Consider the following 144,179-nt stretch of genomic DNA (forward strand, 5'->3'; position numbering starts at 1 on the left):
GCTCTGCCCTGGGCAGAGAGCACGGACCTCAGAGTCTTGGAACTCAGAGTCCGCCGAGGAGGGCTAATTGAGTAGCACCATGCTGGCGCTGCGGAGGAAGCCATGGAGCTCACCGGTGCAGGTTTGCGGAGTATACGTGCAATACCTGCCGCACGAAAGGCCACCTTCAGCGTATGTGCAAAAGAAACCTGACTCACCGTCTGGCTGAGGAGATGGTAGAGGATTCACCATTCAGCAAGGAGCAGGCAGAAGAAAATGAGGCGTTGTTTGGACTGTATACGTGTACCGACGATTCATCCCCAGTGATTATGGAAGTCAAGATCAATGGATTCCCAGTGAGCATGGAAGTGGACACTGGATCGGGTCCGTCGTTGATGAAGCAGAGAACTTTTGAGAAACTGTGGGTCAACCCAGCTGCATGACCCAAGCTGGTCCCGGTCACGGCGAAGCTGCGCACCTACACCAGGGAACTGATACCTGTTCTTGGCAGAGCGGATGTGCAGGTATCTCACGGAGGCGAGACGCACGGTTTATCTTTGTGGGTCATTGCAGGTGATGGGCCGATGCTTCTCGGCAGGAGGTGGATGGGGAAGGTCCGTGGGAGCTGGGAAGACTTAATTCCTCCACAGATTGCTGTTCCCCCGGTTTCCAAAGAGCAGTGCCGACTGAGCTGGAGGAGAAAGAAGCCGTTCATCGGCAGTCTAAATCCCCACACAGACGACAGCAGCCCAGACCTCCTGACCTCAAGCAATCCTGCAGCCTCAGCCTCCACAGATGAGCAGACCCTGGAAGAGCAGGTGTTGATCGGGAATTCCATTGACGGACGACAAATCGGGGGGGGCCCACGCGGAGAGAAAGTCGGGTGGTGGTCGTGGCTACGGTGGAGGCCGGGACGGCCGCGGCCGGAACGGCAGGGGAGAAGGCTACAGCGGTGGCGGAGGCTACAGCGGCGGCCGGTATGACCCGGGAGAACGCGACAGCTATTTGGGTGGGCACAAGAGCCAGAGCGGCGGATTAGGCAGCAGTTACGGCAGTTACGGAGGCCACAGGGACTATGACTGATCGAATCCACAGAACCATTTCTGCCACGATTCAAGATTCAATCGTTCTTGGCTGTTTTTCTTCTTTCTTCCTTCTTTACCCCTTCTAGTTCCTCCCAAAATGCCAGGCCAGCGAGCTCAAGAGCAGCAGAGTTCAGCGGAACAAAGGCAAGCAGAGCAACTAAAATGGTGGCGCCCAGTGGAAGCCTCGTGGGAACCACAAGATGGCGTCTTAAAAGGGAAATGCACCCGGGAGCCTTAAAAGGGCCTTACACCGTTGGTCCCCACAAAGAGACTTTTGTAAGGCAAGAGTGAGTCTAATTGAGTAATGTGATTTGTATGATGATGTGATTTAGGATAAGTGTTAATATTTTAATGCTATATGGGTACTGTGTTTAAAATGATGGATATGAATGATTTACAAAAAGAGTTAATACCATGAGGTACAAGTAAAAGGGTTAAGGGGTCCGTGACTAACATGCCTAATGGACCAAGGCGATTTTCGATTTTACGTGATTCATGCAATGGTTCAGCGGCTGCAGATGAGCCGCTAAGGCGACTACTGAGAACAGAGGCAACGCACTAGTTGCGATACCCTGTCTCAGCGCAGCCCATTACTTCAGGGAAAAAGGGACAGTATACCGCCACTGTATCTCACCCAGTGAGCTGGGATTAAATAACTTCAGTGTACCTGCAACCTTTTGACATAACATCTGTACCATACAATATATGTACCATACAAATGTACTGTCCATGTATACCTGCTTTCTGTTGGAGGTTATACTCATGACTTCATCACCCATGTGATACACTGCTTTGAGTGCTGTTGAGGGGGATGACTCATCAGGAAAGGGCAGCAGCAGCCAAGTTCATGGCACCGTGGCTGGCTCTGTTGCACAGGAGGGCAGGAAAAAGAGTGGGCGAGCGATAGTGATAGGGGATTCAATTGTAAGGGGAATAGATAGGCGTTTCTGCGGCCGCAACCGAGACTCCAGGATGGTATGTTGCCTCCCTGGTGCAAGGATCAAGGATGTCTCGGAGCGGGTGCAGGACATTCTAAAAAGGGAAGGAGAACAGCCAGTTGTCGTGGTGCACGTTGGTACCAATGACATAGGTAAAAAAAGGGATGAGTTCCTACGAAATGAATTTAAGGAGCTAGGAGCTAAATTAAAAAGTAGGACCTCAAAAGTAGTAATCTCAGGATTGCTACCAGTGCCATGTGCTAGTCAGAGTAGGAATTGCAGGATAGCTCAGATGAATACGTGGCTTGAGCAATGGTGCAGCAGGGAGGGATTCAAATTCCTGGGGCATTGGAACAGTTCTGGGGGAGGTGGGACCAGTACAATCCGGACGGTCTGCACCTGGGCAGAATCGGAACCAATGTCCTCGGGGGAGTGTTTGCTAGTGCTGTTGGGGAGGAGTTAAACTAATATGGCAGGGGGATGGGAACCAATGCAGGGAGATAGAGGGAAACAAAAGACAGAAAGGAGATGAGGAAAAGTGGAGGGCAGAGAAACCCAAGGCAAAGAACAAAAAGGGCCATTGTACAGCAAAATTCTAAAAGGACAGAGGGTGTTAAAAAAACAAGCCTAAAGGCTTTGTGTCTTAATGCAAGAAGTATCCGCAATAAGGTGGATGAATTAACTGTGCAAATAGATGTTAACAAATATGATGTGATTGGGATTACGGAGACGTGGCTCCAGGATGATCAGGGCTGGGAACTCAACATCCAGGGGTATTCAACATTCAGGAAGGATAGAATAAAAGGAAAAGGAGGTGGGGTAGCATTGCTGGTTAAGGAGGAGATTAAGGCAATAGTTATGAAGGACATTAGCTTGGATGATGTGGAATCTATATGGGTAGAGCTGCAGAACACCAAAGGGCAAAAAACGTAGTGGGAGTTGTGTACAGACCGCCAAACAGTAGTAGTGATGTTGGGGAGGGCATCAAACATGAAATTAGGGGTGCGTGCAATAAAGGTGCAGCAGTTATAATGGGTGACTTTAATATGCACATAGATTGGGCTAACCAAACTGGAAGCAATACGGTGGAGGAGGATTTCCTGGAGTGCATAAGGGATGGTTTTTTAGACCAATATGTCGAGGAACCAACGAGGGGGGAGGCCATCTTAGACTGGGTGTTATGTAATGAGAGAGGATTAATTAGCAATCTCATTGTGCGAGGCTCCTTGGGGAAGAGTGACCATAATATGGTGGAATTCTGCATTGGGATGGAGAATGAAACAGTTAATTCAGAGACCATGGTCCAGAACTTAAAGAAGGCTAACTTTGAAGGTATGAGGCGTGAATTGGCTGGGATGGATTGGCGAATGATACTTAAGGGGTTGACTGTGGATGGGCAATGGCAGACATTTAGAGACCGCATGGATGAACTACAACAATTGTACATTCCTGTCTGGCATAAAAATAAAAAAGGGAAGGTGGCTCAACCGTGGCTATCAAGGGAAATCAGGGATAGTATTAAAGCCAAGGAAATGGCATACAAATTGGCCAGAAATAGCAGTGAACCTGGGGACTGGGAGAAATTTAGAACTCAGCAGAGGAGGACAAAGGGTTTGATTAGAGCAGGGAAAATGGAGTATGAGAAGAAGCTTGCAGGGAACATTAAGACGGATTGCAAAAGTTTCTATAGATATGTAAAGAGAAAAAGGTTAGTAAAGACAAACGTAGGTCCCCTGCAGTCAGAATCAGGGGAAGTCATAACGGGGAACAAAGAAATGGCAGACCAATTGAACAAGTACTTTGGTTCGGTATTCACGAAGGAGGACACGAACAACCTTCCGGTTATAAAAGGGGTCAGGGGGTCTAGTAAGGAGGAGGAACTGAGGGAAATCCTTATTAGCCGGGAAATTGTGTTGGGGAAATTGATGGGATTGAAGGCCGATAAATCCCCAGGGCCTGATGGACTGCATCCCAGAGTACTTAAAGAGGTGGCCTTGGAAATAGTGGATGCGTTGACAGTCATTTTCCAACATTCCATTGACTCTGGATCAGTTCCTATGGAGTGGAGGGTAGCCAATGTAACCCTACTTTTTAAAAAAGGAGGGAGAGAGAAAACAGGAAATTATAGTCCGGTCAGCCTGACATCGGTAGTGGGTAAAATGATGGAATCAATTATTAAGGATGTCATAGCAGTGCATTTGGAAAGAGGTGACATGATAGGTCCAAGTCAGCATGGATTTGTGAAAGGGAAATCATGCTTGACAAATCTTCTGGAATTTTTTGAGGATGTTTCCAGTAGAGTGGATAAGGGAGAACCAGTTGATGTGGTATATTTGGACTTTCAGAAGGCGTTCGGCAAGGTCCCACACAAGAGATTGATGTGCAAAGTTAGAGCACATGGGATTGGGGGTAGTGTGCTGACATGGATTGAGAACTGGTTGTCAGACAGGAAGCAAAGAGTAGGAGTAAATGGGTACTTTTCAGAATGGCAGGCAGTGACTAGTGGGGTACCGCAAGGTTCTGTGCTGGGGCCCCAGCTGTTTACATTGTACATTAATGATTTAGATGAGGGGATTAAATGTAGTATCTCCAAATTTGCGGATGACACTAAGTTGGGTGGCAGTGTGAGCTGCGAGGAGGATGCTGTGAGGCTGCAGAGCGACTTGGATAGTTTAGGTGAGTGGGCAAATGCATGGCAGATGAAGTATGATGTGGATAAATGTGAGGTTATCCACTTTGGTGGTAAAAACAGAGAGACAGACTATTATCTGAATGGTGACAGATTAGGAAAAGGGGAGGTGCAAAGAGACCTGGGTGTCATGGTACATCAGTCATTGAAGGTTGGCATGCAGGTGCAGCAGGCGGTTAAGAAAGCAAATGGCATGTTGGCCTTCATAGCAAGGGGATTTGAGTACAGGGGCAGGGAGGTGTTGCTACAGTTGTACAGGGCATTGGTGAGGCCACACCTGGAGTATTGTGTACAGTTTTGGTCTCCTAACCTGAGGAAGGACATTCTTGCTATTGAGGGAGTGCAGCGAAGGTTCACCAGACTGATTCCCGGGATGGCGGGACTGACCTATCAAGAAAGACTGGATTCACTGGAGTTCAGAAGAATGAGAGGGGACCTCATAGAAACATTTAAAATTCTGACGGGGTTAGACAGGTTAGATGGAGGAAGAATGTTCCCAATGTTGGGGAAGTCCAGAACCAGAGGTCACAGTCTAAGGATAAGGGGTAAGCCATTTAGGACCAAGATGCGGAGGAACTTCTTCACCCAGAGAGTGGTGAACCTGTGGAATTCTCTACCACAGAAAGTTGTTGAGGCCAATTCACTAAATATATTCAAAAAGGAGTTTGATGAGGTCCTTACTACTAGGGGGATCAAGGGGTATGGCGAGAAAGTAGGAATGGGGTACTGAAGTTGAATGTTCAGCCATGAACTCATTGAATGGCAGTACAGGCTAGAAGGGCCGAATGGCCTACTCCTGCACCTATTTTCTATGTTTCTATGTTTCTATGTAAGGACTACTAATACCACATTCTTGCACCGGATCTCAAGCATAATCTCTACATGGGGGGGGGGCGGGAAGAGGGAAGTGGATGGTCATGGACTCACACTCACAAACCAACCAGGACGAACAAGGCTGAGGTTACTGGCAATGGCTCTTGGAACTGGGGGCGGGGGTGAGATGTTATGTATTGTCCAGGTACATTAAATGTATAAGTACAATGGTGCGCCACAGATGGCGCTGTGGTGGGAGACCTGAAAGTACCTGCAAGACAGAGTATAAAAGGCTGCCCACCACACCTGAGAGGCACTCTGGAGTTACACAATAAAGGACTAAGGTCACAGCAGTTACTACAACATCAGACCGTGTGGAGTCAGTGATTTGAGTGCTACATATACCACAGGGAGGGCTAACAAGGCAAGGGGAAACACATTAGATGGTAGGAAACTGAGAAGTGTAGAGGAACAAAGGGACCTTGGAGTGCTTGTCCACAGATCCCTGAAGGTAGCAAGCCAAATAGATGAGGTGGTTAAGAAGGCATATGGAATACTTGCCTTTATTAGCTGAGGCATAGAATACAAGAGCAAGGGAGGTTATGCTTGAACTGTATAAAACACTGGTTAGGCCACAGCTGGAGTACTGTGCAGTTCTGATCACCAGATTACACGAAAGATGTGATTGCACTGGAAAGGGTATAGAAGAGATTTACGAGGATGTTGCCTGGACTGGAGAATTTTAGCGATGAGGAAAGATAGGATAGGCTGGGTTTGTTTTCCTTGGAACAGAGGAGGCTGAGGGGAGACATTATTGAGGTGTATAAAATTATGAGGGGCCTATATAGAACGGATAGGAAGGACCTGTTTTCCTTGGCAGAGGGGTCAATAACCAAGGGCATAGATTTAAAGTAATTGGTAGATGGTGTGGAGGGGATTTGAGGGGAAATTTCTTATGGGGGTCTGGAACTCACTGCCTGAAAGGGTGGTAGAGGCAGAAACCCTCACCACATTTAAAAAATACTTGGATGTGCACTTGAAGTGCTGTAACCTACAGGGCTACGGACCAAGAGCTGGAAAGTGGGATTAGGCTGGATAGCTCTTTGTCGGCCGGCGCGGACACGATGGACCGAATGGCCCCATTCAGTGCTGTAAATTTCTATGCTTCTATGATTCTTTGAAATACTCAGCAGGTCAGGTAGCGTCTGTGGAGAGAGACACAGACTTCTGATGAAAGGTCATCAATCTGAAACATTAACTCTGTTTGCCTGTGAACTGATGCTGCCTGACCTGCTGAATATTTGCAGCAGTTTCTGTTGTAATTTTAGGTTAAGAGTGACAATGTTACTGGTGTTAATCGGTACCAGTAGATTACTTGAGGCCAGTGACAACCCTGGTACAACACTGAGCAAGTCTCCCAGCAGACGATGTTGCACGATGTGGAAGATGTTGCTGAGTGTATGGGACCCACAGTCCCATATATTGGGAAGTAGCCACGCCAACACCCCTCAGTCGCTGGGAATGATAAACCGATGCCGCCTCTACCACCCACAGCGGTACTGAGCCGTAGGTCAGGCTGTATCTCGGTACGCCCACAGTGTCCCCGTGCCTATGTGCAGGAGGTGACACCGAGCCCCCCCAGAAACTGCCCAGGGTTCGGCAATAACCAGCTTCCACTCGATAGCGACAGTGCTCGTTCCTGAGCTCAATTCCAATTGGTGCGGCCAGCTCTGAAGGAAAGAGGCCAGGAATATCAGTTTGGGGATTGTCATTGAGTTAAGGTTTGCCCGTGAACACGAGCAGTGTGACTGGCACCTGGCCCTGCCCCGTTCAGGTTTCAGTGCTGGGATTCTCCATGTTTTATGTTGAGCTAGCAATGCCTTTCAGAGTCAATGAGTGGAAATATGGACATGGAATTTACCGCAAAAAATAATAATCTGAATAATCTAATAACAAAGGCAGTGGCTCAGTGCTTCCTTTCACAGAGCCTGCCAGAACAGGTTAGTGGTAAATTCCAGCTTCTTTATCTGATAGATTAAAATAGAGGCTTTGTTTCAACACTGCGGCTGTTGCTGGGTCTATCTGTTGCTGACACTGTCCTGAATCACCCTGGTGTCAGCCGTGGCTCAGTGGGTATGAGAATTGATTAGCGGCTAACATAACAAGGAACTCAACAGTCTTTCATAAATATATAGAGTAAAAAGATAGTCAATGGAAGGGTGGGCCGATTAGGAACCAAAAGGAGATCTTCTAGTAGAGGCAGAGTGCATGGTTGAGGTTCTCAATGAGTACTTTACATCTGTCTTCACTAGAGAGAGGATGTAGCAGTAAAGGAGGAGGCAGTAGCGATATTGGATAGGATACAAATAGATTGTCGGTCCTCAAAGTAGAAAAGTCACCGGGTCTGGATGGGATGCAACCGAGGTTACTGAGGGAAGTAAGGGTGGAAATTGCAGCGGCTCTGGCCATAATCTTTCAATCTTCCTTAGATGTGGGGGTTGTGCCAGAGGGGAGGATTGCAAATGTTGCACCCCTGTTCAAAAAAGAGGAATGTGATAAACCTGGCAACTACAAGCCAGTCAGCCTTATGTTGGTGGTGCAGAAACTTTTAGAGGAAAAATCCAGAACAAAATTCATTAGCAAGTGGAAAATGATGCATTACTGAATGAAATGCAGCACGGCTTTGTGAAAGGCAATCATGTTCGACTAACTTGATTGAGTTTTTCAGAGAAGTAATGGAGAGGATTCATGAGGGTAGTGTGGTCGATATTACATAATAGGCGTGTTAGCAAAATTGGAGCCCATGAGATAAAATAAACAATAGAAACATAGAAATATAGAAATTTACAGCGCAGAAGGAGGCGATTTCGGCCCATCGTGTCCGCGCCGGCCGACAAAGAGTCGCACGGCCCTTGGTCAGCAGCCCTGAAGGTTACATATAAACCTACGAACAATGAACAATGACGGAAAGGCAGAGCACCCAACCCAACCAGTCCGCCGCACACAACTGCGACACCCCTTATACTGAAACATTCTACATTCCAACACCAACCGGAGCCAAGTGAACTCCTGGGAGAGGCAAAAACCAGATAAAAACCCAGGCCAATTTTGGGAGAAAAAATCTGGGAAAATTCCTCTCCGACCCATCCAAGCGATCAAAACGAGTCCAGGAGATCACCCTGGCCGTATTCGATTCCCTGCCGTACCATTATATCTGCGTCGGCCAGCAAAAGGTCATCCAGTCTAATTCCAATTACCAGTTCTAGGTCCGTAACCCTGCAGGTTACTGCACTTTAAGTGCTCATCCAACCATCTCTTAAAAGTGGTGAGGGTTTCTGCATCCACCACTCTTCCAGGCAGCGAGTTCCAGATCCCCACAACCCTCTGCATGAAAAATCCTCCCCTCAAATCCCCTCTGAACCTTCCATCAACCATCTTAAAACTATGCCCCCTCGTAATAGATCCCTCCACCAATGAAAATAGGCCCTTACTCTCCACTATGTCCAGGCCGCTCAATATTTTGTACACCTCAATGAGGTCTCCTCTCAACCTCCTCTGTTCCAATGAGAACAAACCCAGCCTATCCAATCTGTCCTCATAACTAAGATTCTCCATTCCAGGCAGCATCCTAGTAAATCTCCTCTGCACCCGCTCTAGTGCAATCATGTCCTTCCTATAATATGGCGACCAGAACTGCATGCAGTACTCCAGCTGTGACCTAACCAAAGTATTATACTAATTAAGCATAACCTCCCTGCTCTTATATTCTATGCCTTGGCCAATAAAGGCAAGCATTCCGAATGCCTTCTTAACTACCTTATCCACCTGGCCTGCTGCTTTCCGGGATCTGTGGACAAGCACTCCAAGGTCCCTTTGTTCATCTACACTATTAAGTGGCCTACTGCTTAATGTGTATACCCTTTCCCTATTAGCCCTCCCAAAGTGCATCACCTCACACTTCCCTGAATTAAATTCCATTTACCACTGCTCTGCCCACCTGACCAGTAGATTGATATTCTCCTGCAGCCCATGACTTTCCTCATCATTATCAACCACACAGCCAATTTTAGTGTCGTCTGCAAATTTCTTAATCATACTCCCTATGTTCAAATCTAAATCGTTGATATATACCACAAAAAGCAAGGGACCCAGTACTGAACCCCGCAGAACCCCACTGGAAATATCTTTTCAGTCACAAAAACATCCATCAATCATTACCCTTTGCTTCTTATCTCCAAGCCAATTTTGGATCCAACTTACCACTTTGCCCTGGATCTCATGGGCTTTAATCTTCATGACCAGTCTACCATGTGGGACCTTATCAAAAGCTTTGCTAAAATCCATATACACTACATCATACGCACTACCCTCATCGACCCTCTTGGTTACCTCCTCAAAAAATTCAATCAGGTTCGTCAAATACGATCTTCCCTTAACAAATCCGTGCTGACTGTCCCTAATTAATCCTTGCCTTTCCAAATGCAGATTTATCCTGTCTTTCAGGATTTTCCAATAATTTTCCCACCATTGAGGTTAGTCTGGCAGGCCTGTAATTACTCGGCCTATCCCTTTTTCCCTTCTTAAACAAGGGTACTACATTAGCAGTCCTCCAATCCTCCGGCACCATGCCCAGATCCAAGGAGGACTGGAAAATGATGGTCAAGGCCTCTGCTATTTCCTCTCTTACTTCGCTCAACAGCCTGGGATGCATTTCATCCGGGCCTGGGGACTTTTCTACTTTCAAAGCAGCATGGGTACACAGTTGGCTAAGGGATAGAAAGCAGAGAGTAGTGGTGAATGGCTGTTTTTCAGACTGGAGAAAGGAGTACAATTGTGCTTCACAAGGTTCAATATTAGGTCCACTGCTGTTTTTGATATACATGATATGCATGACTTGGACTTGGGGGTACAGAGCACAATTTCAACATTTTCAGATGACATGAAACTTGTAAGTGTCGTAAACAGTGAGGAGGATAGTGATAGGCTTCAGGAGGGCAAAGACAGACTGGTGGAATGGGCGGACGAAATTTAACACTGAGAAGTGCGAAGGGGTACACTTTGGTAGGAAGAATTAGGAGAGGCAATATGAACTAAATGATATATTTAAAGGTGGTGCAAAAACAGAGACCCGCGGGTGTTGGTTCACAAATCTCTGAAGGTGGCAGGGCAGGTTAACAAAGCAGTTAATAAAGCGTATGTGATCCTGGGCTTTATAAATAGGGGCACAGAGTTCAAAAGCCAGGAAGTTATGCTAAACCTGTATAAAACACTGGTTCGGCCCCAATTCTGGGCATCACATTTTAGGAAGGATGTGAAGGGAGTGTGCAGAAAAGATTTACTAGAATTCCAGGGATGAGGGACTTCAGTTATGTGGATAGACTGAAGAAGCTGGGATTGTTCTCCTTGGAGCAGATAATGCTAAGAGATTTGATACTATTCTATGATTCTATGTGGTGTATGTGGACTTTCGATAGGCGTGTACCACATAATAAATACGTCGGCAAAATTGAAGCCCACAGGATCAAAGGGGCAGTGTGGATACGGAATTGGCTGAGGGACAGAAAGCAGAAAGTAGTGATGAACGGTTGTTTCTCAGACTGGAGGTGAGTATACAGCGGGGTCCCGAGGAGTCGGAACTAGGAACACTGCTCTTTTTGATATATATTAATGACCTGGACTTGGGTATACAGGACACAATATCAAAGTTTGCACATAACACAAAACTTGGAAATCTAGTAAAGGTCGAGAGGCTAGTAACAGACTTCTGGAGGACAGAGACAGATGAAATGGGCAGACGCAGGGTAGATGACATTTAATGTAGAGCAGTGTGAGGTGATACATTTTGGTAGGAAGAATGAGGGAGAGGCAATATCAACTAAATGGTACAATTTTACAGGGGGTGCAGAAACAGAGAGCTGGGGGTGTCTGTACACAAATCTTTGATGGTGGCAGGACCAGTTGAGCAAGCTGTTAAAACACACATGATCCTGGGTTATATAAATAACGGCAGAGTACAAAAACAAGGAAGTTACGCTAAACCTTTATAAAATACTGATTAGGCCTCAGCTGGAGTAATCGGTTCAATTCTGGGCGCCACACTTTAGGAAGGATGTCAAGGCCTTGGAGAGGGTCCAGAAGAGCTTGTCTAAAATAGTCCCAGGGATGTGGGACTTCAGTTACGTGGATAGACTGGAGAAGCTGGGATTGTTTTCTTTGGAGCAGAGAAAGTTAAGAGGAGATTTGATCAAGTTGTTCAAAATCATAAACGGTTTTGATAAAGTAAATAAGGAGAAACGGTTTCCAGTGGCAGATGGGTTGGTAGCAGAGGACACAGATTTAAGGTAACTGGGTAAAGAACCAGAGGTGACATGAGAAAAATAATTACGTAGCTAGTTGTCGTGATCTGGAATGCACCGGGAAAGGGTGGTGGAGGCAGATTCAGTACTAACATACAGAAGGGAATTGGGTAAATGATTGAAGTGGAAATCGTTACAGGACTATGGCGGATGAATAGGGGAGTAGGATTAATTGAATAGCTCTTTCAAAGAGTCGGTCCAGGCATAATGGGCCGAATGACTTCCTCCGGTGCTGTATGAGTCTATGATTCTGTGGGCTGAGGCGGAGCGGGGGGAGGCGGGCTATTGTTGGGACAAAATCTCGCCTATCTGTGAAGATCCTACACAGAATTAATTTGGGCAGCTGCTAATTTTCCTCTAATTGGGCATCAACACTAATTGGCACTCTTGCCCAGAGAGGCCACAGGATGCTGGGGAAAGGTCCCACCCTGAGGCACATTCATGTGGTAGAGGGAGCTTACCCTGGGATCCTACTGTGCAATACCTCGGCACTGACACTGGGTGCCGGAGACGAGAGGTGTTCCACTAACACTACTCTCACCTTGATCAGCACCAACATTGACCCAAAAGAGAGACATAATTAAAACTCTGAGGGCCCAGAGTTGGAAACGGCCCGAGGACATGTCAACCTGCTGAGTATCCTGGAGTATTGTGTCAACCAGAATGTGTCGATTCCTTGGCTGTCACATGAAAAAGATATCTATGGCAACCCATCACACCTTAGTCGTGCTGGGACTGGTAATATTGAATGAAAGGCATGCTGGGATCAATGCCCGTGGGAGACTATGCGACCAGGAAGGGCCTCGTTCTGCTCACAGTGCTAGAGATGGCGAGTTATCCGGAGAGGAGAGCCCTGCCCTGTTAACACCAGACTCCTGAGTGTGGCAGTGGAACCAAGACATGCCCAGACTGCAGGAGGCCTTGCCATAGAGGTTGACCGTGGACCTATAGGGAGTCACCTTTTCACCGGGCCAAGGCTTTGTCCTGTGGACTATGAGTTGCTCTCTGCTCCTGAGTCATATTCTCTTAACCTAAAGTCCCACCGGTGTGCCTGCCCCACACCTCTGCATCCCTCACATCTCAACCTTCCATCACCAGAGCCACACGGTACTCGCATCCATCCACTTACACCCACCGCACACACAAGGAAAGCAGCCGCCATTTTAAGTACATTTTTATTTTGACAGTTATAATAGAAATTGATGTCTTCTTTCAGTAATATCAAAGTTTGTGGGAAAAATATATATATCTGATAGTTCAGAAACCGAGCAAAAATGAACAAGATAAGGTGGACATACCCTGGGAACAGTCAGAGTTCAAAGCTCACTCCCTCTCTAATCCGGAATTTGAACCATAATCTGTCACAAATAGCATTGATTTCTCATAGAAGCACACAGCACAGAGGGAGACCATTCGGCCCATCGTTCCTGTGCTCTTTGGTCGAGCTATCCAAACAGTCCCACTCTCCTCCTCTTTCCCCATCGCCCGGTAATTTTTTTCTTTTTAAGTATTTATCCAATTTCCCTTTGAAAGATATTATTGAATCTGCTCCCACCGTCCTTTCAGGCAGCGCATTCCCAATCACAACAACTCGCTGCGTAAAAACATTCTAATCTCCCCTCTGGCTCTGGCTCTTTTGCCAATTTTCCTAAATCTGTGTCCCTCTGGTCACCGATCCTCCTGCCACTGAAAACAGTTTCTCCTTCTTTACTCGATCAAAACCCCTCATGATTTTAAACACCTCTATCAAACCTCCTCTTAACCTCCTCTTAACCTTCTCTGCTCCAAGGAGAACAACCCCAGCTTCTCCAGTCTATCCATGTAACTGACGTCCCTCATCCCCAGGACTATTCTGGTCAATCTCCGCTTCAGCTTGAATCTGAGGCTACATGGTGCTGTTACCCAGTCTGAGGAGAGTGCACAGGAACAGGAGGAGGCCATTCGGCCCCTCGAGCCTGCTCCGCCATTCGATTAGATCATGGCTGATCTGCCCCTCAACTACATTTCCCCGCCTTTGTTCCACATCCCTTGATATCCTTACCCAACAAAAATCTATTGACCTCAGTCGTGAACGTTTCATTGACCCCAGCATCCACAGCCTTTCTGAGGGAGCAGGTTGCTGATTTCTGTTGCCCCTTTGGGTGAAAAAGTGTTTCTTGACATTGGCTTTGAATGGCCTGGCTCTGATTTTAAAATTGTGCATTAAGCAGTGAATGGAATTGTGGACGCTGTCGTTTTTCACCCATGCCTGATGTGTAAATCACAGCTTTTCCTGAAACAGTAAAATATTCATAAATCATGTATGCACATGTGTAAGGTGCAGTTAGCTTTAGGGCCCATTTCTCAGACACCAAAAGTACAGTAATTGTTCACAAGTGTGAAAACAGTGCAAATTCCGGATTTTAATCTGAAACCCCGCCCCCAGGAGTGGGATTCCCATGGGAGGGAATGATCATTCAGACACCCTCGCTCTTCCCAGCATTCCCTGTGGCTTTGTGTCACAGCTTCCATTGCACTGTGCCCCACCCCTAACCCAGTTCACCAATGAGAATCTCCCATTGTTAACGGGAAGCTCTATACACGTGACACTTCCATTTCTATAGATTGTGGGGCATGAATGACTGACAGAACTTCCACTCTTAGATTGGTGCGCTGTTGGTCAGTTGCCAGGGTTACCGGGGACACTCTGTCACAGCCCTGTCACACTAGCTGAGTGCGACACCCTTTGATTCACATCTTGTTGTTCACTATCGCTGTGTTGAGGGGTTCCCTGGAGTGTGTCCATGAAGAAGTGATGATCTCCTCTCACAAGGAGTGAAGTTGTCTGGCTGACACCGGGGCTATATCCTGACGCATGAGGTCAGGCATCAGCGGTGCTGATGAAGATCCGTTTAACACTGTTTCTTTGTTGAATACTGAGAGCTGTGCAGACTGAGGAAAAGGGGGTAACTTGCTGAAGGTGGCTCTCACTGGCGCCTTTGGGCCATAGCCAGGTCGCTGGACACCTCACTTGTGACGCATATCCTCCATGGTCACCCGTCCCCAGCTGCTAAGGATGAAGGTTTCAATGTCGCACTCGTTCTCGCCACGAGCGATCTTGAAGTATCCGTTCTCTCCCCAGTTCCTCCCCCAGGAGTTGGCGGCAATCTGGAAGAGGTGAGGGAAGAAATAAATTACCGATGAATGTTCCACAATCACAACTGGTGGCAGCTCCTCACACATTCCAGAGACACCACCCCACACCCTGCAAAGTGTCCTTTCCTCCCTCATGTTTGGGAATGTCCAAAGGAGGCCTGGTGTGGTACTGAATGGAGCAGGCCAGGTAAGCCGATGGGTTTATTTGCTCTGTGCTGTGTTGGATGTTCGACAGCAGTGGTGGGGGAGCTGCAACTGGCCTCAGTATCCCTGGGTGTGGGATTGACCAGAGGGAGTGGTACTCTGTATCTGACCATTCTGCACCATTCCCCAGCACATTCTCACATCCTCAATAGCATAAACACAAAAAACTGTGTGCGTGTGTTGTGGTTGTAGTTTGGACATACCCAGTATTGGCGAAGCTGTCCATCATATCCGTGCTCTTCACCCCATCTACAAACAACCAAACACAAAGAGTCTTTTGATTAGAATACAGTTTAAAGTCCCGAGTTATTAATCAGAAAAAACATTCCTTTCAAAGTTTATTGGCTCTGGAACATTGCCTGAGGTCAGAAGGCCAGCACGTGTGAGGCGAGCGAGCTGGTGCTCTATGTGTTGGGTGATGGGTTGGGTCAGAGTGGGCTCCGTCCCCAGACCAAATGAGCTGGTGAGCGGGGCCGGTTTTGAGGGACTGCAGGGCACCTGGGCTGGGGAGGGCGGAGCAATTGGGTGGATCTAACTCCCGGGAGGGAGACTGCTGGGGGGGTGGGATCAGTGGGCGAGGGCGGGGGATGGGCGGGAGACAGCAACCTTCCCACCCGGGAGTCTCCATGAGGGTCCGCGGTTGAGTTTAACGACTGGGCTTCATTCATTTCCCACGAATCAACGGCCTGCCCGAAACAGGAAGAAATAGGCAGCTGGCAGGTCATGGGCAGGTCAAAGCCGTGGGTCCCACAAGTAAGTCGTGTGTGGGGGGGGGGCGTTTGGCCCCTTTCCCCGGGGGGGGGGGGGGTCGGGGCTGTGTCACGGGCGGGTCCCACAGCGGACTCTTGGTCAGCACAGTCCCAGACTTTCCTTGTGGATCCGCTGAGGAGAGGTTCAGATTTCCGTCGAGAGCCCCCCCACCCCCCTGGGACTCAGGAGGCCGGTAAAACACCATTATAGCCATTATAGGACCCCAATTAACATACATTAATCAGGCTCCTGCCCGAGTCAGGCAGGCTCCTTGGCCAAGTTAAGATGGTGGCGGGCAGGAATCGAATCTATACACGGCTATTTGAACTGCACACTCGCCCTGTTCCTGCGGCATGGGGCGGGTTAATATTCCCCCTTTACTGTCTGCCTCACACTTGGAGGTGGTGGAGAGGTGAAGTCTCCAAGGGAGAGTCAGGGCAGGCGCGGAGAGTTGGGAAAGGTGTTGTACTGAATTGTACTTGAAATGAAAAGCAAGGAAATGTATCGAACGGAACTGCCGTCAGCACCCAAATGTAGTGTATGGGATTGCTGACCGCAGCTAAATGTACTGAACTGCTTTTGAATGTACTGTACAAATTTTTATATGAATAAAGTATATTTTGAAATTAAAAAAAAGGTGTTGAATAATTTCCCCATCCAGCTCGGTCCCAAATCAAAAGCTGATGATGGGGGAGGGGGGGATTTGACTCCCATCGTTGGCACAATCCCAGCTACCCTCAATCCAACTCTCTCACAAGGTGGGCACGGGTATGAGTTTCTCCTAGAGGATTGGGACTCAGGTAGATGGAAGTTTACACACTCAAGTCCTTGCTCCTTCTGCTCCCCCGAACGATTGAAGAATATCCTTGTGTTCTTGGAAAGAAACATTTTATTGAGATATCGAAGGACTGCGCAGCGTAGGGTGTGGACCCAATCGCACCCCCCCTCCCCGCAGCATTATGTCCTTGGCTCTGTGTCTAGTTTCTCTGTGACTTCACAGAAAGGCTGGCCTTGACCTTCCTGTGAGCGCAAATCTCACCTGACCTGCTGCCTGGGGACAACAGCTGGAAGAGGCCTCCGCCCAGCCTGAGGTCACTGTGCAGATTCCATCCAGGAATACCAAACAAAACAGGGACAAGTCAACACTGCGAGTACTTCCGGCACATATCTAGGCAGGATTCCACCTCAACACGGATTAACCCGCCGATCAGAGGGCAGCCAAACAATGATTCACCTATTGTCACGGACTTTCCCCGCACTGCCGAAAGCATGCTCCACATATTTATCAAATTCCACGTTAGAATAAGAACAAACATTCTATTCTTGTCGCTTCTCTTCAAATACACAGCAACTCTGGACCAGGACACTCCGGTGTGTGGGGGAAATCATCCAGCCCACGATACTCACAAACTGTCCAGTCTGCTTCCTCAAAGTGTGCGCAGTTAATGGGCCAGAGGAGCAGAGCGAGCCCAGGCACCTGAATCAATGCCACCCACACCGGGATCCCAATCTGTGTCAGTGATGACACCCACACCGGGATCTCAATCTGTCCCAGTGATTACACCCACACTGGGATCTCAATCTGTGTCAGTGATTACACCCACACCGGGATCTCAATCTGTCCCAGTGATTACACCCACACCGGGATCTCAATCTGTGTCAGTGATTACACCCACACCGGGATCTCAATCTGTGTCAGTGATTACACCCACACCGGGATCTCAATCTGTGTCAGTGATTACACCCACACCGGGATCTCAATCTGTCCCAGTGATTACACCCACACCGGGATCTCAATCTGTGTCAGTGATTACACCCACACCGGGATCTCAATCTGTGTCAGTGATTACACCCACACCGGGATCTCAATCTATCCCAGTGATTACACCCACACCGGGATCTCAATCTGTGTCAGTGATTACACCTACACCGGGATCTCAATCTGTCCCAGTGATTACACCCACACCGGGATCTCAATCTGTGTCAGTGATTACACCCACACCGGGATCTCAATCTGTGTCAGTGATTACACCCACACCGGGATCTCAATCTGTGTCAGTGATTACACCCACACCGGGATCTCAATCTGTGTCAGTGATTACACCCACACCGGGATCTCAATCTGTGTCAGTGATTACACCCACACCGGGATCTCAATCTGTCCCAGTGATTACACCCACACCAGGATCTCAATCTGTCCCAGGTTTCAAACGGCCACACAAGGCTCGAATTCCAGAGGTGAGGTGAGAGTGTCTGCCCTCGTCATCAAGGCAGCATTTGACCGAGTGTGGCAACAGGGAGCCCTAGTAAAACTGAGGTCCATGGGGATGAGGGGAAAAACTCTCCACTGGCTGGAGTCATACGCAGCACAAAGAAAGATGGTTGTGGTGGTTGGGGGTGAATCATCTCAGCCTCAGGGCTTCGCTGCAGGAGTCCCTCAGGGCTGTGTCCTCGGCCCAAGCATCTTCAACTGCTTCATCAATGACCTTCCCTCCACCATAAGATCAGAAGTGGCGATGTTCGCTGATGATTGCAGTGTTCGGCTTCAATTGCATTTCTTCAGATAATGGAACAGTCCATGCCCACATGCAGCAAGACCTGGACAACATTCAGGCTTGAGCTGATAAGTGGCAATTAACATTCGTGCTACACAAGTGCCAGGCAATGACCATCTCCAACAAGCGAGAGTCTAACCACCAGCCCCTTGACCTTCAATGGCATTACCATCGCTGAATCCCCTACATCCTGGGGGTCATCATTTACCAGACATCTAACTGGACCAGCCACATAAATCATCATCATCATAGACAATCCCTCGAAATCCCTCGAAGACTTGCTTCCACTCAAAGCAATTTCTCAGGTGACTGTACAATTCAATACGGGAATTACAGTCTCTGTCACAGATGGGACAGACAGTGGTTGAGGGTAAGGGAGGGTGGGACTGGTTTGCCGCATGCTCCTTCCGCTGTCTGCGTTTGCTTTCTGCATGCTCTCGGTGACGAGACTCAAGGTGCTCAGCGTCCTACCGATGCTCTTCCTCCATTTAGGACAGTCTTGGGCAAGGGATTCCCAGGTGTCGGTGGGGATGTTGCACTTTATCAAGGAGGCTTTGAGGGTGTCCTTGTAACGTTTCCTCTGCCCACCTCAGACTCGCTTGCTGTGTAGGTCTTCCGAGTAGAGCGCTTGCTTTGGGAGTCTTGCGTCGGGCATGTGGACGATGTGGCCTGTCCAATGGTCGAGTATGGTCAGTGCTTCGATGTTGGGGATGTTGGCCTGATCGAGGACACGAACGCTGGTGTGTCAATCCTCCCAGTGGATTTGCAGGATCTTGCGGAGGCAGCATTGGTCGTACTTCTGCAGAGCTTTGAGGTGTCTACTGTATATGGTCCACGTCTCTGAGCCATATAGGAGGGTGGGTATCACTACTGTCCTGTAGACTATATTTGAGGTCCTGGTCTTCAAACACTCTCTTCCTGAGGCAATCGAAGGCTGCACTGTGGCACTGGAGCCAGTGTTGGACCTTGTCGTCAATGTCTGCCCTTGCTGATAGTAGGCTCCCGAGGAATGGAAAAAGGTCTACATTGTCCAGGGCCGTGCCGTAGATTTTGATGACCAGGGGGCAGTGCTGTGTAGAGGGGTCAGGTTGGTGGAGGACCTTTGTCTTACAGATGTTTCGTTTAAGGCCCATGCTTTCGTATGCCTCGGTGAAGATGCTGATGATGGTTTGGAGTTCGGCCTCTGAATGTGCGCAGACGCAAGCGTCGTCCACGTACTGTAGTTCGATGACAGAGGATGGGCGATCTTGGATCTAGCCTGGATGCGACGAAGGTTGAACAGGTTCCCATTGGTTCTACAGTTTAGTTCCACTCCAGCGGGGAGTTTGTTGAGAGTGAAATGGAGCATAGTGGCGAGGAAGATCGACAAGTGCGTGGTGCGACGACACAGCCCTGCTTGACCACATAAATACTGTGGGTACAAGAGCAGGTCAGAGGCTGGGTATTCTGTGGCGAGTGTCTCACCTCCTGACTCCCAAAAGCCTTTCCACCATCTACAAGGCACAAGTCAGGAGTGTGATGGAATACTCTCCACTTGCCTGGATGAGTGCAGTTCCAACAACACTCAAGAAGCTCGACACCATCCAGGACAAAGCAGCCCGCTTGATTGACACCCCATCCACCACCTCAAACATTCACTCCCTCCACCACCGGCACACCGTGGCTGCAGTGTGTACCTTCTACAGGATGCACTGCAGCAACTCGCCAAGGCTTCTTCGGCAGCATCCGGCATGCTTATAAAGATCATTCTATAAAATACCCATGACCTGGGCTTACTTTGGGGCATTTTAATATTGGTATAGTGAAATAGTTATTCTGCAGACAGTGCAATTGCTGCTCACAGTGAAGTTTGAACACAAATGCAGTGTTTAGTACACAAGCAGCAGTGACATGGGGTCAGGAATGAATGCAAAGGAGAGAGATTTTCCTGAAATGCAGAGTGAAAGTATGGCAGGGCACCAAGCTGCCACCCCTGAGCCTGATTTAGATATGTCCATGTGTCTGGAACGGTTCTGGCTGGGACCTAAGGTTACAGTCCCAGACGGGTTGCCCAGCAAGGCTGCGGAAGGAACTACGGGAGAGACTCAGGCAGAGGAGGAGGCCTGGCTTTGGAAGGGAGTAGGGCGGCTGCTCACCGAGCAGAGGAAGGGGTTGCCAGGGCAGTCAATGAGCTGCAACATCCCTCGCACCGACATGCCATGCTGGAAGGTTAACCATTTTACCGGATCTGGCAAGGCACGAGGATACACCAACCAACAATGCCCAGCACTGAGCTACCCACCACTCCCAGGGACCTCCCCCACACGGTGATAACACGCTGCATTGGGTTACCAGCAATGCCCAGGGGACAGGGTGGTCCCCTTCACACCCACAGCCATCACCCCATTTCCTTCTCTCACAGCTCGTTAACCTTCACCTCATGGAAAGACTCTTATGGCGTATAATTGCTTGGTGTCTTGCCTCTCATCTGCTACAGCTTACCCTTGCCCTGAAGGAGGTGGTGTTAGAGATTGTGCATGCACTGGTTGTCATCTTCCAAACTTTCATAGATTCTAGAGCGGTCCCCACGGATTGGAAGGTAGCTAATGTAACCCAACTATTTAAGAAAGGAGGGAGGGAGAAAACTGGGGGAACTACAGACCAGTTAGCTTGACATCAGCAGTAGGGAAAATGTTAGAACCTACTATTAAGGACGTGGTTACAGGGCACTTAGAAAATATTGATTTATGAAAGGGAAATCATGTTTGCAAATCTGTTAGAGTTTTTTGAGGTTGTAACTAGCAGGATAGATAAGGGGGGAACCAGTGGATGTGGTGTATTTGGATTTTCAGAAGCCATTTGATAAGGTGCCACACTAGAAGTTATTAAAGAAAATTAGGGTTCCTGAGATTGGGGGTAATATACCAGCTTGAATTGAGGATTGGTTAATGGACAGAAAACTGAGAGTAGGAATAAACGGGTCATTTTTGGGTTGGCAAATTGTAACTAGTGGGGTGCCGCAAGGATGTAAGTTGTGGAGAGGATACAATGGGAATATAGACAGGCTCAGTGAGTGGGCAAAAACATAGCAAATGGATTATAATGTGGAGAAATATGAAGTTATCCACTTTGCTGGAAAAATAGAAAAACAGAGTATTTTTTAAACGGTGAGAGATTGGGAAATGTTGGTGTTCAGAGGGACCTGGGTGTCCTTGTACACCAATCACTGAAAGTTAACATGCAGATACAGCAAGCAATTAAGAAAGCAAAGGGAATGTTGGCCTTTATTACACGCGGATTTTGAGTATAAGAGTAAAGGGGTCTGAAATTGCCCCTCTCAAGGCCTGTTACCCGCAGATCGACAGCCACGCTGCAGAGTGCAGTAACCGCCCACTTTTGCTGGAATGGCTGCTGATAGCCCAATCGCCCTCCCGAGGTTTCTCGGCGGTGCCCCAACCCCCCCCCCCCACCGCTCCGCTGCTGCCGATCCGTGGTAAGCGCGTCATCACCGTGCACACCGCTGATCTACCCTCCCCCCCGACGGCGACATTCTTCTCAAATCTTCAGCCTTCTGCAGCGGCTGTGCGGCTTCCCTTAAAGGGGAGGGCGCGCTGTCGCTGCCGCCATGTTTGTTTTTGTCGGCCGACTGCCAGGTCGGCCCGACAGCTATGCCTCCGGGTTCGGCCGGACTGTCAACAGGCAGCCTGGATTCCCGTCTTGGGCCCGGCCAAAACCCTCCCTGGTGGCCCGAAGGTTAAAAAGCGTGGAGGCTCTCCCCTTTTAAGTGAAGGGGAGAGCCGTGGTGACGTGGCGGCGTGATGATGTCATCGCGGTGGTGCCTCCGCAACGCCCCTCAAGTGCAGGCACAGCCCCCATTATGATCGAGTTCCGGATCAAAACGGAAAAAAAAGCAGAATTTCCTGAAAGTCGACCTGAACCGCAGCTGCGGTAAAAAACATCGAGACAGGGTGGGGACGCACTGTTTGGGGCGGGGGAGCAATTTGTACTCCAAGATGTATTACTGTAAATATATAGGTCCCTGGTGAGACCACACCTGGAGTACTGTGCACAGTTTGGGTCTCCTTACCTAAGGAAGGATATACTTGCCATAGAGGGAGTGCAACGAAGGTTCACCAGACTGATTCCTGGGATGGGGGGATTGTCCTATGAGGAGAGATTGAGCAGACTAGGCCTATATTCTCTAGAGTTTAGAAGAATGAGAGGTGATCTCATTGAAACATACAAAATTCTTACAGGGTTTGACAGGGTAGATGCAGGGAGGATGTTTCCCCCGGGCTGGGGAGTCTGGAACCAGGGGTCATAGAATACGGGGTCGGCCATTTAGGACTGAGCTGAAGAGAAATTTCTTCACTCAGAGGGTGGTGAATCTTTGGAATTCTGTGCCCCAGAGGGCTGTGGAGGCTCAGTCGTTGAGTATATTCAAGACAGAGATCGATAGATTTTTGGATATTGAGGGAATCAAGGGATATGGGGACAGTGCAGGAAAGTGGATTGAGGTCGAAGATCAGCCGTGATCTCACTGAATGGTGGAGCAGGCTCGAGGGGCCGAATGGCGGCCTCCTGCTCCTAATTGTTATGTTCTTATGTAAGGGTCTGGCCTGAATTTGGAGCCAGGCCCCGCAGTGAATGTTCAGTGTGTGACCCATGTAACCCCCGCAGGCACTGTACGATGATGTACACAGTTTCTGTCGAATGGAATAATGTTATCACTTGCACACAGACAAAGCAGCTGACTGTTGCTGGACTCAGTCGTCTACTATACCAGCCGAAGGCAATTCTGTTCATGCTGAGAATATTTCATGAGTTGAGCGACACCCACATCCCATGAACGATTTTTTAAAAAGTTGACAGCATAGAGCAGGTACTGACAATGCAATAACCAAACTTCCATTGCAGGGGAAACTCTGGCATATTGCTCAATAGTTGCTACAGAGGAATCATACTCCCACTTTTACCGTCATTAGTTTATTTCGCTCATTTTCAGTCGTCTCCTTGTTTTCTATTGGAATTGTTTTATCTTTACACATTCCTGCCTGCTAACCCGTTAAGTTGTGGTCCCATCTCATTGGTGCCAGTAGCCCCCTGGTACCGCTCCAAATTGGTCACTGTCTGTGTGGAGCGTAGCCAGTGAGCAGCCAATGAGGGGCAGGCTGGCTGACCATCAGGCAGTGCAGGGTCACAGCAGGACCTGCTCCTGTCCTAACCCAGAATTGAGACATGCAACGCTGCCTTCCTTCTCGGAGCTGGGTTGGGAGATCATTCGGTGGCCTGGGAATGGAAGTTGCTAGGCCTCTCGCGTTTAATAGTTCATCCTGCAGCGAAGCATCGGGCCTGCTCCCAGCTCTCCGAATCCACAAAAAAACCCAAGGGACAAGCAAAGGCCAGCAGGCACCAGCCCACCTCTATTCAACAATTAAAGTCACCAACCCATCTCTCAATCCCTTCTGCCACCAAAATCTATCATACTGTCTCTGTAAACCATTTACACTCTCGGCTTCAACTGGCCACTCTGTCCTGAATTTACTACACCTCATGGGCTGCCCCGACCTGTGTGAGAACACCACCGCAGATTGGGGCTATAAATAGAGCTGGAGCGCTGGGCCCTGGAACATCGCGGGCGAAGGTGGGGTGAATGAGGGTACGGGGCCCAGAAGAGGCGAGGGCCCAGGGGCAGCACGGGCCAGCCCACACTGCGATATGTGTGCGCATTAGGTCCGTGCAGCAGAGCTGGTCTCCAGTCGTCCTGGTTAACCCTTGCCACTGGACAATGGCCTAGCTCTGTCAAACCCGTGTTGTGGCTGATGTGCAATGGTCACTCCACGTTAACAAAATCCACACACAGGCATCTTCCACCCTTCAATTGGAGTTCAGGACTGGAACATCGGGTCCTTCATTCAAACATCTGAACTCATGTGGAAGCAAGTTATCCTTATTTGAGGGGCCGCCTATGATAATGACACATCACTTAGAGGCTCGTAAACCCTGACTTTAACCGAACCGCATCCCTCCTTCCCCACCCCTGGGAGAATAGGGGAGGCTCATTCTGACGCCTGTTTCACATGTTACGCTTGGGGTGGGGTGTGACATGGGCCCCGCTCCCACTGGGAGGGTTAGGTTACAATTACCTGCCGTGTATTATATTGGGAGACTTTGGTGATTGTCTTCCATTCTCAGTCCTCTCGGATTGAACTTTATTTGAGCCAAGCCCCCACACCGATCATTCCTTACCCTGTGATTTTAACCGAGTGGGTTCCATGTCTGCGGAATCGCTCTGTTTTCCCCGCCATCACTGGAGTGTGTCTGTAAACTCCACTTCTGTACACAAAGAAATCTTCATGCACCTCCATCAGCGCTGTGAAAGGATGTAGGAGATGTGTCAGCATTCATTCTACAATCCCACCGTAATCCTTTTTAAAAATTAATTCACAAGATTTGGGCATCACCGGCAAGGCTGGCATTTATTGTCCATTCCTAACGGCCCTCGAGGAGGTGATGGTGAGCCGCCTTCTTCAATACAACTGAGTGCCTCCTTGGGCCATTTCAGAGGGTAGTTAAGGGTCAACCACCTGCTGTGGGTCTGGAGTCACGTATACGCCCGATCAGGTAGGGACGGCAGATTTCTTTCCCGAAAGGACGCCAGTGAACCAGATGGGTTTTTACGATAATCTGGTAGTTTCATGGTTAGCATTACTGATAACAGCTTTTTAATTCCAGCTTAATTTAATTAACTGAACTCACCGTCTCTGGATCATTAGTCCAGGCTTCTGGGTTACGAGACCAGTAACATAACCGCTATTCTACCGTACCTCATTATACTTCCGGGTCAAAGGCCATTGACCCACAGCACCCCTTTTATGGTAGGGAAGTGCAGTATCTGAATGAGATGCCAATCATTCTAGACAGCAGGGTTAATTGAGAGGTTAGGGATCCATCAACTTGATCGCTTGACATTGGCTTCATCACAAATTCATCCAGGGTCAAAGGTTACCAAGGAGGAAGTCGTTTCTGAGAGCTCATTGGTCTGTCCTGCTCCTCAGCAGTAATTCTCTCCGAATGGTCTGGTGGATGATCAATAGCTCAGACAATTCATCGAGGGGTGAATTCTTCTGTGCCATGGGATCTGTTACGCCCATCTGAGAGAGCAGACAGGCCTCGATTTAACATCTCAACCGAAAAGTGGCATCTCCAACAGTGCAGCACTGCCTCAGTACTGCACTGGAGTGTCAGCCTGAATTATGTACTCAGGTCTCTGGAGTGGAACTTGAACCCACAGATGGAGCACCGTGCAGATACACCCGGTCGAGACCAGACGGGTCCGTCCGTTCCAGAAAAGACTTCCTATTTGTGTCCCACACGCTCAAGGTCAGATCCACCGACGTCACGCCAGTGTTCTTCTCTGACCACTGCCTCCTACTGGCCGACTGCCTCCCACAGGAAGACCAGAAAGTTGGCGGGGTCTATGGAAGCTCAACGTGAAACTGTTGACCCCGGAAAACGTTGAGGAATTCAAGAGGGATTACAAAGGTTGGAGAACCGTAAAACCCCTCTGTGATTCCCCGATGCAATGGTGGGAAACAATCAAGACAAACATCAATAGGTTCTTCATCCTCAAAGGTGTTCAGGAGGCGAGAGGGAGACAGAGAGAATTGTCCCAACTCCAGAAGAGTATGCAAAACCTGCTCCTGCTGCAGTCGATGGGGGTCGATGTCGCGGAGGAACTTGAAGAGGTGAAGGGCCAGCAAGCCTTGCTCTTTGCCTCAGAGTCCTCCAAAATCGTCTTCCGCTCCAGAGTCCGCTCCGTGAGCAGGATGAGACATGTTCGCGTTTCTTCTTCCAAAAGGTACACAGGGGGAGCTCTGTGATCACCAGCCTAAAGGAAGAAGATGGTTTTGTGACGTCTTCGCAGCCTGACATGCAGAGGATCAGCAAATCTTTCTATGCCGGGCTGTACGACGTCAAGCCCACAGACCGCGCTGCCTCCCAGTCTTTCCTGTTGTCTATCTCAGAGGTCTTAGATGACAGCGAGCGAGAGAGTCTGGACCACCCGCTATCTCTGGACGAGCTGACAAAGACTGTCCGGTTCCTCGCGACGAGTAAAACTGCCGGAAGCGACGGCTTACCGGTCGAGTTGTATTCGGCTTTGTGGGACTGGATGGGCCCAGACCTGCTGGAAGTGTACGGGGGTATGCTTCTGGCCGGCAGCATGTCAGAATCAATGAGGAAAGGCATCATCACCCTCAGGGAAGGTGGCTCAACCGTGGCTATCAAGGGAAATCAGGGATAGTATTAAAGCCAAGGAAGTGGCATACAAATTGGCCAGAAATAGCAGCGAACCCGGGGACTGGGAGAAATTTAGAACTCAGCAGAGGAGGACAAAGGGTTTGGTTAGGGCAGGGAAAATAGAGTACGAGAGGAAGCTTGCAGGGAACATTAAGACGGGCTGCAAAAGCTTCTATCATATATGTAAAGAGAAAAAGGTTAGTAAAGAAAACGTAGGTTCCCCGCAGTCAGAATCAGGGGAAGTTATTACGGGGAACAAAGAAACGGCAGACCAATTGAACAAGTACTTTGGTTCGGTATTCACTAAGGAGGACACAAACAACCTTCCGGATATAAAAGGGGTCAGAGGATCGAGTAAGAAGGAGGAACTGACTGAGGGAAATCCTTATTAGTCGGGAAATTGTGTTGGGGAAATTAATGGGATTGAAGGCCGATAAATCCCCAGGGCCTGATGGACTGCATCCCAGAGTACTTAAGGAGGTAGCCTTGGAAATAGCGGATACATTGACAGTCATTTTCCAACATTCCATTGACTCTGGATCAGTTCCTATGGAGTGGAGGGTAGCCAATGTAACCCCACTTTTTAAAAAAGGAGGGAGAGAGAAAACGGGGAATTATAGACCAGTCAGCCTGACATCGGTAGTGGGTAAAATGATGGAATCAATTATTAAGGATGTCATCTCAGCGCATTTGGAAAGAGGTGACATGATAGGTCCAAGTAAGCATGGATTTGTGAAAGGGAAATCATGCTTGACAAATCTTCTGGAATTTTTTGAGGATGTTTCCAGTAGAGTGGACAAGGGAGAACCAGTTGATGTGGTGTATTTGGACTTTCAGAAGGCTTTCGACAAGGTCCCACACAAGAGATTAATGTGCAAAGTTAAAGCACATGGGATTGGGGGTAGTGTGCTGACATGGATTGAGAGCTGGTTGTCAGACAGGAAGCAAAGAGTAGGAGTAAATGAGTCCTTTTCAGAATGGCAGGCAGTGATTAGTGGGGTACCGCAAGGTTCTGTGCTGGGGCCCCAGCTGTTTACATTGTACATTAATGATTTAGACGAGGGGATTAAATGTAGTGTCTCCAAATTTGCGGATGATACTAAGTTGGGTGGCAGTGTGAGCTGCGAGGAGGATGCTATGAGGCTGCAGAGTGACTTGGATAGGTGAGTGGGCAAATGCATGGCAGATGAAGTATAATGTGGATAAATGTGAGGTTATCCACTTTGGTGGTAAAAACAGAGAGACAGACTATTATCTGAATGGTGGCAGATTAGGAAAAGGGGAGGTGCAACGAGACCTGGGTGTCATGGTACATCAATCATTGAAGGTTGGCATGCAGGTACAGCAGACGGTTAAGAAAGCAAATGGCATGTTGGCCTTCATAGCGAGGGGATTTGAGGACAGGGGCAGGGAGGTGTTACTACAGTTGTACAGGGCCTTGGTGAGGCCACACCTGGAGTATTGTGTACAGTTTTGGTCTCCTAACTTGAGGAAGGACATTCTTGCCATTGAGGGAGTGCAGCGAAGGTTCACCAGACTGATTTCCGGGATGGCGGGACTGACATATCAAGAAAGACTGGATCAACTGGGCTTGTATTCACTGGAGTTCAGAAGAATGAGAGGGGATTTCATAGAAACGTTTAAAATTCTGATGGGTTTAGACAGATTAGATGCAGGAAGAATGTTCCCATTGTTGGGGAAGTCCAGAACCAAGGGTCACAGTCTAAGGATAAGGGATAAGCAATTTAGGACCGAGATGAGGAGAAACTTCTTCACCCAGAGAGTGGTGAACCTGTGGAATTCTCTACCACAGGAAGTTGTTGAGGCCAATTCATTAAATATATTCAAAAAGGAGTTAGATGTAGTCCTTACTACTAGGGGGAATCAAGGGGTATGGCGAGAAAGCAGGAGTGGGGTACTGAAGTTGCATGTTCAGCCATGAACTCATTGAATGGAAGGGCCGAATGGCCTACTCCTGCACCTATTTTCTATGTTTCTATGTTTCTATCTACAAGCAGAAGGGGGAGAGGGAGGAAATCAAAAACTGGCGGCCCATTTCACTGCTCAATGTGGACTACAAGATCCTGTCAAAGGTCATCGCAAACAGGGTCACATCTGCTCTGGAGCTGGTGATCCACCCGGACCAGACCTGCGCTGTCCCTGGCAGGAAGATCTCTGATAGCCTCGCGCTACTCAGGGATATGATCGCCTACGTGCGGGACAGGAGGGTGGACACCTGTTTAATCAGCTTAGACCAGGAGAAGGCCTTTGACAGGATATCGCACACGTACCTAATGGACGTGCTCTCCAATTGGATCCAACTGCTCTACACAGACATCAGTAGCACAGTTCTAATCAATGGGTGGGAAACTGAAAGCTTTCCGATCAGGTCTGGAGTCAGGCAAGGCTGTCCCCTCTCCTCTGTCTTGTTTATGTGCTGTATCGAGCCCTTTGCCAAGGCCTTCAGGAAGGATGCGAGCATTAGAGGGGTGATGATCCCAGGCAGCGGAGGCGCTCAGGTCAAGACCTCCCTGTACATGGACGATGTCGCCATCTTTTGCTCGGATCCGCAGTCAATCCGCAGATTGCTCACAATCTGCGACCAGTTTGAACTGGCCTCGAGAGCGAAGTTCAATCGCAGCAAAAGCGAGGCCATGTTCTTTGGCAACTGGACCGACCGATCCTTTATTCCCTTCACCGTTAAGTCAGATTACCTGAAGGTGTTGGGAATATGGTTCGGAGCGGACAGGGCATGCGCCAAAAACTGGGAAGAGCGTATCGCCAAAGTGAAACAAAAACTGGGATGTGGAAGCTGCGCTCCCTCTCCATGGCAGGAAAGAACCTGGTCATCAGGAGTGAGGTGCTCTCGGGGTTGCTACACGTGGCACAGGTCTGGCCCATCTCACGCTCCTGCGCCGTGGCAGTCACACGGGCCACTTTGTCTGGAGGTCCAAAATGGACTGTGTCCGCAGAGACACGATGTACAAATCTCTGGACAGTGGAGGAAAGGATGTTCCGAACGTGGCCCTCATCCTGATGTCCACCTTTGTGTGCGGCTGCATCAAGCTGTGCACAGACCCCCGGTACGCAAACACCAAGTGTCACTATGTGCTGAGGTTCTACCTATCCCTGGTGTTGCAAAGGATGGGTCTGGCCATGCTGCCGCGAAACGGCCCCACCAGTTGCACCATGCCTGTCCACCTGTCCTTCGTGGACAAGTTTTTCAGAAAAAAACTCTTTGACCAGAAGGCCATAAAGCAGTGGTCCTGTAAGGTCCTGGACACCCTACGGAAGAAGGAGATGATGGATCCTGTTGGGTGGTTCCCCGAGCAGACTGTTGAACTCATTTGGCAGAACGTCTCATCGCCAGAGCTTTCACACAAGCACCAAGAAGTAGCTTGGTTGGCGGTGAGGAGGGCCCTACCCGTCAGATCCTTCATGCACAGCCGGGGTTTCAGAGACACGGCACTCCGCCCCTGAGTTGGCTGTGGTGCGGACGAGACTGTCATCCATCTCCTTTGGGATTGCCCCTTTGCAAGGCAGGTCTGGAAGGAGATGCAGTGGTTGCTGTCGAGGTTCATCCCAAGCAGCTCCGTAACACAGGACTCTGTGCTCTATGGGCTGTTCCCAGGGACACACACCGAAACAGACATCACCTGCTGCTGGAGGGCCATCAACTCGGTGAAAGACGCACTTTGGTCTTCCCGAAACTTGCTGGTCTTCCAGAGCAAGGAGATGTCCACGGCCGAGTGTTGAGACTGGCGCAATCCAAGGTCCAGGAGTACGCGCTGAGGGACGCACTAAAGGTTGGTGCAGTCGCCGCAAAGGCAACGGTAAACCCAGGGGATGGAATCAGACCTCCCTCGGGCTGTACTTGTTACTCTGCTTGTATACATAGAGCACCATGTAGTGAAAAACACCTGTGTTGTGCCATGTATAATGAAAGTCTCTGCACTGTTTAGTAACTTGTAAAGAAATGTAAATGTATCCCCATCCGTTCCGTGTACTGCTTTCATCTGCATAGTGCTACATGTAACGTGATTGGTGATCGGTATTGAAATGTATCCTGGAATCTAATGTAAACCTCTGTTCCCATCTGCTCCATGTAATACCCTTTGGCACAGTACCACATGTAACGTGATTTAAGGATTTTACTAAACTGTACATTGAAATGAAATGCACACTAGTGCATTGTATGGAACTGCTGTCAGCATCCAAACGAATTGTATGGAATTGCTGAACGCAAGGCACTGAACTATTTTCCAATGTATCGTGAAAATTTTATATGAATAAAGTATATTTTTGAAAAAAAATTTACTTGAACCCACAATCCTGAATCAGAGACATGACTTACAGTGAGGGGTGTGGGGTATATCAGAGTGTTACAGTGAGGGGTGTGGGGTACATCAGTGTTAAAGTGAGGGGTATGCGGTATATCCGTGTTACAATGAGGGGTGTGGGGTATATCAGTTTTACAATGAGGGGTGTGGGGTATATCAGTGTTACAGTGAGGGGTGTGGGGTATATCAGTGTTACAGTGAGGGGTGTGTGGTATATCAGTGTTATAGTGAGGGATGTGGGTTTATATCAGTGTTACAGTGAGGGGTGTGGGGTATATCAGTGTTACAGTGAGGGGTGTGACATATATCAGGGTTACATTGAGGGGTGTGGAGTACATCAGTTTTACAGTGAGGGATGTGGGGTATATCTGTGTTACAGTGAGGGGTGTGGGGTATCTCAGTGTTACAGTGAGGGGTGTGGGGTATATCAGTGTTACAGTGAGGGGTGTGGGGTATATCAGTGTTACAGTGAGGGGTGTGACATATATCAGGGTTACATTGAGGGGTGTGGAGTACATCAGTTTTACAGTGAGGGATGTGGGGTATATCTGTGTTACAGTGAGGGGTGTGGGGTATCTCAGTGTTACAGTGAGGGGTGTGGGGTATATCAGTGTTACAGTGAGGGGTGTGGGGTATCTCAGTGTTACAGTGAGGGGTGTGGGGTATATCAGAGTATTACAGTGAGGGGTGTGGGGTATCTCAGTGTTACAGTGAGGGGTGTGGGGTATATCAGAGTATTACAGTGAGGGGTGTGGGGTATATCAGTGTTACAGTGAGGGGTGTGGGTTGTATGATCTGTCCGCATTCCTTCTCCCCAACTAAAAGAATGAAGTGACTCCAAAGCTATTTGGTTGCTCTCTATCTCCTACCTTGTACAGGCCCATTCTCCATCAGTTCTTTCATTACTTCCTTCTCCTGTTGGATAAACGTTTGAAGAAAAATGTAATTACAAGAAGAACATGTCAACACACTGAATGCTCTCGAACCCATTGCCCCATCATCCATCGCCCTCTAACCCATCGCCCCCTAACCCATCGCCTTCACAGTTAGGCTAAACCCATGTCCTGATAGAGCACAGGGATAAGCAAATGTTTTAATCCTTAGCCTGTATCTGTGCCCCAGAGACATGGGAGGAGTTAGTGACCCCAATGGGAGGGGTTAGTGACCCTGATGGGGGAGGGTTACGGACCCCGAGGGGAGGGGTTAGTGACCCTGAGGGGACGGGTTAGTGACCCTGAGGGGAGTGGTTAGTGACCCTGAGGGGAGGGTTACGGACCCTGAGGGGAGGGATTATTGACCCTGAGGGGAGGGGTTAGTGACCCTGAGGGGAGGGATTACTGACCCTGACGGGAGGGTTATTGACCCCGAGGGCAGTGGTTAATGAACCTGAGGGGAAGGGTTAGTGACCCTGCTACTACACAATGGCCTGACTGGGAGACATTACTTGCACTGGCAGTGGGAGGGAGTCGGTCGGAGTGAGGCAAACTATTAATTTGTTGTTTTCAAGCTTTAATGGAAGAACTAAGCAGAACTGTACTGTACAATCAGTCAGTGGGTGACAGCGTCTACTCAATGGGTAAATGAACTGGTGTGAGTTGAGTTTAAGTGACTCGCTGGCTGGGTGCTTGGTGTCAGGTAGCACTTTTTTGCGTCAAGCTATAGAATTCGCATTGTCGTTCCACCTTCAGACGGAGCTTCGCCGATAGCGGAACCCTGGATCCCGAGCGCAGGAGCAGGACGGAGGGGAGTGGCTGAGCTCGGTGGTACTCACGTTGTTGGAGAGGCGGTAGGGGGGTGTGGACTGGTAGATCTGGTTGGTGTGGGTGTAGGGACTGGGGCAGGGCATCGTTGCCTGCCTCTTGCCGCGGCCAGCTGACCGAGTGGACATCATGCACTGGTTACTGGGCTGGTCTGAGCTGGAGAACGGGTAGCAGGTGTCCGACACCACCCTGGAACAGGGAACAGAAAGAGATGAGTCCAGCGCCTGTAAACAAGGAGTTCCCGATCAAGGGAACGATCCAGCACTATAATCAATTACTGACTGGCTTCACAGATCACTGCAAGGGCTAATTATTTCCTAATAACTCACAATCAAGGTCATTACTCCATCCTGGGAGTTTGGTTAATATTTTGGTCCACCCTGAGCTATAGTATGTCAGAATTTGTTTAAGGTGAGTTGATGCCTCTCAGTCACACCATGCAGCATACTGAATCCCCAAATCATCTTCTCAAATCAGAGGTTTATGACCTGCAAGGGGAGATTGGCAGCCATTTGCCCCTCTATGAATGCCAGCCGTGGTTCAGTAGGTAGCACTCTCTCCTCTGAGTCAGATGGTTGTAGGTATAATCCCCACCCCAGAAACGTGAGACCATAATCCAGGCTGACACTCCCACTGCCGAACTGAGGGAGTGCTTCACTGCTGGAGGAGCTGTACTTCAGTTGAGATGTTAAACCACGGCCTGTCTGCTCTGTCAGGCAGACATAAAAAATCCAATGGTATTAGAGCAGGAAGTTCTCCCTGGTGTCCTGGCCAATTCCTCAACCAACATCACCAAAACAAATTATCCTGTCATTATGACATTGGTGTGTGTGGGAGCTTGCTGTGCACAAATTGGCTGCTGCGTTTCCTACATTACAACAGTGACTACATTCAAAAAGTACTTTGTTGGCTGTAAAGCACTTTGGGATGTCCTGAGGACATGCAAGGCGCTGTAGAAAAGCAAGTTCTTTCCATCCTTTCTTCAGCACAACAACTTACATTTATACAGCTCATTTAATGTAGAAACACGGTCTACAGTACTACACAGAGGCAAACAAATTAGCACCACTCCACAAAGGGTGAGCAAAGGCTGAAGAGGTAGGTTTAAAAGAAAGTCTCCAAGGAGGGAAGAGAGGGAGAAGTAGAAAGGTTTAAGGAGGGAATTCCCAAGGTTAGGGTCATGGCATAAGAACATAAGAAATAGGAGCAGGAGTAGGCCATAAGGCCCCTCGAGCCTGCTCCGCCATTCAATACGATCAAGGCTGATCCGATCATGGACTCAGCTCCACTTCCCTGCCCGCTCCCATAACATCTTATCCCCTTATCGATTAAGAAACTGTCTATTTCTGTCTTAAATTTATTCAATGTCCCAGCTTCCACAGCTCTCTTAATTCCACAGTCCTACAACCCTCTGAGAGAAGAAATTTCTCCTCTTCTCAGTTTTAAATGGGTGGCCCCTTATTCTAAGATTATGCCCTCTAGTTCTAGTCTCCCCCATCAGTGGAAACATCATAGAAACATAGAAACATAGAAAATAGGTGCAGGAGTAGGCCATTCAGCCCTTCTAGCCTGCACCGCCATTCAATGAGTTCATGGCTGAACATGAAACTTCAGTACCTCCTTCCTGCTTTCTCGCCATACCCCTTGATCCCCCGAGTAGTAAGGACTTCATCTAACTCCCTTTTGAATATATTTCGTGTATTGGCCTCAACCACTTTCTGTGGCAGAGAATTCCACAGGTTCACCACTCTCTGGGTGAAGAAGTTTCTCCTCATCTCGGTCCTAAATGGCTTACCCCTTATCCTTAGACTGTGACCCCTGGTTCTGGACTTCCCCAACATTGGGAACATTCTTCCTGCATCTAACCTGTCTAAACCCGTCAGAATTTTAAACGTTTCTATGAGGTCCCCTCTCATTCTTCTGAACTCCAGTGAATACAAGCCCAGTTGATCCAGTCTTTCTTGATAGGTCAGTCCCACCATCCCGGGAATCAGTCTGGTGAATCTTCGCTGCACTCCCTCAATAGCCAGATTGTCCTTCCTCAAGTTAGGAGACCAAAACTGTACACAATACTCCAGGTGTGGCCTCACCAAGGCCCTGTACAACTGTAGCAACACCTCCCTGCCCCTGTACTCAAATCCCCTCGCTATGAAGGCCAACATGCCATTTGCTTTCTTAACCGCCTGCTGTACCTGCATGCCAACCTTCAATGACTGATGTACCATGACACCCAGGTCTCTTTGCACCTCCCCTTTTCCTAATCTGTCACCATTCAGATAATAGTCTGTCTCTCTGGTTTTACCACCAAAGTGGATAACCTCACATTTATCCACATTATACTTCATCTGCCATGCATTTGCCCACTCACCTAACCTATCCAAGTCATTCTGCAGCCTCAGAGCATCCTCCTCGCAGCTCACACTGCCACCCAACTTAGTGTCATCCACAAATTTGGAGATACTACATTTAATCCCCTCGTCTAAATCATGAATATACAATGTAAACAGCTGGGGCCCCAGCACAGAACCTTGCGGTACCCCACTAGTCACTGCCTGCATCCACCTTGTCAAGCCCCCTCATAATCTTATATGTTTCAATAAGATCATCTCTCATTCTTCTGAATTCCCATGAGAAGAGGCCCAACCTACTCAACCTTTCCTCACAAGTCAACCCCCTCATCCCCGGAATCAACCGAGTGAACCTTCTCTGATCTGCCTCCAGAGCAAGTATATCCTTTCGTAAATATGGAAACCAAAACAGCACACAGTATTCCAGGTGTGGCCTCACCAATACCCTGTATAACTGTAGCAAGACTTCCCTGCTATTATACTGCATCCCCTTTGCAATAATGGCCAAGATTCCATTGGCCTTCCTGATCACTTGCTGTACCTACATACTAACCTTTTGTGTTTCATGCACAAGTACCCCAGGTCTCGCTGTACTGCGGCACTTTGCAATCTTTCTCCATTTAAATAATAACTTGCTCTTTGATTTTGTTCTGCCAAAGTGCATGACCTCGCACTTTCCAACATTATACTCCTTCTGCCAAATTTTTGCCCACTCACTTAGCCTGTCTATGTCCTTTTGCAGGTTTTTTGTGTCCTCCTCACCCATTGCTTTTCCTCCCATCTTTGTATCATCAGCAAACTTGTCACCGCCGTTGATGGTGGAGCGCAGGAAGAGAAGGATGCACATGAGGCCAGAATTGGAGGAGTGCAGAGAATTTGGAGGGATGTAGGGCTAGAGGCTGTAACAGAGTTAGAAAGGGTCAAGACCATGGACCAACAGCGAAGAACCCTCAGTATAGACCTGTGAGGACAACGGCTGGCTTATGGTGACTGAATGAATTAAATTCTGCTTTTATAACATGGGACTTTTAATCAGTATTTTAGGGATCACATTTTGCAATATTGCCTGCTTTTCTGTAAATACATGAAAACAAGCACTTCCACTGAGATTGCACTGGGGGCCCCGCTGTTCTTGGGGGGAGGGGGGGTGAGGTTCTCTGGGGGGGAGTAAGGTTTTCGGGGGGGGTGAGTTTCTCAGGGGGGGGCGGGGGTGGGGTGAGGTTCTCCAGTAGGCGATGGTGGGGCTGAAGTTCCCCTGACCATAGCCAGTAAATGACTCCACTGTACACAAGCAGTAAGGGAGGATGAGAGGTGACGGGTTAACTGTATCACACTGGGCACTGAGCCCTTAGATTGAAAGTCAAGGACAACAACACACCCACGTGTCAGAGAAACTGTGCAAGTCAGAGATTCAATTGGTCCCTTTGTACCTGGGGTTGGTATAGATAGGGTTTGCACATTCATTGAAGGCACATTTACAACTAAAGAGATAAGTTAGGCATTTAACCAAATAGAGAAAAAGAGATAGAAAGAAAGAAACAGATGGACGGACAGAGAGAGAGACAGAGACACAGAGAGAGAGGGACACACACACACACACACACACACACACAGACAGAGAGAGAGAGGGAGACACACACACACACACACAGAGTGAAAGAGAGAGAGAGTGAAAGAGAGAGTGAATGAAAGAGAGAGACAGAGAGAGAGAGACACACACACACACATTGAGTGAAAGAGACAGTGAAAGAGACAGAGAGAGACAGAGAGAGAGTCAGAGAGAGAGAAAAACAGAGAGAAAGGCAGACAGACAGAGATAGAGAAAGACAGAGAGAGAGAGAAAGACAGAGACAGAGAGAGAGAGAGAGAGACATCGCCAGACAGAGCGAGAGAGTTGTGGAGATGCTGGTATAGCGGTATCCATGTATCCAGCGACAGTATTGCCCACAAGCACTGATGGCGGTGACCCCTACACTCAGCTGCTGGCGGCTGACCACAGACAGACTCTAAATTCACCAACAATCAGTGCAGCTGCAGTGATGTGATACTCGAGGCGAGGGGGAGGGAGACAGCTGGGAGCATATCTGAAGCCGAGTCAGCAACCGTGTCCAGAGAAAGCGGCAGGCTGCAATCCTCTGTGGAATGTCACTCCGCAACTTCAAAAAGTAACACGTGAGTGTTCAGTGCACACCACTGCCTGGTGTCGTCCAAATAAAGACCCCCCGCCCCCCACACACACACACACAAGTTGAGGAAATTCCTGTCAGAGAGGGAAAGGAAACAGAGCAGGAAACGACAGCCTCGGTGGACATTACAAGGTTACAAAAATCACAGCCACACTCACAGTCGGAGCACACCTCCTGAAATTCCGGACCCTATTCCTGATCTGCTCTCCCGGAGGCAGAGTCTCCGTGCTGGGAGCATTCCTGACATTTACCAGTAGTGAGGTGCCAGCTGTGGCTCAGTGGGTAGCAATCTCGCTCACAGTCCCACTCCAGACACTTGACCCAAGCTAGGCTGACACTCGCTGCAGTACTGAGGGAGTGCAGCACTGTCAGAGGTTAAGAGACATTAAACCGAGGCCCCGTTTGCTCTCTCAGGTGGATGCAATAGATCCCAAGGCATTATTTCAAAGAAGAGCAGGGGAGTTCTCCTTAATGTCCTGGTCAATATTAATCTCTTAACCAATATCATTAACACAGATTATATGATTATTATCACATTGCTGTTTGTGGGAGTTTGCTGTGCACAAATTGGCTGCCGCGTTTCCTACTTTACAACAGTGACTACACTTCCAAAGTACTCCGTTGGCTGTAAAGGGTTTTGGGATGTCCTGAGGTGGTGAAAGGTGCTTTATAAATGCACATTTCATCTTTCTTTCCCAATAGCCCAGTAGTTGTGGCAGTGGATGAGCAACCCCGAGGTCCTAGTTCACACCCCAGCATGGCAAGTGGGCGAACACCATGAAAGCTGCCGGACTGTGGGAAAAATCCAACTGGGTCACTAATGGGAAGGAAGCTGTGACCATTACCTGGATACACGTGACTCCAGTCCCACACTGTGCGCGTAACCCACAATTCCCACACAGAAACCGCGATCAATTCCAGCTCAGCAGGGTCAGCAGATTCCAAGAACAATGTAAAATGAAGGACCATGCATCGCACGCCAGGGGATTAGTGGCTCCTGAGGCCTACAGGGCCCATTGGGTGGGGAAGGTGCCCCATTGACTGCTGGGCTAATAGCCACAGTACGGGCCGGCATCAATCCGTGCTCCACTGTTCCCTTGGACACCTGTTCCAGAGTAAAGGTATGAGGCATGAAGGCTGTGGGACTGGTCGCAGACACCTCCTCATGTACCACACAATACCGCACCATCCCAGACACACCTACGTACACAGTACCTACCCACGACGCCTCAGGTACCACCATGCACCATCGATCCGCCCACCATGGCAGCCCTGCTGGTTCCGTGTGTTGCACGAAATCAGATTCTGTGGCGATAACACCGCTGACATGTGACCCATAGACTGGATTGCGATTCTGTCAGATGCCACGGCTAGGGAGCAAGGAACAGATATCAGAGACACCTCACCAGACCATTGATATTCTGCACCTCACACTAACACTGATATACCCCACACCCCTCACTGTAAAACTAATATATCCCACATCCCTCACTGTAACACTGATATACCCCACACCACTCACTGTAACACTGATATACCCCACACCCCTCACTGCAACACTGATATACCCCACACCACTCACTGTAACACTGATATACCCCACACCCCTCACTGCAACACTGATATACCCCACACCACTCACTGTAACACTGATATACCCCACACCACTCACTGCAACACTGATATACCCCACACCACTCACTATAACACTGATATACCCCACACCACTCACTGTAACACTGATATACCCCACACCCCTCACTGCAACACTGATATACCCCACACCACTCACTGTAACACTGATATACCCCACACCCCTCACTGCAACACTGATATACCCCACACCACTCACTGTAACACTGATATACCCCACACCACTCACTGCAACACTGATATACCCCACACCACTCACTATAACACTGATATACCCCACACCACTCACTATAACACTGATATACCCCACACCCCTCACTGCAACACTGATATACCCCACACCACTCACTGTAACACTGATATACCCCACACCACTCAATGTAACACTGATATACCCCACACCCCTCACTGTAACACTGATATACCCCACATCGCTCACTGTAACACTTATATACCCCATACACCTCACTGTAACACTGATATACCCAAGACACCTCACTGTAACACCGATATACACAACACCCCTTACTGTAACACTCTGATATACCCCACAGCGCTCACTGTAACACTGATAAACCCCACACCCCTCACTGTAACACTTATATACCCCACACCCGTCACTGTAACACTGATGTACCCCACACCCGTCACTGTAACACTGATATACCCCACGCCCCAAACTGCAACACAGCTATAACCCATACAACTCACCATAAAACTGATACACCCACAGCTCTCAATAAAATTTTCTGATATACCCACACCACGCACTGTAACAATCTGATATGCCACACACCCCTTCCTGTAACACTGATATACCCCACACCACTCACCGTAACACTGATATACCCCACACCCCTCACTGTAACACTCTGATATACCACATAACCCTCACTGTAACACTGATATTCCCCACACTCCTCACAGTAACACTGATATACGCCACACCCCTCACTGCAAGACTGCTATACAACACACCACTCACTAACATTGTAATACCCCACACCCCTCACTGTAACACTGAAATACCCCACACCCCTCACTGTAACACTGATATACCCCCCACATCCCTCACTGTAACACTCTGATATACCCCACATCCCTCACCTTAACACTGATATAACCCATATCCATCAATATAAAACTGATAGACCCAGAGCCCGTCACTGTAACACTGATATACCTCACACCCCTCACTATAACACAGCTATAACCCATACCCCTCATGAAAGAACTGATACACCCACAGCCCTCGCTAACATTTTCTGATATACCCCACACCCCTCACAGTAACACTGATATACCCCACACCCCTCACTGTAACACACTAATATACCCCACACCCGTCACTGTAACACTGATATACCCCACATCTCTCACTGTAACATTGATATACCCCACAACTCTTATTGTAACACTCTGATATACCCCATTCCCCTCACTGTAACACTGATATACCATGCACCCCTCACTGTAACACTGATATACTCCACACATCTTACTGTAACACTCCGATATACCCACATCCCCCACTGTCACACTGATATACCCCACACCCCTCACTGCAACACAGCTATAACCCATACACCTCACTGTAACCCTGAAATACCCCACACCCCTCACTGTAACACTAATATATCCCACACCACTCACAGTAACACTGATAAGGCAGAATATTATCTGAATGGCGGCAAATTAGGAAAAGGGGAGGTGCAACGAGACCTGGGTGTCATGGTTCATCAGGTACTGAAAGTGGGCATGCAGGTACAGCATGCGGTGAAGAAGGCAAATGGCATGTTGGCCTTCATAGCTAGTGGATTTGAGTATAGGAGCAGGGAGGTCTTACTGCAGTTGTACAGGGCCTTAGTGAGGCCTCACTTGGAATATTGTGTTCAGTTTTGGTCTCCTAATCTGAGGAAGGACTTTCTTGCTATTGAGGGAGTGCAGCGAAGGTTCACCAGACTGATTCCAGGGATGGCTGGATTGTCATATGAGGAGAGACTGGATCATCTGGGTCTTTATTCACTGGAGTTTAGAAGGATGAGAGGGGATCTCATAGAATCATATAAGATTCTGACGGGACTGGACAGGTTAGATGCGGGAAGAATGTTCCCGATGTTGGGGAAGTCCAGAACCAGGAGACACAGTTTAAGGGTAAGGGGTAGGCCATTTAGGACTGAGATGAGGAGAAACGTCTTCACTCAGAGAGTTGTTAACCTGTGGAATTCCCTGCCGCAGAGAGTTTTGATGCCAGTTCATTGGATATATTCAAGAGGGAATTAGAAATGGCCCTTACGGATAAGGGGATCAAGGGGTATGGCGAGAAAGCAGGAAAGGGGTATTGAGGGAATGGTCAGCCATGATTTTATTGAATGACGGTGAAGGCTCAAAGGGCCGAATGGCCTACTCCTGCCCTATTTTCTATGTTTCTATGTAACACTGATATACCCCACTCCCCTCACGGTAACACTGATATACCCCACACCCCTCACTGTAACACTGATATACCCCACACCTCTTACTGTAACACTGATATACCCCACTCCCCTCACAGTAACACTGATATACCCCACACCTCTCACTATAACACTGATATAACCCATACTCCTCACTATAAAACTGATACATCCACAACCCTCACTAACATTTTCTGATAAACCGCACACCCCTCACTATAATAGTCTGATATGCCACACACCCCTTACTGTAACACTGATATATCCCACACACCTCACTCTAACACTGATGCACCCCACACCCCTCACTGTAACACTGATATACCCCACATCCCTCACTGTAACACTGATATACCCCACACCACTCACTGTAACACTAATATACCCCACACCCCTCACTGCAACACTAATATACCTCACACCCCTCACTGTAACACTGAGATACCCCACACCCCTCACTGTAACACTGAGATACCCCACACCCCTCACTGTAACACTGATATACCCCACACCCCTCCCTGTAACACTGATATACCTCACACCTGTCACACTGCAGCTGTTACCTGCTGTGGAAAAGGCCCACGATGCCGCACAGTTGCCCTGGTCCATGGGCTCGTGAATCATCCCTGGCCATTTATCTGCTGCGTTGAAGTGTCTGGGCAGGATGTCATTGCTGTCCATGTCCATCTGAAACAAGATGGTGCTGAAAGTGAACCAGGAACTCGCAGGCACAGAGCACGTCACTGATTTGATTTACTGTGTAATTACCCGGGACAGTCCTCATTTATCATAGCGAGGAGCTGGGCCTCTCTCCACGTCAAAAAGGGATGAGTTCACAGGTGTTTCAGTGAAGGACCTAATATACCAGATCCCGAACTAATCCTGAAGGGTGGAAGATGCCTGTGCATGGATTTTTTTTAATGTGTGGTGTCCGTTATGCACCAGCCACCACACGGGCTTGACAGAGCTAGGTCTTGGTCCAGTGGCAAGGATTACCAAAGACGACAGACCCAGGATAGAGGAGCTGGGTATCTCTCTCTCAGACATCAACATTTGCTGCCCTGTAGACCTCCGTCAGCTCCGTCCCCCTCCGATCAATCTCCCTGATTGCGATGAGGGCCCCCTCAGAGTGAACACTCCCTGATAGATCCACCTTCCACATGGGCTTCTGTCCTGTAATCCTGCCCCTCCCGTCCACCTCCGACACTGGGAAGCTCCACCCCTCATCTCTTGCTTCTGTTTCAATCCAGTCAACTTTGGGGTGTGGATTTCAGCAGGGGGCGGGGCTTGGTTACGTAATGTGTCAGTGTCAGCTGTGGCTCAGTGGGTTTCACTTCTGAATCAGAAGGTTATGGGTTCAAGCCCCACTCCAGAGACTTGAGCGTTTGATCGAGGCTGGCACTCCCGCTACAGTACTGAATGAGTGCCACGCTGTCAGAGGTGAAATCTTTCAGATGAGATGTTAAACAGAGTCCCTGTTTGTCCTCTCTGGTGGACATAAAAGATTGCATGGCATAATTCGAAGAAGAGCAGAAGAGTTCCACTTAACCAATACCGAAAACTTTTGGGGCTAGAACCTCCACTTTTTTTGCATGCTTAACGCCCACTTAACGCCCATTTTACCGCTGAAATGACGTATAACACCCATTTAACCACAAAATGGAAACTGGCGCCCATTTTTCGGAAACTTATTGCCGAGCGTTACTTTCCCCATGTGCTTAACGCCCGGAAAATATAATACAGTCCACCCACTTTTTTTGGGCGGAATCATCACAATGGGCGAAATCAACGCCCATAATATCGCCCAGCGTTAATTTCCACGCAGAATTAACACCGAGATTTAATAATACTGCCCGCCACTTTTTTTTGTCGTAAAGAGCATATTTACCGGAACTAGCGGCCATGAGATCGCCCAGCGTCAATTTCACCACCGCCCACAATATCGCTCGCCCAAAAAGCTGCCCAGAAAATTGGAACTAACACAACGTTATGGGTGCTATGTTTTAGATCACATGTCGCTTCCTCTAAAAGGCTGCTGTGCTTCAAACTCGGCGGAGTTCGGATGTACTCTGGAAGTCATTGGAGTTGATGTGAACATCTCTACAAATATCTTGACCATACTATGACCGATTGGAATTGAATAGGTATCTTCATTGGGACATTCATTCTTTGTGACCAATCGGTGGAAAACAGAGAGTTACTGCAATGGGGCCTGTCCTTTCTCACCCTCTCTTGATGACCAACTACATGCAGCAGGCTCGACATCGCTGAAGGAATGCTCCACTGCATTATGTGCCCAATGTAAGATATGCCAAACTATGAGGAGGACCAGACATTACACTCCCTGCAAGTACAGGGAGAAGCAGTCTTACCTTGACTTGCCCGACACCACCTGCCTTCGGAGACTGCGCTTCCACAAAGAGGTTCTCACTGAGGTATGCCAGCTGATAAGGGCAGATCTGCAGCCTACCAGCACCATCAGTTCTGATTTGTCTGTCGAGATCAAAGTCACCGCGGCACTGTCGTTCTATGCCTCAGGTTCTTTTCATGCCTCAGTTGGCGACATTTGTGGTCTGTCTCAGCATGTCAAACATTACTGCATTAGACAGGTCACTGAAGCCCTGTACGCACACAGGAGGGACTTGATCAGCTTCCCTACGACCAGGGAGGCACAGAGTGAGAGGACTCTAGGATTCTCCAGAATTGCAAACTTCCCCAAGGTGTAGGGAGCAATAGACTGTGCGTACATTGCGATGCGGGCACCTTTTCAGGATGCAGAGGTGTTCAGGAACCACAAGGGATTCCACTCCCTGAATGTCCAACTGGTTGTCGACACCAGCAAATTATACTGGCAGTGAATGCTCAATTTCCGGGCAGCATCCATGATGCTCACATCCTGCGTGAGAGCACTGTATCTGACTTGTTTAACAATCAGCCACAAGGTCAATGCTGGATGCTTGGTGACAAAGGATCTGTGTGACACCCACACCGAAGCCGAGAGGCAATACAAGAGAGCCACAGAGCCACTCACAATATCGTGGAAAAAAACCTTGGAGTGCTTAAGCAGTGCTTTAGATGCCTGGACCACTCAGGAGGTGAGCTCCAATACCACCCTGAGCAGGTAGCTCAATTCGTGGTGGTGTGCTCCATGCTGCACAACTTGGCTATCAGGAGGGGACAAGAATTGCCTGATGAGTCTGACTGTCCACCTCACCAGAGAGAGGAAGAGGAGGCGAACGCTGACATTGGCCCAGACAATCAGGCTGATGCTGAAGCCATGCCCCTGCCCCCCTGTAGACCGCATGAAAGGGCCTGTGGTGGCATGTTAGCTGCAAGAGCCTTACATCAGGAGCTCATCAATGATTGCTTTGCCTGAAAGAACGTTGGTGTTATTTACAAGGCTGACACACTGCTGGGTATGCAGGTCATACATCAAAGGTGGGCATCACCTTGGTGACAGTTAAAGTTTAAGTTGATTGAAGTTAAGTGTCATTATACCTTTTGATGTTAAGGAATCACCAGCGTGTAATGGTGCAGTTATATGAGCCAATGCGCAACAAGGTTCTGTTCAAACATTTAAACCAATAATTTGTCTGAAATCAGTATTTCTGTAAAAACCAACCCTTCCCCCCCTCATCCCCCGCTTCTCCGCCCAACCTCTACCCCTTCCCCTCCTGGCTCCAAGCCGCCTGGCCAAGGAGCTCCTCAGGCGATGCTTCATTGGGGGGAGGGGGGGGTGGGTGGGGGGATGATGGCCGAACCGCTGCTTGGACGGATATGGGAGAGGTTGGTCCTGAGGTGAGAACGTGCTCCGAGCCAGAAGCAAGATGTTGCTGCTGGCTCTCATGTGTGGTTGGCAATGGGGGTGCAGCACCTTGGAGTGCAGTGCCGCGCTCCGGGACCACTGGGAGCCCTCTGCCACCAGTGTTTCTGGTTACCTGCTCCAGGGCCTCCTCCATCCCTTCCATGTTATATCTTATTTGTTGGACGAAAACTCGGTGCCAATTATGTTCTTGGTGCTTAATAGGCTTTTTGCTACTGGTGAATCTCCGTCGTGTTTCCCACAACAGCAGACAAGCACACACCACAGCCACACACGCTTTCAGTGCCTCTCAGGTCCCTCTCTCTCTGTCTCCTCTTCTGTGCATGTCATGATGACCCTTGACCTCCTGAATCGCGGGAATCGGGCGTTGTCATGCCGTTGCTAAGGACGGCGACACTTTACAGCAGAAGGTCAGCGAGATTTAATGCCCCTCTGTGCCCAGTGATGAATGCTCGTCCCAGCAACCCTTAAAGAGACTGCTCCAAAAATGTCCCAGAACTATAATGGGGGGAATTTCTGTTGGGCTTGGAAGTGAGCCGGTGAGCCATTCAGCCGCTTGAGCTCGCTCCACCATTCTATTCGATCCTGGCGGATCAGCACCTCAGCACCATTTACTGCCTTTGCTTCATGTCCCTCAGCAAAATCTACAAAGCTCACAATGGCCACCAGCATCCACAGCCTTTTCAGGAGAGGGCTCTAGGTTTCCACTACCCTTTGTGTGAAGAAGCGCTTCTGACATCACCCCTGCCTCCCGTTTGGGACTCCTCCAGCAGACGGAATCGTTTCTCTCTATCTAGCCTATCAAATCCATTCACATTTTAAACACCCCTCAAACTCAAAGGAATACAATCCTAGTCTATACAACCCGCCCTCCTAATTTAACCCTTTAAGGCCTGGTATTATTCTCCCTCCAGGGCCAGTATAATAATCCTCGGGTGTCGTGCCCAAAAGGAGACATTCTCCTGGCCCCCCACCCCTGGCCTGGTGCACCTCCCCCACTTTCAGTGCTACTCCAGCTGGGCTCGCTGATGGAGACACCCATTGAGTGAGCTGCCGGACAGTGAGCACTGTGCTGCGTGCCAGCTGTATCGCAATGAGCTGACAATGGTTCTGGCCTCTCGCTAACTCCATGGTATGAGCCCCACGGACACACCGCTGACCTCACACCCGTTCTGAGCACGTGTTTAAAAACTGCCCCACACGTGGCGTCATCGCGACAGACCCACTGTTCTGTGCGTCTCGAGAGGGAGGCTTACATTGAGTTCATTCATGTTCATCACTGTGGTGGAGGGTCGCTTGGTACCCAGCCGGTAACGGATTCCTTCATCCAGCGTCAGTCCCCAATGCTGGCTGTAGTTTGAAGCCGTCCACCTGCCCAGAGAGAAATGAGAAAGGTCAGGCTGTCAGGCCTGGCACAGTCGCCTTGTGGAGAAACCCAGCCGAAGGCCAAGGACCAGAAGGCCGAATCCAGCGGCCCCGTGCTCCCAGTGCTCGAGAGCAGTGCAGCGGGAGCTGTGACAACACTGTCGCAATAATTCTCCACGAGTATGAGCCTACTTGGAGCACAGGGTCGCAGAATTTATCCTGTAGTGCTGGAAATCACCCCACCTGGAAACAACACACACCAACCTTTGCTGGTGGCATCAAATGTGCGATATTGATAGGACGCCTGATATACACCCACTCCCCCGGCGATATCCATAGGCTGCCCAATATACACCCCCTCCCCCGGCAATATCCATAGGCTGCCCGATATACACCCCCTCCCCCAGCAATATCCATAGGCTGCCCGATATACACCCCCTCCCCCGGCGATATCCATAGGCTGCCCGATATACACCCCCTCCCCCGGCGATATCGATAGGCTGCCTGATATACACCCCCTCCCCCGGCGATATCCATAGGCTGCCTGATATACACCCCCTCCCCCGGCGATATCGATAGGCTGCCTGATATACACCCCCTCCCCCGGCGATATCCATAGGCTGCCTGATATACACCCCCTCCCCCGGCGATATCGATAGGCTGCCTGATATACACCCCCTCCCCCGGCGATATCCATAGGCTGCCCGATATACACCCCCTCCCCCGACGATATCGATAGGCTGCCTGATATACACCCCCTCCCCCGGCGATATCAATAGGCTGCCCGATATATGTGATGGTGGGGACCTCAGGAGGAGGCTGATCTGGATCATCCACTTGGCACTTCTGACTGAATATGGTTGTAAATGCTCCAGCTTTGTCTTTTGCACTGACTTGCCACTTACCAGCTTGGGCTGATGTGGCAAGTTCCATTCGCAACTCCTCAGATAATGGAACAGTCCATGCCCGCATGCAGCAAGGCCTGGACAACATTCAGGCTTGGGCTGATAAGTGGCAAGTAACATTCGGGCCACACAAGTGTCAGGCAATGACCATCTCCAACAAGTGAGAGTCTAACCACCGCCCCATGACATTCAATGGCATTACCATTGCCGAATCGACCACCATCAACATCCTGGGGGTCACCATTGACCAGAAACTTAACTGGACCAGCCACATAAATACTGTGGCTACAAGAGCAGGTCAGAGGCTGGGTATTCTCGAAATATAAAAACATAGAAAATAGGTGCAGGAGTAGGCCATTCGGCCCTTCGAGCCTGCACCATCATTCAATAAGATCATGGCTGAACATTCACCTCAGTACCCCTTTTCCGCATTCTCTCCACACCCCTTGATCCCTTTAGCCATAAGGGCCATATCTAACTCCCTCTTGAATACATCCAATGAACTGGCATCAACAACTCTCTGCAGCAGGGAATTCCACAGGTTAACAACTCTCTGAGTGAAGACATTTCTCCTCATCTCGGTCCAAAATGGCTTACCCCTTATCCTAAGACTGTGTCCCCTGGTTCTGGACTTCCCCAACATTGGGAACATTCTTCCCGCATCTAACCTGTACCGTCCCGTCAGAATCTTATACGTTTCTATGAGATCCCCTCTCATCCTTCTAAACTCCAGTGTATAAAGGCCCAGTTGATCCAGTCTCTCCTCATATGTCAGTCCAACCATCCCTGGAATCAGTCTGGTGAACCTTCGCTGCACTCCCTCAATAGCAAGAACGTCCTTCTTCAGATTAGGAGACCAAAACTGAACACAATATTCCAGGTGAGGCCTCACCAAGGCCCTGTACAACTGCAGTAAAACCTCCCTGCTCCTATACTCGAATCCCCTAGCTATGAAGTCCAACATGCCATTTGCCTTCTTCACCGCCTGCTGTACCTGCATGTCAACTTTCAATGACTGATGAACCATGACACCCAGATCTCATTGCATCTCCCCTTTTCCAAATCTGCCGCCATTCAGATAATATTCTGCCTTCGTGTTTTTGCCACCAAAATGGATAACCTCACATTTATCCACATTATACTGCATCTGCCATGCATTTGCCCACTCACATAAACTGTCCAAGTCACCCTGCAGCCTCTTAGCATCCTCCTCACAGCTCATACCACCACCTAGTTTAGTGTCATCTGCAAACTTGGAGATATTACATTCAATTCCTTCATCCAAATCATTGATGTATATTGTAAAGAGCTGGGGTCCCAGCACTGAGCCCTGCGGCACTCCACTAGTCACTGCCTCCCATTCCGAAAAGGACCGACTCTCTGCTTCCTGTCTGCCAACCAGTTCTCTATCCACGCCGGTACGTTACCCCCAATACCATGTGCTTTGATTTTGCACACTAATCTCTTATGTGGGACCTTGTCAAAGGCCTTTTGAAAGTCCAAATACATCACATCCACTGCTTCTCCCTTGTCCACTCTACTAGTTACATCCTCAAAAAATTCCAGAAGATTTGTCAAGCATGATTTCCCTTTCATAAATCCATGCTGACTTGGACCGATCCTGTCACTGCTTTCCAAATGCGCTGCTATTTCATCCTTAATAATTGATTCCAACATTTTCCCCACCACTGATGTCAGGCTAACCGGTCTAGAATTACCCGTTTTCTCTCTCCCTCCTTTTTTAAAAAGTGGTGTTACATTAGCTACTCTCCAGTCCATAGGAACTGATCCAGAGTCGATAGACTGTTGGAAAATGATCACCAATGCATGCACTATTTCTAGGGCCATTTCCTTAAGTACTCTGGGATGCAGACAATCAGGCCCCGGAGATTTATCGGCCTTCAATCCCATCAATTTTCCCAACACAATTTCCCGCCTAATTAGGATTCCTTCAATTCCTCCTTCTCACTCGACCCTTGGTCCCCTAGTACATCCGGAAGGTTATTTGTGTCTTCCTTCGTAAAGACAGAACCAAAGTATTTGTTCAATTGGTCCACCATTTCTTTGTTCCCCATTATAAATTCACCTAATTCTGACTGCAAGGGACCTACATTTGTCTTCACTAATCTTTTTCTCTTCACATATCTATAGAAGCTTTTGCAGTCAGTTTTTATGTTCCCGGCAAGCTTCCTCTCGTACTCTATTTTCCCCCTCCTAATTAAACCCTTTGTCCTCTTCTGCTGAATTCTAAATTTCTTCCAGTCCTCTGATTTGCTGCTTTTTCTGGCCAATTTATATGCCTCTTCCTTGGATCTAACATTATCCTTAATTTCCCTTGGTAGCCGCAGTTGAGCCACCTTCCCTGTTTATTTTTACTCCAGACAAGGATATACAATTGTTGAAGTTCATCCATGTGATCTATAAATGTTTGCCATTGCCTATCCACCGTCAACCCTTTAAGTATCACTCGCCAGTCTACTCTCGCCCATTCATGCCTCATGCCGTCGAAGTTAGTTTTCCTTAAGTTCAGGACCCTAGTTTCTGATTTAACTGTGTCACTCTCCATCTTAATAAAGAATTCTACCATATTATGGTCACTCTTCCCCAAGGGGCCTCGCACAACAAGATTGCTAATTAGTCCCTTCTCATTACACATCACCCAGTCTAGGATGTCCAGCTCTCTAGTTGGTTCCTCGACATATTGGTCAAGAAAACCATCCCTAATACACTCCAGGAAATCCTCCTCCACCGCATTGTTACCAGTTTGGTTAGCCCAATCTATATGTAAATTAAAGTCGCCCATGATAACTGCTGCACCTTTATTGCACACATCCCTTATTTTTTGTTTAATGCTGTGCCCAACCTCACTACGACTGTTTGGTGGCCTGCACACAACTCCCACCAGCGTTTTCTGCCCTTTGGTATTCCGTAGCTCCACCCATACCGATTCCACATCATCCAAACCAATGTCCTTCCTTATTATTGCATTAATTTCCTCTTTAACCAGCAACGCCACCCCGCCTCCTTTTCCTTTCTGTCAATCCTTCCTAAATGTTGAATACCCCTGGATGTTGAGTTCCCAGCCTTGGTCACCCTGGAGCCATGTCTCCGTGATGCCAACTACATCATATCCATTAACTGCTATCTGCGCAGTTCATTCGTCCACCTTATTCCGAATACTCCTCGCATTCTGCGGTGAGTGTCTCACCTCCTGACTCCCCAAAGCCTTTCCACCATCTACAAGGCATAAATCAGGAGTGTGATAGAATACTCTCCACTTGCCTGGATAAGTGCAGCTCCAACAACACTCAAGAAGCTCGGCACCATCTAGGACAAAGCAGCCCGCTTGATCGGCATCCCATCCACCACCTTCAACATTCACTCCCTCCACCACCGGCGCACCGTGGCTGCAGTGTGCACCATCTACAAGATGCACTGCAGCAACTCACCAAGGCTTCTTCAGCAGCACCTCCCAAACCAGTGACCTCTACCACCTAGAAGGACAAGGACAGCAGGGCGCACGGGACCACCACCACCTCAAGTACCCCGCCAAGTCACACACCATCCTGAGTTGGAAATATATCACTGTTCCTTCATCGTTGCTGGCTCAAAATCCTGGAACTCCCTCCCTAACAGCACCGTGGGAGCACCTTCACCACATGGACTGCAGCGGTTCAAGAAGGTGGATCACCACCACCTTCTCACGGGCAATTAGGAATGGGCAATAAATGCTGGTCTTGCCACAGATGCCTACATCCAAAAACGAATTAAAAAAATATACACCTCCTCCCCAGGCGATAGCGATAGGCCACCCGATATGAGCAGACGAACGCGTAGCTGGAGAGATGGTGCAGGAGGGAGGGCTTTAGATTCCTGAGGCATTGCGACTGTTTCTGGGGGAGGTGGGATCTGTACAAACCGGACGGGTTGCACCTCAACAGGGCCGGGACCAATATCCCCACGGTGGCGGGGGGAGTTGTTAGTGCTGTTGGGGAGGGTTTAAACTAGCTTGGCAGGGGGATGGGAACCTGAGGGTAGATTCAGTAGGGAGGGGAGTAAAGCTGGAATTGGAAAACAAATATGTAGAGAGTGAATTTGAAGGACAGAGGAAACAAGGGCTAGAAAGTAGTCAACCAGGAGGTCTGGCTGTACTAAATGGTATATACTTCAATGGAAGGAGTATGGCGAATAAGGCAGATGAGCTGAGAGCACAGGTAGACACTTAGGAGTATGACATTATAGCTTTAGTGAGACATAGCTAAAAGATGGCAGGTATGGCAACTCAACATTCCTGGTCACAGGATTTTTAGAAGGGATAGAGAGGGGGGTAAAAAGGGAGGGGGGTCACGGCTTTGATTTCAGAAACTATTACAGCGGTGAGGAGGGATGATATGTTGGAGGGATCATCAAACGAGGCCATTTATGTCGAACTGAAAAACAAAAAAAGGGGCGATCACACTGCTGGGAGTGTACTATAGACCCCCAAACAGTGAGAGGGAGATAGAAGAACAAATATGTAGGCAAATTTCTGAGGTGCAAAAACTAATAGGGCAGTAATAGTAAGGGATTTCAAATATCCTAATGTTAACAGGGACAAAATTAGTGTGAAGGGTATAGAGGGTGCGGAATCCCTAAAATGCATTCAAGAGAACTTTTTTACCCAGTATGTAGCAAGTCCAACAAGGGAGGGGGCGGTTCTGGATTTAGTTTTCGGGAATGAAGCTGGGCAGGTGAAAGGGTTATCAACAGGAGAGCATAATTCAGTCAGATTTAAGGTAGTTATGGAAAAGAACAAGGATAGAACAGGAATAAAAGTTCCAAATTGGGGAAAAGTCAACTTTGCTAAGCCTAAATGAGATTTAGCCAAAGTGGACTGGAAACAGCTACTTGAAGGTAAATCAGTGTCAGAGCAGTGGGAGGCATTCAAGGAGGAGATCCACAGGGTTCAGGCCAAATATGTCCCCTTAAAGAAAAAGGGTGGGATTAACAAATCTAGAGCCCCCTGGATGTCTAGGGACATACAGGGTAGGATAAAGAAAAAAGGGGAGGCTTATGACAGATACCGAGGGCTGAATAATGCAGAAACTCTACAGGAGTATAGAAAGTGTTGGGATGAGATCAAAAGGGAAATTAGGAAAGCAAAGGGAGGGCATGAAAAATTCTTGGCAAGTAAATTCAAGGAAAACCCAAAGATGTTTTATAAATATATTAAGAGCAAGAGGATAGCTAAAGAAAGGATGGGGCCTATTAGAGACCATGAGGGTAATCTGTGTGTGGAGGCGGAAGGTGTGGGTAAGGTTCTTAATGAATACTTTGTGTCTGTTTTCACAAAAGAGAGGGGCGATGCAGACATTGCAATCAGGGAGGAGGAGTGTGAAATATTAGATGAAATAACCAAGTGAGAGAGGAGGTATTGGGGGTTTAGCAGCTTTGAAAGTTGGTAAGTCCCCAGGCCCAGGTTGTTAAGCGAAGCAAAAGAGGAAATAGCAGAGGCTTTGACCATCATTTTCCAATCTTCTCTGGCTTCAGGTATGGCGCTAGAGGACTAATGTGGTACCTTTGTTTAAGAAGGGAGAAAGGGATAGATTGAGTAATTACAGGCCAGTCAGCCTAACCTCAGTCGTGGGAAAATTATTGGAAAAATCCTGAAGGATAAATCTACATTTAGAAAGATAAGGATTAATCAGGGACAGTCAGCACGGATTTGCTTAGGGAAGGTCGTATGACTAACTTGATTGAAAATTTCCAGGAGGGTCGATGAGGGCAGTGTGTATGATGTAGTGTATATGGATTTTAGCAAGGCTTTTGATATGGTCCCACATGGCAGACTGGTCATGAAAATAAAAGCCCATGGGATCCAGGGCAAAGTAACAAGTTGGATCCAAAATTGGCTCAGAGGCAGGAAGCAAAGGTTAATGGTTGATGGTTGTTTTTGTGACTGGAAGGATGTTTCTAGTGGGGTTCCGCAGGGCTCAGTACTGGGTCCCTTGCTTTTTGTGATATACATCAATGAACTAGACTTGAATGTGGGAGGTATGATTAAGAAGTTTTCAGATGATACAAAAATAGGCTGTGTGGTTGATAATGAAGAAGAAAGCTGCAGATTGCAGGAAGATATCAATGAGCTGGTCAGGTGGGCAGAACAGTGGCAAATGGAATTTAATCCAGAGATGTGTGAGATAATGCATTTGGGGAGGGCTTAACAAGGAAAGGGAATACACATTAAATGGTAGGACATTGAGAAGTGTAGAGGAACAAAGGGACCTGGGAGTGCATGTCCACAGATCCCTGAAAGTAGCAGGCCAGGTAGATAAGGTGGTTAAGAAGGCATATGGAATACTTGCCTTTATTAGCTAAGGCACAGAATATAAGAGCAGGGGGGTTATGCTTAAACTGTATAGAACACTGGTTAGGCCACAGCTGGAGTACTGTGTGCAGTTCTGGTCACCGCATTACAGGAAGGACGTGATTGCACTGGAGAGGGTACAGAGAAGATTTATGAGGATGGTCCCAGGAGTGGAGAATCTTAGCTTTTGAGGACAGATTGGATAGGCTGGGTTTGTTTTCCTTGGAACAGAGGAGGCTGAGGGGAGACCTCATTGAAGTATATAAAATTATGAGGGGCCTGGAAAGAGTGGAAAGAAAGGGCCTATTTCCCTTAGCAGAGGGGTCAACAACCAGGGGGCATAAATTGAAAGTAATTGTTAGTAGGTTTAATAGGGATTTGAGGGGAAATCTCTTCATGCAGAGGGTGATGGGGGTCTGGAACTCACTGCCTGAAAGGGTGGTAGAGGCAGAAACCCTCACCACATTTAACAAATACTTGGATGTGCACCTGAAGTGCCATAACCTGCAGAGCTAGGGACCAAGAGCTGGAAAGTGGGATTAGTCTGGATAGCCTCTTGTTGGCCGGTGTGCTGTAAACTTTTATGATTCTATGATTGTGAAGTTCCGGGAGAGTCCGAGAGCGGGAGAGTCTGAGAGCGGGAGAGTCCGAGAGCGGGAGGTCGGTGACATTGGAAGGCCGCAGAGATCGGCGAGTCGGTAGGCCCTGTGAGGTTGGCGAGTCGGTTGGCCCTGAGGTCGACGAATAGGTAGGCCCTGAGGTCGACGAGTCGGGAGTTCAGAGGCCAGGAGTTCGGAGGCCTCGGAGGTTGGTGAGGTGAGTTGGTGAGTAGCTCCCTTTTCTCTATTTCTTTTTAAGTAGGTCGGGAGTTCAGAAGCTGAGAGGTCGGGAGGCCACAGAGGTTGGTGAGTTCGGGAGGCAACTGAGGTCGGTGAGGTGAGTTGGTGAGTAGCTCCCTTTTCTCCATTTCTTTTTAAGTAGATTTTAAACTAGATAAGTCTAACTAGAGGGGTGGCAGTACAGCTCAGTCCCATGGAGTGCACATCCTGCGGCATGTGGGGAGTCCTGGACGCTTCGCGCAGCCTAGACAACCATGTGTAAGGAGGTGTCTCCAACTTCAACTACTCGAGCTCCGCGTTTCGGAGCTGGGGCAGCGGGTGGAGTCAATAAGGTGCATCCGTGAGGCTGAGAGCTACATGGATAGCACGTTTCAGGAGGTAGTCACCCTGCAGCTTAAAGGCGTGCAGGTAGAGAGGAAGTGTGTGACCACCAGACGTAGTAAGTGTGTGAGGCAGGTAGTGCAGGAGATCCCCCCGTGAGTCCATCTCGCTTTCAAACCAATATTCACTTCTGAGTATCGGTAAGGACGATGGTGCCTCTGGGGAGTGCAGCCAGAGCCAATTCCAAGGCACCACGGGTGGCTCAGCTGCACAGGGGGAGGGACGAAGAACAAAAGAGCCCTAGTGATAGGGGTTCTATAGTTAGGGGAACAGACAGGAGTTTCTGCGGCCGTAGACGTGACTCCCCGAATGGTTTTGTGCCTCCCTGGTACCAAGGTCAAGGATGTCACAGAGCGGACGCAGGGCATTCTATGGGGGGAGGGTAAATAGCTTGAGGTCGTGGTCCATATCGGGACCAACTACAGGTAAAATGAGGGATGAGGTCCTACAGGAAGAATTCAGGGAGCTAGAAAGGAAATTAAAGGGTAGGACCTCAAAGGTCGTAATCTCCGGGTTACTACCGGTGCCACGTGCTAATGAGTATAAGAATAGAAGGATAGAGAGGGTGAACACGTGGCTGGAAAGTTGGTGTAGGAGGGAGGGCTTTAAATTCTTGAGGCATTGGGACCGTTTCTGGGGGAGACAGGACCTGTATAAATCGGACGGATTGCACCTCAACAGCATCGGGACCAATATCCTCATGGGGAGTTTTGCTAGTGCTGTTGGGGAGAGTTTAAACTAGCTTGGCAGGGGGATGGGAACCAAAGAACAAATTCAAAAGGGAAGGAAGTAAAGCAGAAGCTGGATAGCAAGAATCTAGAAGGCGAATCTGTAAGACAGAGGAAACAGGGCTCAGTATGTAGTAAGCAAGGAGGTCTTCCTGTGCTGAATGGTATATACTTTGATGCAAGGAGTATAGCGAATAAGGCGGATGAGCTAAGAGCACAGGTAGACACTTGGGAGGGTGACGTTATAGCCATTATAGAAGCAAGGCTGAAAGAGGGGCAGATTTGGCAGATCAATATTCCTGGTTACAGGATTTTTAGACAAGATAGAGAGGGAGGTAAAAAGTAGGGTGGGGCGTTGTGGTACTGATTAAAGAAACTATTATAGCGGTGAGGAGGGATGATATGTTAGAGGGACCATCAAATGAGGCCATATGGTCGAATTGAAAAATAAAAAAGGGGCGATCACATTGCTGGGCGTGTATTATAGACCCCCAAACAGTAGGGGGGGGAGATAGAGGAGCAAATATGCAGGCAAATTGCTGTGAAGTCTAAAAACCATAGGGTAGTAATAGTAGGGGATTTTAACTATCCAAATATTGATTGGGACAAATTTAGTGTGAAGGGTATAGAGGGTGTGGAATTCTTGAAATGCATTCAGGGGAACTTTTTTAGTCAGTATGTAGCAAGCCCAACATGAGAGGGGGCGGTTTTGGATTTAGTTTTGGGGAATGAAGCTGGGCAGGTTGAAGGGGTATTAGTGGGAGAGCACTTGGGTGCCAGTGACCATAATTCAATCAGATTCAAGTTGGTTATGGATAAGGACAAGAATAGGCCTGGAATAAAAGTCCCGCATTGAGGAAAAGCTAATTTTGCTAAGTTAAGGAATGATTTGGCCATGGTGGAATGGAAACAGCTACTTGTGGGTAAATCGGTGTCGGAACAGTGGGAGGCATTCAAGGAGGAGATCAGGAAGGCTCAGGCCAAACATGTGCTCTTAAAGAAAAAGGGTGGGAAAAATAATTCTAGAGCCCCCTGGATGTCTAGGGACTTACAGGGGAGGATTAAGAAAAAAAGGGATGCTTATGTCATATATCAACGGCTAAATAGTTTAGAATCTTTAGAGGAATATAGAAAGTTAAGAGGCAAAATTAAAAAGGATATTAGGAATGCTAAGAGAGAGCACGAGAAATTCTTGGCCAGTAAAATTAAGGAAAACCCTAAAATGTTCTATAAACATATTAAGAGTAAGAGAGTAACTAAAGAAAGGGTAGGGCCTATTAGAGACCATGAGGGTAATCTTTGTGTGGAGGCAAAAGATGTTGGTAGGGTTCTTAACGAATACTTTGCATCTGTTTTCACAAAGGAAAGTGAAAATACAAATATTGCTTTTGAGGAGGAATGTGATATTCTGAATGAAATAAATATATAGAGAGAGGAAGTATTAAGGAGTTTAGCAGCTTTGAAAGTAGATAAGTCCCCAGGCCCGGATGAAATGCATCCAAGGCTGTTAAGCGAAGCAAAAGAGGAAATAGCAGAGGTCTTGACCATCATTTTCCAGTCCTCTTTGGATCTGGGCATGGTGCCGGAGGATTGGAGGACTGCTAATGTAGTACTCTTGTTTAAGAAGGGAAAAAGGGATAGGCCGAGTAATTACAGGCCTGTCAGCCTAACATCAGTGATGGGAAATATTATTGGACAAAATCCTGAAAGAAGGATAAATCTGCATTTGGAAAGTCAAGGATTAATTAGGGACAGTCAGCACAGATTTGTGAAGGGAAGATCGTGTTTGACTAACCTGATTGAATTTTTTGAGGAGATAACCAAGAGGATCGATGAGGGTAGTGCATACGATATAATATATATGGATTTTAGCAAGGCTTTTGATAAGGTACCACATGGTAGACTGCTCATGAAGGTTAAAGTCCATGGGATACATGGCAAAGTGGCAAGTTGGAGCCAAAATTGGCTTGGAGGTAGGAAGCAAAGAGTAATGATTGATGGATGTTTTTGTGACTGGAAGGATGTTTCCAGTGGGGTTCCGCAGGGCTCATTACTGGGTCCCTTGCTTTTTGTGGTATATATCAACGAGTTAGATTTGAATATAGGGAGTATGATTAAGAAGTTTGCAGATGACACTAAAATTGACTGTGTGGTTGATAATGAAGAGGAAAGTCATGGGCTGCAGGAGGATATCAATCTACTGATCAGGTGGGCAGAGCAGTGGCAAATGGAATTTAATTCAGAGAAGTGTGAGGTGATGGACTTTGGGAGGGCTAATAGGGAAAGAGTATACACATTAAGCGGTAGGCCACTTAATAGTGTAGATGAAGAAAGGGACATTGGAGTGCTTGTCCCAAGATCCCTGAAAGTAGCAGGCCAGGTGGATAAGGTGGTTAAGAAGGCATACGGAATGCTTGCCTTTATTGGCTGAGGCATAAACTGTAAGAGCAGGAAGGTTATGCTTAAATTGTATAATACTTTGGTTAGGCCACAACTGGAGTACTGCATGCAGTTCTGGTCGCCGTATTATCGGAAGGAAGTGATTGCTCTCGAGAGAGGGTGCAGAGGAGATTTACCAGGATGCTGCCTGGAATGGAGAATCTTAGTTATGAGGACAGATTGGATAGGCTGGGTTTGTTCTCATTGGAACAGAGGAGGTTGAGAGGAGACCTCATTGAGGTGTACAAAATATTGAGGGGCCTGGACATAGTGGATAGTAAGGGTCTATTGAGGGGGCATACTTTTAAGGTGGTTGGTGGAATGTTTAGCAGGGATTTGAGGGGGGCTTCTTTACGCAGAGGGTTGTGGGGATTTGGAACTTGCTGCCTGGAAGAGTGGTGGATGCAGAAACCCTCACCACTTTTAAGAGATGGTTGGATGGGCACTTAAAGTGCAGTAACCTGCAGGGTTACGGACCTAGAGCTGGCAATTGGGATTAGACAGGATGACCTTTGGTTGGACGGTGCAGATATAATGGTAAGTACTGCAGGGAATAGAATACAGCCAGGGTGATCTCCTGGACTAGTGTCGATCGCCTGGATGGGTCGGAGAGGAATTTTCCCAGATTTTTTCCCCCTAAATTGGCCTGGGTTTTTATCTGGTTTTTTGCCTCTCCCAGGAGATCACATGGCTCCGGTTGGGGTGGAGTGTAGAATGTTTCAGTATAAGGGGTGTCACAGTTGTGCGGGGCGGACTGGTTGGACTGGGTGTTCTTTGCCTTTCTGTCATTGTTGATAGGTTTATATGTAATCTTTAGGGCTGCTGACCGAGGGCCTTGCGGCTCTTTGTCGGCCGGTGCGGACACGATGGGCCGAAGTGGCCTCCTTCTGCCCTGTAAATTTCTATGTTTCTATGTTTCCATGATATCCACCCCTCTCCTAGGCGGTATCGATAGGCCGCCCATTGTTGGGCGTCGGGCCTCATTAATTCAGCTGCAGACACTTGCTGGGCTTCGCTGCTCAGGCAGCTCGCTGGTGAAGACCTCTGGAATTTCAGGTTATGGCAGGAGCCACAAGTCTGTCTCGGGTGCGGGGGGTGTGGGGGGGGGGTGGTAAGAGAAGGATGCAGTGGGGTGTAGGAGAAGGGGGCAGGAGAGGGGGTGTCGGGCAGTGGGGAGTGCGAACATAGGTGGTATTTGATCAGGACGGGGTTCGATCAGTGCGGCGAGGGGTGGGGGGTGGAGGGGGGAATGATTGGTGGCTGCAGCTGTGGAGCCGGAGGGGGGGAGGGGGGGAAGCACTTGCCCTGTTGGTGGTGGCATGCAGCAGCCCTTTAAGGACTGCTCGTTGGCCACATGTCGAGCAGGTTTCCTGAACTGCCAGCCTGGTGCCGGCTATGTTCAGGGAATCCCAATTTTTTACTGGGGGCCTCAAACCGGTCCTGCATGCCTATTTTTTGCCTACATCAATATAGTACATGGCTGGTAATAACCAATGCTTCCTGCCCACCATATTGGAAGCTTAGGCACCCTTTTAGTGCCTAAAAACAGGTACTGCGCCATTCTCTCTTAACACGTGTGTGGGTAACACTGTTACAGCACACGCGTGTGTGAGGAACATGGTTATAATACACATGTATGTAACTTAGTTTTATGACAAATGTGCAATTAACATATCAAACACACACATGTTTGGTACCTTCATATATTGTTGTTGGAGAAGGTCACCTACCCATAGTTCCCTCGGTTGATGTCATGGATCATTTCCGGATTGATCAGACACGCATATTGATCGCAATCCCATTGGCCATTGCTGCAGGTGCTGAAAAAGCACACAAATAAAAACAGCATTAGACAACCTGAAACAGGGCCAAAAACCTGTGAGAAATACTGCTGTTAGGTGCTCTTTCAGTTCGCAGAGGTTAAGTCTGAGCTAAGCAGATACCAATGGCCCCAAGTTTAAAGAATGATTGAGACAGAAATATGTGCCAAGATGGTCAAGCCTTTACACAAATTTTGAACTAAAGCTCAAAGTCTCTGGGATGCGACCAAAGACGGCCTGGCTGGACGGAGTCTGCCTGCGCTGAAGTTCATCTGCAGCATGGACTGCATTCACACTGAGTCTCTGCAATCCCATCGAAACAGTCGCACCTCAAAACCCTCCTTCCCAAGGCTCACAGCCTCACTACAGTTGCAGTGAATCTCCGTACGCTGTTATTAGTGAGAATGACTATCTGGCAATCAGATCCAGCCAGAGAGCTTCCATGGACCAAACCCTTTCCCATTCACCTTCAGGGGTCGATGAGGATGGAGAGAGGGGACGAATGGGATGGGGTGGGGGATCGATCGGGATGGGGCGATCGGATTGGGGATGGGGTGGACGATCAGGATGGGGGAAGAGGGCAATCGGGATGGGGAGAGGTCGGGGGAGATCAGGATGGGGGAGAGGACGATCAGGGTGGGGACGATCGGAATTACAGGAGAGGGCTGATCAGAAATGAGAGTTAAACTGAGTAAACTGTCACATGGACTATCAGCCAATGGAAGCCTTTCTTGACACAAGTGTCAATTTTGAGACGTTCCATTCTTCCCAGGATACTTCCATAATGGCTCAGCCATGATCGATAATGATCGTGTCTCCTGCTGCACCCACCCAACACCTCACAGTGCTGAGAATTCCCAATATCATCCCCGTGCTAAGGCCTCCCTCTAATGGGTAGGCCACACTCTCAGCTCCTACAGCTGGCCAGAGCCAGGGTTTGACCCCCCAGAACCAGGGTTTGACCCCCCAGAACCAGGGTTTGACCCCCCAGAGCCATGATTTGACCCCCAGAGTCCAGCCAATAGATTTCAGTTTAACCTTCACAATACGTTGGTCTAGCTAAAAATTATTATTAAAAAATCCTACAGAGCTTTTAAAGAGGAGACGGGACAGAGCTGGACGCCTGTCACAGAGACCAGTGACACCGCTAGGCGGATTATCACACTGCCTCCAGTAGCTGCACATTCCCACAATGGCCAGAGGGCAGACACAGCCTGATGATCCAAGTACATTGAGCCCAAATGCAGAGTCAGTGGGCAGCACGCTCGCCTCTCAGTCACAAGGTTGTGGGTTCAAGTCCCACTCCTGAGACTTGAGACCATAATCCAGGCTGACACTTCCAGTGCAGTGCTGAGGAGGTGCCGTCTTTCAGATGAGACGTTAAACCAAGGCCCCGTCTACTCTCGGGTGGATGTAAAAGATCCCATGGCACTATTTTGAAGAAGAGCAGGGGAGTTATCCCTGGTGTCCTGGTCAATATCTATCCCTCAATGAACATAACAAAAACAGATTATCTGGTCACAGTGCTGTTTGTGGGAGCTGCCATGAACCAATTGCCTGTAGCATTTCCTACATTACAACAATGACTACACTTCAAAAGTACTTGGCTATAAAGCGCTTTGGGAGGTTCTGAGGATGTGAAAGCCGCTATATAAATACAAGTCTTTCTTCCTTTCTCCCTACTAACAGCAAACTCAGCAGAGAGCAGGACCGAGAAGCTTGTAGTTTCACAGCCAGCCGTACACATGCTGCGGGTTGGATCACACTCAGACACAGTGCAGTCCCTCTCTGCTCAACATCAATGGCACAAAAAGCCCTCTTTCGAAGTTTAAACTCCTTTGTGTCATTACAATTTCCACTGGCATTTGCTGTTTATTGTTTCTGTAGATCACTAAGTGAATGATTAAAGGGCTGTGGTACAAAGCTGAGCAAATTGCCTCGTTTACTGAGAATCTCATCCAGTGAGAAAGCTTCTTGGCAGCTGAGTAACGCACTTATCAACAGTAAGTGTGCAGCAAACCAACTTTATATCCACTCTCACCTGCTCCACAGGAATGTCAGACACGCTGTACCCCACAGCCGAGTTCTCGAGTTTCTGTGAGTGGGAGGGAGGGGAGACACCAATGATCAGCTCCTGATATGTTGATATTCTAGTTTTCTTCCCTTTAGTTCCTCTGCTCTCCCAAACATTCTACATCGTGAATGGATACAGATCCCAAAGGTCCTCCACGTACTGGGGTACAGGTACCACAGGTCCTCCACGTACTGGGGTACAGATCCCTCAGGTCCTCCACGTACTGGGGTACAGATCCCATAGGTCCTCCACGTACTGGGGTACAGATCCCTCAGGTCCTCCACGTACTGAGGTACAGATCCCATAGGTCCTCCACGTACTGGGGTACAGATCCCATAGGTCCTCCACGTACTGGGGTACAGATCCCTCAGGTCCTCCACGTACTGGGGTACAGATCCCATAGGTCCTCCATATACTGGGGTACAGGTACCACAGGTCCTCCACGTACTGGGGTACAGGTACCACAGGTCCTCCACGTACTGGGGTACAGATACCACAGGTCCTCCTCATACTGGTGTACAGATCCCTCAGGTCCTCCACATACTGGGGTACAGATCCCTCAGGTCCTCCACGCACTGGGGTACAGATCCCTCAGGTCCTCCTCGTACTGGTGTACAGATCCCACAGGTCCTCCACGTACTGGGGTACAGATCACTCAGGTCCTCCACGTACTGGGGTACAGATCCCTTAGGTCCTCCTCATACTGGGGTACAGATCCCATAGGTCTCCACATACTGGGGTACAGATCCCTCAGGTCCTCCACGCACTGGGGTACAGATCCCTCAGGTCCTCCTCGTACTGGTGTACAGATCCCACAGGTCCTCCTCGTACTGGGGTACAGATCCCTCAGGTCCTCCACGTACTGGGGTACAGATCACTCAGGTCCTCCATGTACTGGGGTACAGATACCACAGGTCGTCCTCGTACTGGGGTACAGATCCCATAGGTCCTCCACGTACTGGGGTACAGATACCACAGGTCCTCCTCATACTGGGGTACAGATCCCATAGGTCCTCCACGTACTGGTGTACAGATCCCACAGGTCCTCCTCATACTGGGGTACAGATCCCTCAGGTCCTCCACGTACTGGGGTACAGATCCCTCAGGTCCTCCACGTACTGGGGTACAGATCCCTCAGGTCCTCCACGTACTGGGGTACAGATCCCTCAGGTCCTCCACGTACTGGGGTACAGATCCCACAGGTCCTCCACATACTGGGGTACAGATCCCTCAGGTCCTCCACGTACTGTGGTACAGATCCCACAGGTCCTCCACGTACTGGGGTACAGATCCCTCAGGTCCTCCACGTACTGGGGTACAGATCCCACAGGTCCTCCACGTACTGGGGTACAGATCCCATAGGTCCTCCACGTACTGGGGTACAGATCCCACAGGTCGTCCTCATACTGGGGTACAGATCCCTCAGGTCCTCCTCATACTGGGGTACAGATACCACAGGTCCTCCTCATACTGGGGTACAGATCCCACAGGTCATAGAATCATAGAAATTTACAGCACAGAAGGAGGCTATTTCAGCCCATTGTGTCCGTGCCGGCCAACAAGAGGCTATCCAGCCTAATCCCACTTTCCAGCTCTTAGTCCCTAGCCCTGCAGGTTATGGCACTTCAGATGCACATCCAAGTACTTTTTAAATGTAGTGAGGGTTTCTGCCTCTACCACCCTTTCAGGCAGTGAGTTCCAGATGCCCACAACCCTCTGCATGAAGAAATTTCCCCTCAAATCCCCTCTAAACCTTCTAACAATTACTTAAATTTATGCCCCCTGGTTGTTGACCCCTCTGCTAAGGGAAATATGCCCTTTCTATCCAATATATCCAGGTCCCTCATAATTTTATACATCTCAATGAGGTCTCCCCTCAGCCTTCTCTGTTCCAAGGAAAACAAACCCAGCCTATCCAATCTGTCCTCATAGCTAAGATTCTCCATTCCCGACAACATTCTCATAAATCTCCTCTGTACCCTCTCCAGTGCAAGCATGTCCTTCCTGTAATGCAGTGACCAGAACTGCACACAGTACTCCAGCTGTGGCCTAACCAGTGTTTTATCATCATCATCATAGGTAGTCCCTCGGAATCGAAGAAGACTTGCTTCCACTCCTGAAGTGAGTTCTTTGGTGGCTGAACAGTCCGATACGAGAGCCACAGACCCTGTCACAGGTGGGACAGACATTCGTCGAGGGAAGGGGTGGGTGGGACTGATTTACCACCCGTTCCTTCTGCTGCCTGCGCTTGACATCTTCACACTCGCGGCGTTGAGATTCGAAGAGCTCAACGCCCTCCCGGATGCACTTTCTCCTAGGGCGGTCTTCGGCCAGGGACTCCCAGGTGTCAGTGGGGATATTGCACTTTATCAGGGAGGCTTTGAGGGTGTCCTTATAACGTTTCCACTGCCCACCTTTGGCTCGTTTGCCGTGAAGGAGTTCCGAGTAGAGCGCTTGCTTTGGGAGTCTCGTGTCTGACATGTGAACCATGTGGCCTGCCCAGCGGAGCTGATCAAGTGTGGTCAGTGCTTCAATGCTGGGGATGTTGGCCTGGACGAGGACACTAATGTTGGTGCGTCTGTCCTCCCAGGGGATTTGCAGGATCTTGCGGAGACATCGTTGCTGATATATCTCCAGCAACTTGTGTGTTTTATACAGTTTTGAGGTGTCTTATGTGTTTTATACAGTTCAAGCATAACCCCCCCTGCTCTTATATTCTATGTCTCGGCTAATATAGGTAAGTATTCCGTATGCCTTCTTAACCACCTTATCTACCTGGCCTGCTACCTTCAGGAATCTGTGGACATGCACTCCCAGGTCCCTTTGTTCCTCTACACTTCTCAATGTCCTACCATTTAATGTGTATTCCCTTTCCTTATTAACCCTCCCCAAATGCATTACCTCACACTTCTCCAGATTAAATGCCATTTGCCACTGTTCTGCCCACCTGATTGATATCTTCCTGCAGTCTACAGCTTTCTTCTTCATTATCAACCACACAGCCGATTTTGTATTATCAGCAAACTTCTTAATCATACGCACTATATTCAAGTCTAGATCATTGATCTATATCACAAAAAGCAAGGGACCCAGTACTGAGCCCTGCAGAACCCCACTGGAAACATCCTTCCAGTCACAAAAACACCCATCAACCATTACCCTTTGCTTCCTGCCTCTGAGCCAATTTTGGATCCAACTTGCCACTTTGTCCTGGATCCCATGGGCTTTTACTTTCGTGATCAATCTGCCATGTGGTACCTTATCAAAAGCTAAAATCTATATATACTACATCATACACACTGCCCTCATCGACCCTCCTGGTTACCTCCTCGAAAAATTCAATCAAGTTAGTCAGACATGACCTTCCCTTAACAAATCCGTGCTGACTGTCCCTGATTAATCCATGTCTTTCTAAATGTAGATTTATCCTGTCCTTCAGGATTTTTCCAATAATTTTCCCACTACTGAGGTTAGGCTGACTGGCCCATAATTACTCAGTCTATCCCTTTCTCCCTTCTTAAACAAAGATACCACATTAGTCCTCTAGCACCACACCTGAAGCCAGAGAAGATTGGAAAATGATGGTCAAAGCCTCTGCTATTTCCTCTTTTGCTTCGCTTAACAGCCTGGGATACATTTCATCCAGGCCTGGAGATTTATCCACTTTCAAAGCTGTTGAACGCCTTAATATCTCCTCTCTCACTATGTTTATTTCATCTAATAATTCACACTCGTCGTCCTCGACAGCAGTGTCTGTATTGCCCCTCTCTTTTGTGAAAATAGACGCAAAATATTCATTGAACAATACCCACATCTTGCGCCTCCACACACAGATTACCCTCGTGGTCTCTAATAGGCCCTACCCTTTCTTTAGTTATCCTCTTGCTCTTAATATATTGGGGTCCTCCTCATACTGGGGGACAGATGCCACAGCTCCTCCCTTGTGCCTTAAGGCTCTGTATCACATCACAAGGGTGGATTACCTAGTGAAGGAGTGAGGAATATATTTCTCGTTAAGAGATGGAACTATACCACTACAGGTGAGCACAGATGCAAGATCCCCTATATCTACATGGGGTACGTATCTACATATACAATCCACACCCAGACTGACCTGCAGTGAGATCCACACAAAATGCATAGTTTTGCCAAATTCCCCCTAAGGTTGTAGACCACTCAATGGCCCAATTAAATGGGACATCCTGATTTAATGGAACGATATCCAAGCTGAGATATTATCCCGACTCCGGAGTGACATTACCAACAGGTAGCAGTGAGGAAGGTAGTCCCACTAGTCCTTCCCGCTATCCCATATAGTTGTGCTGTCTTATGCATCATGGTAGACATTCCCCACCCCTCCCGGTGCCATACAATCTCCTGGGAGAGGTGGGAAATCAGATAAAGCACAGGACAATGGGGGTGGGATGGGGGAATTGGAATATTCTTCTCCAACCACTTTGGCAATTGAAAGTGGTCGAGGAGGTCACCTTGGTCATGATCTACATTACAGGTTACCTAGCTCTTGTACCACCCAGTAAATCAGTGGCCACTGCACGAGAACTCCTCTATTCTCTGGGAAATGAAGAACTTTGCCTAATATCTAATCGCTATTTCCTACACTTCAGCAATAAAGTGCTTTGGGACGTCCTGAAGTCATGAAAGGTGCTATATAAATGCAAGTCTTTTTAGAAGCGTGACCCTGGTCCTCCCTAACCTAATCAGTTGAAATAATTGGTCTACATGAACACAATCTAGTCCCTTCATTATTTTATAAACCTCGATCAAATCGCCCCCAAGTCTACACTTTCTCCAAAGCATACAAACCCAGCTCTTTGGGCCTGTCTGAGTAACTAAGGAGTTTTATATTGGGAATTAATCTTGTGGTCCTCATCTGTACCATTTCCAAAGCCTCAACATCACTCACCATGTGAGGAGACCAAAACAGGCCACAGTATTGTGACGGAGGCCTAACCAAGGCCTTGTACGGGATGGCATGCTTCGTGTCACGGTGAAGTGCTCTGTGCATACACGCTCGCTCCTGCTCGCTTTAGCTAGTCTCATGCAATTGTGCAGTTCCAGAAAGGCAAATGATGCCTTCAGAAGGAATGGATGAAGCGAGTAGAACAGATTGCGCTTCACTACCCGGTGAGCAGCTAGTATGTACGAACCGACAGCTCATGGAGAATTAGTTACTCACAGTTCCCACTATCGGTTTGTGCTGCATGCTTGTACAGCACACCAGTTATTTCCGAGGTCAGGAACCCATTAATTTTAGAGTTTCTGTTTAATTATTTATTTAAACCCCAGTACCTTGTGATTACTTATTTAGTTCAAGCGTGATCAATGACATCGAATCAGTCCAAACTCACCTGATTTACTCATTTATTGAAAACCTCAACTGACTAATTGTTCTAAGGTTCCAACTGAATATGAATGATAAGAATTTATTTAATAAGGAAATGGCCTTTCAACCACAGCATAACTAAGACCGCCTATTTCCACCTCCGTAATATCGCCCATCTCCGCCCCTCCCTCAGCTCATCCGCTGTTGAAGCCCTCATCCATGCCTTTGTTACCTCCAGACTTGACTATTCCAACGCACTCCTGGCTGGCCTCCCATGTTCTACCCTACATAAACTTGAGATGATCCAAAACTCGGCAGCCCGTCTCCTAACTCACACCAAGTCCCGCTCACCCATCACCCCTGTACTCACTGACCTTCATTGGCTCCCAGTTAAGCAACGGCTCAATTTCAAAATTCTCATCCTTGTTTACAGATCCCTCCATGGCCTCGCCCCTCCCTATCTCTGTAATCTCCTCCAGCCTCACAACCCCCCAAGATATCTGCGCTCCTCTAATTCTGCCCTCTTGAGCATCCCTGATTATAATCGCTCCGCCATCGGTGGCCGTGCCTTCAGCTGCCTGGGCATTAGGCTCTGGAACTCCCTCCCTAAACCTCTCCACCTCTCTACCTCTCTTTCCTCCTTAAAGATGCTCCTTAAAACCTCCCTCTTTGACCCAGGTTTTGGTCAGACCCAGGTTTTGGTCATCTGCCGTAATTTCTTCTTGGTGTCAGATTTTTATCTTGTTATATTCCTATGAAGCATCTTGGGACGTTTTACTATGTTAAAGGCGCTATATAAGTACAAGTTGCTGTTGTTGTTTGTGGAGCCTGCCTCCTTCGTCCCCTCATGTATTTGTGAAGGTGAGGAACATTGGAGCAGATGGAAGGGAACATGTTCATGTTTAAAGCTGTGTTAAAAAAGTAGTTGGGTAAAACAGAGATGCATAACCTGACTTAAGTGCTTTTATTTCTGTCATACAGGTAGAGAATATACTGTAAAATATCTTGTAATTTTCTCAACAATCTGCTCTTCTGATACAGAAGCTGGATGTGCTTGGCTCGCCTTGATGAAAGCAGCATTGTGGTTGATGAAATGGAGCTATTAACCACATCCCGCAGATGTCTAACAGTGATAGTGGAACACGACCTGTACTAAACAAGATAATGCAGCTGCGAATATCATATGAAGAGCAGGTGGCTGAAGTGAAATTGAAAGTGCTTTGTTCCAGCAAGTCCACAGATTTATTTATCTATTAAACTGTGACATCGATTTCTCTTCCAGTAATGGGCAAAAAAACACCTTTTATTTATTTAAAAACATTTTACTCCATCGTCTCTAAGCAGATCTCCTGTCAGTAGCAAGCCCGCTCCGACACTCAGACCTTGCCCAAGCGTCAGTATAACTCCCGACTCTCTGCGTGCAACACCACGGGAGATTGCTTGGTACATAGATATAGATTAACAGCCAATAAACATTAACATCCTCGCCGCTGACTTACTGATATCCTGCCTTCAACATACGATTAATTAGAATTGATTAGAGGACATCCTCAAGCGCTTTACAGCCAATGAAGTACTTTCTTGAAGTGTAGGCACTGCTGTAATGTGGGAAATGCGGCAGTTAATTTGCGCACAGCAAGCTCCCACAAACAGCAATGTGATAATGACCAGATGAACTGTTTTTGTTATGTTGGTTGAGGCATAAATATTGGCCCCAGGACATCGAGGAGAACTCCCCTGCTCTTCTTCAAAATAGTGCCCTGGGATCTTTTAATCTACCTGAGAGAGCAGGCGGGGCCTCGGTTTAACGTCTCATTTGAAATACTGCACCTCCGACAGTGCGGCACTCCCTCAGCACTGCACTGGAGTATCAGCCTAGATTATGTGCTCAAGTCTCTGGAGTGGGACTTGAACTGACAACATTCTGACTTGGAGGCGAGAGTGCTGCCCACTGAGCAACGGCTGACAATACCTTTCTCTGTACAGGACCTTGGTCAGGCCACATGTAGAATACTGTGTCCCGGTTAGGTCCTCAGACATGATGGAGGATGCAGGCCTGGGAAAAGTTTCACAGGAGGCCCACTACATTGAAACCTAGTTCAAGGGCTCTCATTGATCAGGATAGCCGACATCTGGGGTACGTTGCTGACTCGGGCACTGAGTGCTGATTCACCGCAAACATTTAACAAGGAGCTGGGCCAATTCATGGAAGCAGCTAAACGATCCACCCGGGAGGTGGGTTCCCGGGGGCTGGTCAGTCAGTCCCCACCCTCTCCTGCAACTTGCTTCAGTTCAGGAGATGGCCAGGAACTCCCCAGAGTTTGCTTCGAAATTAGTCAAAGGTTTTTCTCTCTCCCAGCATATGTGTGTGTGTGATGGGGGGGAGGGCGACACAACTGGGGGGGGGTCACACAGCCTGGGGGGGGAGACACAGCCGGGGGGGGGGGGGGGCACGACACAACCTGGGGGGGGTGGGGGGGACAGCCGGGGGGGGGGGGGGGCGACACAGCCGGGGGGGGGGGGGGGGGACGACACAACCTGGGGGGGGGGAACAGCCGAGGGGGGGACGACACAACCTGGGGGGGGGGGGGGGGAAACACAGCCGGGGGGGGACGACACAATCTGGGGGGGGGCGACAGTGAGGGGGGGGCGCGACAGTGAGGGGGGGGCGCGACAGTGAGGGGGGGGCGCGACAGTGAGGGGGGGGCGCGACAGTGAGGGGGGGGCGCGACAGTGAGGGGGGGGCGCGACAGTGAGGGGGGACGCGACAGTGAGGGGGGGGCGACAGTGAGGGGGGGGCGACAGTGAGGGGGGGGGCGACAGTGAGGGGGGGGGCGACAGTGAGGGGGGGGGCGACAGTGAGGGGGGGGCGACAGTGAGGGGGGGGCGACAGTGAGGGGGGGGCGACAGTGAGGGGGAGGGCGACAGTGAGGGGGGGGCGACAGTGAGGGGGGGGCGACAGTGAGGGGGGGGCGACAGTGAGGGGGGGGCGACAGTGAGGGGGGGGCGACAGTGAGGGGGGGGCGACAGTGAGGGGGGGGCGACAGTGAGGGGGAGGGCGACAGTGAGGGGGAGGGCGACAGTGAGGGGGAGGGCGTCAGTGAGGGGGAGGGCGTCAGTGAGGGGGAGGGCGTCAGTGAGGGGGAGGGCGTCAGTGAGGGGGAGGGCGACAGTGAGGGGGAGGGCGACAGTGAGGGGGAGGGCGACAGTGAGGGGGAGGGCGACAGTGAGGGGGGGGCGACAGTGAGGGGGAGGGCGACAGTGAGGGGGAGGGCGACAGTGAGGGAGGGGCGACAGTGAGGGGGGGGCGACAGTGAGGGGGGGGCGACATGGCAATAACGTGTTAGAATGGATTTGCTTTCTGTAATTTCCCCTATTTGTATTCATCTTTGCGTGTTGCAGTTTCATTTTTACTGGACTCTCCCTTTATGGAATAGACAAAATATTCAGACAATCCTTTTAAGGAAAGGCTTGTTTGGAATTCCAGTCTATGATAAGTATTCATTTTTATCGTGTTTTGGCTGAAGCTTTGCCTCTTGTTTTGGCCATTAGTTATGCAAGGTTACATTAGTTAATGGGCCGTTACTGGGCAGCTTGTTGCTCATTAGTTGTTCCCTACAGGCCCAGCTCACATTAAGTGTAGAAACCTGGGCAATTAATGAACACTCAGGCTTTTCAAAATAAAGGCTGGAATTTACTGATCCCTGACTCCCCATCACAGCCCGATGGGATTGCGGGAAATTCAAGGTGACACTGACTCCCCTCATCTCAAACCGCTCCCCGCCATTCAGGGCCGTGTCCAATTTCCCATGTCAGATCACTCACACACATACAACCATCATTAGAGAAATGTCACCCGAGATTCACGACCAAGCCCCAACTCTCTTCAACACCTGAAGCTGGGTTTATTTTCAACAATGAAAGAACTTGCCATTCTATTGATGACCTCTGGACATTCCAAATTGCTTCACAGCCAATGAATTACTTTGTGAGGTGCAGTCATCGTTATTTTGTCGGCACATGTGACACACAGCCAGATCACACACAGCGGACAAGCAACCAGATAAACAGCTTAAGTGGAGCGATCAAAATTGGTCAGGACATTGGGAGAATTCCCCTGCTCTTCTTCAAATTGTACCAGGAAATCTTTGAAATCCACCCAAGCAAGTAAACCGGGCTATAGTTTAACACCTCTGACCCAGGAGAGAGTGCGAGCCATTGAGTCATTGCCAACGCCTGGAATGCATCAACGTCGATCTCAATTTTAAACCAAAATGGTTGTGTTTTACTCCAAATGAGAGACACAAAGCACACCCTGCACCTGCTCAGTGTGCTGGCACAGCCTGCTCCCGCCTGCCCCCACACTGCTCACTCGATGGGCAGAGACAAACCCTACCCTCGCTCGGGTGGGTCTAACCGAGCCTCAGTTCCATGCTTTTGGCAAGTTGTCCTCCCCGGGTCAGTGACCTGCTACAGCTCACCGGCTCCAGGCCGGCACATTATCAGGTGGCTTCAATAGGGTGCTGGCTCATCAGTGGGGGCCCCGAGGGTGGGAGCCCGAGGGTGGGGATCCATCTGTGGGGCCCGAGGGTGGGGGCTCAAGGGTGGTGGCCCGAGGGTGGGGGTCCGAGGGTGGGGGCCCCATCAGTGGGGCCCGAGGGTGGGGGCCCGAGGGTGGGGGCCCATCGGTGGGGGTCCGAGGGTGGGGGCCCCGAGGGTGGAGGCCCCGAGGGTGGAGGCCCCGAGGGTGGTGGCTCATCAGTGGGGCCCGAGGGTGGGGGGCCCCCTGAGGGTGGGGGTCCAAGGGTGGTGGCTCATCAGTGGGGCCCGAGGGTGGGGGTCCAAGGGTGGTGGCTCATCAGTGGGGCCCGAGGGTGGGGGGCCCCCTGAGGGTGGGAGCCCGAAGGTGGGGGCCCATTGGTGGGGCCTGAGGGTGGGGGGCCCCCTGAGGGTAGGGGTCCGAGGGTGGGGGGCCCCCTGAGGGTGGGGGGCCGAGGGTGGGGGTCCGAGGGTGGTGGCTCATCAGTGGGGCCCGAGGGTGGGGGGCCCCCTGAGGGTGGGAGTCCGAGGGTCGGGGAGGGGTGAGCTCAGGCCGGCAGTGAGGAGCCCACAACAACATAGCTTGCAAAAGGTTCCGGTGCCAATTTTGGAGCAGGCAGCCGTGGTCCCTTGAAGGACAGCGAGTCAGCCCCTCCAGGTCAGGACACATGGCCGGACAATGCACAGCCCACGCTCCACCCATTCCTTAGCATCATAGTCAAGGTTACAAGTATGGCACAGCACCCCAAATTGCACAGGAAAGAGGCCTGAAACAGGCAGGCCCTCCAGCCAACCATGCGAAGGCCCCTTTCAAAATGGTCAGGATATCAGCGTTAATGGGGCAGTAAATCTACCCACCCCATTTTGGGGCCATCACTGCTCCGTTAATGCTGGATTTGGAGGGTTAAAATCAGCCCAACTGTACGCTGGATTTCCTTCCCCTCACCCTGCTGACTCCCTTCCTGCCTCATCGCTTCATTAAAAACTCTTGTCTTCTTCGCCAAGTCTCGGTTCCTCGCCCCTTCAAGTTTTCCCATTCAATTTCCATCGTTCCCTGTAATGATGTATTTGCTTCATGGGTTCTTTGCTCAAGAATTCAAAGCAACACTTTGCTATTAAGAACTCGTTGGTTTTTGAGCAAAAGGTTTAACAATCACACTACACATTACCAGTTCATCCACCAGCGCATTAACCATCCAAAACTGGCTGGGGTTTTATTGAGTCTTGTGAACATCACGTGACTGGTTAAGCCACTTCCACTCAACTGCTCTACAACTATTTAAAATAAACTATAAACCAAGGGGCACTAGAATCTACAAATTAAACTTTAGACATTTTACATTCAAATTAAAATTTGGTTGCCGGGGGTGATGATGCACTCCAGTCCCTCCGGCGCCCACCTCTCGCGGAAGGCCGCGACACCACGTGTTCAATCTCCAGGGACACCCTGGCTCGGATGTAACCACGGAAGAGAGGCAGGCAGTCGGGCTGAACAACCTCCTCGACCGCCCGCTGCCTGGACCCGCTGATCGCCACCTTGGCCGTGCCCAGGAGCAGTCCTACAAGGAGGCCCTCCGACCTGCCCGCTCCCCTCCGCACAGGGTGCCCAAAGATCAGGAGCGTGGAACTGAAGTGCAACCAGAATTTGAGAAGCAGCCTCAACCGCTCTCCAAACCTGTGAGCATCCTCACAGATGCACACGTCACAGTTCCGTCTGGTTAAACAGCGCAGGATTATTCTGGATTACAATGTGGAGACCTATCTAAATGCAGCTTGTTGAAGTTTGCCTTGGATTGGCAGGCTCTGTGCACAGCCCAGGTGGTGACGTACTCAGCAAAGACAAGCACCACATGCGCTTTCAGTGCCCACAGGGTCAGACAGTGCAGAGGGACCTCGGCCCAACAGCTCGCACACATCAGTGACATTAGTGAGGGACTGCTTAACCCCTTGGGTTCTCCATGGAGATTTTAACTGGTGGATAAAGGGGAACACTCTCCTGGCTTGCCTCCCATCTTCCACCTGACATTGAGCTCATCCAAAACTCAGCAGCCCGTGACCTAACTCGCACCAAGTCCCTTCACCCATCACCCCCTGTACTCGCTGACCTGTACACTGGCTCCCAGGTCTGGCAACACCTCGATTTTAAAATTCTCATCCTTGTTTTCAAATCTAACCATGGCCTCGCCCCTCCCTATCTCTGCACCCTCCTCCAGTCCTACTACTCTCCGAGATGTCTGCACTCCTCCAATTCTGGCCTCTTGAGCATCTCTGATTAAACGCTCCACGTTTTTTGGCCATGCCTTCTGTTGCCTGGATCCTAAGCTCTGGAATTCCTTCCCTAAACCTCTCCACCTCTCCCTCCTCCTTTAGGACGCTCCTTAAAATGTATGTCAATGACAAAGCTTTTGGTCACCTGTCCTAATATCTCCTTGTGGCTCGGGGTCAAATTTTGTTTTACAATGCTCCTATGAAGCGCCTTGGGACGTTTTACTACGCTAAAGGCGCTATTGTTGTTGTTTGTACTCGGCTTTATAAACAAAGGATCCCACATGCCTTTACCGGCCCTCTCACCTTGTTCACACACCCTCAAAGATGTGTACATACACCCCAGGTGTCTGTTCCTGCACCCCTGAAAAATTGTAACATTTCGTTTATGTTGCCTCTCCTCATTCTTCCGTCCAATATGTATCACTTCACACTTCTCTGCGTTAAATTTCATCGGCCGTGTCTGCTCATTTCACCAGTCTGTCTACGTCCTTCTATCCTGGAACTTTCTCCCACACAGCACTGTGGGAGTTCCTTCACCACACGGACTGCAGCGGTTCAAGGCAGCGGCTCACCACCACCTTCTCACGGGGCAATTAGGGGTTGGTAATAAATGCCAGCCGTGCTAGCAACCCAAGAACAATTTAAAAAAATTTTTATTAAAAAGTCAAGGCAAAAGTTAAAACAACATGAAAGTGTTGCCATAGATACCAGGCCTGCGGGAATGGGGACTTGTGCTTTCATTCTATTCCTGTAACGGGGTTTCCCACAGATCCCGACTGCCTCTCTGAGAACAGTCAAGCTAGAATGAGGTCAAAATATCATCCACCCACCCACAGATGTGTAAACAATCGGCATAAATAGTCACAAATTCCACAGAATTCTCACCTTACCCTGAGAATTATATTGGACTTTTACAGGAAGGAGAATTTACAATTCCCTCTGTCAATAATCACGGGATTCCAGTATTGAAACGTTCTGCAGCACATGGACAGTGACACGTTTAAGATGTGTAATTGGGATGGTCCAAGGAAGCAATACAATATCATGGGCAGCTCCCGCTAGAGGGGTGCCCGTGGGGAGCACTCCTCCTACACTGGATAACGTTGGGAAAAGTTTCACCACTCACTGGAACTCACACAACATTCTCTGATGTGGGTGGCTGTTTCCTTAAACAGTCCTCTTTAAACGTTGTAACACCCGGGAGTTACAAGTTCTGCTGGTTATTTTGTTCCAACATGGACACACCAGCAACATGGTCATCTGGCAAAATGCAGAAGGGATTCTCTAGAATTGTACCGGGGATGAGAGACATCAGTGATGTGGAGAGACTGGAGAAGCTGGGCTTGTTCTCTTTCGAGCAGAGAAAGTTCATGGGAGATTTGATCAATGTGTTCAAGATCCTGAGTGGTTTTGATAGAGTAAATACGGAGAAACTGGTTTCCACTGGCAGAAGGGTCAGTAACCAAAGGTCACAGATTTAAGGTCATTGGCAAGTGGTGAGTTGTTGTGATCTGAAAAGGTGATGAAAGCAGATTCAATCGTGAATTTCAGAAGGGATACAGACTTAAAAAGGAGAAAGTTACCGGGCTATGGGAAAAGGGCAGGGAATGGGACTAGTTGAATTGCAGTTTCAAAGAGCTGGCACGGGTAGGATGGGCCGAATGGCCTCCTGTGCTGTATCATTCTGATTTCATCGGTACAGCTCGTGCAAACTAAACCGCTCACCACAGAAGCTCATGCCCGGCGGGAAAGGGGAACTTCCACAGCTGGGGAACAAAGTGCTGCCACTCGCCCTGAAGTGCAGCTAATTGATAGTCTGTGAGTAAAATGAAAACCATTATTACTGCAAATTAAACCATCAGTTTTGCAGTACTGAACACAAAACATAATCTCTGACTAGCTAAGCACAAGGGAACCAGATTTCTGAGCACCATACTCACACTGGGTAAAGACGGTATGGTACTGACCACCCAGGGCAGGGTGATCCCAGCGCCAACTGGGGCAAAGATCAGGGCCCAAAGCTGGCAGCAATGATCCTGGTGGAGGGGGAGGTGGGCTGGAATGGGAGGCCTCGGGCCTACTGCTGCTCCCCAATTACTAAACCATGTGTGCATCTCGGATGAAGACAGAATGGATTTGGCAAGCATTGTGCCTCTGCATGTCAAATGGCCTTCTGACACTTATGGGCATCTCAGCACAGACACAGTGAGCTGGGTGGCCTGCTGCTCTGCCCGTGTGTGTCTCAGTGCCAGCCTCTGTACATGGACAGCACACAGCGGGTAAGCTGTGTCACAGTACAATAGAGGTGCCAATATTTGAGAGCAGGATGCTCTGCGCTGTCAGTGCACGAACCAGTGCCCATTCCCTGGCCTCTCCCACATGCGCATCCATTTACATGGCCCCCGGGCACTTCCACTTTGAACTTTCAGAATGTGAGCATTGTATTGCCAGGATATTTTCGGACCCTCTCTATTGAGGCCGTGTGATCTGTATCGACCTGGGATTAGTCCCCCCAGAATGATGTAGGATCACTGGTTAAGGCGCCTGCCATGATGAGCCTCCAGCTGCCTCACTGTCAGGTACCGGCTTGGCTTCCTGTTTCTCTACACACATCTCTGGCTTCCTTTGGGAAAAAACACACCTGCCCTTGGGCTGGAGCTGGGAAATAATAACCATTGTGAGGCGCGAAGGGCAGTGGGATCTGTTGTGGGCCCAGTTCGGAAGCGATAGATGCCAGCTCTCTGCACTGGCCCAAGACTCAGATACATTCCCCGCCAGGAGAGGCACAGGGGTTTTGGAACAGTTACAAATTCTCCAATGGAATGCTGGCCAAATATTTCTCCATGTCTAGTCACTGTGATTCACATCGACGGTCTCTGTCAAATGTCAAGTCATGTAATAAGGTAATATCACAAATAAAATACAGTATGTAACATCTACTACAGCTCATGTGCATCTCAGTGCCCACACTGTGTGTACACGGGGCGCTCAGTGCCCACACTGTGTGCATGTCTGGGCTCCCCGATGTTGGGATACCTGATGCCCGGGGTGACCGTTGCCTGGGGGGGGGTTACCTGTTGTTGGGCTCCCATTGCCCGGGGGTGGGCTCCTGTTGATGTGTGTGATGTACCAATCCACACTGGTGCAGTGAAAGGTGTTGGCTGTGCCTATGTGAATGCTATGATGCGGACTGTGTGTGGGTGGCACTGGGAGAGTGAGAGTTTACAGCTCACTGCAGCTGGGAACAGGAGCCACATCTACCAGTAGCTGACGCTTCCAAATGTCAAACACCTTGAGGGAGAATAAGTAAATAAAATAAGCAGCAAACGGGGAAGATCAGTGAATGAAGTGGCTCAGTGGTAAGGTTCCCGCCTCCGGGAGCGAAGGTCCCCGGTTTGAGCCCCACTGCCGACAGTCACAGTGAGCGGGGACCGGAGATCCGGCTCGGAACTTCCATCCAGTGGGATACTGGGATCCGGTAAATGTGGGCACTCCTCATTGTATGGGTTGCGGGAGCCCATAACCCTCCCTCCCGTATGGGACTAATCCCCATCTATCGGCTGGGGTAACGATGGTTCCGGCCATGGAACAAGCATTCACGTGGTGGCCTGTGAATCCTGCCAATGCCGCGCACTGTTGGCCAAGGGATGAGTGAAGATACGAGACAACTCACGGAGGGGGGAGCGAGAGGAGATGTGGTTTGCAGCTCAGGGTGGCAATGCAGAGCTGACAACGTCTGATGTCTGTGTCTGCCCTGAATATATCCGCTCTCCATATAAAGCTTGTTATTCTAACATAGTGCTTGCCTCCTGGCTGTTTAGAAATACCTTCCTGAGCTTTAGCAATAATCTCTCTCTCTCGGCTCTCGGAGTTCTCATTGTCCCAGCCCTGTGTCTATTCCCAGTCAATCCGACCTCCTCGTTGTCACTTCCTTCCTCCGTCTGAGCAAAGTCATTCTGAGCACTCCCCAGGGCCTCTTCTTCCACTCTCTGTAATCGCTCTGCCCTTTGCCCCATGACTCAGCTGCTGGCCTCTCGCTAAATACAGCACGGCCAAACCCGCAATAAAGAGAAACTGGACTGCTGTACCAATGAGATACATGTTACACGTGTCAGCGTGGCTCAGTGGGTGATGCTATCATCTCGGGGTCAGAAGGTTGTGGGTTCAAATCCCACTCCAGGGACCCAAGCCCATAATCCAGGCTGACACTCCAGCGCAATGCTGAGGGAGAGCCGCACTGTTGGAGGTGTTGTCTTTCCGATGAGACGTTAAACCAAGACGCTGTCTGCTCTCTCAGGTAAATGTATAAGATCCCATGGCAATATTTTGAAGAATATTCATCCCTCAACCAATATCACTAAACAGATTATCTAATCATGACCTCATTGCTGTTTGTGGGAGCTTGCTGTGCGCAAATAAGCTGCCATGTTTCCTACATTAGGACAATGACTGCACTCCAAAACGGTAGACACACCTATCCGATGGGTTTGGCGAATTGCACAATCTAGTTTGCAAACACAGACAGTGAAACTTCCCAGCAGTCAGCGAATGAGGCCTAGTGCAGGTACTCCTTACCACACATTGCAGTTCTCTCTGTACGTGGCTCCTGTTGGGTACTTGAGCCCAGTCTTTGTACAACCTGGAAGAGAAAGAGAGACGTTCAGCACTGGGCCACCAGTGAGAGAGAGAGTGAGAGAGCGAGAGAGACAGACAGAGAGAGAGAGAGAGAGAGAGAAATAGGGAGAGAAAAACAGAGATAGAGAGAAAGAGAAAAAAAACAGAAACAGAGAGAGAGAGCGAGAGAAACAGAGAGAGAGAGCAAAACAGAGCGAGAGAGAGAGAGAGAGAAAGAAACTGAGGGAGAGAGAGAGAAAAAGAGAAACAGAGAGAGAGAGAGAGAAAAACAGAGAGAAAGAGAAAAAAAAGAGAAACAGAGAGAGAGCGAGAGAGAAACAGAGAGAGCGAGAGAGAAACAGAGAGAAAGCAAAACAGAGAGAGAGAGAGAAACAGAGAGAGAGAAACAGAGAGCGAGAGAGAGAGAAACAAGCAGAGAGAGAAAAAAAAACAGAGAAAGAGAGAGACAGAGAGAAAGAGAAACAGAGAGGGAGAGAGAGAGAGAGAGAGAGAAAGAAACAGAGAGAGAGAGTGATGGGTATTAAAGGAGCCCCATATTCCCATGACCATAACTGGAAGATTTAGGATGGAGTCAGCAGGTAGGAAGAATGGTCACCCCTCCCCCCCCCACAATAAACACGATCCATACAACCACACCTTGCTCAATCAATGCCCCTCGTTAGCAAGTAATTGACCAAGAAATAACTTCTCCTGATTACATCTTCAAAACCCCTCACCCCCCAGCATTGCCACCCACCCTGGGCACTGTCACTCCCGGGAGAGCCAGTGCCCATGGAACTGTGCCCCAGCGAGAGTCAGTGCCCATGGAACTGTGCCCCAGCGAGAGCCAGTGCCCGTGGAACTGTGCCCCAGTGAGAGTCTGTGTGGGACACCCGTATGGCAGTGAGAGCCAGTGCCCGTGGAACTGTGCCCCAGTGAGAGCCAATGTCCGTGGAACTGTGCCCCAGTGAGAGCCAGTGTCCGTGGAACTGTGCCCCAGTGAGTGTCAGTGTGTGTGGGACCCGTACCCCAGTGAGAGCCAGTATCCATGGGACACGTGCCCCAGTGAGAGTCAGTGTGTGTGGGACGCGTGCCCCAGTGAGAGTCAGTGTGTCTGTGGGACCCGTACCCCAGTAAGAGTCAGTGTGTGTGGGACCCGTACCCCAGTGAGAGTTGGTATATGTGGGACCCGTACCCCAGTGAGAGTCAGTGTGTGTGGGACCCATACCCCAGTGAGAATCAGTGTGTGTGGGACCCGTACCCCAGTGAGAGTTAGTGTGTGTGGGACCCGTATCCCAGTGAGAGTCAGTGTGTGTGGGACCCATACCCCAGTGAGAGTCAGTGTGTGTGGGACCCATACCCCAGTGAGAGTCAGTGTGTGTGGGACCCATACCCCAGTGAGAGTCAGTGTGTGTGGGACCCATACCCCAGTGAGAGTCAGTGTGTGTGGGACCCGTATCCCAGTGAGAGTCAGTGTGTGTGGGACCCGTACCCCAGTAAGAGACAGTGCCTGTAGGACCCATACCCCAGAGAGAGTCAGTGTGTGTGGGACCCGTACCCCAGTGAGAGTCAGTGTGTGTGGGACCCGTACCCCAGTGAGAGTCAGTGTGTGTGGGACCCGTACTCCAGTGAGAGTCAGAATCTTTAAGAGAATGGGGAAGTAAAACCATATACAAATGACTTAAAATGAGAGAGAGGAAGTTTCAATCCCTGGCCCATTTGACCTCACATTCCAATAGGACTGAACAGCCAAGGTTAATAGGGACGCATGCATTGTGGTAATTATTGCAAAATTCACTTTCAATCACCTGCAGTGATTGATGATTTGGAGGAATGCGATGGAGTGTGTAACCCCCCAGCATTCCTGGCAGTATTATAAAATGCCCATACAGCACACATCACAATGTAGAGGGCACCTCGCTAATGCTGGAGAGGAATGCCCTGTGCAATCTCAGCTATGTAACCTCCCCGACAACTCCGCGATTTGCTGCATGGATCCTTCCTCCCCAGCGGCACCCACTGCAGCCCAAACTCCTCGGGATAGAGGGTTTTCCTCGAGGCAACCTTATCCATATCCTAGCAACTGTCTCCACCTCAGGATCCCTCTGAAAGAGGAACCATGCCCACCTCAACCCTTTGCAGAGAAAGTGTCCTTCAAAACTGAGGCCCCAGGAATCCACGGGCCTACCAGGACACTGCTGCCGAGGGTCACGGGTTCGCGATATGCCGGCACCCAGCCTCCTTGCCAAGTTTCTGGAGGCCTTGGTTGGGCGGAAGGTCCTCCTGTCCCAAACACGGTGCCTCACGTCAGCGGGGGCAGGGGGAGGGAGCGGCACATCTCAGCCCAGGCCCCGGCCTAGGATCTGCATCCACCCCACTCTTGGTGTGACAGAAGGAACCGAGTGTTTGAGCCCCAACAAGGCTGCAGACAAATGCAAGGTGATCACAAATCGGGTCTGGGGACCAGGACTGGGGGGGACCAGGGCCGGAAGGTGGGGGTGGGGTACTGGGTATTGGGAATTCTGCACACACGTACAACAAAGACAAGTCTTAAAGGTTTGAAAGATTTATGCTCTACTCTAAAGGAAGCCCTCCCCTATTCCCCACGAGACAATCTCCATGGCTGGGTTGGAGGCTGACCGAGATTGACTGGGCCTTCTGCACAGTGATACCTTTAGGTCCCGGCAGGATCGCTGCTTCTGGTGAATGAGTGAGGAAATCACAGCATCCATTACACCCCAGGGGTGCCCTTGGGGACATCACAGTGGCCAGTTTACAAGAGGTAAAGGCCCATAAGTCACTGGGCTCCTGGTCCCGGTCAGCTGGCGTACAGAGCTTGGCACGAGTGAGGCGACAGGTACTGAACATGGACTCCAGCTCAACAAACCTCTGGAGAATGTGTTGCATCAATCGGGTGTTCCCAGGTCCTGACTGATGGGCAGAAAACACCATCACTTCCACTATTGACTGGCTGCACGTAATCTGATGGAGATAAGGGCTTGGCACACAATGATCTGGGCAAGAGCCTTCCTCCAGCTAACAGTATGCTATCTGTCACACAGCCTGGCAGGGAACCGGAGATAACTCTGGGCTCTGCTGCTGAATGAGCGGCTCAGGGTAATGACCACACCCCGGGGGTCCCCGGGGTTTGGGATCAGTAATTACCCCACCCCGAGGGTCCCCGGGCTCTGGGATCAGTAATTACCCCACCCCGGGGGTCCCCGGGCTCTGGGATCAGTAATGACCCCATCCTGGGGGTCCCAGGGGTCTAGGATCAGTAATTACCCCACCCCGGGAGTCCCAGAGGCCTGGGATCAGTAATTACCCCACCCCGGGAGTCCCCGTGATCTGGGATCAGTAATTACCCCACCCTGGGGGTCCCCGTGATCTGGGATCAGTAATTACCCATCCCGGGGGTCCCCGGGCTCTGGGATCAGTAATTACCCCACCCTGGGGGTCCCCGTGATCTGGGATCAGTAATTACCCATCCCGGGGGTCCCCGGGCTCTGGGATCAGTAATTACCCCACCCCGGGGGTCGCCGTGATCTGGGATCAGTAATTACCCATCCCGGGGGTCCCCAGGCTCTGGGATGAGTAATTATCCCATCCCAGGGGTCCCCGGGCTCTGAAATCAGTAATTACCCCACCCCGGGGGTCCCAGGGTTCTGGAATCAGTAATTACCCCACCCCGGGTGTCCCAGGGTTCTGGGATCAGTAATTACCCCACCCCGGGGGTCCCCGTGATCTGGGATCAGTAATTACCCCATCCCGGGGGTCCCTGTGATCTGGGATCAGTAATTACCCCATCCCGGGGGTCCCTGTGATCTGGGATCAGTAATTACCCCACCCCGGGGGTCCCCGTGATCTGGGATCAGTAATTACCCCACCCCGGGGGTCCCAGGGCTCTCAGATCAGTAATTACCCCACCCCAGGGGTCCCCGTGATCTGGGATCAGTAATTACCCCATCCCGGGGGTCCCAGGGTTCGGGGATCAGTAATTACCCCACCCCGGGGGTCCCCGTGATCTGGGATCAGTAATTACCCCATCCCGGGGGTCCCCGTGATCTGGGATCAGTAATTACCCCATCCCGGGGGTCCCCGTGATCTGAGATCAGTAATTACCCCACCCCGAGGGTCCCAGGGCTCTCGGATCAGTAATTACCCCACCCCAGGGGTCCCCGGGCTCTGGGATCAGTAATTACCCCACCCCAGGATGCTCGGCCACATTAAGCACTGATCTGTGATTTTCGTGAAAATTAAATGGATGAAATTACAGGATAAAGTCCCAAAAATATCAGTAAAAGTCCACATAATCCACATGGTTTAGTGAGTGAGTGGGACCAGTGATCCTAGGCAGCAGCAGTCCTGCTGTACCCTCATTTCAGCCTCTCTCGGGCTTCCCATGCGGCCTTACAATCCCCAGCTCCCCTCTGCCACACTTACTGGGATAAGGCGCTCTGTGCAGAGTGCAGTATTGCCAGCTCTTGCTAATCTATCATGAGAGACGCGATCTCCGAGTGAAATAAAGTATCACTGATGATCTCACGATGGGTGTTGGAAATCTCGGGATTTCTGGCGTGATTCGCTAAAGCAGTACTCTCTCTCACCTTTAAAAAAGGGGACAAGTCCGACTGCGGCAACTACAGAGGAATCTCCCTGTTATCAGCTACAGGGAAAGTCGTCGCTCGAGTCCTCCTCAACCTTCTTCTCCCCGTGGCCGAGGAGCTCCTCCCGGAATCACAGTGCGGATTTTGTCTCCTACGGGCATGATTTTTGCAGCGCAACAGCTGCAGGAAAAATGCAGGGAACAGCGCCAGCCCTTATACATGGTCTTCTTCGACCTTACAAAGGCCTTTGACACAGTCAATCGCGAGGGTCTATGGAGCGTCCTCCTCCGTTTCGGATGCCCTCAAAAGTTCGGCACCATCCTCCGCCTGCTCCACGACAACATACAGACCGTGATCCTTAGCAACAAATCCATTACAGACCCAATCCACGTCCGGACCGGGGTCAAACAGGTCTGTGTCATCACCCCAACCCTCTTCTCAATCTTCCTCGCTGCCATGCTCCACCTCAGTCAACAAGCTCCTCGCTGGAGTGGAACTAAATTACAGAACCAGTGGGAATCTGTTCAACCTTCGCCGTCTCCAGGCCAGATCCAAGATATCCCAACCTCTGTCGTCGAGCTACAGTACGCGGACAACGCCTGCGTCTGCGCATGTACAGTGGCTGAACTCCCGGACATAGTCGACCTATTTACTGAGGGCGAAAACATGGGTCTTACGCTAAACATCCGTAAGAGAAAGGTCCTCCACCAGCCTGTTCTCGCCACACAGCACTGTCCCCCAGTCATCAAGATCCACGGTGTGGCCCTGGACAACGTAGACCACTTCCCATATCTCAGGAGCCTCCTATCAACAAGAGCAGGCATCGACGGCACGATCCAGCACCGCCTCCAGTGCAGCCTTCGGCCGCCTGAGGAAAAGAGTGTTTGAAGACCAGGCCCTCAAAACCGCCACCAAGCTCATGGTCTACAGGGCTGTAGTAATACCTGCCCTCCTGTATAGCTCAGAGACATGGACCATGTACAGTAGACACCCCAAGCTGCTGGAGAAATATCACCAACGATGTCTCCGCAAGATCCTACAAATCCCCTGGGAGGATAGACGCACCAACATTAGCGTCCTCGACCAGGCCAACATCCCCAGCATTGAAGCACTGGCCACACTCGATCAGCTCCGCTGGGCAGGCCACATAGTTCGCATGCCAGACACGAGACCCCCAAAGCAAGGGCTCTACTCGGAACTCCTTCACCGCAGGTGAGCCAAAGGTGGGCAGCGGAAACGTTACAAGTACATCCTCAAAGCCTCCCTGCTAAAGTGCAACATCCCCACTAACACCTGGGAGTCCCTGGCCAAAGACCGCCCTAAGTGGAGGAAGTGCATCCGGGAGGGCGCTGAGCACCTCGAGTCTCATTGCCGAGAGCATGCAGAAAACAAGCACAAGCAGCAGAAAGAACGTGCGGTAAACCAGTCCCACCCACCCTTACCCTCAACGACTATCTGTCCCACTGTGACAGAGTCTGTGGTTCTCATATTGGACTGTTCAGCCACCAAAGAACTCACTTCAGGAGTGAAAGCAAGTCTTCCTCGATTCCGAGGGACTGCCTATGATGATGATGACTCTCTCTCAACACAGCCTGCTCAAGGGGCATGGATTTTAGAGGCAGTATTCACTTCTCCCGCCTTCTGCACCGATTAGAGACAGTGTCCAGTTGCAGAATGTTCCAGGGCCCGGGTTCGATCTCGATGGGTCCTGTGCTACGTCAAACACCAATAGAACAGGGGTTCATCACCCTCCTGCTGCAGAGTGCGGGGTAGGCAGTGAGACTCGCCCTGCAGCAGTTTGTTACTGTGAGGACTTTGCGGAAGATTCACAGGTGGTGAAACTGGACCCAGCTGACTTACATCCGTCACTGCATAAAACTAGGGGGCATAGTCTCAGATTAAAGGGCCGCCCATTTAAAACTGAGACGAGGAGAAATTTCTTCTCTCAGAGGGTTGTAAATCTATCAAATTCTCTGCCCCAGAGAGCTGTGGAGGCTGGGTCATTGGATATATTTAAGGCGGAGATAGACAGATTTTTGAGCGATAAGGGAATAAAGGGTTCTGGGGAGCAGGCAGGGAAGTGGGCTTGAGTCCATGATCAGATCAGCCATGGTCTTATTAAGTGGCAGAGAAAGCTCGAGGGGCCAGTGGTCTACTCCTGTTCCTATTCCTTATGTTCTTATGTTGTTCAGTGACAGTGTCAGCTCGGGGGATTGCTGCCCAATGGAGCTGGGCGAAACGTTGTGTAATTACATCGAATCTGGACAGAGGTAAGGGTGGTACTGTGAAACAGTAAGAGCTTGTAGTGCAACATTTTTCTCTTGGCCTCTTCACCAAGAGTCTGTAAAGCTGTTTATCATCATGGGCCACAGAGATGCTTACAATGGCACCTCCTGGGATCACATATATAAAGTTTAAATAGATTCATTAAGTTACAATTTCAGGGGAAGAAAATCAGGAAAAAAAATTGAGAGTTTTAAAAAAGGGGCATCGAACACTTCTGACAGCTGAATAGTTTTCCATTCAACACCGAATGCAAGTGTTCAGCTGCTAAGCAACTGTGTAACACGGTAGCTTCGGACTTCCTGGGCCTCGGTGTCGCCTCAGAGAGTTGAAGGGCATGCACAATTTTTATCTTTTGACATTTGCAGATAAAAGTCTCCTTTAATGCTTCTCAAACAAATGTTTAATCAGTCTTCAGAGTTTTGATTTTTGGTTTTAGCCTGATTATCCGAGGCGATAAAACTGAACATGCTCGTGCAGCGAGGATAAATCTCACAATCTCATCTAGACTGGTTTATAGCAACTCATGACTTATGTACCAAATCTCTTCATTGTCTCTTGATTGAGCGGTCAGTGGGGTTGGCATTACTGATAACGGGGCAAAATAAAAACCTTCGATTCGCACCAATCTTCCGTTCCAAATCCTCTCAGTGACAGTGACCCTGCCCCCTTTGCATCCCTCTATACCCCTCTGTGCAGCTGCACACAAGGGAAGAGCAGGGCGGGTATCAGCAGCTGGCTGGGACAGAGAGTGGTCAGCCAGTGTACAGTGACAGTGTACAGTGACAGTGTACAGTGACAGTGACAGTGTACAGTGTACAGTGCTCTGATGGGCAAGATATGGCCGATGAGAAAAATATACAAATAAAAAGAGCTGATCATCCTAGGTAGGGTCTGAGCCCGGGTCATGGAGCAACCCCTCCTCCCACCTGCCCCACCCGCCCCCCCCCCCGTCCCGGGTCATGGAGCAACCCCTCCCCCCTCCTGTCCCGGGTCACAAAGCCACCCCTCCCCCCTCCTGTCCCGGGTCACGGAACAACGCTCCCCCTCCCCCCTCCTGCCCCGGATCACGGAGCGCCCCCGCCCCCCTCCTGTCCCGGGTCATGGAGCAACCCCGCCCCCCTCCTGTCCCGGGTCACAAAGCCACCCCCCCTCCTGTCCCGGGTCACCCGCCCCTCCTGTCCGGGGTCACCCTCCCCTCCTGTCCGGGGTCACGAAGCCACCCCTCCCCCTCCTGTCCCGGGTCACCCTCCCCTCGTGTCCCTGATCACGGAGCGACCCTCTCCCCCAACCCCTCCTGTCCTGGGTCACGGAGCAACCCCCCCCCCCCCCCCGGCCTCCTGCCCTGGGTCACAGATCGACCCCCCCACCGACCCCTCCTGTCCCGGAGCACCTCCCCCCCACCGCCTTCTGTCCCGGGTCACAGAGCAACGCCCCCCCACCCCCCGCCGCCTCCTGTCCTGGGTCACGGAGCAACACCCCCGGCCTCCTGTCTTGGGTCACGGAGCGACACCCCCCGCTCCTGTCCCGGAGCGACACCCGCCCTCCCCCCCCACTTCTAAATCTCTCTGCTCCTGAAGCCGACACCTGGGGCAGGCTGCTGGCTGCGGCCTGGATAATGGGCCTGGTTATACTGTGGATTCCTGCCCTCTGGGGCCAGCTGCCAAACACTGTTGAGGCCTGGCACAATGTTGCATTCAGAGCCCCACTGCTGCATCCCATGCCAGCCCAGCATGGCTGTGTGCCAGCATAGTACAGCACTGAGCCGCTCAGCAGGGATCCCCCCCCTCCAAAACACAGTACCTGCCCATCCCTGCCATCATAATCCCACGGGAGCAAGAGTCTGGGAGCAAGAGGGAAAGCTTCGAACAAGGTACACTTTACCCAGGCTTGGCTTCCCGTTTAAACAGAATCATCATTCCTTTCCTCGTGCTCTCTGACTTTAACAGTTTAGCTCAGTCTGCAGCCTGGAGATTTCCCCCCGACCCCTGGCCTCACTATGCGGTGGGTGTGTGTAAGGCTGTGACTGTTCTCCCACCCCCACCCCCGACACATCACCGTCTGAGGCGGGCACTGGGCGAGGAAGAACAATGTGCCAAGTTAATATTTAATGAGTGAAAGAATTTCTGATCCGTTACCTGACGACATGATGCGTGTAACAGAATGAGAGAAAGCCTTAATCTCTCTTTTTCTTTGCTCCATCAGCCCTGGTAATATTTAATGGACCTTGGCTGGATATGGGTTGGGGCTGGTACAGAACCTGCAACACTGCCAGCTGGGTGTGTGGTGCCAACTGAGCACGTCGTGCCAACTGTGGGCGTCGTGTCAGCTGGGTATGTCATGCCCAGCTGTGCGCGAGATGCCAACTGTGTATACTGCTAGCTATGTGCCCCGTGCCAGCAATGTATACCACTTGCTGTGTGCCCTGTGCCAGCTGTGTATACTGCTAGCTGTGCCCCATGCCAGCAGTGTATACCACTAGCTGTGTGCCCTGTGCCAGCTGTGTATACTGCTAGCTGTGTGCCCCATGCCAGCTGTGTATACTGCTAGCTGTGTACCCCGTGCCAGCTGTGTATACTGCTAGCTGTGTACCCCGTGCCAGCTGTGTAGCTAGCACATCAACTCATTTTATTCTCAATTCTTTATGATCCTTTCTCCTTCCTTTCCCCACAGACATCTCCGCTTCCCTTCCTCAACCCTCATCGTGATTCAACCCTCCCTACTGCTTCTCTCTCTTAATCCAACTGCCCCCTTCTCAAGTGGCTGCTCCTTGTATGTGAACCGAGTCAGCAAACTCTTGGACTGTGGAAAGCATCACTATCAACATTGATCTTGTCATCAGGCAGTCACACCCACTGAAGCTGGGGGTGGGGAGGGGAGGGGAGGGGGAGAGGGTGGGGTGGAGCTCGGTAAGGATGCGGAGGCGAGGAGAGTGGTCGGGGAGGGGAGGGGTCGGGGAGGTGAGAGTGCTGAAGAGTTGACCCAGCGTCAGGTTTCTCCTGGAGAAGCACTTTACCTCATGTCTCCCTTTAGACAGACGTTTCTCAGATGTGAAGTCAGCACTGAGTGAGGGGACGGCAGGACGGTGGAGGGGGTGGGGGGGCGGCGAGAGGACCCATTTCCTTCCTGCACTGTGTGCCAGCCTACCATCGCAGCAATCTGCGTCACTGCTAAACTGCTGCATAAGATTCATTTTAAACTTTCTTTTCGTTCTCTTCCAAATATACTGATTTAGGACTGGTGAAGTTCATTGATTGGACTTCAGACAGTGTCAGAGTCACGGTGCAATCAGATACATTCCGCGTCACAAAGGGCAGAGTCTGTCTGGTTCTCTCTCTCTCCGTCTCTCTCTCTCTCCCTCCCTGTTTCTCCCTGTCTCTCTCTCTCTCTCTCTCCACCTCCCTCCCCGTCTCTCTCTCTCTCTCCCTCCCTCCTTCCGTCTCTCTCTCCCTCCCTCCCCATCTCTCTCTCCCCCTCCCTCCCTCCCCATCTCTCTCTCCCCCTCCCCATCTCTCTCTCCCCCTCCCTCCCTCCCCATCTCTCTCTCCCCATCTCTCCCTCCCTCCCCATCTCTCCCTCCCCATCTCTCCCTCCCCATCTCTCCCTCCCTCCCTCCCTCCCCATCCCTCCCCATCTCTCTCTCCCTTCCTCCCCTTCTCTCTCTCCCTTCCTCCCCTTCTCTCTCTCCCTTCCTCCCCATCTCTCTCTCCCCCTCCCTCCCTCCCCATCTCTCTCTCCCCCTCCCTCCCCATCTCTCTCTCCCCCTCCCTCCCTCCCCATCTCTCTCTCGCCCTCCCTCCCTCCCCATCTCTCTCTCCCCCTCCCTCCCCATCTCTCTCTCCCCCTCCCTCCCTCCCCATCTCTCCCTCCCTCCCTCCCCATCTCTCTCTCCCCATCTCTCTCCCTCCCCATCTCTCTCTCCCCCTCCCTCCCTCCCCATCTCTCTCTCCCTCCCTCCCCATCGCTCCCTCGCTCTCTCGCTCTCTCGCTCTCTCGCTCTCTCGCTCTCTCGCTCTCTCGCTCTCTCGCTCTCCCCGTGTTGGGCTGGGGCTGCTTCCTCAGGCAGCGGCTGTATTCTGGTACCTCCTGCACGTGACTGGTTGTGATGTGAGCACTGGTGGGCTGTCAGGATGATCAAAGCCACACTAGCCGGGGTCACTGGGTAACGATTGGGAGTAGGAGTCCTGGGTGACTTTTTCCTAGCTCAAGGAAATGAGGCCAACTGTACTGTCCCTGCCATCTCCTTGGTTACTGAAGGGGGCGAGCTCTGTAATATTCCACCCAGCACACTGGAGTCCTTCTCCTTGCTGCCCATAGCTGCACTACTATCTCAATGTGCTTCTTCTGATAGTCACCCAGCCAGCAAGGAGAGAGACACCCAACAGAGCACCATCGTCCAGCTGGGTGGGACTGCACTCGCCTGGTTCCATTCTTATCTATCAAATCATAGCCAGAGAATCACCTGCAATGGCTCCTCATCGTTACCTCTGATGTCCCCAAGGATCTATCCTTGGCCCCTTCTTATTTCTCATCCAAATGCTGCCACTCGGTGACATCTTCTGAAAACACAACGTCAGTTTCCACATGTACACACATGACACCCACCTCTACCTCGCTACCACTTCTCCCGACCCCGCCACTGTCTCGAAATTTCACATTGCTTGTCCGACATCAGTTCTGGATGAACAGAAATTTCCAGCCACTAAATATTGTGAAGGCCATAGCCAAGGAGAGGGATGCACAAACTGCTTGCAACAGTTGGAGGCTGAACTAGACTGCTCGCAACCTTGGGGCCATATTTGACCCAGAGATGAATTTGCAATTACATATCTGCGGCATAACTAAGACCGCCTATTTCCACTCCATAACATCGCCCCTCTCCGCCCCTGCCTCAGCTCATCCGCTGCTGAAACCCTCATCCATGCTTTTGTTACCTCTAGACTTGACTATTCCAACGCACTCCTGGCTGGCCTCCCACATTCTACACTACGTAAACTAGAGGTGATCCAAAACTCTGCAGCCCGTGTCCTAACTTGCACCAAGTCCCACTCACCCATCACCCCTGGGTTCGCTGACTTACATTGGCTCCCGGTTGGACAATGCCTCGATTTCAAAATTCCCATCCTTGTTTTCAAATCCTTCCATGGCCTCGCCCCTCCCTATCTCTGAAATCTCTTCCAGCCCCACGATCACCCCGAGATGTCTGCGCTCCTTCAATTGTGCCCTCTTGAGCATCCCTGATTTCCTTTGCCCCACTGGGTGCCTTCAGCTGCTGAGACCCTAAACTCTGGAACTCCCTCCTTAAACCTTTGCGCCTCTCTATCCTTTTCTCCTGAAAACCTCCCTCTGTGACCCGGCTTTTGGTCATCTGTCCCGATATCTTCTTATGTGACTAGGTGTCAAATATTGTTTGATAATGCTCTGTGAGGCACCTTGGGACGTTTTACTACGCTAAAGGCGCTATATAAATGCAAGTTGTTGTTGCTAGCCTCTCTCCTGATACCCTCTCACCAATCCCAAGTGAAACTGTGCAGAAACTGAAAAGTATTGAGTTTAACCCTCATATTGGTGATGTATAAAGGTGTGGAACATTACTACTGCCACTGCCCGGTGGAGCCCTGTGCCTGCCCGTCAGACAGGTGTGTTCCCGACACAGAATGTGTTCCTTACCGAGCCGGGAGTCGCTGGGAGGCTGGGTGCCGAGGCAGAATGCCCAAAAGTCGGGGCAGCAGTCAGACACGGTGCGGTTGCAGAAGAGGTCGCAGTAACAGATGGTGTCGATGTAAGGCACGGTGCACACATCGTCCCTGCCCGGGCAGCACGACCCCAGGCGGCCGCAGTAAGTGCCCCGGGGGTCCCGGATTCCCGCGCGGTGTAAGCCCGGGCTCAGCTCCCGGCGGCTGCGGCTCGGCCCGGCCTCCAGCCCCGGCTCCAGCAGGGCGACGATCAGCAGCACAGCGGCGGCAAGTCTGACATCCATCGGGAATCGGCAGCTTCCAATCCGGCAGCAATCCGCGGTTCCCTGGGTCCTGGAGCAGAGACAGGGCGTCAGAACACTCACCCAAATCACCGACACACACTCACTCACTCACCCAAATCACCGACACACACTCATTCACTCAAATCACCGACACACACTCACTCACACTCACTCACCCAAATCACCGACACACACTCATTCACACTCACTCACTAACACACTCACTCCCCAAATCACCGATACGCACTCATTCACTCAAATCACCGACACACACTCACTCACACTCACTCACCCAAATTACCGACACACACTCACACTTACTGACACACTCACCCAAATCATCGACACACACTCACGGACACACTCACTCACACTCACCCAAATCACCGACACACACTCACTCACTGACACACTCACCCAAATCACCGATACACACTCATTCACTCAAATCACCGACACACACTCACTCACACTCACTCACCCAAATCACCGACACACACTCACACTTACTGACACACTCACCCAAATCATCGACACACACTCACGGACACACTCACTCACACTCACCCAAATCACCGACACACACTCACTCACTGACATACTCACCCAAATCACCGACACACACTCACTCACACACTCACTCAGATCATCGACACACACTCACGGACACACTCACTCACACTCACCCAAATCACCGACACACACTCACTCACTGATACACTCACCCAAATTACCGACACACATTCACTGACACTCACTGACACACTCACTCACATCATCGACACACACTCTCACTCACATCACCGACACATTCTCACTCACACTCACTCACCCAAATCACCGACACTCACTCTCACTCACACTGTCACTCACTGACACATTCACTCACACCCGCACTCACTCACATTGACTGACACACTCGCTGACACCGAAATCACACCCACACACACTCACACTCACTCACATCCACACCCACACTTACACACTCACTCACATTTACACACTCACTCACACCGAAACCACACTCACACCCACTCACTCACTCACACACCCACTCACACTGATACTCACACCGACACTCACACACTCACAATGACTGACACACTCACTCACTGACACCGAAATCACACCCACACCCACATTCACTCACACCCACACTCACTCACTCACTCACACCAAGACTGACACACTCACTCACACCGACACTCACTCACACACTCACTGACACCGAAATCACACCCACACACTCACATTCACTCACATCCACACTCACTCACACCGAGACTGACACACTCACTCTCACACACACACTCACACCGAAACCACATCGACACTCACATCAACACCCACTCACTCCGAAACACACTCACATTGACACTTACACACTCACTGACATACTCACAACGAAATCACACCTTCACTCACTCACATTGATACTTACACACTCACTCACATTACTATACTGACGGTGAAACATTGCTCTGAGCGCGGTACATGCCCTGGTTTGATGTTAACCATTCCCTGGGCAGCTCGAACTTTAACACCTGCCCGAAGTGCTGTCACTCGCAGACATCCTCCTACACATGGATCAGCAAGCAGACTCAACTATTGGATATCAGCCACCCGCCACAAATATTTCCCCTCGGATTTCTTATGTCAATTTCAGTATTTGCAATTTCTCCAAGCCCGCAAGCCCGACCTTGGGGAGCCACCCTTGGTCATCGAGCACAGCACTCTCTCCATAGGTTTACACTCAGCCCCCGGTCCCTCCTGGCCGGCCGGGGTCGAGCTGAAAGGCTGCCGTTACCTGGGCGAGTTGTTGCTGGGAGCTGCACTTTCTCCGCTCGATGTGAGTGTGAGCCAAAGTGGGGAGCGAGTCTTGGGATTCGCTAGGCAGTCGCTGCTTATGTTGCGGTGGAGCCGCCCCCGTCAGCCAATAACGGAGGCGGAGACTTCAGTGTTCACACACTGCTTACAGGGGAGCCGGCACCTGATTACAGCTCCCTGCACTCACACACCACAGCCTGCGTTTATATAGCGCCTTTAACCGAGTTAAACGTCCCAAGGCGCTTCACAGAAACATTAGCAAACAAAATGTGACACCGAGTCCCACAAGATATTAGCACTTGGTATGATATTGGTAAGACACATAAGATATCAGCACCTACACTAAACATCCGTAAGACAAAGGTCCTCCACCAGCCTGTCCTCGCCGCACAGCACTGCCCCCCGGTCATCAAGATCCACGGCGCGGCACTGACAACGTGGACCACTTCCCATACCTCGAGAGCCTCTTATCAACAAGAGCAGACATTGACGATAAGGTCCAACACCTCCTCCAGTGCGCCAGTGCAGCCTTCTGTCGCCTAAGGAAAAGAGTGTTCGAAGACCAGGCCCTCAAATCTGGCACCAAGCTCATGGTCTACAGGGCTGTAGTAATAGCCGCCCTCCTGTATGGCTCAGAGACATGGACCATGTACAGTAGACACCTCAAGTTGCTGGACAAATACCACCAACGATGTCTCCGCAAGATCCTACAAATCCCCTGGGAGGATAGACGCACCAACATCAGTGTCCTCGACCAGGCCAACATCCCCAGCATTGAAGCACTGACCACACTTGATCAGCTCCGCTGGGCAGGCCACATAGTTCGCATGCCAGACACAAAACTACCAAAGCAAGCGCTCGACTCGGAACTCCTTCACGGCAAACGAGCCAAAGGTGGGCAGAGGAAACATTACAAGGACACCCTCAAAGCCTCCCTGATAAAGTGCGACATCCCCACTGACACCTGGGAGTCCCTGGCCAAAGACCGCCCTAAGTGGAGGAAGTGCATCCGGGAGGGCGCTGAGCACCTTGAGTCTTGTCACCGAGAGCGTGCAGAAACCAAGCGCAGGCAGCGGAAGGAGTGTGCGGCAAACCAGTCCCACCCACCCCTTCCCTCAACCACTGTCTGTCCCACCTGTGAAAGAGACTGTGGTTCTCGTATTGGACTGTTCAGTCACCTAAGGACTCATTTTAAGAGTGGAAGCAAGTCTTCCTCGATTCCGAGGGACTGCCTATGGTGATGATGACAGCTCGCCTGCACTCCCTCACAACAGCCTGCATTTATATAGCGCCTTTAACCAAGTAAAACATCCCAAGGCGCGTCACAGAAACGTTAGCAAACAAAATGTGACACCAAGCCACATAAGATATTAATGCTTGGTCACAGAGGTAGGTTTTAAGGAGTGTCTTCAAGGAGGAAAGAGGTAGAGAGGTGGAGAGGTTTATGGAGGGAGTTCCAGAGCTTGAGGCCCAGCAGCTGAAGGCACAGCCAGCAATAGTTGAACAATTATAATCAAGGATGCTCAAGAGGGCACAATTAAAGGAGCGCAGACATCACGGGGGGTGGGGGTAGGGGGAGGTTGTGGGGCTGGAGGAGATTACAGAGATAGGGAGGGGCGAGGCTATGGAGGGATTTGAAAACAAGGATGGGAATGTTGAAATCGAGGCGTTTAACCGGGAGCCAATGTAGGTCAGCGAGCACAGGGGTGATGGGTGATACGATGCCAAGGTTGCGAACAGTGTGAGACGGTAGCCCGGGAGAGGAATGGAGTCGGTGGCGAGGGAGCAGAGTTTGTGGCGGGGCCCAAAGACAATGGCTTGGGTTTTCCCAATATTTACACAATGAAGATATAATTCTAGTCAATTGATCAACTTCAAATTCGAAACCAATTTCCTTTTTCTACTTTATTTATTGAGGCCAAGATTTTGCTTTCAGTTGATTCACTCAGTGCTTCCTCTCGGCATTGAGTGTGGCCTCCAATAGTGTGAATATTGGGAAAGTGTGAATAAAGACACGCTGCCTGCAATGCTCCATTCACTAGCTCCATGCTACCAGTGTGCACTCGTACAATCAGCCTTTATTTGTCAGCTTGCGTTTGGTATCACTCTTGCCTCTGAGTCAGAAAGTCATGGGTTCAAGCTTCATTGCTGCATTTGAACACATAATTCAGGCTCAAATGCAGTACTGAGGGAGTGCTGCACTGTCGGAAGGGCAGTACAGAGGGAGCGCTGCACTGTCGGAGGGGCGATACTGAGGGAGTGGCGCACTGTCGGAGGGGCGGTACTGAGGGAGCACTGCACTGTCGGAGGGGTAGTACTGAGGGAGTGCCGCACTGTCGGAGGGGCAGTACTGAGGGAGCGCTGCACTGTTGGAGGGGCAGTACTGAGGGAGCGCTGCACTGTCGGAGGGGCAGTACTGAGAGAGCGCCACGCTGTCGGAGGGGCAGTATTGAGGAAGTGCTGCACTGTCGGAGGGGCAGTACTGAGAGAGCACCGCACTGTCAGAGGGGCAGTACTGAGGGAGTGCCGCACTGTCGGAGGGGCAGTACTGAGGGAGCGTCGCACTCTTGGAGGGGCAGTACTGAGGGAGCATTGCACTGTCGGAGGGGCAGTACTGAGGGAGTGCTGCACTGTCAGAGGGGCAGTACTGAGGGAGTGCTGCACTGTTGGAGAGGTGAAAGAATTCGGTGAAAACACTTTTTGGACCTTTTGGACTTTGCTTGGACATATTCACTGTACAGCAGAAGAGCTGATGTGGGAGCAGGTCCAAACATGTTTAACTTGAATACTCCTCAGCTGGGTGGGAATGAGAATGGTTGAAAGCAGGAACATCATGGTTGATGAGCGACTTTTGTTATGGAATGGGAACCCATCAGTGAGACATTAAGTAAAGTGGCCGGGGTTTCAGGCCATCGAAAGACAAAGGAAAGTCATTTTGACCACAGACTCATCGGAGCCACACATCGAGGGACAGCCCAGTTGACAAAGGAACAGACACAGACTTGAATTTGCTTTTCAGTTGGACAGCCTCAGGCGGGAAGGACAGTTGGGCTTTAAGCAGTCTTGCAGGTACAAGAGAACAGCAGTTGGAAGCCATTTCGCTTTCTCCCCTCTTCTACGCCTGCTTACAATGCACAAGGACTAAGCACTCAGCCTGGGACGGAGAGAAGAAACACCAGAGAGCCTTGTTACTTTGACTGGGAAGCTGATCTTGAGATAGGACTTGAATACCACAGATTGGTACAGACCCAGAAGATACGCCTCATTGGGAGAAGCAGCGAGTAAGCCAGAGGAGTAATTGGTGTGCATTTATCCCAGCACATGGATCTTTAAAACCACCACATAGTGTGAAAGGGTGTCGTGTGCCCCAACCAAGCCTTAGGGCTTTTAGTAGGGAGGTTTTTTCAAGGATCATAATCATACGCACATTCTGTTGCTGCAATTTTGTATCCGAGCAGGGGTGGTTTAGATATGGATACTTCACATTAGGGGCCTGTTTAGACAGGTCAGACTGTGTGTTGTACTGTGTTTGTTTGTATTACACTACCAGGGTGTGTTTTTACTGGGTGCAGGTGTGTTTTAACGAATAAAAGCATTGTGATGGTTGAAACCGAAAAGATCTGTACATGACTGTATATTACTATTCACGACTATAATTCCGGAGTCTAGAACTATTGTTTGTAAGAGGGGTGATTTGAAATGACCAGGGGCAAAACCACTTACAGAATCTGGTGACCACGGCAGGACTCCAGTATGAGTGAACAGGACAGTCCCTGCAAAGGTGGGATGAGGTCCAGCCATTAGTTTTGATGGGGGTCTGAGCCAGTCTCTCCAGGAGTACAGGGTGAGCTCATAACTGGAAGGGTCATGCGCACGCCCACCAATGTTCTGGCACCGGTTCTCACCGAAGGTCAAGTGGGAGAACTAAACCGGGATAAGTTTGTCAAGAATCTGTACGAAATGTTAAAGCAGATTCATTGGCAGGCAGCCAGTAACATGGGGAAGCAGCACCGGAGTAATCGGTTGCTGCTCGAGCCCCAGAGAATGCACGACTGGAAGGTAGGGAACCAGGTGATGGTCCAAAACTATGCTCGCATAAGGCAAGCCCCATGGTTTACGCGGTTAAACATCCAAGGTGCACAAAGTGGTTCCACGTGATCCAGTGTAAGTTGTTTAACCCGGGGGAAAGGGTAAGAAAAGGAAAGAAATACCAAGGTGCTGTAAACAGCATGGTGGACGCGGGTCTTCCTCCCATAGTTTGGGACAGCGAGGATCCCGTGGTGGGGACTGTAAGAAGGAGCAGCAGGATCCCATGGCCAAGGGCGCTGTGGACGACTCCTTACATTCTGACCAGGAGCCGTAAAAGGCCCAGGCAAGAGGCACCCTAGCGGGGCCACCCGGCAGCATAGTTTTGTTTTAAAGTGTTTTGGTTACTTGTAATGAAGCCAGACCTGTGGAGGTCGACCCTCTCACAGCAAGGTGCTTGTTAGTTGTGTTTTGCAGGAAGCCGAGGACGGAATGGAGACAGCCCTGAGACTGAGCCTGATTTGGATATTGGCCGGCATGGGGCACAGCAGGAGAGGAGACACCGAGTTGTCCTTCCTCTACGGATGTACTGGGGGGGACGGATCCACCGTGACACAGGGGGGTAGGACAGGGGACACGGACGAGATGGCAGCCTACTTCTACGAGGGAAGGTGGCTGGGGTTGAATTCGACGGAATACTCCAGCCACGCCGGGTTCACATATGGGGAGGCTTCAATACCGTGTCCCAGACTGAAGGTCACAACCACACGGGTTAGGGTGACCGAGGACAAGCGTGTATGCTTGAAAGTGCAAGGGACACATTCCCCTGGGACGGTGGTGGTGGCTCAGGAAATTGAGTCAGGACACGGGGAACCAGACAGCAGACTGGGAGAGACTAGGGAACGATACGTACCGACAGATCATGGGGTCAAAGGGGGGAGTGGAAGTGTGCTGGGACAAGTGGTGGAAGGAGGAACAGGGAAATTATGTGTGTATGTGGGGGGCAGAGTAGATCTGCCCAGTAGGTGTGTCGATTGCCTTTTCGAGGCAATGGCAGGACTGGGATCAGATGGGATCGGCGTATGGACTCCTGCGTGATCCCAGACTCTCCCAACACAATAAATAGCACCGAGCTTGTCGCACACAAGAGGAACCCCTGCCCACAGCCCCACCGGTACAGGCGACAGAAGTTAGGTGTCCCGCCACCACACCAGGCCCACCAGGAATGGTTTAGTTTTAGTCCCGACCGGGAAGGTTTTATTTCAGGGATGCATTACGCGGTTGCATCGGTTAATTTAAACTTAACCGAGGTACATCTTCCCGAGTGGTGTCCAAAAGAAACTGAACAGCTGTCCGAGGCACTCATTATCTAAATGTTCCGCCAGTTCTTTGAACTCAGTTACGGGGATGTGAGTCGGGAAAGGTTGTACGACATGGGAGTGTGCGATAATGTTAGTCCAGGGAGGCAGAGGCAAGAGGTGCTCAATGATGTCGCTACGCCATTTAGCGCAGGTACATCTTTCACTTTGAATGTGAAGTTGCTCTGTGGGTCCGGATTTGCTCGCACACTCTTGTAATTGTACACTTTCTCATTGTTACGTATTTGTTGCGGCTGTCTTGCAAAAAGCCAAGCAAGGCACTCCGAAGTCGGTGGGAGGCCTTGGTTAAAGGTTGAACCTGAATGTTTTTCTCTAAATATGTTGTGCCAATGTGTATCATGTTGTATTTTAAGGGATGCATTCGGGGGTTAAAAGTAAAGTATATCGGGTTGGTTGGACTAACACGTGTTTTCACCAGCGGACATTTGACATTCCAGAAGGATTCTGGGACGACTGTAAGAATTTGTCGAAAACACTTTTTGGACCTTTTGGACATTGCTACTATATTCACTGTACAGCAGAAGAGTTGACGTGGGAGCAGGTCCAAACATGTTTAACTTGAATACACATCAGCTGGGCGGGAATGAGAATGGCTGAAAGCAGGTACATCATGGTTGATGAACGCCTTTTGTCATGGAATGGGAACCCATCAGTGAGATATTAAGTAAAGTGGCCGGGGTTTCAGGCCATCGAAAGACAAAGGAAAGCTATTTTGACCACAGACTCATCGGAGCCACACATCGAGGGACAGCCCAGTTGACAAAGGAACAGACACAAACTTGAGTTTGTTTTTCAGTGGGACATCCTCAGGCGGGAACGACTGGGAGGCCGTTCGTGAGACTGGACTTGAATACCACAGTTTGGTATGGACCCCGAAGATATGCCTCATAGGAAGAAGCAGCGAGTAATTGGTGAGCATTATCGCAGCCCACGCATCTTTAAGACCACCGCATAGTGTGAAAGAACATAAGAACATAAGAATTAGGAACAGGAGTAGGCCATCTAGCCCCTCGAGCCTGCTCCAAGGGTGTCGTGTGTCCCAACCAAGCTTTAGGAGCTTTAGTGGGGAGGGTGTTGCACGGATCATAAGCGTACGCAGGTTCTGCTAGACAGATTTCAGTGGTGCAATTTTGTATCTGAGCAGGGGTGGTTTAGACGTGGGTACTTTGCTTTAGGGGCCTGTTTAGACGGGCCAGACTGCGTGTTGTACTGTGTTTGTTGGCATTACACTACAAGGGTGTATTTTTAATGGGTGCAGGTGTGTTTTAACTTGAATAAAAGCATTGTGATGGTTGAAACCGAAAAGATCTGTCTATGACTGTATATTACTGTTCACGACTATAATTCCGGTGTCTAGAACTATTATAAGAGCGGTGATTCAAAACCACCAGGGGCAGAAACATTTATGGGGCACTATTGAGAGCGCGCCGCACTGTCAGAGGGGCAGCACTGAGGGAGTGCTGCACTGTCAGACGGACAGTACTTAGGGAGCGCCACACTTTCAGACGGGCAGTCCTTAGGGAGTGTCGCACTGTCGGAGGGGCAGTACTGAGTGAGTGCCGCACTGTCGGAGGGGCAGTACTGAGGGAGTGCTGCACTGTCGGAGGAGCAGCACTGAGGGAGTGCTGCACTGTCAGAGGGGCAATACTGAGGGAGTGCTGCACCTACATTCCTTTAAGGCACAAAAACCCCACAGGAAAAGTGGTCCCACCGTGGCTAACAAGAGAAGTTAAAGATAGTATTAGATCAAAGGAAGAAGCTTATAATGTTGCCAAAAAGAGCATTAAGCCTGAGGACTGGGAGGATTTTAGAACTCAGCAAAGGAGGACCAAGAAATTGATAAAGAAAGGGCAAATAGAATATGAGAGTAAACCAGCGACAGACATAAAAACAGAATGTAAAAGCTTCTATAGGTATGTAAAAAGGAAAAGATGAGCAAAAGTAAATGTGGGTCCCCTAGAGGCTGAGACAGGAGAAATTATAATGGGGACTAAGGAAATAGCAGAGAAATTAAACAAATACTTTGTGTCTGTCTTCACGCACGAAGACGCAAAAAACCTTCCAGAAATAGTGGAGAACCAGGGGTCTAGTGAGAATGAGGAATGGAAAGAAATTAGTATTAGTAAAAGAATAATACTGGAGAAATTAATGGGACTGAAAACTGATAAATCCCCTGGACCTGATGGCCTGCATCCTCGGGTTTTGAAAGAGGTGGCTATAGAGATAGTGGATGCATTGGCTGTCATCTTCCAAAATTCCATAGATTCTGGAAAGGTTTCCATGGATTGGAAGGTAGCTAATGTAACCCCGCTTTTTAAGAAAGGAGGGAGAGAGAAAATGGGGAACTACAGACCAGTTAGCCTGACATCAGTAGTAGGGAAAATGCTAGAATCTATTATTAAGGACATGGTAACAGGGCACTTAGACAATAATAATAGGATTGGGCAGAGTCAACATGGATTTATGAAAGGGAAATAATGTTTGACAAAAATACAAATACACCACATCCACTGGATCCTCCTTATCTATTCTGCTAGTTACAGCCTCAAAAAACTCTTAAGAGATTTGTCAAACATGATTTCCCTTTCATAAATCCATGTTGACTCTGCCCAATCCGATTATTATTGGCTAAATGCCCTGTTACCATGGGCTAGACTTTCCATCTGGTTCACCCCGCTACCGCCCAGTTACTGCTCAGTTACTGCCCATTTAACTGTTGAGATCTCATCTAACGTCCATATTTGATTAAAAATGGAAACTAATGCCCAATTATCACCCATTTATCGCCGGCGTAAGTTTCGGCATAAAGTTAACTCCGAGAATTAGCTGAACCGCCCGCCCATATTTAAAAAAAAATTCTGATGCCAATCGCTCGTGCACCGCGCAGAAGACTATTTATAACGGAAACTAACGCCCAAATACCGCCCAGAATATTGCCGCGTCCTACTCTCGGTATCTCGCCCATATACCGCCCAAATGATCGCTCACCCAAAAAAATGCTGAAGAAAAGCTGTCTGCACCTGATCGTAACCCAGTGGTATGGACGCCATTTTGTAATTCGGAGGACTTTTCATAAAAGGCTGCTTTAAGTTCATGGGAGCTTTGAAGTACTTCGTGAGTGCTTTTAATGTGGCTTTAAAATCTCAACAACCAACTAATCATATTGTGGTGAATTTTTATTTTTTTATTGAGTTTTTAGAGGACAATTTAATAATTCTGAATTCATATAAATAGGGCATTTAGTAATGGTAATGGGGCCTGTAATTTCTCAGCCAGTATTGATGACTACTCACATGCTGCCGACTAGAGATGGGAGAAGATTGATTGAGGAGCATTACGTGCCCAATCAAAGAGGTGGCAGACTGCTGAGGAGGAGGAGGCCTTACACCCAACGGACTTACAGGGATAAACGGTCATACCTGGACTTGTCCGCTAGCACGTGCTTTAGGAGGCTGTGCTTCCGAAAGGAGGTCATCAGTGAGATATACCAACTCATTGAGGGAGATCAAAAGCCTAACAGCACCGTCAGGACCACACTGCCTGTTGAGGTCAAGGTTACTACGGCACTTTCCTTCGATGCATTGAGCTCCTTTCAGGTTTCAACTGGTGACATTTGCGGTATCTCTCAGCATGCCACACATTGCTGCATTTGACAGGTGACTGAAGCCCTTTATACTCACAGGATGGACTTTATAAACTTTCCTATGACCAGGGAGGCACATACCGAGAGGGCTTTGGGTTTCTCGAGGATAACAAACGTTCCCAAGGTGCAGGGAGCAATAGACTGTACGCACATCGCCCTGCGAGCACCTTTTCAAGCTGCAGAGGTGTTTCGGAACCGAAAGGGATTCCACTCCCTGAATGTACAACTTGTTGTCGACCACAAGCAAATAATCATGGCAGTAAATGCAAATTTTCCAGGGAGCATCCATGATGCGCACATCTTGCATCACATCACTGTCTCTGACCTGTTTAAGAGTCAGCCACAAGGTCACAGTTGGATGCTGGGGGATAAAGGATATGGCCTTGCCAGCTGGCTGATGACCCCCCTGCGTAAGACCCAGACAGAAGCCGAGAAGCGCGACAACAAAAGCCACATAGCCACACGCAATGCCGTCGAAAAGACAATTGGAGGGCTTAAGCAGCATTTCAGATGCCTGGACCACTCAGGAGGCGAACTACAATACCACCCTGAGCAGGTCGCTCAGTTCATTGTGGTGTGCTGCATGTTGCATAACTGTGCTATCAGGAGAGGACAAAAATTGTCAGATGGGACTGCCGGTCCACCTCAGGAGAGAGGAGAGGTGGAAGAGGAGGACGAGGAGGTGGACAAGGACCTCGGGGAGGACAATCGAGCTGGCGTTGAAACCATACCCCACCTCAACCTAGACCGCAGGAAAAGCCTCATGGTAGTTACGTAGCTGCAAGACTGTTGTGTCCGCAGCTCATAAATGAACGCTTTGTGTTACGTTGGTGACAGTTACAGTTACAGTTGTTACGTTACTTTGCCTTTCCTGGCCTGGCCTCGCCAGTGTTTGCAAACTTTGTATATGCTTAACGTTTCTGCTATTTGAAGACACTGCACAACAATGTTAAGTTAAATAAAAAATGTTTAATGTTTATAAAAGTTTTAAACAATTTTTTTTAAACAAACACCATTAACAGTTAACACCCATGTACCTCCACCCCCACCCCAACAGTGAAAATGTTTTAAATGACAAATATCAATAAAAACAACAACATACTTAAAAAAAAATTATAAATATAACACCCACCCACCCAAACACACAGCCAACAGTCAGCACATTTTTTGACAATAATAAGAATCCCCCCGCTACCTGCGGCCATGCCTCCTCTTTCCTTCGAAAGCTTCTTCTGCAAAGGTGACAAGAACATGGCATTAGATCATTGCCGAGGTACTATTACAGGTATGACAGATATCAGATTACTGACAGATATCAGATTATTATTAATACTATTACACAACACAACACACACAGACAACACACAGACAATCCCCAATTAGTCATCCCATACTATTCATCGTTAACGTTATATGCTAATACGCTTCATATGCAATTGAATGCATGATTATATCTACCGTCTGAGAATAACTTTAATAAGATCGAGGTTAGGATTAAATGCATGACACAAAGATTACCAGCCTAACTACAATCCAGCAGATCTACCTGTAAATTAATCATTGCATCATTACACTTTGTGAAATAAATGTAATACTTACTCTGCCGGCACCAACAAGGTAGTTCCAGCGCTTGCGGCACTGGTTAGGTTCTTTCACCATGGGTGGTTGAGGGCACCACTTCTGTGATCTCGCACCAGAACCACTGCCACACACTGGGGGATGATTTCCCACGACCACTCCAGGTCAATCGGACCCATCGGTTTTCTACCTCAGAGACCAGGGCAGCATTGGTCTCCTCGGTAAAGAGCTTTGCCTTTGTCCGCCCATCTCCTCTCCCACCTCACCCACTTCGGCCACCTCCCCCTCCTCCACCTACATCACTCATATTAACTTCCTCAACACTCTCAATATTCTCCATTGCTTCAATAATAGTCACCACCAGCTTCCACAATCACCTTCTCTCTCTCTCTCACTCTCTTCTGCGCATGTGCAGTTGACCCCTGACCTCCCAAGTCACGGGAAAAGCCCGTTGCTATGGAAGCCGGCCTTGCACGACTGAATACATCGCTAACGCCTATTTCACATCGCTACGGCTAACGCCCAAATAAAAAAGTATAAATTAGCGGGTTTTAAAATGGGCGATATTCCGGTGATAATAAAAATTAGCACTAACACCGGAAATATCGCCCATTTTTTTGTGATCTGGACAACAATGCAAAGTCTAGCCCAGGGTAACAGGGCACTTGGACAATAATAATTGGATTGGGCAGAGTCAGCACGGATTTATGAAAGGGAAATCATGTTTGACAAATCTCTTAAAGTTCTTTGAGGTTGTAACTAGCAGAATAGATAAGGGGGAACCAGTGGATGTGGTGTATTTGGATTTTTAGAAGGCATTCGATAAGGTGCCACACAAGATGTTATTGAACAAAATTAGGGATCATGGGATTGGGGCAATATACTAACATGGATTGAGGATTGGTTAGTGGACAGAAAACAGAGAGTAGGAATAAACGGGTCATTTTCAGGTAGGCAGGCTGTAACTAGTGGGGTACCGCAAGGATCAGTGCTTGGGCCCCAGCTATTCACAATCTATATCAATGATTTGGATGAGGGGACCAAATGTAATATATCCAAGTTTACTGATGATACAAAGCTAGGTGGGAATGTAAGTTGTGAGGAGGATGAAAAAGAGACTTCAAGGGGAGATAGACAGGGCAAGAACATGGCAAATGGAATATAATGTGGAGAAATGTGAAGTTATCTACTTTGCTGGAAAAATAGAAAAGCAGAGTATTTTTTAAACGGTGAGAGATTGGGAAATGTTGGTGTTCAGAGGGACCTGGGTGTCCTTGTATACAAATCACTGAAAGTTAACATTCAGGTACAGCAAGCAATTAAGAAAGCAAATGGAATGTTGGCCTTTATTGCAATAGGATTTGAGTATAGAGTAAAGTCGTCTTTCTGCAATTATATGGGGCCCTGGTGCGACCACACCTGGAGTATTGTGCACAGTGAGGGAGCGCCGCACTGTCGGAAGGGCAGTACTGAGGGAGCGCCGCACTGTCAGTGCAGTAGTGAGGGAGCACCGCACTTTCGGAGTTGCTGTCTTTCAGCTGCAAAATTCAACCGAGGCCCTTCCTGTGTGTTCAAGGGAATGTTAAATAGTTCCTGAGACAATTGATGTAAAGTCTTGTCCCTGCAGTACAGATTCACACGAGGCACATACTGAAGTCAAGGTCACTCAGGACCTGCACCTTTATTACACCGCTCTCGAATGCCACACTTGCCTGAGACCTGTCCTTATATACCTATCTGGGACAGGTATCCAGTGTCTCCTGCAAGTGCACCCTTGGTGGTAAGGTAAGCTTGTGGTTACAGGTCATCTCTAGTTACAGTCATGTATAGCATGATAAGATACAGTTATGTACAGTAGTGTGAGATACATGACGTCACCCTCTCCCAAGGTCTTATTGTCTTTATAGGTTCAGTCTCTCAGGTGGTCTACGCTCTCGCGTGGAGCGTCTTAATTGTGGTTCAGTTGTTTGCCTTGGTGCCTGTTTTTCTTTTGGTATGATTGCTGGTATCTCGCCTGGGCTGTCTGTTTCATTCAATATGATTGTTGGTGTCTCTCCTGAGCTGTCTGTTGGGATTGCCCTTTCCTCAGGTTGTTCCCTCTGTCTGTCCACCAGGTGTGGTGTGAGTTCCACATTGTAGTCTGCTTCTGGTTCAGCAGTGTTGTTGGTAAATCTACTTTTGACTTGGTCTGCATGCTTCGGGCAGGTTTGGCCATGTCCATTTGTACCATCAGTAGCCTGTTTCCTTCCTTGCCTGTTACTGTCCCTGCAAGCCATTTGGGACCCCTGCCATAGTTTAACACAAACACTTTGTCCCCTATCTCATTCCACCTCCCCCTTGAATTTCGGTCATGGTACTCAGTTAGCTTACGGCGCTTTGCCTCAACGATTTCATGCATGTCTAGGAGGATTAATGACAGCATTGTCTTTAAGGTCCATTTCATCAATAGTTGCGCGGGGGGAACTCCAGTCAATGAATGCGGACGAGATCTGTATGCCAGCAGCAGTCGCGACAGGCGGCCCTGCAGCGTGGGACCTTGGATTTTGAGTATGCCTTGTTTAATGATCTGCACTGCTCGCTCCGCCTGGCCGTTGGAGGCCGGCTTGAACGGTGCCGTCCTAACGTGATTTATGCCGTGGTCACTCATAAAATCTTGGAATTCTGCGCTGGTGAAGCACGGACCATTATCACTGACCAATATGTCAGGAATGCCGTGCATTGCGAACATGGTTCCAAGGCTCTCCACAGTGGTGGAGGTGGTGCTCGAGTTTAAAATGGTGCATTCGATCCACTTTGAAAATGCATCTACAACTACGAGGAACATTTGACCCATGAATGGGCCCACATAGTCTATATGCACCCGCGACCACGGTTTGGTAGGCCAGGGCCAGGGGCTCAGGGGGACCTCCCTGGGGGCATTACTGAGTTGGGTACAAATGGTGCAGTTTTGGATGCAGGGCTCCAAGTCCGCATCAATGCCAGGCCACCAGACGTGGGATCTGGCTATGGCCTTCATGAGAACGATCCCCGGGTGCTCACGGTGGAGCTCCCGGACAAAGACTTCTCTGCCTCGCAGAGGCATAACTACTCGGCTGCCCCACATCAGGCAGTCTGCTTGTAGTGACAGCTCATGCATGCGCCGATGGAAAGGTTTGATCTCCTTGGGGCAGGCATCGCGAGCCTCTGCCCAGTCACCAGTTAAGACACATCTTTTTACTAGGGATAACGTGGGGTCGCTGGTCGTCCAGGCTCTGATTTGGCGAGCCGTCATGGGCGAACCTGTGGACTCAAAGGCATTGATTGCCATGACTATCTCACAGTCCTGTTCGTCAGACCCTTCCGTGGTCGCCAGGGGTAGCCTGCTAAGTGTGTCGGCACAGTTGTCTGTGCCTGGTCTGTGCCTTATGGTGTAATCGTAAGAGGCCAGCATGAGTGCCCACCGTTGAATGCGCGCCGAGGCGTTGCCGTTTATTGCCTTGCTCTCGGATAGTAGGGATGTGAGGGGCTTGTGGTCAGTTTCTAATGCGAACTTGGCCCCGAAAAGGTATTGGTGCATCTTTTTGACACCGTACACGCACACGAGTGCCTCCTTCTCCACCATTCCGTACCCGTGTTCCGCCCACGAAAGTGACCTGGAGGCTTAAGCTATGGGTTGTAATTTACCCGCACTATTGACAAGTTGTAAAACGCACCCGACCCCGTACACTGACACATCACATGTAAGAACTAGCTTTTTACCTGGATCAAAGAAAGCCAAAACACTGTTGGAACACAGAAGGTTGTGTGCCTTATTGAAGGCGCATTCCTGGGCGTTCCTCCAAAACCAATCGCACCCCTTTCTGAGTAGCACGTGGAGAGGCTCCAGCAGCGTGCTGAAGTTCTGCATAAAGTTCCCAAAGTAATTGAATAGCCTGAGAAAGGCGCACAGTTCTGAGACATTCCGGGGCCTGGGTGCCAGGCGAATTGCTTCGGTTTTGGACTCTGTTGGGCGGATTCCATCAGCAGCAATCCTTCTGCCCAAAAATTCAACCTCAGGCGCGAGAAACAGGCACTTGGATTTCTTGACTCTTAGGCCTACCCGATCCAACCGCTTTAGTACTTCCTCCAAATTGCGAAGGTGGGAGTCGGTGTCCCTGCATGTGATAAGTATGTCGTCTTGAAATACAACCGTCCCCGGGATGGACTTGAGCAGATTCTCCATGTTGCGCTGGAATATGGCAGCTGCCGACCTGATGCCAAATGGGCATCGATTATACATTAAAAAGGCCTCGATGTGTGTTGATGGTGGTGAGTAGCTTATACTTGACGGTCAATTCTTGCGTCATATACAGATGTGAGATCTAGTTTTGAGAAAAGTTTTCCTCCAGCCAATGTGGCAAATAAGTCCTCCGCTCTGGGCAGCGGGTATTGGTCCTGTAGGGAGACTCTGTTTATGGTAGATTTGTAGTCCCCACAGATTCGTACGGATCCATCAGGCTTCATGACTGGGACGATGGGACTTGCCCAGTCGCTAAATTCGACGGGTGATATAATGCCTTCCCGCAGAAGCCTGTCTAGTTCGTGTTCAATCTTTTCCCTCATCACATAGGGCACAGCTCTAGCCTTGTGATGGACCGGTCTAGCATCCTGTGTGATGTAGATTTTGACTTTAGCCCCCTGAAGGTGCCCACACCTGGCTGAAAGAGATGTTCAAATCGACTTAGAACTGTTGAGCAAGAGGTCCATTTCCAGTTTAGTTTTGTCAGCCAGCTTCTCCCCAGCAGTGCTGGGAGATCTCCGGGGACAATCCACAGGGGAAGTCAGTTCACTGTCCCTTTGTGTGTGACTGAGAGCATGGCGCTGCCAAGGACTGGTACGATTTCTTTGGTATAGGTCCTTAGTTTGGTGTCGACCATTGTGAGCTTTGGTCTGTCTCTTTTGTGCGGCCACAGTTGTTCAAATTGTTGAGCGCTCATGAGAGATTGACTCGCTCCCCTATCCAGCTCCATGTTGACGGGTATCCCATTGAGTAGGACCCTCATCATTATTGGAGGCGTCTTGTTGTAAGAGCAGTGGCCATTGATCGTGTTAACCCGCTGTACCTCGGTGTCCCGGGTACTGTCCCCACCGTCTTCTGGTTCGCTTTCCGACCCTTCCGATTCGTATACCAGCCGAGCTGCCGTTTTTCTGCACATGCAGGCCAGATGCCCTGTATAGTCGCAGTTTCTGCAAACAGCATGCTGAAATCGACACCCCCTTGATGAGTGCCTTCCCCCACATCTCCAGCACAGACCGCTTCCATTGTTTCAAAAGGATGAGCTGCATCTGGCTGATCTCTCTTGAGCTTCTCTCAGTTTATAGTTGATTGCTTGCATTGTGGGTTGATGAGGTGTGAACGGCCATTCCTGTGGCCCTTGATGGCTTGTGTGGGGGTAACAGCTTGTTTCACGCTGTGAACCACGATACTGGGAGAGTTCGTTGCCCTTCTTCCAATTGTCATGTGTCTCTTATGTGAGTTCTCCGATGAACTAAGGAGAGAAGTACTGAGAGACTTTTTTATTGAAGGAATAGGCCACGCAGGCATATTCCGAAAGCTCACAGAGACCAAGAACTTGACCCTAGAGGCAGCAGCACTGGTTGCACAGACATTCTTGGCAGGAGAAGAAGAAACGAGGTTGATCTATACTGCGGGTACGACAACTAACGAAACATCGGAACAAGGGGTTCACAGAGTGAAACAAGCCGCTATGCCCACACACACAGACAAAGGCAGGAGAGCAGGCCCTCAACAGCAGGCAGTGGCGCCAGAAGCCATCAAGGGCCACATGAACGGCCGTTCACACCTCATCAACCCACAATGCGAGCAATCAACTACAAACTGAGAGAAGCTCAAGAGAGATCAGCCAGACGCAGCTCATCCTTTGGAAACAATGGAAGCGGTCTGTGCTGGAGATGTGGAGGAAGGCAATCATCAAGGGGGTGTCGATTTCAGCATGCTGTTTGCAGAAACTGCGACTATACAGGGCATCTGGCCCGCATGTGCAGAAAAATGGCAGCTCGGCTGGTATACGAATCGGAAGGGTCGGAAAGCGGACAAATATTAGCGTCCTCGATCAGGCCAACATCCCCAGCATTGAAGCACTGACCACACTTGATCAGCTCCGCTGGGCAGGCCACATTGTTCGCATGCCAGACACGAGACTCCCAAAGCAAGCGCTCTACTCAGAACTCCTTCATGGCAAACGAGCCAAAGGTGGACAGAGGAAACATTACAAGGACACCCTCAAAGCCTCCCTGATAAAGTGCAACATCCCCACCGACACCTGGGAGTCACTGGCCAAAGACTGCCCTAAGTGGAGGAAGTGCATCCGGGAGGGAGCTGAGCACCTCGAGTCTCATCGCCGAGAGCATGCAGAAATCAAGTGCAGGCAGCGGAAAGAGCGTGCGGCAAACCAGTCCCGCCCACCCTTACCCTCAACAAGTATCTGTCCCACCTGTGGCAGGGACTGTGGCTCTCGTATTGGACTGTTCAGCCACCTAAGGACTCATTCAATGGCCCCAAGTGCCGGCTTGAGTTGCTCCTATCTTTTTGGAGCAACTAGTTTAGTATGGAGTATCTTAGAAATCGCAATTCTCGGCATTTAGTTTGCTCCAGTTTCAGTTAGTTAGAATAGTTTCATTTTAGTACAGTTTTTTTTTCAAAAGGGGGCGTTAGCAGCCACTTACGCCTGTTTTGCAAGTTTAGGCAGCGAAAACTTACTCCAAGCTAACTTAGAACGGAGTAAATGTCAATTTTTGTACACTCAGAAACACCTTGCCTACACTTTATAAATTAGGCGCAGGTAGCGAGAGATGGGGGGAAGGGAAGTTAGAGGGAAGTTCGGGGATTTTACAAAGCATTAAACACTTCACTTTTACCAATAAAGAGACATCATCAATAATAAATGATAAATAAATCAATAAATCAACAAATAAATCAATCAATCAAAAAAAAAATTTTAAAATAAAAAATAATAAAATAAAATATTAAAAAAAAATCAATAAATAACTAAAAAATTAAAAGTTTCTACTCACCTATTGCAGCACCGGGAGCCCTCCAACAGCCCGCTGAGGAAGTGTTCGGGCGGGGCCCACCACCGAAGAGCTGCTGGTTGGCGGACCCCTGCACCAAGGCCACTTGGCCCAGGATAGGGGCAACGTCCCTTTGGCCAGGGATAGGGTCGCCCGGAGACAGGATGCGCTGGGAGGGCCAGGAGCTACTGCGCACGCGCGCAGCTGCCGGCACTGTTTTTGACGCAGGGCTGTAGCTCCGCCCACAGCTGCCTGTGTTGCGCTGCATTGACTGTGAAACAGGCCTGCTGGACTCGGAGAATCGCAAGGTAAGTTTTAGGCGCTTTTTTATTCTAAAAATTAGGCGGGCCTCGCGGAATGCGTTGCTCTGGGAGGACATCCAAAACTTGGGCCCTAAATGTGAACTGCCTATGATGATGATGATTCAGCCAAATCCCACTTTCCAGCTCTCGGTCCGTAACCCTGTAGGTTACGGCACTTTAAGTGCATATCCAAGTACTTTTTAAATGTGGTGAGGGTTTCTGCCTCTACCACCCTTTCAGGCAGTGAGTTCCAGACCCCCACCACCCTCTGGGTGAAGACATTTCCCCCGAAAACCCTCTAAACCTCCTACCAATTACTTTAAATTTATGCCCCCTAGTTGTTGACCCCTCTGCTAAGGGAAATAGGCCCTTTCTATCTACAATATCTTAGTCCCTCATAATTTTATGCACCTCAATGAGGTCTCCCCTCAGCCTCCTCTATTCCAAGTAAAACAAACCCAGCCTATCCAATCTGTCCTCATAGCTAAGATTCTCCACTCCTGGGACCATCCTTGTAAATCTCCTCTGTACCTTCTCCAGTGCAATCACATCCTTCCTGTAATGTGGTGACCAGAACTGCACACAGTACTCTAGCTGTGGCCTAACCAGTGTTTTATACAGTTCAAGCATAATCTCCTTGCTGTTGTATTCTATGCCTCGGCTAATAAAGGCAAGCATTCCGTATGCCTTCTTAAACACCTTATCTACCTGGCCTGGTACCTTCAGGGATCTGTGCACCTGCACTCCAAGGTCCCTTTGTTCCTCTACACTTCTCAGTGTCATACCATTTATTGTATATTCCCTTTCCTTGTTAGCCCTCAGCAAATGCATTACCTCACACTTCTCTGGATTAAATTCCATTTGCCACTGTTCTGCCCACAAGTTGATTGATATCTTCCTGCAGTCCGCAGCTTTCTTCTTCATTATCAACCACACAGCCGATTTTAGTGTCATCTGCAAACTTCTTAATCATACCCCCTACATTCAAGTCTAGATCATTGATGTTAACCACAAAAAGCAAGGGACCCAGCACCGAGCCATGTGGAACCCCACTGGAAACATCCTTCCAGTCACAAAAACACCCATCAAACATTACCCTTTGCTTCCTGCCTTTGAGCCAATTTTGGATCCAACTTGCCACTTTGCCCTGGATCCCATGGGCTTTAACCTTCATGACCAGTCTACCATGTGGGACCTTAGCAAAAGCTTTACTAAAGTCCATATACACTACCCTCATCGACCGTATTTGTTAGCTTCTCAAAATATTTAATCAAGTTAGTCAGACACGACCTTCCCTTAACAAATCCGTGCTGACTGTCCCTGATTAATCTGTGTCTTTCTAAATGATGATTTATCCTGTCCTTCAGAATATTTTCCAATAATTTTCCCACCACTGAGGTTAGGCTGACTGGCCCATAATTACTCGGCCTATCACTTGCTTCTTCTCCAGGGGGTGAGGTGAAGCTAGGAATGGGAGGTCTGCCTCGTGTTTGGTACTGATTGTTGGTAGGTGAGTGTGTGGGGGAGGGGGTTGTGCTGTTGACCCCCTCGGTGAGTTGGGTCTCTCTTTCTCTCTCTCGGTGAGTTGGGTCTATCTCTCTCGGTGAGTTGGGTCTCTCTCTCTCTCGGTGAGTTGAGTCTCTCTCTCTCGGTGAGCTAGGTTTCTCTCTCCCGGTGTGTTGAGTCTTTCTCTCTCGGTGAGTTGAGTCTCTCTCTCTCGGTGAGTTGGGTCTCTCTCTCTCTTGGTGAGTTGGTTCTCTCTCTCTCCCGGTGAGTTGGGTCTCTCTCTCTCTCTTGGTGAGTTGGGTCTCTCTCTCTCTCTTGGTGAGTTGGGTCTCTCTCTCGGTGAGTTGGGTCTCTCTCTCTCTCTCGGTGAGTTGGGTCTCTCTCTCTCTCTCGGTGAGTTGGGTCTCTCTATCTCGGTGAGTTGGGTCTCTCTCTCGGTGAGTTGGGTCTCTCTCTCTCGGTGAGTTGGGTCTCTCTCTCTCGGTGAGTTGGGTCTCTCTCTCGGTGAGTTGGGTCTCTCTCTCTCGGTGAGTTGGGTCTCTCTCTCGGTGAGTTGGGTCTCTCTCTCTCGGTGAGTTGGGTCTCTCTCTCGGTGAGTTGGGTCTCTCTCTCGGTGAGTTGGGTCTCTCTCTTGGTGTATTGGGTCTCTGTCAGTTTTTTATGGCTCTCTGAATCCACTCTATCAAAAGCTTTCATAATTTTAAAGACCTCTTTTTGGTCACCTCTCAGCCTTCTTTTTCAACAGAAAAGAGACCCAGCCTGTTCATCCTTTCTTGATATATATACTCTCTCATTTCTTGTAATATCCTTGTAAATTTTCTCTGCACCCTCTCCAGTGCCTCTCTATCCTTTAATGGTGATATGGTGATCAGAACTGTACGCAGTGCTCCAAGTGTGGTCGAACCAAGGTTCGATACAGGTTTAGCATAACTTCCCTACTTTTCAAATTTATCCTTCTGGAAGTAAACCGCAGTGATTGATTTGCTTTTTTATGGCCTCACAACTTTTAGTGATTTGTGTATTTGTACTCTGAGATCCCTTTGTTCCTTTACCCCAACCAGACTCGCAGCTTCCAAGTAATAAGTGACCTCCCCATTCTTCCTGCAAAATATAATATCTCACATTTATCTGTGTTCAACTTCATTTGCCCATTCTGCAAGTTTATTAATGTCCCCTGTAATTTGTTGCAGTCCTCCTCAGAATTGACTATCCCTCTGCAAATTTAGAAATTTTGGTTTTGATTCCAAACTCTAAATCGTTAATATAAATTGTGAACAACAGTGGTCTCAGCACTGATCCTTGTGGAACACCACTACCCACCTTCTGCCGCCGTGAATAGCTGCTCTTTACCCCTACTCTCTGCTTTCTGTCTGGAAGCCAGTGAATGATCCATTCTGTTACTTGTCCTCTGACTCCGCATTCTCTGACCTTGTTCATTAGTCTATTATGGGGGACCTTATCAAAGGCCTTTTGAAAATCTAGATAAATTACATCTACTGCATCACCCTTGTTTACTCTCTCTACTACCTCTTCAAAAAATTCAATGAGGTTGGTCAAGCAAGAATTTCACTTTTGAAATCCATGCTGACTATTTGTTATTATAATTTTGGTTTCTAGATGTTCTTCAATTTTCTCCTTTAGTGGGGATTCTATTATTTTTTTGCATCACCGATGTTAAGCTGACTGGTCTATAATTCCATGAATATGTTCTATCCCTCTTCTTCAATATAGGTATTATGTTAGCTATCCACCAGTCCTCTGGCACTACACCTTTTTCTAACGAATTATTAAATATGTGTAGTAATGCCTCTGCTATCTCTTCTCTAGATTATTTTAACATGATTCATCTGGACCAGGGGTTTTAGCAGGGTTCATGGGATTAAAGGGTTGTCCCATGATAATGCTCGAAGAGAGGTTTACAACTCCCTTTGTGCTGTGCCCCAGTCTCAGGGCCCAGCTGCCCAATTTTGATGACTGAGGCGCAAACTGTTCCCGGGCTAGAACCAGGGGTCACAGTCTCAGAATAAGGGGTCGGCCATTTAGGACTGAGATGAGGAGAAACTTCTTCACTCAGAGGGTGGTGAATCTTTGGAATTCTCTGCCCCAGAAGGCTATGGAGGCTCAGTCATTGAGTATATTCAAGACTGAGAGACATAGATTTTTAAATAGTAATGGAATCAAGGGATATGGGGACAGTGCAGGAAAGTGGAGTTGAGTTTGAAGATCAGCCATGATCTCATTTAATGGCGGAGCAGGCTCAATGGGCCGAATGGCCGACTCCTGCTCCTAATTCTTATGTTCTTATGACCTTAACCTCTTTGAGTTTGATTAGTTTATTTAATATATCCCCTCTTTTTATTTTAAATGTACTAATCTCATCATCCAATGTCATGTCCACCTGTTCTATCTCCCTGGTAAATACTGAAGCAAAATAATTATTTATTATTTCTGCCATCTCTCTATTGTATGATATTATTCTGTCTATTCCTTAATGGCCCTATTCCCATTCCAACCTTCCTTTTTTTATTGATGTGCCTGTAAAATATTTTATTATTTTGTTTATGTTCCTAGATAATTTAATTTCATAGCTCCTCTTTGCCTTCAAATTGTTTTTTTAACTTCTCTCCTAGTGCTAGAACCTCCACTTTTGTGCTTATCGCCCAAAAATGGGCGTTATTTCTTGTGTGGGCATTAAAAAAAGGTTTTCTGATTGCCGACTTCTCACCCATTCTCAAAAAACCTAGTTTACATTTTTGAAAATGGGTGTTACCGCGAGCGATATCAAATGGGTTACATTTTTTTGACCTACTGCCGTAAAGTGTGACTGTCCTTAGCAGCGGCATGGCAACGCTCGATTACCGCGATTCAGGAGGTCAAGGGTCATCATGACATGCACAGAAGAGGAGACAGAGAGAGAGGGAGCTCAGAGGCACTGAAAGCGTGTGTGGCTGTGGTGTGTGCTTGTCTAGCTGTTGTGGGAGACATGATGGAGAGTCACTAGCAGCAAAAAGCCTACTAAATACCAAGAGTGCAGCAGCATAGAGTGGCATTCGTGACTTTGGTAAGTGGGTGAGTTTTAAGGGCAAGTAGGGGTGGCAGGTGCTGTTTTGTCTTGTTTTTCCTACCAGTGCTGACACTAGAGCAGCTGATAAGGAGCGCAAGAGTAGGAGATGGAGGCTCAGAGACCAGCCCAACCAGTTGCAGACAAAGATAGAGGGGTGCGAAATTGAGAGGTGACGTCACAGCCAAGCTGGTAAGTGGATGCCTGTTCGACTGGTAAGTATAACTCTCTTTTAGACTGACTTTTAGATTGGTTTAATTGGCAGTGAACTACTAAGTAGTTGTTTGGTGTTTAAGTAAATTTTAGTAAGTAAATTAATTTAAGGGTTAAGTCATGGCAGGAGAGCTCGGACCCATATCTTGCAGTGTCCCTGACTACTATGTGTGTGGGAAGTGTGTCCAGCTGCAGCACCTGACAGACCGCATGATGGCACTGAGCTGCGGATGGATTCACTCTGGAGCATGCGCGATACTGAGAATGTTGTGGATAGCACATTTAGTGAGTTGGTCACACCGCAGGTAAGGGTTAGGACAGATAGTGAATGGGTGACCAAGAGACAAGGCAAGAGCAGGAAGGTAGTGCAGGAATCCCCTGCGGTCATCTCCCTCTAAAACAGATATATCGTTTTGGATACTGTTGGGGGAGATGACTTATCAGATGAAGGCACCAGCAGCCAGATTCATGGCACCATGGGTGGCTCTGCTGCACAGAATGGCGGGAAAAAGAGTGGGAGAGCTATAGTGATAGGGGACTCTATTGTAAGGGGGATAGATATGAGTTTCTGCGGCCGCAACCGCGACTCCAGGATGGTATGTTGCCTCCCTGGTGCAAGGGTCAAGGAGAGGGAGGGTGAACAGCCAGTTGTCGTGGTACATGTAGGTACCAACGATATAGGTAAGAAGTGGGAAGAGGTCATACATGCTGAATTTAGGGAGCTAGGAGTTAAATTAAAAAGTAGGTCCTCAAAGGTAGTAATCTCTGGATTGCTACCAGTGCCACGTGCTAATCAGTAGAGGGAGCAGGATAGTCAGAATAAATACGTGGCTTGAGCAGTGGTGCAAGAGGGAGGGATTCAAATTCCTGGGACATTGGAACCAGTTCTGGGGGAAGTGGGACCAGTACAAAAGGGATGGTCTGCACTTGGGCAGGACTGGAACTGATGTCCTGGGGGTAACATTTGCTAATGCAGTTCGGGAGTGTTTAAACTAATATGGCAGGGGGATGGGAACCAATGCAGCGAGATAGGGCAAAGTAATATGGAGTCAGAAACAGATGGTAGAAAGGTAAAAAGCAATAGTGGAAGGCCGAGTAAAAAAAGGCAAGAAACAAAAAAGGCCACACTACATCATAATTCTAAAAGGACAAAGGGTGTTAAAAAAACAAGCCTGAAGGCTTGTGTCTTAATGCAAGGAGTATCCATAATAAGGTGGATGAATTAACTGTGCAAATAGATGTTAACATATATGATGTGATTGGGATTACAGAGACGTGGCTCCAGGATAATCAGGGCTGGGAACTCAACATCCACGGGTATTCAACATTCAGGAAGGATAGAATAAAAGGAAAAGGAGGTGGGGTAGCATTGCTGGTTAAAGAGGAGATTAATGCAATAGTTAGGAAGGACATTAGCTTGGATGATGTGGAATCTATATGGGTAGAACTGCAGAACACCAAAGGGCAAAAAACATTAGTGGGAGTTGTGTACAGATCTCCAAACAGTAGTAGTTATGTTGGGGAGGGCATCAAACAGGAAATTAGGGGTGCATGCAATAAAGGTGCAGCAGTTATCATGGGTGACTTTAATATGCATATAGATTGGGATAACCAAACTGGAAGCAATACGATGGGGGGAGGATTTCCTGGAGTGCATAAGGGATGGTTTTCTAGACCAATATGTCGAGGAACCAACTAGGGGGGAAGCCATCTTATACTGGGTGTTGTGTAACGAGAGAGGATTAATTAGCAATCTCGTTGTGCGGGGCCCCTTGGGGAAGAGTGACCATAATATGGTGGAATTCTACATTAGGATGGAGAATGAAACAATTAATTCAGAGACCATGGTCCAGAACTTAAAGAAGGGTAACTTTGAATGTATGAGGCGTGAATTGGCTAAGATAGATTGGCGAATGATACTTAAGGGGTTGACAGTGGATGGGCAATGGCAGACATTTAGAGACCGCATGGATGAACTACAACAGTTGTACATCCCTGTCTGGCGTTAAAATAAAAAAGGGAAGGTGGCTCAACCGTGGCTATCAAGGGAAATCAGGAATATTATTAAAGCCAAGGAAGTGGCATACAAATTGGCCAGAAATAGCAGCGAACCCAGGGACTGGGAGAAATTTAGAACTCAGCAGAGGAGGACAAAGAGTTTGATTAGGGCAGGGAAAATAGAGTACGAGAGGAAGCTTGCAGGGAACATTAAGATGGACTGCAAAAGCTTCTATAGATATGTAAAGAGAAAAAGGTTAGTAAAGACAAACGTAGGTCCCCTACAGTCAGAATCAGGGGAAGTCATAACGGGGAACAAAGAAATGGCAGACCAATTGAACAAGTACTTTGGTTCGGTATTCACTAAGGAGAACACAAACAACCTTCCGGATATAAAAGGGGTCAGAGGGTCAAGTAAGGAGGAGGAACTGAGTGAAATCCTTATTAGTCAGGAAATTGTGTTGGGGAAATTGATGGGATTGAAGGCCGATAAATCCCCAGGGCCTGATGGACTGCATCCCAGAGTACTGAAGGAGATGGCCTTGGAAATAGCGGATGCATTGACAGTCATTTACCAACATTCTATAGACTCTGGATCAGTTCCTATGGAGTGGAGGATAGCCAATGTAACCCCACTTTTAAAAAAAGGAGGGAGAGAGAAAACAGGGAATTATAGACCGGTCAGCCTGACATCGGTAGTGGGTAAAATGATGGAATCAATTATTAACGATGTCATAGCAGCGTATTTGGAAAGAGGTGACATGATCGGTCCAAGTCAGCATGGATTTGTGAAAGGGAAATCATGCTTGACAAATCTTCTGGAATTTTTTGAGGATGTTTCCAGTAGAGTGGACAAGGGAGAACCAGTTGATGTGGTGTATTTTGACTTTCAGAAGGCTTTCGACAAGGTCCCACACAAGAGATTAATGTGCAAAGTTAAAGCACATGGGATTGGGGGTAGTGTGCTGACATGGATTGAGAACTGGTTGGCAGACAGGAAGCAAAGAGTAGGAGTAAATGGGTACTTTTCAGAATGGCAGGCAGTGACTAGTTGGGTACCACAAGGTTCTGTGCTGGGGCCCCAGCTGTTTACATTGTACATTAATGATTTAGACGAGGGGATTAAATGTAGTATCTCCAAATTTGCAGATGACACTAAGTTGGGTGGCAGTGTGAGCTGCAAGGAGGATGTTATGAGGCTACAGAGTGACTTGGATAGGTTAGGTGAGTGAGAAAATGCATGGCAGATGAAGTATAATGTGGATAAATGTGAGGTTATCCACTTTGGTGGTAAAAACAGAGAGACAGACTATTATCTGAATGGTGACAGATTAGGAAAAGGGGAGGTGCAACGAGACCTGGGTGTCATGGTACATCAATCATTGAAGGTTGGCATGCAGGTACAGCAGGCGGTTAAGAAAGCAAATGGCATGTTGGCCTTCATAGCGAGGGGATTTGAGTACAGGGGCAGGGAGGTGTTACGACAGTTGTACAGGGCCTTGGTGAGGCCACACCTGGAGTATTGTGTACAGTTTTGGTCTCCTAACTTGAGGAAGGACATTCTTGCTATTGAGGGAGTGCAGTGAAGGTTCACCAGTCTGATTCCCGGGATGGCGAGACTGACATATCAAGAAAGACTGGATCAACTGGGCTTGTATTCACTGGAGTTCAGAAGAATGAGAGGGGATCTCATAGAAACGTTTAAAATTCTGACGGGTTTAGACAGGTTAGATGCAGGAAGAATGTTCCCAATGTTGGGGAAGTCCAGAACCAGGGGTCACAATCTAAGGATAAGGGGTAAGCCATTTAGGACCGAGATGAGGAGAAACTTCTTCACCCAGAGAGTGGTGAACCTGTGGAATTCTCTACCACAGAAAGTTGTTGAGGCCAATTCACTAAATATATTCAAAAGGGAGTTAGATGAAGTTCTTACTACTAGGGGGATCAAGGGGTATGGTGAGAAAGCAGGAATGGGGTACTGAAGTTGCATGTTCAGCCATGAACTCATTGAATGGCGGTGCAGGCTCAAAGGGCCGAATGGCCTACTCCTGCAACTATTTTCTATGTTTCTATGTTTCTAACATAGTTAGCACTGAGTTTTTGTCCAACAAATAATATATAACATGGAAGGGATGGAGGAGGCCCTGGAGCTGGTAGACAGGAACACTGGTGGCAGTGGACATCCAGTGGTCCCGGAGCGCGGCACTGCACCCCAAGGTGCTGCACCCCCCATTGCCAATGACACAAGAACCAGGAGCAACATCTTGCTTCTGGCTTGGAGCACGCTCCCACCTCAGGACCGTCCTCTCCCGTATCCGTCCAAGCAGCGTTTCAGCCATCATCCCCCCACCTCCCCCCAATCACGCATCGCCTGAGGACATCCTCGGCCAAGCAGCTTGGAGTCGGGAGGGGAAGGGGAAGGGGTAGAGGTGGGGAGGAGAAGTGGGGGGCGGGGGGGGGGGAGGCGGTGGGGAAAGGGTTGGTTTGTACAGAAATACTGATGATTTCAGACTAATGTTCAGTTTAAATGTTTGTTATTCAACAAAACCTTGTAGCACATTGACTCAGATAGCTGCGCCATTACACGCTGGTGATTCCTTAACACCAAAGGGTTTAATTGCACTTAACTTCAATCAACTTAAACTTTAACTATCACCAAGGTGATGCCCACTATTGAGGTATGACCTGCACACCCAGCAGTGTGTCAGCCTTGTAAATAACACCAACGTTCTTTCAGGCAAAGCGATCATTGATGAGCTCCTGACGTAAGGCTCTTGCAGCTATCATGCCACCATGGGCTCTTTCATGTGGTCTACAGGGGGGCGGGGGAATGGCTTCAACATCAGCCTGATTGTCCGGGCTGTTGTCAGCGGCCGCCTCCTCGTCCTCCTCTTCCTCTCTCTGGTGAGATGGACTGTCAGACTCATCAGGCAATTCTTGTCCCCTCCTGATAGCCAAGTTGTGTAGCATGGAGCACGCCATCACGAATTGAGCTACCTGCTCAGGTTGGTATTGGAGCTCGCATCCTGAGTAGTCTAGGCATCTAAAGCACTGCTTCAGCACTCCAATGTTTTTCTCCACGATATTGCGAGTTGCTCCATGGCTCTCAGATCGCCTCAGCCTCGGTGTGGGTGTCATGTGGGGGGGTCATCAGCCAGGTGGTGAGGCCATATCCTTTGTCCCCAATGTAGGGGGTCTGTCAGCTTACCTTCCTGACCAGAGCTGTTGCGAGTCACTCCCACTCCCTGGTTCTAAGCTTGGACTTATTAATCAGGGTGTCATAAAGTGTAGCAGACAACTGTTTTGTACAAAGAAGATTTGGGTTTTATTCAAGGAAACAAATAACACAAATACACTCCAATAAAGCTGTGAAATCTTACAAAAGGTTCTAAACAATGGGGAATACTTTATTACAGGTAATAAACACAACAGAAACATCTCCCACCTACTCTCTAACTAGGTCAAACTCTAGGGCTCCAGGGATTAATGGTCACCAGATCCCTCCTTTGACAGCGAGGGCTGTTTTGCGGTTTCGGGGTTCTTTGGTTGTAACCGGTTTGCCTTGCCGTAGCCCGGACGTGGTAGAAGACCTCTGCCACTGGACAGTCTAGGCACAAATTGTAGAGTGGAAAACTGTTCCACTGATTGGTTTTCTTGAAGTCCTTTTCTCCGATGTCGCGATGTTCCTTTCTATGTTTTCTCGCTGTATGCTCTTGACCTTGTTGTTCCGAAGTGATGGTCAGAATAGAGTAGTTCGCTTGGTACGATAGGCCCTCAATTATACTCTGAGAGGCTCCTTAATCTTTGCGCCAAATCTAACGTTTCTTTTGTTTAAGTTTTGCTGCCCAGCTAACTGAAACTTGATTAAGTGTTTTACTCTGGTGTTGATAGACTTTTCTGAGCTGACGAGCTCTTGTCAATTGTTGAAATTATCCTTTGGTTTCGAGTCGCAATTGTTAAAGTTAGTTTCTGGTGTCAAGTTGTCTGCCTGGGTCCGAGCTTTCTATGCAGGCCGGAAAGTTGATTAGCATTATGCATGTGTTGGATGGGTTCTGTGCTGGGACTGAAACTGTTCTTCCTTGGGTCGATTGTTGAAATGTAAATGTCTTTGAGGGTAAACAGTTCCCCAGACAATTTGATTAGCTCCAATATCGAAACTGGCTTTTCAGAGGTTGAACTCACCCCTGGTCTTGCAGCCCCTTTCTCACAGACCCAACATGCACCTTTTAAAATCCCAAACTTGGTTAAAACTTGTAAACTTCTTCCATATGCCTTTTAGGATCCCAAACTTTCTGTTTAATAGACCCAAATCGAATTTCCTTTTCAGTGAGTCCAAACACTGAGGGGTTTCCACGGATTTTGGAATCTTACAGTCCCCTATTTGACACTCTGTGCCACAGAGTATCATCCTAAGTTGACAACATTCTTGGAATCCAAGAGCTAAAACCTTCCCCTGACATTTACCTAGCTCAACCCAAATGTACATTCCCCTTTGAAATGTATTGCTATTTACAGGTAAATTCAGTCATTAGTTACATTACAGCATAGAGGGGGTCCAACGGCCCTCCATTACTCCAGTTTCACAAAAAGTCACAGTAAAACACACATAGTAAAAACTATTTCAACACTTGAACTCTGCACTTTTACAGCAGGTGGGATCTAAACTGGACCTCACCGGGTGACTGCGATTTTTCCGTGTTTTCCCTCCCTGATACAATCCTTAAGTTCAGCTAGCGCTCGTCCAGCACCCTCTGGTACTGGGACTGACAACCTCTGCCTCTCACCCTGCAGGTAGTACACCATAAATAAAGAATAATGGCGAGCTGGCAGATAACTAAAACGTGGGAAGCTATTCTGATCCCGGCAGGGACCTCTATATTCCTGAAAATATCCCACCAGGGTGGAACTGTGATCTCCGAAATCTCGCCCCCTATCTCAACCGTTTTTTGTTCCAGAGTATAGAAATGTTTCTGTGATACTTCTACAGCTTTCAGTAGAGTGGTGGGGCCTTATCTCATGTATCCTCCCCTTGGGTGGGTTCTCCTCCGTCCTTTGGCTGCTCCTAAAAGCCAGGGTTAGTTGCCTAATCACTGACTCCTCGGTTGGGATCCCTAGGATCGAACCACAGCTCGGCTTTGGCCTTCACCCGTGGCAAACTGTTTGCCACCAGGCTCCAGAACCAATGGGCCTTCTCATCCTGGGTCAAGTGATCCAGGTTGAGGGTCCCACTGCAGGCATTCTCCTAGTCGGGCTACAGCTTGTCTGCGAAAGCTTGTGGGGTTTCCCCTGCCTGTTGCATCGACTTCTCCACTCGGGAGAAGTGACTCAGTCATTTAGGCTCATAATTTTCAAGACATCTTCCTTACTGCAGCATATGTACTCTGCCCTCTCTTCCTTTCCGCAGAGAGAGACTGGTATACTCTACTGTCTAGGGAGAATAGGAGCATTTTTGCCATTTCGGAGTCGTCGCAACCGTTTATCCCCCCTGCCTGTTCCACCTCCATGAAGTGGACCGAGGGATCCCCTTTGTGAGTGAGCTTACCCAGGTCTTCCCATACCCTAAGCTGTTGGGTGCTGTGGGGAACCACGGTGACTTTCGAGGGGCCCCTGGCCCCCACCACCGTTGGGTGGGCCAAACTTTTGCTGCTGGATCGGGCACATCGGCCCCGGTGCCGGCCCTTCCCACATTGGCTCGCCCACAGCTCCCTGCTGCCAAACCGAGCTAAAACCCGGCGCCACAGGTAGTGGTGGTCCGCAATCCCTGCCCGCCTCACAAACCGCTCGCCTCTCCTGCTGCCCAACCGTCCAACCCCGGCACCACAGGTAGTGGTCAAATGTCCCTCCCCGCTCGCCCCTCCTGCTGCCCAACCAGGTCCAACCCCGGCACCACAGGTAGTGGTCAAATGTCCCTCCCCGCTCGCCCCTCCTGCTGCCCAACCGTCCAACCCTGGCACCACAGGTAGTGGTCAAAAGTCCCTCCCCGCTCGCCCCTCCTGCTGCCGAACCGGGTCGTTTCCCGGCACCACAGCTGGCGACCGAACGGTTTCCCCCTGCTCTTCCAGGTCCACCCGGGCCGCACCCGGGCTTATTAGGCATACCATGCCTTTAGCCTAGGACAGAGCAAGGTTGTTGCTGGCAGGGGCCGTGGTCTCCTGACTCAAACCCCCTAGTGCTTCCTACTTTGTAAGCTGCCTGGACATCTCTCAACTTCTCCTCCTGCTCTTTAATTATCCTGGTGAGGCGGGCGTTTTCTTCCCGCAACACCAGTTCTTGACCCTTCACTTCGGTGACCTGGCACTGAAGGTAATCCTGGCGATTTCTATGTGTTTCCACTAACCGTAGTTTCCCTTGCATTTGCTTGCCTAACTGCTCAAATAATCTCTCCCTCATTGATAGCTCTGGCACTCGAGTGTTCCTCGGACTCCCTGAGGTCTGCCTCCAGCGACTCGACTTTCTTGTCCAATTGCGGGACCTGTCGGTGTAGGCTGACTAACCATATTGCTTTCTCCACAGAGCGCTGATGGTCCTTACTCTCAGTCCATTTGGCTGCAGCGTCCACAGGATGCTCAGCGCGCAGTAGGTTCAGTACCCATTTCTTTGTTATATTTACTTTCTTAAATATGTAAGAGGAAATCCTCTCTTCCATTTTGCTTCTTTCCTCAAAAACAGTGTCTACTGCATCACCCCCTTTTGACCAAGCTCCTGGCTGGCTCGCCATTCTGTAGGGAGTGGTGGGTCTGACAGCTTGCCTTCCCTGACCCAGAGCTGTTGCGAGTCGCTCCCACTCCCTGGTTCTCGAGCCTGGATTTATTAATCAGGGTGTTTTGTACAAAGAAGGTTTGGGTTTTATTCAAGAAAGCAAATAACACCAATACACTCCAATAAAACTGTGAAATCTTACAAAAGGGTTCTAAACAATGAGGAATACTTTATTACAGGTAATAAACACAACAGAAATACCTCCCACCTCCCACTAACTAGGTTGAACTCTAGGGTTCCAGGGATTAATGATCACCAGATCCTTTGACAGCGAGGGCTGTTTTGCGGTTTCGGGGTTCTTTGGTTGTAGCCGGTTTGCTTTGCTGTACCCCGGACATGGTAGATGACCTCTGCCGCTGGATAGTCTAGGCACAAATTGTAGAGTGGAAAACTATTCCACTGATTGGTTTTCTTGAAGTCCTTTTCTCCGATGTTGCGATGTTCCTTTCTGTGTTTTCTCTCTGTGTGCTCTTGACCTTATTCCAAAGTGATGATCAGAATAGAGTAGTTCGCTTGGTATGATAGGCCCTCAATTATACTCTGAGAGGTTCCTTAACCTTTGCGCCAAATCTAACGTTTCTTTTGTTTAAGTTTTGCTGCCAGCTAACTGAAACTTGATTAAGTGTTTTACTCTGGCGTTGATAGACTTTTCTGAGCTGACGAGCTCTTGTTAATTGTTGAAATGATCCTTTGGTTTCGAGTCGCAATTGTTAAAGTTAGTTTCTGGTGTCGAGTTGTCTGCCTAGGTCCGAGCTTTCTATGCAGGCCGGAAACTTGATTAGCATTATGCATGTGTTGGATGGGTTCTGTGCTGGGACTGAAACTGTTCTTCCTTGGGTCGACTGTTGAAATGTAAATGTCTTCTAGGGGGCAGGTTTGAGGGTAAACAGTTCCCCAGACAATTTGATTAGCTCCAATATCCAAACTGGCTTTTCAGAGGTTGAACCCACCCCTGGTCTTGCAGCCCCTTTCTCACAGACTCAACATGCACCTTTTAAAATCCCAAACTTGGTTAAAATGCGTAGATTTCTTCCATATGCCTTTTAGGATCCCAAACTTTCTATTTAATAGACCCAAATCGAATTTGCTTTTCAGTGAGCCCAAACACTGGGGGGGGGTTTCCACAAATTTTGGAATCTTGCACCAAGCCTCCAGCATTGACCTTGTGGCTGATTGTTAAACAAGTCAGATACAGTACTCTCATGCAGGAAATGAGCATCATGGATGCTGCTTGGAAATTGAGCATTCACTGCCAGTATAAATTGCTAGTGGTCGACAACCAGTTGGACATTCAGGGAGTGGAATCCCTTGCGGTTCCTGAAAACCTCTGCATCCTGAAAAGGTGCTCGCATCGCGATGTGCGTGCAGTCTATTGCTCCCTGCACCTTGGGGAAGTTTGCAATTCTGGAGAATCCTAGAGCCCTCTCACTCTGTGCCTCCCTGGTCATAGGGAAGCTGATCAAGTACCTCCTGCATGCGTACAGGGCTTCAGTGACCTGTCTAATGCAGTGATGTGTGGCATGCTGAGATAGTCTGCAAATGTCACCAGCTGTGGCCTGAAAAGAACCCGAGGCATAGAACGACAGTGCCATGGTGACTTTGACCTCAACGGACAGTGCAGTACTGATGGTGCTGGCAGGCTGCAGATCTGCCCTTATCAGCTGGCATACCTCAGTGATAGCCTCTTTGTGGAAGCGCAGTCTCAGAAGGCAGGTGGTGTCGGGCAAGTCGAGGTAAGAATGCTTTTGCCTGTACTTGCGGGGGGTGTAACGTCTGGTCCTCCTCATCTGTCTGTCACATCTTACATTGGGCACATAATGCAGTGGAGCGTTCCTTCAGTGATGTCGAGTCTACTGCATGTATTTGGTCACCAAGAGAGGCTGAGAAAGGACAGGCCCCATTGCAGTAGCTCTGTTTTCCACCGATTGGTCACAAAGAATGAATGTCCCGACGAAGACACCTATTCAATTCCGATTGGTCACAGTATGGTCAAGATGTTTGTAGAGATGTTCACATCAACTCCAACGACCTCCAGAGTACATTGGAACTCCACCGAGGTTAGCAGCCTTTTAAAGGACATGACATGTGATGTAAAACATGGCATCCATAACACTGTGATTTGTTTCGGTTAGTTCCATGTTTTCTGGGCGGTTTTTTGGGCGAGCGATATTTTGGGTGATATGTGTGCGAGGTGGTGAAATTAACGATGAGCGATCTCCATGGCCACTAGTTTGGGTAAATATGCTCTTTACGACAAAAAAAAGTGGCCGGGTGTTAATATTGAACCGCGGCATTAATTCCGCATGGAATGTAACGCTGGGCGATATTGTGGCCGTTGAATTCGCCCATTCTGCTGATTCCGGCCAAGAAAAGTGGGCGGGCGGTAATAGTTTTTCTCGGCGTTGAGCACATGGGAAAAGTAACGCTTGGCGATAAGTTTCCGAAGAATGCCCACCAGTTTCCATTTTGTGCTAAAATGGGCGATATCTGGGCGTTATACGCCATTTCAGCGGTAAAATGGGCGTTAAGTGGGCGTTAAGTATGCTAAAAAAGTGGAGGTTCTAGCTGCTAATCTTTTCATATTCTCCCTTATCATGCACTCACCTGCTGTCTATGCAAGCCATGATCCTGACCAACGGATCCACCACAGACCCATTCCACGTTCGGACCACGGTCAAGCAAGGCTGTGTCATCGCACCAACGCTCTTCTCGATCTTCCTTGCTGCAATGCTCCATCTCGCCCTCGGCAAGCTCCCCGCTGGAGTGGAGCTAAATTACAGGACAATCGGGAATCTGTTCAACCTTTGCCGCCTCCAGGCCAGATCCAAGGTCGTCCCATTCTCCGTCATTGAACTACAGTATGCAGATGACGCCTGTGTCTGCGCACACTCAGAGGCTGAACTCCAAGCCAGCATCAACACCTTCACTGAGACGTACGAGAGCATGAGCCTTACACTAAACATCCGTAAGACACAGGTCCTCTACCAACCTCTCCCCCGCCACACAGCACTGCCCCCCAATTATCAAAATCCACGACGAGGCCTTGGACAATGTGGACCATTCTCCAAACCTCGGGAGCCTACTGTCAACAAGGGCAGACATTGATGACAAGGTCCAACACTGCCTTCAGTGTGCCAGTGCAGCCGTCGGTCACCTGAGGAAGCGAGTGTTTGAAGTCCAGGACCTCAAACCCGGCACCAAGTTCATGGTCTACAGAGCAGTGGTGTACATCCCTGTCTGGAGTAAAAATAAAACGGGGAAGGTGTCTCAACCGTGGCTAACAAGGAAAATTAAGGATAGTGTTAAAACCAAGGAAGAGGCATATAAATTGGCTAGAAAAAGCAGCAAACCTGCGGACTGGGAGAAATTTAGAATTCAACAGAGGAGGACAAAGGGTTTAAATAGGAGAGGGAAAATAGAGTACGAGAGGAAGCTTGCAGGGAACATAAAAACTGACTGCAAAAGCTTCTATAAATATGTGAAGAGAAAATGATTAGTGAAGACAAATGTAGGTCCCTTGCAGTCGGATTCAGGTGAATTTATAATGGGGAACAAAGAAATGGCAGACCAATTGAACAAATACTTCGGTTCTGTCTTCACGAAGGAAGACACAAATAACCTTCCAAATGTACTCGGGGACAGTGGATCTCGTGAGAAGGAGGAACTGAAGGATATCTTTATTAGGTGGGAAATTGTGTTCGGGAAATTAATGGGATTGAAGGCTGATAGTCTGCATCCCTGAGGACTTAAGGAAGTGGCCCTAGAAATAGTGCATGCATTGGTGATCATTTTCCAACAGTCTATCGACTCTGAATCAGTTCCTATGGACTCGAGGGTAGCTAATGTAACACCACTTTTTTAAAAAGGCGGGAGAGAGAAAACACGTAATTATAGACTGGTTAGCCTGACATCAGTAGTGGGGAAAATGTTGGAATCAATTATTAAGGATGAAATAGCAGCGCATTTGGAAAGCAGTGACAGGATCGCGCCAAGTCAGCATGGATGTATGAAAGGGAAATCATGCTTGACAAATCTTCTGGAATTCTTTGAGGATGTAACTAGCAGAGTGGACAAGGGAGAACCAGTGGATATGGTGTATTTGGGCTTTCAAAAGGCTTTTGACAAGGTCCCACAGAAGAGATTGGTGTGCAAAATCAAAGCGCATGGTATTGGGGGTAATGTACTGACGTGGATAGAGAACTGGTTGGCAGACAGGAAGCAGAGAGTTGGAATTAACGGATCCTTTTCAGAATGGCAGGCAATGACTAGTGGAGTGCCGCAGGGCTCAGTGCTGGGACCCCAGCTCTTTACAATATACATTAACGATTTGGATGAAGGAATTGAGTGTAATATCTCCAAGTTTGTAGATGACACTAAACTTGGTGGCACTGTGAGCTGTGAGGAGGACACTAAGAGACTGCAGGGTGACTTGGATAGGTTAGGTGTGTGGGCAAATGCATGGCAGATGCAGTATAATGTGGATAAATGTGAGGTTATACATTTTGGGGGCAAAAACACGAAGCCAGAATATTATCTGAATGGCGGCAGATTAGGAAAAGGGGAGGTGCAACGAGACCTGCGTGTCTTGGTTTATCAGTCATTGAAAGTTGGCATGCAGGTCCAGCAGGCGGTGAAGAAGGCAAATGGTATGTTCGCCTTAATAGCTAGGGCATTTGAGTATAGGAGCAGGGAGGTCTTACTGCAGTTGTACAGGGCCTTAGTGAGGCCTCACCTGGAATATTGTGTTCAGTTTTGGTCTCCTAATCTGAGGAAGGACATTCTTGCTATTGAGGGAGTGCAGCGAAGGTTCACCAAACTAATTCCAGGTATGGCTGGACTGTCATAAGAGGAGAGACTGGATCAACTGGCCTTTCATTCACTTAGAAGGATGAGAGGGGATCTCATAGAAACGTATAAGATTCTGATGGGACTGGACAGGTTAGATGCGGGAAGAATGTTCCCGATGTTGGGGAAGTCCAGAACCAGGGGACATAGTCTTAGGATAAGGGGTAGGCCATTTAGGACTGAGATGAGGAGAAACTTCTTCACTCAGAGAATTGTTAACCTGTGGAATTCCCTACCGCAGAGAGTTGTTGATGCCAGTTCATTGGATATATTCAAGAGGGAGTTAGATATGGCCCTTATGGCTAAGGATATGGAGAGAAAGCAGGAAAGGGATACTGAGGGAATGATCAGCCATGATCTTATTGAATGGCGGTGCAGGCTCGAAGGGCCGAATGGCCTACTCCTGCACCTATTTTCTCTGTTTCTATGTTTTTATACCCGCCCTCCTATATGGCACAGAGACATGGGCTACGTACAGCAGGCACCTCAAAACACTGGAGAAGTACCACCAACGCTGCCTCCGTAAGATCCTGCAAATCCATTGGCAGGATAGTTGCACCAACATCAGTGCCCTCGCTCAGGCCAATATCCCCAGCATCAAAGCATTGAACACGCTCGATCAGCTCCGCTGGACGGGCCATGTCGTCCGCATGCCTGGCACGAGACTCCCAAAGCAAGTGCTCTACTCTGAGCTCCAACACGGCAGGCGAGCCCCAGGTGGGTAGAGGAAACTCTTCAAGGACACCCTCAACAAAGCCTCCTTGAAAAAATGTAACATCCTCACCTACACCTGGGAATCCCTGGCCCAAGACAACCCTAAGTGGAGGAAAAGCATCCGGGAAGATGCTGAGCACCTCGAGTCTCTTCCCGAGGTCAAGCTGAAGCCAAGCGTCGACAGCGGAAGGAGCGCCCGGCAACACAGGCTCCTCATCCACCTGTCCCTCCAACCACCATCTGCCCCACTGTGACAGAGACTGTAGGTCCTGCATTGGACTCATCAGTCACCTGAGAACTCATATTAGTGTGGAAGCAAGTCACCCTCGACTCCGAGGGTCTTCCTATGATGATGTACTTAATGTATGCCTCTTTCCTTACTATCACATTTCCATTATGGCTTTATTCATCCATGGCATCGTATTAGTGTTTAGTTTGTTCTTTTCTTTTGATTGTTCCTGCACTCTGTTGAAGACTATTTTAAATGTTTTCCTTTGCTGTTCTACATCATTTTTTGCCAATATTGTTGCCCATTTTATTTTCCCAAGTTCTATTCTCAGCCCCTCAAAATCAGCTTTTCTCCAATCTGTTACCCTGGTTTTCATCATACTATGTCCTTCTCAATTATCATCTTAAAGGGTATTATATTATGGTCAGTATTGCCTAAATGTTCCCCTACTTTTACTTATTTTATCTGCTCTGGTTCATTCCCCATTACCATATCCTGTAGTGAATCTTCCTGTGTTGGGCTTTTTACATATTGGGTTAGAAAGGAGTCCTGTACACATTGCAGGAACTCCATTCCATTATCCCCTCTACCTACCTCTTCTGTCCAATTAATATCGGGGTAGTTGAAATGTCCCGTGATTATTATTCTATGTTTTTTACTCATTTCCCTAATCTGTCTGCATATTTCTTCCTCCACCTCCCTTCCACTATTGGGTGGTCTGGGATTGCACCTATCAGTGTGATTGATCCTTTGTTATCTTTTATTTCTATCCTTAGGGATTCCACCATTATGTTATCCCTAATAAGTACAGCTACTCCATCTCCCCTGTTCCCACTCTATCTTTTCTAAATATGTTATACCCCACAATGTTTAATTCCCAGTCCTGATTTTTCTGTAGCCCATGTCTCAGTAATCCCGACTATGTCTGGTTCCTCGCAATGCATGATTGACTTCAGCTCCCGTTTTATTATGGACACTGTGTGCATTGCTGTACAGAGAGTTTAACTCATGTTAATAGGATTTCCTCTCACTTTATGTATAACCACCTTTTAGACTCCTGTTCTATAACTCTATTTATTCCCTGGCCATCAATGTTCTCTCTTATTTATCCTTTCTCTTTTCCTGTTTTGTTTATATTTAGGCTGGTTATGTTTCTTGTAGATCCCTCCCCCCATCTTACTGATTTAAAGCCTTTGTCACCTCCCTATTTACCCTTTCCGCCAGGACACGGGTCCCCTCCTGGTTCAGGTGGAGCCCGTCCCATCGCTACAGCTCCTTCCTGCCCCAGAACTGGTGCCAGTGTCCCATGAAAAGGAACCCCTCTTTCCCACACCAGCCCTTTAGCCACATGTTAAATCTCCTGATCTCTCTGCTTCTATGTTAATTTGCATGTGGCTCGGGCAATAATCCAGAGATTATTACCCTCGAGGTCCTGCTTGTTAATTTAGAGCCTAACTCCTGATACTCTTTCAATAGGACCTCCTTCCTGTTTCTACCTATGTCGTTTGTTCCAGCATCGACCAGGACAACTGGATTTACCCCCTCCCTTTCCAAGCTCCTCTCCAACTTTCATGACATATCCCTTTACCCTGGCAACACACACTTCGGGATTCTCGTTCTTGGCTGCAGAGGACGCTATCTATCCCCCGGATTAGAGTCCCCTATCACCACCACATTTCTATTCTGCCATACGGCCCCTCGAGCTGCTCTGCCACTTAATACGATCATGGCTGATCCGATCATGGACTCAGGTTCACTTCCCTGCCTGCTCTCCATAACCCCTTATTCCCTTATCCTTTCAGAAACTGTCTATTTCTGTCTTAAATTTATTCAATGTCCCGGCTTCCACAGCTCTCTGAGGCAGCGAATTCCACAGATTTACAACCCTCTGAGAGAAGAAATTTCTCCTCATCTCAGTTTTAAATGGGTGGCCCCTTATTCTAAGATTATGCCCTCTAGTTCTAGTCTCCCCTATCAGTGGAAACATCCTCTCTGCATCCACCCTGTCAAGCCCCCTCATAATCTTATACGTTTCGATAAGATCACCTCTCATTCTTCTGAATTACAATGAGTAGAGGCCCAACCTTCTCAACCTATCCTCATAAGTCAATCCCCTCATCTCCAGAATCAACCTAGTGAACCTTCTCTGAACTGCCTCCAAAGCAAGTATATCCTTTCGTAAATTTGGAAACCAAAACTGCACGCAGTATTCCAGGTGTGGCCTCACCAATATCCTACACAACTGTAGCAAGACTTCCCTGCTTTTATACTCCATCCCCCTTGCAATAAAGGCCAAGATACCATTGGCCTTCCTGATTACTTGCTGTACTTGCATACTAACCTTTTGTGTTTCATGCACAAGTACCCCCAGGTCCCGCTGTACTGTGGCACTTTGCAATATTTCTCCATTTAAATAATAACCTGCTCTTTGATTATTTTCTGCCAAAGTGCATGACCTCACACTTTCCAACATTATATTCGATCTGCCAAATTTTCACCCACTCACTTAGCCTGTCTATGTCCTTTTGCAGATTTGTTGTGTCCTTCTCATACATTGCTTTTCCTTCCATCTTTGTATCATCAGCAAACTTGGCTACGATACACTCGGTCCCTTCTTCCAAGTCATTAATATAGATTGTAAATAGTTGGGGTCCTAGCACTGATCCCTGCAGCACCCCACTGTTTACTGATTGCTGGATTATCACCCATTTTCAAAACCCCAATGGGCATTGCATTAATTTTTTTGACCTTCAGCCATAAAGTGTTGGTGTCCATAGCAACAACATGGCAACGGTCGGTTCCCATGTTTCAGGAGGGCAGGGGTCATCAAAACATGCGTAGAAGAGAGAGAGAGCGAGGGAGCAGAGAGGAGCTGAAAGCATGTGTGGGTGTGTTGTGTGCTTGTTTGGCTGTTTTGGGAGGTAGGAGGGAGATTTACCAGCAGCAAAAAGACTGCTGAGTAAAAGAACGTTGTTCCCACCAAGTTTTTAATCAAAAAAAAATATTTAAAATGGAAGGGATGGAGGAGGCTGAGGAGATTGAGGATGCTAGTGAAAGCAGTGAGGTGGGAGAGGAACAATTGGGAGGACGCAATTGAGTGAGGAGATTCTCCGACGACGCAAATGCCTCCCTCCTGCAGGAGGTGGCGTCACGCTGGGGTCAATTGACCCAGGGAGGGCATAGGAAGCCCAGCCCAAAGGTCTACCAGAGAATATGGGCCATGGTGGTCTCGTCGGTGACCAACGAGATGCATGAGGGTAACCAGTGCTGCAAACGCTGGAACGACTTTGTCAGATCTGCCAGAGTAAGTATTACATTTATTTACATGTACTTATATATTTATATAATTTGATTTGTTATTGTAATGAATGATTAAAATCAGATGTGATGTCTTGCACTTATACCGGGAATGTTTTACTCAAAGCCTGCGTTTACGGTGCACTTCTTTAGGTAAAGAATGATAATTATCTTAATAATCATGATTACACCTGTCAGTTATGTGTTGTATCAGTCTCTGTGACAGTACCTAGCAATGATCTCATGCAATGATCTCATGCCATGTCGTGCTCGTGTTACCTTTTACAGAAGAAGCTTTCAAGGAATAGGGCCGAGCAGAGGTGAAAGAGTGGCAGGCCACCAGTCATCATCGAGCTCACCGACATCGAGGAGCGGGTGCTAGCACTAGTGGGGGGCAACCCCCGGTCGGCCACGCAAGCAGCTGTAGAACCTGATGTGATGCCACATGAGTAAAGTATACACCATTGCATGATGTAAAGTCAATAGATGCCACACCCACTCATATCCGACCAATTATATATGATAGATGATTGATAAAAGTGTTCTCTAAATAATGATGGCCTCATGAGAATCATTGCAATGCAGAATTTGTTAATGGTTATGAAATGTAATGTCTGTGATGATTTTGATAGTGGTCGTCTTTTGTCATGCATATGCTGTGTGTAGCGTTGGAATCACTTTGTGACCCTAGCGCCCCCTTCTCCTCTAATATCCTCATTTATGTTTTGTAGCTCAGCCATCAGCATGGCCCCATGCAACACAACTGAGGCCAGAAGGTGGGGGTGCGAGGCTAGAGTCGCCGGACAATCATGCATCTGGTGCTGAGGAGCTCCGGTTCTCGCCCATGGAGCTGCAGGGTGCCTTTTCCATGGATAGAGTGCGGACTTTGAGGAGCCTGCATTTCCAAGCTCCATAATGCAGTCGACACCCATAACATCTAATGCTCCTGCAGCCATTCCCTCCTCCACCGTGGAGGTACCGGGCCCAAGCACCTTGCCGCAGGGCACCCAAGGTGTCACCAGGATGGCGCCGACCCTGTGGAGGTTGGTTCGACGCAGCAACAGATCTGAGCGGGGACATGGTACACTTGTCTAGGAGGAGTGTTGAAATAGGTCAGCAGATCAAACAGACAATGGGGGTGTATCCCAACAGCTGGCCAGCATGTCCGACACCATGAGCAAGTACGTGCCGCGAATGGCAGAGGCCCTGGAGGTGATAGCCAGGAACAGTGGTGGCAGAGGCCTCCCAGTGGTCCCGGAGCGTGGCACTGCACCCCAAGGTGCCGCACCCCCATTGCAGGGCAATGCATGAGCGACTGCAGTGCATTCTGGGGAGAGATTCTGCCAGCACTGTTCCTGGCTATCACCTCCAGGGCCTCCGCCATTCGCGGCACGTACTTGCTCATGGTGTCGGACATGCTGGCCAGCTGTTGGGATACACCCCCATTGTCTGTTGGATCTGCTGACCTATGTCAACACTCCTCCTGGACAAGTGTACCATGTCCCCGCTCAGATCTGTTGCGGCGTCGAACCAACCTCCACAGGGTCGGCGCCAGTGGTTGTGGTCCACATTGGTACCAACGACATAGGTAGAAAGAGGGGTGAGGTCTTGAAAGCTGAGTTTAGGGAGCTCGGAGTAAGATTGAAAGCCAGGACCTCAAAGGTGGTAATCTCGGGATTACTGCCAGTGCCACGTACTAGTGAGGGTAGAAATAGGAAGGCAAGTCAGATAAATACGTGGCTGGGGCATTGGTGTAGGAGGGAGGGCTTTAGTTTCCTGAACAATTGGGACCGCTTCTGGGGTAGGTGGGACCTGTACAAGTCGGACAGGTTACACCTCAACAGAGACGGGACCAATGTTCTCGCGGGTGGTTTTGATAGTGCAGTTGGGAGGGCTTTAAACTAGCTTGGCAGGGGGATGGGAACCCAGGAGAGGGCTCTGAGCTAGTTAGAGTGGGTGAGAGCTCAGATGAGCAGAACCCCAAGAAAGAATGCAAAAGGCAGGAGGCAACAGAGCAGAGTAGCACTGGGGTAAGTGTAAACCACAACGTGATAGGAAGGGACAATATGTATGAATATAAAGGGGCTGCATGGGGGGGTCAAAACTAAAAATCATGGTTTAAAAACTAGTATTAAAACACTTTACCTAAACGCATGCAGCATTCGAAACAAAGTAAATGAGTTGACGGCACAAATCATTACAAATGGGTATGATTTGGTGGCCATTACTGAAACATGGTTGCAGGGTGGCCAAGACTGGGAATTAAACATACAGGGGTATCTGACAATTTGGAAAGATAGACAAGAAGGGAAAGGAGGTGGAGTAGCTCTGTTAATAAAGGATGATATCAGGGCAGTTGTGAGAGACGATATTGGCTCTAATGAACAAAATGTTGAATCATTGTGGGTGGAGATTAGAGATAGTAAGGGGAAAAAGTCACTGGTGGGCGTAGTTTATAGGGCCCCAAATAATAACTTCACGGTGGGGCGGACAATAATCAAGGGAATAATGGAGGCATGTGAAAAAGGAACGGCAATAATCATGGGGGATTTTAATCGACATATCGATTGGTCAAATCAAATCGCACGGGTAGCCTTGAGGAGGAATTCATAGAATGCATACGGGATTGTTTCTTAGAACAATATGTTACAGAACCTACAAGGGAGCAAGCTATCTTAGATCTGATCCTGTGTAATGAGACAGGAATAATAAATGATCTCCGAGTAAAAGATCCTCTCAGAATGAGTGATCACAGTATGGTTGAATTTGTAATACAGATTGAGGGTGAGGAAGTAGTGTCTCAAACGAGCATACTATGCTTAAACAAAGGGGACTACAGTGGGATGAGGGCAGAGTTGGCTAAAGTAGACTGGGAACACAGACTAAACGGTGGCACAATTGAAGAACAGTGGAGGACTTTTAAGGAGCTCTTTCATAGTGCTCAACAAAAATATATTCCAGTGAAAAAGAAGGCGGTAAGAGAAGGGATAACCAGCCGTGGATAACCAAGGAAATAAAGGAGAGTATCAAATTGAAAACCAATGCATATAAGGTGGCCAAGGTTAGTGGGAAACTAGAAGATTGGGAACATTTTAAACGACAGCAAAGAATGACTAAGAAAGCAATAAAGAAAGGAAAGATAGATTATGAAAGTAAACTTGCGTAAAACATAAAAACAGATAGTAAAAGCTTTTACCGATATATAAAACGGAAAAGAGTGACTAAATTAAATGTTGGTCCCTTAGAAGATGAGAAGGGGAATTTAATAATGGGAAATGTGGAAATGGCTGAGACCTTAAACAATTATTTTGCTTCGGTCTTCACAGTGGAAGACACAAAAACCATGCCAAAAATTGTTGGTCATGGGAATGTGGGAAGGGAGGACCTTGAGACAATCACTATCACTAGGGGAGTAGTGCTGGACAGGCTAATGGGACTCAAGGTAGACCAGTCCCCTGGTCCTGATGAAATGCATCCCAGGGTATTAAAAGAGATGGTGGAAGTTATGGCAGATGCATTCGTTATAATCTACCAAAATTCTCTGGACTCTGGGGAGGTACCATCGGATTGGAAAGCAGCTAATGTAACGCCTCTGTTTAAAAAAGGGGGCAGACAAAAGGCAGATAACTATAGGCCGGTTAGTTTAACATCTGTAGTGGGGAAAATGCTTGAAACTATCATTAAGGAAGAAATAGCGGGACATCTAGATAGGAATAGTGCAATCAAGCAGACGCAACATGGATTCATGAAGGGGAAATCATGTTTAACTAATTTACTGGAATTCTTTGAGGATATAACGAGCATTGTGGATAGAGGTGTACCAATGGATGTGGTGTATTTAGATTTCCAAAAGGCATTTGATAAGGTGCCTCACAAAAGGTTACTGCAGAAGATAAAGGTACGCGGAGTCAGAGGAAATGTATTAGCATGGATAGAGAATTGGCTGGCTAACAGAAAGCAGAGAGTCGGGATAAATGGGTCCTTTTCAGGTTGGCAATCGGTGGTTAGTGATGTGCCACAGGGATCGGTGCTCAGACCACAACTGTTTACAATATACATAGATGACCTGGAAGAGGGGACAGAGTGTAGTGTAACAAAATTTGCAGATGACACAAAGATTAGTGGGAAAGCGGGTTGTGTAGAGGACACAGAGAGGCTGCAAAGAGATTTAGATAGGTTAAGCGAATGGGCTAAGGTTTGGCAGATGGAATACAATGTCGGAAAGTGTGAGGTCATCCACCTTGGAAAAAAAAACAGTAAAAGGGAATATTATTTGAATGGGGAGAAATTACAACATGCTGCGGTGCAGAGGGACCTGGGGGTCCTTGTGCATGAATCCCAAAAAGTTAGTTTGCAGGTGCAGGAGGTAATCAGGAAGGCGAATGGAATGTTGGCCTTCATTGCGAGAGGGATGGAGTACAAAAGCAGGGATGTCCTGCTGCAACTGTACAGGGTATTGGTGAGGCCGCACCTGGAGTACTGCGTGCAGTTTTGGTCACCTTACTTAAGGAAGGATAGATTAGCTTTGGAGGGGGTACAGAGACGATTCACTTGGCTGATTCCGGAGATGAGGGGTTACCTTATGATGATAGATTGAGTAGACTGGGTCTTTACTCCTTGGAGTTCAGAAGGATGAGAGGTGATCTTATTGAAACATTTAAAATAATGAAAGGGATAGACAAGATAGAGGCAGAGAGGTTGTTTCCACTGGTCGGGGAGACTAGAACTAGGGGGCACAGCCTCAAAATACGGGGGAGCCAATTTAAAACCGAGTTGAGAAGGAATTTCTTCTCCCAGAGGATTGTGAATCTGTGGAATTTTCTGCCCAAGGAAGCAGTTGAGGCTTGCTCATTGAATGTATTCAAGTCACAGATAGATAGATTATTAACCAATAAGGGAATTAAGGGTTATGACACATGAGAGCCAGGAGGAAGATCTTGCTTCTGGCTCAGAGCATGTTCCCACCTCGGGACTGTCCTCTCCCGTATCCGTCCAAGCAGCGGTTCTGCAGTCATCCCCACCAATGAAGCAGTGCCCGAGGAGCTCTTCGTCCAGGCAGCTTGGAGTCAGGAGAAGAAGGGGAAGGGATAGAGGTGGGGAGGAGAAGTGGTGGGTGGTGGGGGGGGGGGGGGGTGGGGCAGGGTGGGAAAGTGAGGTGCATGGTCGCAGGTGTTGTCTTGGTCACAGTATGTTTATGTTGTTGATGCTATTTTGTTGGGAGGTTTGGGGGAAGGGGGAGTGGGGTACTTTGCTTTTTGCATTTGTGTTCTATGTTTATGAAGTGTTGTTGGAAATGTTAAATATTTAATTAATTATATAAATGTTATAAATTTGTCGTGGGGTGGGGTAGGGTGTTTTTTTACAGTTATAATTATGATTTTATGCAAATGTTCTCATAAAGTGTTTTTTTATTTAACATAACCTTGTTGCGCATTGCTTTGGATAGCTGCACAGTTACACACTGGCGATTCCTTAACATTTGAGGGGATAATTCAACGTCACTTGAATCAACTTAAAGTTTAACTGTCATCAAGGTAATGCACACCATTCATGTATGAGTTGCAGACACAGTTGTGTTGCAGCTTTGTAAATGCGACCAACGTTATTTCAAGCAAAGCACTCATTTATGAGCTGCTGACATAAGAGTCTTGCAGCTATGTAGCCACCACGGGTCCTTTCCTGTCATCTGGAGGGAGGCGGGGCATGGTTTTGTTGGAGCGGATTTTTGGACATATACTTGACTAGTATACGGGACCAAACATTTGTTTTTATTTTCCCCTTTAATGAATTTTGTAAGGGACAATACTGATGCATTATGCTTTATATAAAAAACAGAGTTAGACTTCAAGGTATGCTGGCCTTGAGTTATGGAGATAGGAAAGTGAGATAATGAACGACTGGAGAGATAAGTGCGGATATGTTTGTCGATACCGGTGCCAGAAAGCCTGCCCTGTCACAATGCAGGCTGGTTTATATTTTTAAAAAACTCAGCCTTGGAGGAAAAGCTTTGTAAACCTTGTAATGCGATGATTAGACTTAAAGACAAGTGCTAAAGCATGTGATGTAAAGTGATGTAATTTGTAAGATAAAAGAACCTCACTGGAGATACCAAATTGAGAATTGGTTCAGAGACAGGGGTCTCTAACACTTCTCCCAAAGCTTTGTCTCCGATTTAATAAACCTCTCTTTATATATTATACAGTCTCGGAAATATTTTTCCACAACAAAATGGCGTCACGACAGGATACTGTTCGATCAGACGTGATCACTTTAGACAGTATCTGGAATCTGGTGTTAGAGACTGAAAAGAGAGGTGTACGGGCATGACGGGATAGTGTATAAGATACGAGTAAGTAGATAGCGGGAAGAGGCTGACTAACCAGTTTGAGTTGTCCCTTTAGTAAATAAGGTTAGTGCGGAAGGGAACTGATCAATCCAACCGAGAGCCGAAAACTCCGGTGGTAAGGAAACACGCTAGCTTTGTTGCGAAGACAAAGGGTCTCCACAGAGTAGTCGTGGCCGTGAGTATTACAGAAACAAAGGGAAACATCCGAGACTGGCGAACATGCAAGGTAAGGAAGGGAATGTAAAACGCGGGCTGCCCGGGTCATTAATTAATTCCTATCATTAATTGTAACTTGTGTAATTACGTAATGCCATAAAAAAGCTGATAGTGACTATCTTAAGTGACATATGGATCCAGACATAAGCTTTGTTGAATGAAGAGAGACTTTTGTGAGTGTCTATTTTAAATGAAGAGAGTACTCGAGTGATTTTGACTGCGGAATGAATGAAAGCCTGTTTGGGAAGGTGTGGAGTTGCCTGCCTGTTTTAGCTCCACCCACTTTTTCCAAACAGAGTGAAACATTTTTTAACCCTTCGTAGTGTTGTCCTGTATGTGGGAAGTTTAAGAAACTGTGAACCTTATGGTATTACATTTTAAGTTAGAAACGAAGGTGTGGATATATTCGGATGATAAGTTACGGAGCTAGGAAATGCACAAAGGATAGGTTTGTTGAGTAAAAGATAAAAAATACATGGTCCCGGTAGTAAAAAAAAAGAGAATTTATTTGACACGCTCACTTACTTGTCGAAAGAAAACATGCAATTGGATTGAAAGACATAAATTTAGTCTAGGAATGAGATAAAGAATGCCTTTTAAAATGCTCCCATTTTCCTTTGTGTAAAACCTTGACACGAAAGCTTCTAGCTCAGTAAAAAAAAAAGAGTTTTAAATTTAGAAATACCTTCAGGGATCAGGTCAAACTCCTGGGCGAGTGATGAGCTATCTGTGAAGGTGTAAAAGGGACTTTTGAAAAAGGCTGAAACAGTAAGCGTTTGGCAGTTTAGAAAAGAAAAAAGATAAAGCAGGAAAAGGTCTCTGCCACGGGAACAGGAGGAAGGCAGAAAAGGGGGACTTGCCATAATTGTGGAAAACCGGGCCATTTTGCCAGGGAATGCAAAGGGAAAGGCAGTGAAAAGCAATGTACGTATTGTGGTAAGAAAGGGCACCTGGAAGCGACATGCTATGGTAAAAATGGCTATCCGAATAAGGCAAGGACCCTGTCAGAACAGGAATACCAGAAGTGGCAGGCGTACAAAGCCACCCGGTGATGTCCGGTGGCCCCTGTACAAAGTAAAAAGGAGGGAAGGATTTATGTGTCTGCACTAGTAGGGGGCCGACAGTGTGAGATGCTAGTGGACACGGGAGCCTCAATATCCATTACCAATATGCCCCTTCCCGTCACCGACAAGAAGGCTCTGATAAACGGAATAGATGGACGGCCCACACTGGCCTAACTGAGCACCACCCAATTGGTGGAAATTGATAACTTATATATACCCATGAGATTTTACGTATGCAAGAATCGTGAGGGAACAATATTGGGGAATGATGTAATGAGGGAATTTAAGGCCCTGATGGATTGCGGCAAGAGGAAACCGGCCCTAGACCTCATAGAGTGGGGCCCTGAACAAGAATAGGCGTATAGTAAACTCAAGTCAGAACTAGTCTCCGCACCTGGATTGGGACTACCTGATATGGGTAAGGATTTCCACATCCACTGTAACAATGAAGGTGGGTTCTATATGGCCGTGGTCACCCAAGATCACGGAGATAAAAGGAGACCTATAGCCTATTACTCTACCACCGAAAGCTCGGTGGTGACTGGGTTATCCAGATGTATAGCCGCGCTAGATTGCGCAGCTTGGGCGGTAAAAATTAAGCGAGCCTGTGGTGACGACTGGAAACATCATTCTCCACACTAAACACACATTGGTAGAAATGTTAAACACAGGAAAACTGAGAACCGTATCTAATATGAGACGGGCAAAGTGGGAAGCAGCCCTCTTAACACCCAACAAAGCGGTAACCATAATTAGGGATGTAGGAAACAACCACGCAGAAGGTATGATGGGTGAAGGGGAACCCCACTTTTGCGAAGAGGTATGTGAGGATATGGAAGAGGATAGAATAAAAGATGCCCCCCTTCAAACCGCAGAACAAACCTTGTTTGTGGACGGCTCACGAAAATACGTAGAGGGACTACCTCGTACCGGATGGGCCGTAGTTAACCAGGATCTAGAGACAGTCGAATCAGGGCGAATTAATGGGGGGTCGTCAGCTCAAGTGGCAGAACTGGTAGCCCTCACCTGGGCACTGGAATTATCGGACAATAATATTGTTAATATCTATACGGACAGTAGATATGCATTCGGGGTAGTACACGATTATATGACAGCATGGGGGAGAAGGGGTGTTTGCGATGGATAAAGACATAACTTACTAAATACCAGTTGATATCAGCTGTGAAAAAGATATTGGTTTAATTGGAAAAAAGAAAAGAATTTGAAGAGGTAAAAAACACTCTCCATTGGTAATGATTTTAAATTATTAAAATTAAGTCAGTGCTGCTGGGGCCCGAGACGAAGAGATAAGTATTGAGAAACTACACCAGGACACTTCTGAGGAGGAAATAGGTATGTGGACAAAGCAGGGCGCAACGCAAGGGAAGGATAACGTTTGGAGACGAAACGACAAGGTAATGGCGCCTGAATGCATACAGAATACCTTATTGGAGTTGCATCATGGCCTGTCTCATTCAGGACGAGAGGCCATGACCGGGAGTCTTGGAAGAGATTGGTGGTGGAAAGGGATGGGGAGAGATATCGCCAAATATTGCCATCGATGCGTTACGTGCGCACAATATAATCCAGGCAGGCCCATTAAAATTACAATGGGACACCAGCCCCGTCCACGGGGGCCATGGGAACACGTACAAATTGATTTCACAGGTCCTTTGCCCCCATCCCATGGAAAAAGATATTGCCTCGTGATTATAGATCAATTTACCCGGTGGGTGGAAGCTTTCCCCACACATGATTGCACTGCCTCAACAGTGGCAATAATATTGACCGAGCAGGTGATTCCCCGATGGGGAGTGCCTCTTCAAATAGATTCCGACCAAGGCACCCACTTCACTGGAAAAATTGTAAAAAACAATATGCTAGCTGATGGGCATAAAACAAAAATTCCACATCCCCTACCACCCGCAGAGTTCTGGAATGGTAGAGTGCATGAACCATACCCTTAAGAACGCCCTGGCAAAGGCCATGCTAACGTCAGGAAAAACGTGGACGGAAGTATTACCCATTATATTGATGAGCCATGACAAACCGGACAAACCGGACAACCGGATTAACCCCTTATGAACTAATGACAGGAAGGGCGATGCAATTACCAGAGAACACCATGTAGGCCCATTAAAAGACAAAATAAAACGGTATGTTTTGGAACTAAGTACTCAATGCGTAAATTAGTTAGGGACAATCAGGAAGAAAGAGACGCGGAAGCAGAGCTTACAAAGCTCC

At 48.8% G+C, this 144,179-nt stretch overlaps 1 protein-coding gene across 3 annotated transcripts; it reads right to left on the reverse strand.

The window, feature by feature from the left end:
* Positions 1 to 13,021: 13,021 nt before the first annotated feature.
* On the reverse strand, positions 13,022 to 93,793 carry tinagl1 (tubulointerstitial nephritis antigen-like 1). 3 transcript variants are annotated; one of them, XM_070899282.1, is made up of 12 exons: positions 93,690 to 93,793; positions 91,573 to 91,931; positions 78,974 to 79,037; positions 60,084 to 60,173; positions 46,607 to 46,721; positions 42,091 to 42,214; positions 38,638 to 38,788; positions 32,896 to 33,073; positions 31,994 to 32,039; positions 24,733 to 24,856; positions 15,403 to 15,448; positions 13,022 to 15,007 (listed from the first exon to the last, which is right to left on the reverse strand). In XM_070899282.1, exons 2-12 carry the CDS (start codon positions 91,880 to 91,882, stop codon positions 14,867 to 14,869), a joined length of 1,389 nt encoding a protein of 462 aa, XP_070755383.1. In that variant the 5' UTR covers positions 91,883 to 91,931; positions 93,690 to 93,793; the 3' UTR covers positions 13,022 to 14,866. The 3 variants fall into 3 exon arrangements, with proteins under 3 accessions (XP_070755383.1, XP_070755381.1, XP_070755384.1); XM_070899280.1 differs by lacking the exon at positions 93,690 to 93,793 and adding an exon at positions 93,336 to 93,622; XM_070899283.1 differs by lacking the exon at positions 93,690 to 93,793 and adding an exon at positions 93,324 to 93,380.
* Between the last annotated feature and the right edge of the window lie 50,386 nt (positions 93,794 to 144,179).

Source organism: Pristiophorus japonicus, chromosome 14 (genome assembly GCF_044704955.1).
Source record: "Pristiophorus japonicus isolate sPriJap1 chromosome 14, sPriJap1.hap1, whole genome shotgun sequence".
In the NCBI taxonomy this organism is placed as follows: domain Eukaryota; kingdom Metazoa; phylum Chordata; class Chondrichthyes; family Pristiophoridae; genus Pristiophorus; species Pristiophorus japonicus.

Coding starts and splice junctions, on each gene's coding strand:
- tinagl1 (XM_070899280.1), bottom strand. CDS start 93,400: ATGGTTAACATCAAACCAGGGCATGTACCGCGCTCAGAGCAATGTTTC. Junction 46,722..60,083: donor ATCAACCGAGGGAACTATGG/GTAGGTGACCTT, acceptor CTCTCTGGGCAG/GTGGACGGCTTCAAACTACA. Junction 42,215..46,606: donor TGAACATGAATGAACTCAAT/GTAAGCCTCCCT, acceptor ATCTTGTTTCAG/ATGGACATGGACAGCAATGA.